Source organism: Pituophis catenifer, unplaced genomic scaffold (assembly GCF_029215685.1).
Source record: "Pituophis catenifer annectens isolate HBS135680 unplaced genomic scaffold, rPitCat1.0.hap2 SCAF_2, whole genome shotgun sequence".
In the NCBI taxonomy this organism is placed as follows: Eukaryota; Metazoa; Chordata; class Lepidosauria; order Squamata; family Colubridae; genus Pituophis; species Pituophis catenifer.
This window is the reverse complement of record NW_027256882.1, coordinates 204,512,955-204,657,133: the sequence shown is the minus strand read 5'-3', so window position 1 is coordinate 204,657,133 and position 144,179 is coordinate 204,512,955. Positions and strand designations below refer to the sequence as shown.

Below are 144,179 nucleotides of genomic sequence, written 5' to 3'. Positions count from 1 at the left end.
TTCTATCTATCTTCTTAGCAAAGCTATGGATTTCAGCCCCAAATCCTTGAAATATAGAGGCCCAGTTCATGATGAGTTTATTTATCAATTCATGAATGGCATTGTTTAAGACAGGTCAACTGCAAGTGCAATGTAAACATTTTCTGAGGCATGTAATATACACGAATCAAATTTTTTTCTTGTGTTAGTCTCATTTCAAGATCAAAAGAGTTTAATTTTACATTCTTTAGAGACATTCGCTCGCTTACAAGAATAGGACATGTGAGCTCATTAGCCCAAAGGTCACATAAATAATTAATGTCAATTTCATCAAATTCCTTCAACTTCTTATAAAAATGGGTTACTGGGATAAGCGCCTCAGTTGGTTCCTACAAAATCTCTAAACGATGTGATGTTTCAGAAGCAGGAATTGCATGGACCAGTGTTGGTGAACCTTTTTGGCTGAAACATTTTCGGCATGCACTCACTGGGAAGATGATCTTCCAGTTTCTGATGCACGCACGCACACTGGCCAGCTGGTCTTCGTGTGCGCATGCATGCCAGAAACTGGAAGACCGGTGTGCATGCACACACCTGAAATGGGAAAATCATGTTCCTGGCACACGCATGCACACTGGGTAGATACACTTCCGGTTTACAGCACTCCCACACGTGTGAAGACCAGCTGGTGGGCACACTGGAACCCGGAAGAGCAACGGGCCACTTCTGGCATGTGTGCCATAGGTTCGCCATCACAGGCATGGACCAACAAGAACAAATAACAAATCAATAAAACTTGAGAACCCTGAAATAAATACAACTCTATTTAAAATTCTACAGATCGTTTTTTTTAAAGAAAGAACTATTTCACTATCATACAATGCAACCTTTGCTAAATGAATTAAAATGAGATACAATTATATCCATAGCTCTCTATTTTCCAAGAATAACTTGAAGAGCTAAAGGCATCCTTAAAGAAACAGGGACCCCAATACTTGAAGGGACATCAGTGATCTCAGTTAAAACTTTCAAGTTGTGCTGATAAAGAAGTTGAATATCTGAAAATCCTGGTTCTGACCAATGACCAAAGCTAAAGTATCTTGTGATAAGCTTGAAAGTGTGAGACACTAAATCTACCTTTTCAAACAGAAAATTGTTCCAGAGGATGCTTTTGCTAGATCAAGTTATATTCTACTTCCTATATTCCAATCTTGAGTTTTGTCCTTACAAGTTTTTTTTTCTTTGTCAAAGAGACGTTTATCTCATCCTCTTTTGCTACACATGATTTATTTGGGGGGTCCACTTAATTATTTGGGGGGGTTACAACAAACTGGATACAGAGAGATTTGCTTCTTGAGTCCCCCATATTTTAATATACTTGCATCTTTTTTTCACTTTTGCATGTTTTTACAAATTTGTCGATTTCTATTCTGAATTTTTTTCCTACCTATTCCTGTTCTAATTTGAGAGTTTAGGTAAAGTTTCTATAGAACTACCATGCATTTTTGTATGCACATTTCTGCAAATATGCATTTTCAATTGTTTGTAATTATTTTTATACAGGTAGTCCTCGTCTTATAACAGTTCATTTAATGACTGTTCAAAATTACCACGGCACTGAAAAAAGTGACCATTTTTCAGAGTTACGACCTTTCCAGTATCCCCATGATCATATGATCAAAAATCAGATGCTTGGCAACTGGTTCATATTCATGACTGTTGCTGTGTCCCAAGATCATGTGATCATCTCCCTTTTGACAAGCAAAGTCAATGGGGAAGCCAGATTCACTTAACAACCAGGTTACTAACTTATTAACGGCAGTGATTCACTTAACAACTGAGGCAAGAAAGGTTGTAAAATGGGGCAAAATTCACTTAACAAATGTCTCACTTAACAAAAGAAATTTTGGGTTGAGTTGTGGTCGTAAGTTGAGGACTACCTGTACATTATTCTCATAAATGTTTCATAAAATGGATTAATCCCCATCCCTGCATTATGTTCTCACAGGAAAGTACCTTACTGGCTATAATTTGTAAATGTAAAGGAATATAGAGTAGAGTAGAGTAGAGTAGAGTAGAGTAGAGTAGAGTAGAGTAGAGTAGAGTAGAGTAGAGTAGAGTAGAGTAGAGTACAATACAGTACAATTACAATACAATACAATACAATACAATACAATACAATACAATACAATACAATACAATACAATACAATACAATACTTTATTGGCCAAGTGTGATTAGACACACAAGGAATTTGTCTTGGTGCATACGCTCTCAGTGTACATAAAAGAAAAGATACATTCATCAAGAATCATAAGGTACAACACTTAATGATAGTCATAGGGAAACAGTCAATATAAATTGTAAGGATACCAGCAACAAGGTTACAGTCATACAGTCATAAGTGGGAGGAGATGGGTGATAGGAACAATGAGAAGATTAATAGTAGTGCAGACTTAGTAAATAGTTTGACAGTGTTGAGGGAATTATTTGTTTAGCAGAGTGATGGCGTTCTGGAAAAAACTGTTCTTGTGTCTAGTTGTTCTGGTGTGCAGTGCTCTATAGCTTTAAGGGTAAGAGTTGAAACATATGAAGTCCTGATAAAGAAGAAACAAGCAGGGGAAATTTTCAGGGGGGAAAATTACTGAAGTCCTGAGAAAGAGGAAAGCATTAAAAAGAAATTAAAATAAGCCCTGCTTGATATTTGCTTCTATAAGATGGACCAGAAAGAAACTTGGACAGACTTTCAGGATTCTATTGAAGAGCATATTTTGCTGTTTGTTGCTTATATTTAATCTTGCTCCTTTGCTTTCCAGTTAGGTGTTGGTTACTTGGCATGTAGATATGCCTGGGGTGAAGTCAGGAATTCTTTCAAATCAATTATTCTATTATTCTGAGATTGTGTAATGGCTGCTTGAGTTAAAAAAAATAAATAAATACCAAAGAAAAGAAAAGAATGCTGTTACTCATGATATTTGAGAAGATCAAATCCAGATAGAAAACTGTAGCTTTCCAAATACCTCCTTCCCTTCTCTCTTTTTCTCATTTGAAACCACAATTGAAACAATGGTTAGAAAGACGTGCTCAGAGTAACAGATTATCAGAACAGTTTGCCAGTTAACTTTTCTATAATGTTCCCAATGAAAACTACTCATTAAAAAAAAAAAAACCACTACATTTTTAGATTAAAGGTAAATCCTCGACTTACAGTCATATTTATGATTGATAAGGAACAGGAGCTTTATGCACCTTTAATGCACCTTCTGGACATTGTAAATGGTTGCACTATCGCCTCCTGCCCCCAGGATCATGGAACTGCAGGTCAGGGAATTAGCAACTGGTTACCTTCACGACCAGTTGCAGGATTCCACAAGAATGTGACTGCAATTTTTTTGCTTTTTTATTGATTTCCAGCAGGGGTGAAATGCTCCTGGTTCGAACCGGATCGGGCGATCCGGTAGCGATTGTAGCAGGTGGTTCGGAGAACCAGTAGCAATGGCGGCATGAGGCTCTGCCCACTCACCCAGCTGTCGTTAATTCCTGGTTTTAACCAGCATGTGCAGCTTTTGCACATGCACAGAGGGTTTGTGCACGCATGTGATGCTGCGCGGCATGTGCACTTCCGAACCGGTAAGGAAGGTAAGTAGATTTCACCCCTGATTTCCAGCATTTATCTGGCAAAAACACCATTCAAATGAATGGATTTGCTTAAACAACTGCCAGGTCTGCTTAGTGAATGCAACAAAAAAAAAAATGCTGGAAAAACACTTCCAGTCATGTGGGCGCCTGGACATAGGACCATAAATGACTTACGACCGGATTTCCGATCCCAATTGTGGTTATAAGTTGAGGGCTATGACCACTGACCATATTTCAAAAAGATGATCTTACTCTGCTATCAGCAGGTCTTCTGGGGAGATGAAAAAAGGCAATAAGATAACTAACACGGAAGAAGGAGATAAATAGAACAGAATGGGAAAAAATTTCTTAGTCATTCTTCCAGCTCAATCAGTAGCTGAGCTGCTTAAGCAGCTGAATAGCAATCAATGGGTTAGTATTCCATCCAAGTTTAGAGCCTCCTGAAAAACCTACGAGAATGTTGTCTGTAATGAACAAGTCTCTCTTGCTTCTTTGGTTTTCCATCTCAGAATTAATCAGATTAGTTTTGTATGCCGCAAAAATCAATTGGGGATTTGATTTCTTTTTTTTTTCTTTTTTAAAATGATACTTATTTACCCTCCTCCCACACACATACTGCACCATCTCTACCAGAAACCAACCCCATTGATTTCCCTGGTGATTTCAGCCTGACAATAACCAGCAATGCAGATATTCTGCGCAAGACAATGCCAGAAATGGCTTTGTCTCCTATTTGGAGTGACAATAACATTTCTCCCTGCAAAATGTTCCATTCCCCCCCACCCCACCTCGTTTGCTTTAAGATTTTCACATAATGCTTGTAGGGTTATACCATCTGCTGAAGCACCGAAGAAATGATAATCATCTGGCTCCTGAAAAGCTGTAACTACGGCATCTATAAATAAGATAAAGTCAATGTGCTGATCTCTGCATGTTTGTGTTGTGGGATGCTCTCGCCAGCCGCCTGCCCATCCACCCACCCACCTCCAAATACACTTTTTCATTTTTAAATGTATTTCTTGAAGGCTTGAGAACTGAACTGAAATACCAGCAAGAGGACGGAAAGCCATTCCAGAACCTACAAATGAGAGGCACGGGAGGCTGACACTTTATTGACTGAGGCAGGATAAAAGAGGAAGCAATTCAACTCTTACATCTATTTCACTTTGGTGCAATGAAGCGAGATCAAAGGCTCAGTCTCACATTAACTCAGAATAATACATACTCTGTATAAATGATGCAAAAGAAAGGACATATTCCCAAGATGCGACGATCCCATCAAATGCCCCCACTGCCAAGTTCAGGTCAAGACAGATTTTTCTGCATACGATTATGTTTATTTTATCATTTTACTCTGGGTTTAAAATACTTGACTGCACATTAGTAATTACGTGCAGATGGAGGTCAGCCTCAAACGCTGTCTTCTCTCGTCCGCTTGGTTTCTGTGATAATGCAAGAAAGATCTATGTACTGTGTCGTGTCACTTGAAGAGCATTATAGATCTACTCCGTAGATATGAAGTCAGTTTTAAGGAAGCAAATAAAGCAAAATGTCATTAAAGCTCTAGTGGACAATGATATTATGGCCTATCACGGGTTAATCTCTGCCTAACCTTACAACTATTGTTGGTTTTTGTTGTTATTTTCATTTCCTTTAATAGATCTAAGATTAAGCCACAAGTCAGCAACTTCATCCTCTGGAAGATATTAGATGATGGTCCCTGCCCAAGATTTTGGCCATTAAAAAGATTTAAGAACTTTAATATTAGTATCTGAAATAGCTGCAGGTGGCTTTTGTGGGGTGGGTAGACACTACCTCTGTCTATTGGACAGACAGATGCTCTGTTGCTAGAAAAAGGCATCTATAAAAATAATGGTAGCAGTATTCCAGTATGAGGGGCTGCCACAAAGAAGAGAGGGTCAAATTATTCTACAAAGCACCAGAGGACAGGACAAGAAGCAATGGTTGGAAACTAATCAAAGAGAGAAGCAACCTGGAATTAAGGAGAAGCTTCCTAACAGTGAAGACAATTAACCAGTGGAACAGCTTGCCTACAGAAATCATGTGTGCTCCATCACTGGATATTTTTAAGAAGAGTCTAGACAGTCACTTATCTGAAATAGTATAGGTTCTCCTGCTTGAGCAGGGAGCTGGACTAGAAGACCTCCAAGGTCCATTCCAGATTCTATTCTGTTCTGTTCTGTTCTGTTCTGTTCTATTCTATTCATAATAAAGACCCAAGTCAATGCTGCATGTTCTTGGATTTTTCTATTCAGTGCTAGAGCGAAGGCATGTTCCTTCATTTCTTCAACCCATATCAATTGATACATCTAGAAAAAGGACTTTTCTCTTAATGGCTTTTCATCTGCAGGTAACCCAAACAGACCTTCAACTTCTTTTTCCCTGCTGAGCTGAAACACCTACAATTACATATACCTGAAAGAGAAAACAAAGCCCGTTGGTTTTGCCGAGAGAAAAATCTTTGAAATGGAACTTAGCCCAGCAGTTTCCCAACCTCCTTTCAAGTAAAGGATCCTTAATGTGTCTCATTGGCTCAAAGCTGTCAAAGCCAAACATTTCCAGCGAGTTCCTACTGAGAGCCAGATATGTGGTCACAGATCTGCCCTTCTTGGGGGTTCCCCCTCCTCTCTTTGTTTTATAGATGTCTGTTTTTAATACGTGGTATCTCTTGCAGCTGCTTTTACCTCCCTTCCTATAAAAAGAAGCTCTTTTCTCAGCTCTTTTTTTCCCAAAATCGTTTTGCTGAAATAAATCAGCAAGGAAAAGACAGGGGAGCCTGTAAGATTGATTCAGTTACAATACATCTCCAGCTCTGCAGTTTAGAAGCCTCCATCTAGCCCTCGATTAAACATTAAGCAAAATAAACACATGAAGGAAGGGGAACACACAGAAAAAAATTTTCCCTAGCTATCATTCCGTAATTTTTTTTTCATTCAACCTTAGTTGATTTTTTAGTAATTTGTCCTTATCTGTGGTGTTCAACTTTAAACTGCATTGTTTAAAAATATTTTCTTTGGCATGGTGAGTGACTAAAATTTAAAACTATGGGTTTGAAGGTGTCATTTGATAACACATTTGTGGGGTGAGTATTCCGTCTCACACTTGGGGGCATCAGTTGGCCTTAATCCAACCTTAGGACTCCAGATAAAGAAGAGTATATTTTCTTGGATCGGTCACACATGTTCTCTTCAATATCTGTTTTTAATTAGTTACCAAACAGAGAGAGGCATCCCTTTTCCAAACGCCATTTAAAGCTACTTTTAAAAAGATGTCTATTTCCTAACCCTGGTAACTGTGTAAAAGAGGAAAAAGAATAAATGTAATTTAAGGTTTAAGATTTGTTTGAACGTTATACTTCAAATATGTTTTAAGAAGTGATTTTGAACATTTAGAGCTCAATGTCTATGGAGATTCTCAATCATCCATGATTGTCCCAAAGGGGCTTTTTCAAGAGGCAACTGGACTGAAAGAGGGGTCAAAGAGGCCATCTATGTCAAAACTGAACAGTCCTCTCTCAACAGAGAGGGAGGGATACGACATCATCTATCTCCAGTCTACAACACAGTCCTTTCAACAGTTCCAAGAAGGCTCCACGTCCATTTGCACCATTCAGGTGACCCTGATGCAGGGGTGAAATGCTCCCGGTTCGGACCAGCTCGGGCGAGTAGGTAGCGGAGATTGAGGCTAGTTCGCCGAACTGGGAGCAATGGCTAGCTGGCCATGCCCCCAAACCAATCCACGGCCTGCAGTTCTGCCATGCTTGCCTGCCTTTCATGCTGCCTTCCTGGTGTCCCGGGGACCAGCTTGCAAAGGCAGGCAAGCAGAAGTCCACGTGGAAGGCAAGCAAGCATGGCAGGGCTGCAGGGAAGGAGCTAGCAACTTACTGCCCCCACCCACTCAAGCAGCGGCTTCCGACAAGCTATTCATCCATAGCAATGGGGTTGTTTTGTTCGCCACAGTGGTGCTTCAGGAGGGCAGGTGGACATATTCATTATAGTTGTCAGCTGCAGACGTCCGCCTGCCCTCCCAAAGTACCACCTCGGTGAACAAAACAACCCCATTGCGCTGCGCCTCCTTCTGCAGCCAAACGTGCCCAGCCGTGCGTGCCCTTTCCTCAAATGGGCTGTGCATGGGGCGCTTGGAGAGCGAGCGAGCAAGAGAGCTCTCCAACCTCTGGTGTGTGTGTGTGTGTGTGTGTGTGTGTGTGTGTGTGAGGGAGCGATCTGAAGTCAAGGCACCCTGGCAGCGGCGGGGCAGCTTCTGAGCAGCTAGCTCCACCTGACCTACTCCCCGAGTCTCGCAGTTCTCCTGCTCCCCCCACCCCACTCAAGCAGCGGCAGGCTCTGCGGGACAACAAGACCTCTCATTTTTCCCACAGCACGGCGTATGCTTGCTACCTCTGCTTGTCTTCTTGCAAGCGATGATCTTCTCTGCTTCTCTCAGGATGCTGGTGTGGGCACCATGGATGCATAGCTTGTTGGGGCTGAGCAGGGAAGCTGCTGCTTGAGGGGGGGGGCAGGAGAACGGCGAGACTCAGGGAGTAGGTCAGGTGGAGCTGGCTGCTCAGAAGTTGCCCCATCACTGCCAGAAGTTTGGGCGCCTCATCTTCAGATCGCTCCCTCTCTCTCTCTCTCTCTCTCTCTCTCTCTCTCACACACACACACACACACACACACACACACACACACAGGTTGGAAAGCTGTCTTGCTCGCTCGCTCTCCAAGCGCCCCATGCACAGCAGAGTGACGTGAATGACGTCAAACTGGCCATGCCCACCCAGTCACATGACCACCAAGCCACGCCACACCAAGCCACGCCCACAGAACCGGTAGCAAAAAAATTTAGATTTCACCCCTGCCCTGATGACACAGATAAGACCATCCAGGTGGTCTTAACAATTCGCTAAAAGAATGCAAATGACCAGCTATCTACAAGGAGTATAAATCCTCCCATTCCTCATCACCCAGTCAGAGCTGAAGAAGCTTCTTGGATGATCAGGAGGAAATGGGGATTTTGCAGTAACCTTCCCCTGGAGTGGGGAGGGAATGGAGATTTTACAGTATCCTTCCCCTGCCACGCCCACCAAGCCACACCCACAGAACCGGTAGTAAAAAAATTTGAATCCCACCACTGATGAGTACCAAACAATTTTTTCCCATATGGAATAATGTAGTGAGTCACAATGCAGCCAACATTGACCAGTTCTAGCTTGTGCATTGGGTACCAAACAAATGATGAGTACTGGGTTTTCACATCAAGATGCACTGTGTACCAAATTCAGTGAGTTTCAAAGCAGTTGAATACCAAGCTACCACTGTGGTGTGATGGGGTTACACACATGTACAGGTACAAATATAAGTGATGGTAATTTAATCTGTTATATAATCATATCATGCTAGCACATGCACTATTGTTAATAAATTATGTGCCTGGATCAGATCTGTCAAACTGGCGGCCCGCGGCCCGCATGCATCATGCACAGGCCACGCCCACCCCAGTTCCACAAAGGCCAAAAACATCACGATACATCATGATATGTCACATGATGCGATGGAGTTTGACACCCATGGCCTAGATAATTAAAATTGAATAAAACTAAAATATATACTCTGGGATTATAGATGAGGATGAGGAAGAAAGACCTTTTCTTCTGGTCCTGTGCATTTCCCTTTTTTTTAACTGCTTGTTTTTTATAGGCCTACATGTTTTCTAGAAATATTTCTTCTGTTCAACAATATCCACTCCTGATTTAAGCAAGCTGTCTTAACATATAGGGTACATTCCTAGTAAACATTTCTTATTACTGTTTTGGAACTTTCCTATTCTTATAATTTCAAGGCCAAAAAATATATGATTTTTGTAAGTATGGAGGATGCAGGCAATTTGAAAAGCAACGCGTCAATCTGTACCTTTGGCAACAGAAATGGCTTGACACCAATATAACTACCAAAACAATGTAAAAGCAAACCAGGAATTCTTTATATTACAATAAATGCAATTATATCCTCTGGATACAACCATTATAATAACTCTGCAAAAGCTATTTCATTCATGAGTTTAATATCCAACTTTCATTTAGGAGCACAAAACAACCTATAGAAAGCATTCTCTCTTCCAATTCTCCCTGCTCAACAACAACAACCCTGCAAGTTAAATTGAGCTGACAGAGAGTGTTTGGCTCAAGTCACGCTGAGAGAATTTTCACAGCTGAGGGTAAATTTAAATCTGCCCCTCTTTCCCTATTCTAATTTGACATTTTAACCAAACTGCTTCCAATGCATATCAACTGCCTATAAAAACTCTTATTATTCCAATTCAGCCCTTGCAACAGGAAATGTTTTGTTTGGATGTGATATTTGCACCATCCTTCCAGGTATCTAGTAAAATTTGCTGAATACATATGACTTAATTTATTTGGAGCACGAAAACAATATGAGGAAGGAAAGTGTATCTTTTGAAACAATGGATACCTGATAGAACAATAAAAAATAATGAGAACCAAAAGATTCCTTTCTATTCGCACATTAAAAAAAATTACAAATCTGCTCATTATAATTTCACTCTTTTCTGTTTCTCAAGTTGCTATTCATGCTGAAAGGAAAAATAAAAGGTGCAATGCAAACAATGTTAATGACATTTAAGCCCCATTAATTTCAGCACGACATTTAAATGCACACATAAATCCCTCAGATTAAGAATTCTCAACTTTGGCTGGATGGTGTCTAATGATAAAATTAATCATGCAGTTATAAATATAGAAGGCAGTAATTGCTACAATTATCCTAGGAAGCAGGCTGGCTTTGTCCCCCCTTTGTGGAAGCATAACTACTGGTAATCCTCAACGTAGGACCATAACTGAGATCAAACTCCTCCCTGCTAAGCAAGACAGATGTTAAGTGAGTTTTGCCCCATTTTAATATATTTCTTGCTACGGTTGAGTTAGTAACATGGTTGTTAAGTGAATCAGGTTTCCACATTGATTTTGGCTTGTCAGACTGTCACAAAAGATGATCACATGACCCTGCCCAGGACACTGTAAGTGTCATAAATATGAATCAGTATAATTATGAATTTTAATTATGTGACCATGGGGATGCTGCAACAGTTTTAAGTGTGAAAAACTGTCATAGGTCACTTTTTTCAGCGCTGTTGTAATTTTGAACAGACACCAAACAAATGGTTGTAAGTCAAGCACTACCTGTACAAAGGACAGTGGCTTTCCCAAACCCAACTCAAACATAAAATATGATTAGCAGCAGTGGTGGGATCCTCCCGATTTAACCGCGCGAATCAGCTGAGAAGATAAAGGTAGGAAAATAGCACAGGCGGGCAGGTGGGCCCATCTGATCATCGGGGCGAACTAGTTCACTCCCAGCTGATTGTCGGAGCTACTGGTTCTCCTGAACCAGTCCTAACCGGTAGAATCCCACCCCTGATTAGCAGTAACGAATCTCCAGTTGTTGTTCTTAGGTTTACCTGAGAAAGAAGAAACCAAGTTGTCTTCAACACGAATGAGATTATATGAGCCTCAAGTTCATACGTTGCATCAAGGAAAGGAAAGACTTTCTACACGGTTATAGTCCAGTATTTTTCCTCTCTCTGTAGCCCACAAAAATTACAATAGGCTACCCCCACAACTTTCCTTGTCTAAACACTTGAAATCAGGAATTGGTTCAGTTTTTAAATTGTCTGTTATGCTTTAAAGAAACTGGGTCACTGTTGTTTTTTTTAAAAGCAAAAGAGAGCCAGCATGATGCAGTGGTTAGGGTACCAAAGCTCAGTGGGTGACTGTAGGTCAGTTATTCTTGTTCTCAGCCTAACCAAGGTTGTGGTTGTGTTAAAAAAAAAAATAGGAGGAGAAAGTGTAGTGTGTTCCAGCTTGAATGAAAGGTAAGATAGTAAAATAATTAACAGTTAAGAGCTGTGATGAAACCCTGCACCAGAGGTGGGTTTCAGCAGGTTCTAACCAGTTCTGGAGAACCGGTAGCGGAAATTTTGAGTAGTTCGGAGAACCGGTAGTAAAAATTCTGACTGGCCCTGCCACCATCTATTCTCTGCCTCCCAAGTCCCAACTGATTGGGAGGAAATGGGGATTTTGCAGTAACCTTCCCCTGGAGCGGGGTGGGAATGGAGATTTTACAGTATCCTTCTCCTGCCATGCCCACCAAGCCACACCCACCAAGTCATGCCATGCCCACCAAGCCACACCCACAGTAGTAAAATTTTTGAAACCCATCACTGCACTGCACGATGACTTCGTTACGGTGAGAGGGACAATATGCCTTTTTGTCTTTTCCCCATTGGAGAAGGTTACATCAAATAGCTACATTAAGTCCTCTATCTCCAGATACATTTTAAATGGCTCTAGTTTAAGTATCAAGCAATCTCAGCCCCCATCTCTACCAACATTAAAAAACCATTATATTGCCAAGTTAAGCAGATCATCCTAGAGGGCTCCAGAAGACAACAAACAGCCTTAGAGTCACATGCTAGCTAAAAATGATGGCTTATCCAGTTCTACTCTAAGCTGCACAAACAACTTTTGCATTTCCAGAGACTCCTTTTTTACTCTAGCAATCCCATAAGAGGGGTTTCCTTTCCCAAGCTGGAGGGAATATGGAAATCAGTACCTTTTTGGAAAATATTCTTGAAACACAATGGAAATAGCTTGGCAACCCTGAGATTTGAATATACAAAGAGGATTCCAATCATGTTTTCTTTCTTTTCTTTTTTTTTCAAGCAGTCCAACCAAAACATGTTTTACCAAAACATATTTTACCTTCATTGGAAAATGCCGTGCAGGAGAAAGTAAAGGGGAGGGTATTGATAATTTTGGTTGCATGACATTGCAGGGAGGGTAAAATTGTTGAATGAGCCAAGGGAACAAAACAAATATGAAATTAGGCTTTTCCTACTTATGGAAATTTGAGACAACAAAGTCGGTGCTTACCCTGTCAAGTCCTGTTAAGTTGCCTCATCATGGCAGATGGTGTTCCTGGGAAGGATGAGCAAAGAACATTGGGAATGTAACACCAAGAATATATAATCCCAGAAGTATCTCCAAATCATCCCAACTGCCCAGCTAAAGCAAGCAGGCAGTTATACTGGGCAATATGGGAAAATGCTGAGGTAGATTATCACTTCAATCCAGGGGTGTCAAACTCACGTCGTCACGGCGGCATCACATGACGTATTGCTACTTTTTTTTTCCCCTTCGCTAAACTGGGCATGGACGTTTCCAGTGCATGATGCATCTGGCCCGCAGGCCACAAATTTGACAGCCCTGCTTTAATGGTAACAGCAAAGACATCACTTCATACGATGTGGGAGAAATAAATCATGCTTGAATTGAATTGGGACGAGATGGGTTGGAACTGCAGTCAGAAGATAATACTTTTTACTCCTCAGGACATACAATAAAGAAGGAACAGCATTGCTTGTAGAGTCCGGAAGGATCTCGCAAAGATTGTACTTGGGCACAATGGTGTCAACTACTGAATCATAATAATTATACAGTATGGGGAACTCTTTTAATACAATGATTGCCTAAAGTTATGCGCCAACTATTAATGAAGAAAAAGAAGAGGTTGGTGAGTTTTATGATCAAATTCAGCCTGAAAGTGATGGAATATGCAAGCAAGATGCACTGCTTGTACTGGAATGCCAAAGTCAGAAATATTTAGGAGGAAAACATGGTTGACTTTGTATGAAACAAAAGAATTATTTATCAGTTTCTGCCTATCCAATTATTCTTCATGGCTAACACAGTCTTCAAACAATCAAAATGTCATTTGTAGAATTATCATCACAAGATAGAATACACAGAAATCAAATTGACTATAGCATTGATACAAGGAGATGGAAGAACTTAATTGTAAAGCAGCCATCTTGTCAGGGGTTGATCGTGGAACAAAGAGAAACTGTTCAGAAATGTCTTATGCCCAAACAGAAGAAAACCAACCATTTTTCACAATGCGATCCTGAGCACATCCCCATCATTTTCGGGAAAACCAGGAATCTTTTTGCAGTCATTGCCATGTTGAATCTCACTGATAGGAAACCAGAGGAATAGTTGAATGATGTTAAATAAGTTATTAGAAAGGAAGGTGAAAAAAATAAACTACTAAAGATCAAGAAACTGAAGAAAGCAAGTGAAATAAATTGCCAGAAGAGAAGCCAAAGATCTTAGGGGGGAAAATTAACAAAGAATTTCAGAGAGCTGTTAGAAGAAACATGAAGCAGTATTACAACAACATTTGTATTAAATATGGCAAGCAACAGAAGAATCAGCAAAGGCTCCAACAATGTCAGCAAAGCTGGAAAACAACACAGTGGCCAACAAACTGTACAAAATCTACATTCCAATATCAAAGAAAGGAAATTTAATATGCAAATGATCATAAAATATTCTTAGTTTCACACGCTAGGAAAATAATGCTTAGGATCATCCAGCTCAGATTAAAGTCCCGCAAGGAAAGGGAGATGCCACATGTTCAATATGGGTTTAGAAAAAAGGCCAAGGAACAAGAGAGATTATTGCTGTTGCATGTGGATAGTTGTGACAGCCAAAATATACTGAAATGAAATCAGAATGTGCTTTATTGATTATAGAAAAGCCTTTGATTGTGTCAACCAGATCAAGTTGTGGAATACACTTAAGAAAATGGAAATTGCAGAACATCTTGACATACTGGAATATATTTTGGGGAGAAACTCCTGCAAGTTGGTGTGGCAAGAGTTCTTCTTCTTCTTGTTGTTGTGCCATATCCATCATTGGATGTTGGCGATCATGTTGGCAATCCTATTTTTGTCAACAGCCGTATGAAAAAGTGCTGCTGAGTTTTGTCCAAACCAGTCCCTAAGGTTTTGAAGCCATGATGTTCTTCTGCGTGGACCTCGTTTGCCTTCAAGCTTTCCTTGGAGGATTAAGTGAAGGGTGCCATATTTTTCTGGGTGTCGCATCTCACATCCAAAATATTCTAACTTTCGCTTTTTAATGCCTTTGATTATTTCCCTTTGCTTTCCCAGGCGGCTTATCACCTCCTCATTTGGCAAGAGTTACTATATTCCAAAGACTTTCTGAGTCTCTACCTATTTTTTTGTTTTGGCTGATGACGTTACTTGGATGATTAACAAAACGTCTCAAATTAACAAACTTTGGTCCAGTTGCCATGATTTAGCCTTTTTAGATTCTTTTGGCCTGGGTGATTGAGTCTTCATTGACATATCTTTGGACTGAAGTGATATCCAAATGTTCAGGAATGGATAGAGTCTCTCCTCCTATAGATATACCAGACTTAAAATTGTCAAAGACATAGACGCATTATTATGAAAACATGGTTTTCTCTTCCAGGAAAAGGATTTTGATAGATCAAGATTCCCATAGTTTGGGTGCTCTGCTTTAGAAGAGGGAGGTGAGTCCTTTGTGCTGAATCTTCATGCGTGTACTATCCAAATGTAACAAAAGCTATAATAGGCCTCAGGATCCATCACAGCTATTATACATATACTTACTCTAAATAGTTCAAGCATAAAGTATGATCTCATTAAGCCCAAAACTATTGAGGTTTTGTAACTTAAACAAACAGAAAAATATTGATTTCCTATAAGTTATATCCTTAAATGATACAACAAAGAATCCTGCATAACATTTCCAGAAAGTGTGACCTTCGAGTTTTTCAATCAGAATTTTCACCATTTTTTCCCTGACAGTTTCCATCTAAGAAGAGATGGAAGTGTTCTTTATTGATTCATTATAGATCTCAACTTTATTGCTTTACATCTGCCTGGTTTATCTGATTAAAGCTGAGTGAAAACTTCCAAACCGCCTCTCTTACTTCTATCTCAAAATATCTGGACCTAATTAACTAATAACTAATGAATTAGGATCACTATCCACATTACTCTTAAAAACGCATTATATAACCAATATGAATATGAATATAAATATCCTACAAAATCAACTAAAAAGTAAAATTCAGGGGATTCTCTCCTGTTTTTATTAATTCAGTAATTCAATATTCACACTTCATCTGTCATCGCACTCCTCTCAAAAGAATGAAGTCAGCTTGGGATGGGGTTGTATCTGATCTTTATTCTGGAAATTTATAGAAAATCAAGAATACATCCACTGCAATTTTAATAAGTTTTCCTTACTGTATTTAGCCTTTCTAACATAATGATTGAAATGAATCTATCCTTGAAATTTCATTGATTTGGAATGTAGCAGCCTGATGCATGATCAAGTTAAAAAAAAGAAGACATAGGTAATCCTCATTTAATGGCTGGTCATTTAGCAACTATTCAGAGTTTAAAAAGGCCTCCCCAGAGCTACTTATGACCTTGTTGATTGTTGCAAACACACATCCCTGGGGTCATATGATTGTATTAGTCCTCGCTTAATGGCTGGTCACTTAGCAACTATTCAGTTAAGACAGGCCTCCCCAGAGCTACTTACGATCCTTGTTAATGGTTGCAAATGGTTCCCTGGGGTCATGTGATTGTATTTTGGGTGCTTGGAAACCAGTTAGCTTAATGAGCACAGTGTTCACTTAATGACTGCAGTATTTGCTTAGCGACCATCATGATTAATGATTGTGATTCTAGGACAAATTATGGTCCTAAGTCGAAGATTTCCTTTATAGATGCTAAATATCATGCCCTGCTTATGACATCTCAGACATAACTGGTGACTGGTAGAAAGTGAATTGCCATCAAGGCAATTCTTATATAGCAATTTTGTTATAAACTCAGCATAAACAGTACATTCAATTTTTGCTTTTCCTTTTTAAACACATTACAATAGGTTCCTAAATCAAAACTTGTCTATCTAAATAAATGGGCTGGTTTTCAAAAGTGCTGTGAATGTTGAAAGTTCACCAGGAGTCCTGCATGCTCAGCACCTTTCCAAATCATCTTACTTACACCTAATCATTATGACTAAGGGCAGGTATGCCCCAAGTGCTTATGATAGGTCAGTACCGATTTGAAGCATCTCTAACATATCTTTGACCTGCAGCTGACCTCCTTGTTGCCTGAATAAGGCATGCTAATCAATAAGAAAGATAATATTGCACTGGTGTGAAACAGTGGCTATTTCCCCACTTAGCTTTGTTGTGCTTTTATTTTTTTAAAAAAACATAAATCTAGACAAATAGTCATCATAACTCTCTTTCTCAGCACTTTTACTGCAAACTTTCCCCCCACCAAAAGATAGTCTTGTGGTCTGTATTCATTTTCTTGATTGTGCTTTTTGTACTCATGCAAATTCAGCTACTGTAGATAGCTTGGAGTACACACTGATATGTTGTCCAGTGTTGTCCAAAGATGCTTCTGTGGTCATGTGGCCAGAATGACTGTATGCGGAGATGCATGGAGAGTTGTTACCTTCCCACTGAAGTGTCCCAAAGGTGCTTTTTTCAAGAGGCAACTGGACAGAAAGTCCAGTTGCCTCTTGAAAAAGCACCTTCGGGACAACCATGACCTGGATGACTGAGAATCTCCATAGACATTCCCACTGAAGTGGTACCAATTTATCTATTGGCATTTACATGCTTTCTGGTGGGCAGGAGATGGGGCAAGTAATGGGAGCTCACCCTGTCACACGACACTCAGGTCTTGAACCCAGGCTGTCGGCTTTCCAGATGACAAACTCAGCATCTTAAACTACTTTTGAAGTAAGGAGATTTGAAGCAGGAAGAAGACTTTAGCACCCACGGGATGCTGGAAACGTAAGAGCCAGCATTTGACATGTCTTTGTAATATTCATACAGTATGAATCATAAATGTACAAGCAGGGACTAAAAATCAATTGAAATCCACCATGGAAGGCAGAAAATTCATTTATGGTACAATATATTTATCCATCCCTCTTTCCTTCCCCGCACTTCAATCCATGCCTCTTCTGAAGTTACTACTATGACTTCTCTAGAACCTACTGCTAAGTAAAGCCATTGCTATCTTAATCTTAACTACACAAAGAGTAGATCTTTGTATAATCTAGATCTTCTCTCCATGCCTCGACCTCCCCCACAAAGCTTCTAGGCCAGTGATGTAAAAGGTGTACCTGCCACGATATTTTGGCTGACGCACACGTGTTCACTAACACCGAAAATTATTCTCAAAAGCACACCTCATTCTCACATAATTTTCGCAGGCTGACAAAGCAGTGGAAGAATGGTCTCTAAAACCTTCAAAAAAACCTTGTGAGAATGAAGTGTGCTTTCCCACGGTTCTCAGAGGCTGCAGAAGAGCATTCCCCCAAAGCTGCTTCAAGAACAATGGCCTTGTGTGACCCACAGCAGCCTCAGAGGTAGGCCACAAGGGTCAGTCAACAGAAAGAAGACAAGGCCTGAAGGCAAGCGGCATCTGGCAAATCCTGAGAAGCGCTGGGCTAGGGTGACAATCACGCCATATGGGGAATGGCACCAAGCAGCCCTTTTGAGTGGCAGCAGCAGCGCTAGAACTGAAGTTGAGGTCTAGGTCTCTGGTTCAGGCCCTGCCTCGGCACTGCCGCTGTTCAGAGTGGACTAGATGCGGGAAGGAGATAGATAATTAGTACTGTTTTGTTGTGTGTGTGTGGGGGGGGGGGGGTAGTGTCACACACCAGCGAAGTCAAATTAAGCATTTTCTGAATTTTTTTACATGCCTAGCCAGAAAAGGTTCACCATTACTGTTCTAGGCCGAATGTGCTATTAAAATGGCTGCTCTTTAAAACAATAAAAATGTTCCTAAATAATCCCTCTTGACGTCATATATTATCCGGTCCTTTGTACTCCTTCAAGCAATGTCTCAATGGCATCGTTTTAATTCTCTTCGTCTCCCCGCTCAGAGCGACTATATTTCTGACTCTCGATCTGTCATTTCCTACTGAAAGCATGAATGTTACCATTCCAGGCCAAGATCTCAACACTGGAAAACCAAAGGGGAAAAAAAGAAAAAGAAAGAGGGGAACATGGCCAGATATCTTTTACCTTGTGAAACTGCATGCATACAATTACAATGCATTCCCAGAACTATCTCCTATTTCTTGGACAAATCTCTAGAAGATGTGTTTCATGTATGCACAAAGAGCCATTGTTGACACCGAAGGGAGGAAAATTGCTAGGGAGTCTATTTCTTCTTCCTCCTCGTGAATATTAAATCATCGCAGCAGTGCTGATAGAGAAGTGCCACAAATGAAATACAAAAGGCAGGCCTTGCTGCCAGTTTTTGTGCTGAAAGGTGCTATAGCAAAGTCATTCCTCCCCTCTCTGAAAATAATGCTGCTTCTGCTTAAGGCTACTCTATGGCGGAGTTTAAAAAGCACCCCTTCTCCTGAATCTTGAAAGGATAATTGCAATTTCCCACCCAAAATTAGGATCTGAAAGCTCTGAATGTAAAAGTGACAAATTCAAAGGGAAACCTCTGTATAAATAAATCATTTTTTACAAGTGTGAATAGCACTTTGGCAGAGAAAGTGATCAGGATCACAATCCGCCCCAAAGTAAACACTCGGTGAAAGCTATGACCAACTCAGAAATGATGAGAGGAAGACAGGACAGAGAAAAGCAGGCTCCACAAAACAAAATCCTTTTGGCTGAATGTCACTGTTGTCTAGTATAAATGAAATCCTGCTGCTTTTTCCATGTTTAGAACGCTTTATACAATTTTAGAATTCATTAGGATGAGCTGAGCAGGGACACAGTGTGTGTGTCATATTGTGATGGAGCCCAGACATGTACCGTGTATCCCCAAAAATAAGACGCTGTCTTATATTTTTTTGAACCCCGAAATAAGTGCTTGGCCTTATTTTTGGGGATGTCTTATTATTTTGGGGCGCATGGAGCAAGACGGGGCTCCTCTTGCCATCTTACCTAAATTCCAGCTCTGTCTCCCTAACCCTAACCAGAAGAAATGGCGGGGACCAGTTGTGCATGCATATAAATATTTGGGGGGGGGGTATTTTGGGGGGGAGGGCTTATTTTAGCGCATGCGCTCAAAAGCCCAATTGGGCTTATTATCAGGGGATGTCTTATTTTAGGGGAAACAAGGTACATATACTTTTTTTTTTTTGAAGAGCTCAAAAAAATAAAGCCACAAATTTAAAGGAAAATTTTTGAGGGATTTTGTCAAAAAGGATAGCAAGAAAATGGATTGTAAAACTCTGTCTTAATCAGGTTCTTCAATTTCAGTGCTTACAGCTTTTATGTAAAATGCTATGAAGCTCAGACGGGAATTGTATATGTGTGAGAGAGCAAGAGAGAGAGAGGTGTGTGTGTTTGAATATGTGTGTCTCTCTGTGTGTATCTTGGCTACTGAAAACAAATTGCAAGAATACAAATAGTTGCTGGCACCCATTTGTAGCTATGAGAATTATACATTATATTATTTTACCAAAATAAATTTAAATTCTCATTGGATGCTAAGTACAGCAGTTTGGACATGGGGTCACCTATGAAATAAGACTATTGTTATTTTATACCATGCGAACATCAGAAACAATATGTATTTTTTTCCTAGATAAATTCTACCACTTTCTCTGAAAGTATCTTGAAAGTACCTTTATTATGTTCAGATGTAATGAGGTATGTTGGATTGTATACTAAAAAGCAATTCCAGAAGGATAACATAAATTCAGAGCAGTATTTCTTTTCAAAATATATGTGTATCTGAATCTTCTCTTCTCTGCACTGTGCATAAGAATTGCAGAAGAAGCTTTGGGATTGCTTCTGAGAGTGATTAGGAGTCTTAACTTTAACAAACATTACTTCACTGGTCATTCATTATTTAGGAGAGTGATACATACAAACTATTGGAATATTCCAAATAGAATAATAGCAAAGAGGAATAAAGATTTGTTTTCTTAATAACTACGTTACAAAACTTGCCAGCATGGCTGTATCTGTCAACACCCTATATCAAAATGTGCCTACTTGATCATATCCTGACAAGACCAAAAATATGTTTGAATTTCAAACTTGCTGAGCGAATGGAGGGAAGACTTTCCCTGAGGGCAGATAAACAAGATGGATGGGCTAAACTCTGAATAGCTTAATGATCAAAATGCAGCCAAAACTGTCACAGGGAGACTGCTTGACTCATCAAAGCTGGCTTTACGATTTCTGCAAAGTTCCTCCTTTTTTACAATTAAGAATTGTTAATTTATTATATTTATAGAATAATAAATTTGTGTAGCTATATAATTTAAATGTAATTGTTAATTAACAGTTGCAAGTAATTAAGTTCACAGATCTAACCTGTTGATCTGACCATCACCTGTTCCACAATGCCCTAAAATAATCTTGAAAATTACAACTTTTTGACAATAAAAAAACAGACCAAAAAAAGCTCTAGAAAAAAAAGAACATTTTTCAAAAGGATAAAACTTATATGGAGGGTTATTTTAAAATTCTATATATACACCAGCTATTGTTTAGCAAATAGCGCAAATGCATATCCAATGAGCCTTACATCCAGGAAAATGGCTTGTATTCTGAATTATAACTTTACATATCACCCTAAGACAATAATTGAAGGTTGAAAGCATTAATAAGATCTAGATCTTAAAGTAAAGTTTGGAGGATATATGCTTAGAATACATTTTTGTGAGGCTATTTTGATTTCGTTATTATAATAATGTATATCATTTTATTTCTTTATACAAGATAGAATAGTTTAATGAACTGCTATTGCAAAAAAAATGGTAATATGGAAATATATATCATTTAACGGGCAATTGTTTAAAAGGCAAATAATTAATCAACCAGAAAGCCCTCCAGACAATAATCAATTCCAGTTAATTCAAATTTCTACTTACCTAATCCATATACTGGGTGGAAAGGAAGCCAAAACTCCTTCATCCATAAGAAAATTATTCTTATGTTTTCAAACTCTAATTAAGTTGAAGGAATTTAAAATGCATTCATAGGGTTGGGATTTTTTTAGCATTTGTGCCCCATGTTTTCAGGGTTTGCTTGCTATTGCATTACATTTGTCCAATTCTCAAAGAAACCAGGCCACCAACACCATTCAAAGGTGACACCAGTCAGAGCATGGAAAATAGAAAAACTCAAAAGACGTTGTGTACGATCGGAAGATGTGGAAAGACCTGACCCATAGAACAAGTATTATGCATATTCTCACTTTTACCAAACTATTTTTACATTCTCATTGGATGCTAAGTAGAGCAGTCTGGATATGGAGTCAGTTTTGAAATGGGACTATTGTAATTTTATACCATCTTACAACCACCTCCTGACTTCAACCACAACTGTCTCCTGGCTCCATGGAGGACCATGCATTCTGAAGAACCATTTATTTTATATGGTTGTCTGGCTGGCCTCTACACCTAAGAGAGAACTGGAACCTGAGCCTTTCTGGTTCTACTTTAGCACCTTAACCAATACACCACACCGGCTCTCTAAACGAAACCTGTATATATAGAGAGAGTACATCTGTGAAAGCCAAGGGATGTGAAAATCAAGGCAAGAAAGGGTAAAACAGGACAGTAATATTCAGCAATGACTTGAAACAAACATCACAGAAACAGGACAGGGACTGGCAATGAGAACAGCAAATGTTATGCTGATGCCGTTTCATGCCAACTCAAGGATGCGTAGATAATATTTAACTTAGTACAATAGGGTAATGTACAGATTAAAATCTAGCTTTCCAAGAGATGGTGCATATCTTTAAATATTGCAGTATGATTTCAAACTTTTTAAACAGATTGAAATAATCATTTAAACTACCCTTCAGGGGAAAATGTGCATCTCAGTGTTTTGAAATATGTTTTATTTTTGGAATTTAAAGTAGAAATGGAACAAAATTTAAAATACAATGAAGGTCCAGTACTTTCACCTTGTTCATTAAATGTGGATAAACAGGTTTTGAGATTTGCTTTACAGGTTTCTGTAAAACCTGACCTAGATCATACTGCAATTGGGGCTGGATAAAATGGTACCTTCCAGTTTCTGGCTCCAGATCTTGCTTTACAGCAAAAAACTATTTCCCCCCAAAATAAAATATTTAGATAACCTATCTTTTGTTAAATGCTGTAACTGGATATGACATACAAAACAATAAAGATAAAGGTGTCACTTTTTGTGTTCCAAGCTACTGCATTCTCCACCCAAATCTAGGGTCACTGTATTTGGAGAGGCAAAAATGTGACCACTAGATGGCAGCAAAACATTGGTGCTTTTGGTATCTCTTTGTTGCCATCTAACAGTCCTGCAAAGTTTTGCAGGCTTAGATATGGCAGCCTTACTAAATCCAATCTAGAAACAGAACTTTAATGTGCAGTATTTTGCTTCAGAAATAAGACAATTTGGCTTCTTCTGCTGGAATACCATTCATGAACCAAACCGATGGCAATTTCATGCATAAATATCTCATTCACTGCCTTTTCTTTTAATATGTTTCTTGGATTCTATTCAGAGCACATTTAATTTGCTGTGATGCCAGAAAGTACTTGACCATCAAAACACTTCAATATTGCTTTTCCATTTCCCTTCTCTAATTAGAGATGTACACCTTTTTTTCAGATTTCCAAGTATTCACTTCTACAATGTTTTTACTTAACTTCTCGCCTCAATAAACACTTTTTTTCCCCTTTAGGTGTTTTACTGTTTTAATACTACCTGAATAAAAATTGGAGGTCAAAATAGTAATGGTATTGTGTGATTTTTGATTTATTATAAAGTTATCAATCATGGTACGCTGTATTATTTCAATGCAGATTTTAATGCAGTAATGTTTATATGAGTAAAAATCATTAACATTCTATTATTTTACAAGCTTGAAGAACTGAAAAGAAAAAGAAAAAAGTAAAACTTCTGTGTTAATTGTCATTTAGGATATCCGTGTTACAAGCATAAACTTATTTTCATCCAAAATTGTGTATAAGGTTAAAAAAAACAAAAAACCACTGAAATTTACATCAAAGTATTAGTTAAATAGTAGTTTCAGTCCTGAACTAATAATATTAATATCTAATAATATTAATACCATTGTATTGGCATTTAATGTGTGTTCCACTATATTTTTCAGTGTGCACAGAACTACAGGAAGCTCCTTGGGTTATGACAGCAATTGGGCCAAGAATTTTGTCACTAAGTTATGTGATCATAAAACAGATCACATGACTGCACTGTTTAGCGATCCAGGCAGTCCAAGTTACTTTCACAACCTCTGGATCAAACAGGTTATTAAGTGAGGATCTCATAGAACTGTGACGTGAAAAGAGGCTGAAGTTCCAGGCTGGCAGGCAAGAGCTATGGGAGGTTGTGCTGGTGATTTGAACAAATTCTATGAAGTGTGAACAGGTGCCTTAGGCATGTGCTACAAACTATGGCCAGGTGCAGGCAGGTGGGTGTCATGGGCAGGCACTACAGAACCTAAGCAGATGCTATGGACAGATGCTGCAAGTGCATGGGTGCCAGGGGCAGGTACCATGCATCCTGGGTGGACAAAAAAGAGGCAGGGATGGAAGTAACTTGCAACCTCCTATTGGCTTCCCCATTGATTTTATGGGAAGTCAGCAGGGAAAATCATAAATGGCAATCACATGACTGAGGGCCGCTGTAACCATCGTAACTGCAAGCTGATTGCCAAGTGCCCAAATTGTGATCAGGTGACCATGCAGATGCTGTGACATCCACAATTTCAAAGACTGGTCATAAGTCCTCCCTTGTTCAGCACCATTGTAACTTTGAATGTTGGTCACTGAACTAGTGGTGTTATAGTAGCAAATTGAAAGAGTCTATAAAATGAGACTACAAAACCTAGAGTCAAATGAAGAGGATTAACTCTTTTCCTACACTTTCCCCCTCTCTTTCATCTTTGCCACCAATCCAACTAATAAGACCAGGAAGTAGAAGCAGGCTTATCTTACTATTTTGTGAACTAAAAGCTACCACCATAAACTATATGTGCACTACATGTAGTGCCCAGTGCATTAAATCTACAGTATACAACGCAATGTGAGTGTTCATCAGAAGAACCCAGGTTGTTTCCACCTAAAAGGCAGACAGCTTTGGCAGAAGGATGGTGGTATCTCCTGAACCTTGTGGAATAATAAAGATTAAGTAAGTATAAGTGCTTCAAACTAGGCCTGTTGTTCAGCCAAGATTAAGGATTATTATCAAGCGATCACATGTCTAGATTTTTCCTGTTGAAACAGAAGGTTCTGCTGTAATGTTTATGGTTGATTAATGTTTATGGTAACATTTATCTTGAATGGCAGGACTTCTTCAACAAGGTTGCTGGATGTTATTTGCTATTGTATTATATAGCCGTGTTAAAAGTGTCAGCCATCAGTCCATGAGCCAGAAAAACAGAATTGTTCTGACCCAAGTCACACACATAGCAAAAAGTGCAAGTAGAGTATATTTACTGCACAACTCTATTTGTTATAGTAATATCCCCCAAAATCCCCCAAAGTCACAAATTCCCCTCCCCAAGCAGTTCAGTGAGAAAGTCCAAGCACACACACACAAAACTAAAGCAGTAATTTCTCAAGCAAATGCTCCCACAAGGAAACTCCCTGAGGCAAGTCCAAATCCATGTTCAAGTTCAAGTTCAAATCCAAGTCCAAGTTCTGGAAAAATCAACAAGACAAACCTAAGGATCACAGCACAAAATCAGGATACAGAAAGCATAGAGCCAAAGACTCAGGAAGCTGAACACCAACCACTCCCTCCCACACGCCTCACTAAATAATCCACAACCCAATGTCCCTGATTAGGAAGTGCAAAGCTGCTTCCTTGTGAGCAGCCTTGCTGACCTCCTCTGAGATTCCTGTTTGTCTGCTCTTCACATCCACAGATCAGGCAGGGGCAGCAGCTGTTCCTCATTGGTGGCGGACTATTGCTGATCATAAGTAGCTATGCCTCTCCTTCCTCTTCTTGAGCAGATAGCTGTCCATCCATCCATCCATTCAATCAATCATACTGTGCTCTTCCATCCTGGACTCTCTGAGGGTTCCTGGGAGCCCTGCGTCCCCATGTCATAGGCCCCAGTTCCACTTCATCCTCTTCCTCCAAATCAGCAACATGTTGCTGACCATCTGCCATCACAAGAATGCTCACATCTTCTGTGCTGTCCACACCGCTGGTCTCTATTCTGTCTCAGTAAAAAGGCCAGCTCGTAGTGCTCCCTGAATCATTTTATGTGGACCAAGTTAAGAAATGCAGTGGATGGGGACCTTGGCCCTTTCTCCCTTTCATCGAGTATCACCTGCAAATGAAAACAAAACAAAACAATTTAAGATATCTGTCATGGTAATAAATAAGAGTACAAGGTGAAGCAGGAGGATGCTCCTGGTCACTACAAACCCTTCTCCATCCCTGGGACCTGCTACTCACACATACCCAATACCTTTGGACTTATATCCAAAAAATAGCTTGGTTAAAGTGACCACCAGGAAGCATCACATTACCAATTTCATCATTATTGGAAAACTTCAATTGCTGTTCGGGAGAGATTATTTTATAGGGTACAAACCCTCTACTGGGAAATGAACTCATCACCTTTATACTCTAGAAAACTATACCGCAGGGGTGAAATGCTCCTGGTTTGGACCGAATCGCCCGATCCGGTAGCGATGGAGGCGGGTGGTTCGGAGAACCAGTAGCAGAAATCCCTGCCCCCCCCCCAATGCCCAGCTGAGCCATGCGATCATCAGAGGCTTTTTTTTTTATTTTTAAAAGCATTTTTTCTATAAATGCTTTTAAAAGTTTTTTTTTTAAGTTGGCCACGCCCACCCAGTCACATTACCCCCCCATCAAGCCACGCCCATAGAACCAGTAGTAATAGCTATATAGTATGCAGTGTGTTAGGAACTATCCAAGTCCTGGTGCATTTGCAGCAAACATTATCCTAGAAGCAAAATCAGAATGGCGTATATAATTTATGCAGTCTATACATGGTTTATACAGTAGAAACAGTCTGGCTATCAGGTCACAGACACTGAACATGAAGCAGGAAAAAGCAAAATATAGCCATCAAGCTTCCTACTCAATTAGTGATATACAAGAGTATCAGTGCTATCAATGAGTGACTAAACAGGAGCCAGAAGTTGCCATGAAGATGACATAATTGTGACTTGCTTGTGCAAATCAGATTTTCACCAGAATGCCTGAATAGTGCAGGCAAAATTGTGACATAAGTTACCATGACACCTTGCACAACCAACACAGGAATTGTAGCTGCATCACACAGAAATTGCAGCTGCATCACATAGATTGCCACTCTGACTGGCCTGGGTGATAATTATGATGCTCATGTCATGAAAGTCTTCAGAAGTCATAAATATAGTGAAAATTGAAGATGATGATAATGACGATGATGATGATAATAATAATAATCACACAAAATCCATTATTGGCAGAAGCAGCAGAAAACATGGGATAAAATCAATGATAGGACTAATCAAATGCAACTAGACAGAGTCAGCATTATTGTTCCTGCTTTAAATCTTCAGTGCAGTGTAGGACTAGAGTTCTTTCTAGGCAGCACCAATCTTGTTTTTTAAAACACAGCTCTTTTTAAAGAGCAATAAACCGTGTTTAATGAATATGTATACCACTGAACGAATAAGCCTGTGTTTCACAAGGAGCCTGTGTAAGAGAGCTATCATTTGTGTTGGAAAGTGCCTCTAGCTGGACCCACCTGCAATCAAAGCAGCTATGGAGGGTAACTTAAAATGACCACAGCAAGGGAGAAGCCAGGGAGAATTAGACAGATCTGAAGTTCTGAATCCTTGCATAATCTGCAATTCAATAACTGACCTTTTGACTAAGATCAAGCATAAAGTATACTAGATGCCACAACTGGCAAAGTATGACAAAAAACTCTACTTTAAAACCAGAGCACTGACAAGGATGTCAAACTAGAGGCCCGCAGGCTGGACGCGTCAGGTGCAGGCCACGCCCGCCCCAGCTCCGTGAATAGGGAAAACATCGCAAAACATCATGTGACGTGGCAACTTTGACACCCGTGAGCTAAGAGGTCCTTAAAATCAGGGGTGGGCAACTATGGTCCCTTTACAACCCGTGAACTTCAACTCCCAGAATTCCTGATGCTGGTTCAGGAATTCTGGGAGTTGAAGTCCACAGGTCATAAAGGAGCCATTGTTGTCCACCCCTGCCTAAGATGCTTTGACTATGGGCTATCAGGAAAACATGGCAGGAAACAAAAATGGTTCCAGCTTTATACTCTGTATTGTGGTTAGAAGGAATGGGGAAGGACACATAAAATCATAATATCATTAGAGGAAAAGAAGCTTCTTATACAAAAGGCATTTTTTTCAAAGTAGTGAGAACTTTGTAGAGTATGCCAGCTTTAACCCAATGGTAGCAACACATTAGGGATGGGCCTTTTCAACTTCAACAGTCTTCTTAGAGTTTGGCAGCCTTAACAAATCCAATCCAATCCATCAAAATTTAGAAGTGGCTCTGCAGGCAAGGGCAAAGAAAGGCTAAATATGATGGTTACAATAGTAGATAAGATCAGAATGAAATCCAGGTCACTTGAGTCTGGGAAAATATTCCTTCAAAATAATAAATAAGTTCTCTCACAACCCACCCACCCCCCTCAAATCTATAAAATGCAAAGAAAACAATATGCCAGTTTGCCATTTGTCCTTACTATTTTTAACATAGTGAATATAACATTGGTCTTGGAAAAAGCAAACAGGGTTCAAAATATCCACTTAAGCTAGCATAGGAAGCACAAGAGTAATGTGAACCCAGAGACTTGATAACAATTGCCATAGGAACCACTGGTGTACAAATATAGATAAAGTGGATAGCTATGAAATAGTATTTTTTACATTAAACTGGGCAGCCTTGGACAAGTCACCATCTCTCAGACTAACTTATTTCCTTGGGTTTTGGTTACAAGGGTATAATGAGATAACCTCAACTGTAAACAAATTTTCAGCAAATCCTGCTGAATGTCTCCAGCCACTACTCATCCTGCTTATTCTTCAGAATTGGTTCAGGAGAAAGATATACAGTTTGAAAGGCAGATATCCTTGAAAGAAAATATTGCTTCGTAGCCTAGTCTTAAAATTCATCACATTCTAAAGTGCTTTTTACATCAGAGGCTGGAAATGGGGTTTCTTGTTGAAAGAACAATAAGTTGGTTCACGCTGAGTGTTTCGTGGCTTTCTCCAACAAAAGAACCCAAAAATTCTTCTCCAGATTGGAGTTGTAGAGATAGGGGAGGGATAGAACTGTATCTAGAACGCCGTAGAATTGTTGGGAAAAGATTCTCATAGGGCCGTGATGGCGAACCTATGGCACACGTGCCACAGGTGGCACACGGAGCCATATCAGTGGGCACGTGAGCTCAGCTCTGGCACACATGTGCGCACCGGACAGCTGATTTTTGGGCCTTCTGGGCCCACTGGAAGTCAGCAAACAGGCCATTTCCGGCCTCCGGAGAGCCTCCAGGGAGGTGGAGAAGGTCATTTTTGCCCTCCTCAGGCTCCTAGAAAGGCTCTGGAGCCTGGGGAGGGCGAAAAAACGGGCCTGCCGTGCCATCACATGCCAAAAGCAAGGGAAGCGCAGGTGTGTGTGTGTGTCACACATACATGTGCTGAGGCGGGGCGCGTAGAATTATGGGTGTGGGCACCCACACACACGCAACCCCCCTGCACTCCCCCCACTTTTGGCACGTGATGGCAAAAAGGTTAGCCATCACTGTTATAGGGGCTACCCAATTCCAAACTGGAGTTTGATATTTCTGATGCTGACTGACTGTGATGTCCCAAGCACTTCATCGGCCCAACACTAAAACATATAGCTCCTATCCTTTTTTGATTCTAAATTTGGAGATGGCAAGTCAGGCAGAGATTAATTCTACAGTTGTATGGAGCTTGTTCTCCAATTGGAGGGATATTCTTCACCTCTTGTCACCACTGAAAAGTTGGAACTCAGAAGCTGAATTTGCCTCCAACAAATTTAGGCCAAGGGGAGAGGAAGGAATGTACAAGCACTCATGACTTGCAACTTGATTATAAAAACAAAATGTGAAAATCCTTATGCAGTTGTACAATTATATAAGCCTCTATGGTTAGGCATAGTTCCAGCACAGCCTAAGCTTGTCCCCTCAGCTCAAGAACATAATTCTGCAAAGAATGTGGATCTGACTCGCTTTCTGGCATCCCAGGGTCCTTCAACTATTAGCTCAAAATACTAAGCAGTCCTTATTTTAAATGAAAACCGCCTTCAGCAATATGTTCTGAGTGTATCTGGGGCTGTGGATGTTAGAAGGACAGAGGATTGAGAAATCCTTTGCCAGTGTCGTGGTTCAAGGAAATGCAGCTGATCTGCAAAGCTGATCCCCATCTTTTTAATGGTACTTTTTACTGTTATTAGAAATATTTATTTTTCATGGTTTTTATTGACTTCTAGTGTTGTAAGCCGCACAGGGTCACCTTGAAGCAAGATGGGAGGCAAACAAATCTAATAAAGAAGCAAACGAATAATTTTGTCCTCGAGACCAAAATTCTACAATATACATGGTTTGCCTTGGTATACTTTGTACAACGGTGTGAGTAATTTAATTTAATTTAATTTAATTTAATTTAATTTAATTTAATTTAATTTAATTTAATTTAATTTATCATATTTCTATGCCGCCCAACTCCCTAGGGACTCTGGGTGGCTTACAACAGAAATAATACAAACAGTGAACATATTTTTAAAAAAAAAAAACATTATAAAACCATTTTAAAAACATTAAAAACACATGCACACCATCCATGGCCGGATCTCACAAGATTGAACAGCGAGATCAACAGCCCCAGGCCTGCCGGAAAAGCTAGGTCTTCACCGCTTTCCGGAAGGCCAATAGAATGGGGGTAGTCCGGACCTCAGGAGGTAACTGGTTCCAGAGAGCTGGGGCAGCCACAGAGAAGGCCCTCCCCCGTGGGCCCGCCAGCCGGCATTGTTTAGCTGACGGGACCCGGAGGAGACCAACTCTGTGGGATCTTACCGGTCACTGGGAGCTATGCGGTAGAAGGCGGTCTCGAAGATAGCCTGGCCCTGAGCCATGTAAGGCTTTAAAGGTAATAACCAACACCTTGAATTGTGCCCGGAGACCAATAGGGAGCCAGTGCAGCTCGCGGAGAATTGGTGTAATGTGGGTGTATCTAGGTGCACCCACGATAGCTTGCGCAGCTGCATTCTGGACCAACTGTAGTCTCCGAACACTCTTCAAGGGTAACCCCATGTAGAGCGCGTTGCAATAATCTAACCGTGAGGTGACAAGGGCATGAGTGACTGTGAGGAAAGCCTCCTGATCCAAGTAGGGTCGCAATTGGTGCACCAGGCGAACCTGTGCAAAGGTCCCCCTAGCCACAGCTGCTAGATGTTGCTCTAATCTTAGCTGTGAGTCTAAGAGGACACCCAAATTGCGAACCCGTTCTGAGGGGGACAATTTCTCCCCGCCCCCCAGAACCAGGGATGGACAATCGACATAGTCTTTAGGAGGCAATACCCACAGTCACTCGGTCTTGTCTGGGTTAAGTCTGAGCCTGTTGACTCCCATCCAGACTGGTCCTTCATATATGGTTGAATTACAAATCTAAATGCACCTCACATAGCATGCTAAACAACTGGTCCTAACCAAATCTGTTGTTGAATGACTGATCCTAATACCCTTCATTCACTGGACATGCTCCTCAGTTAGTATGAGGAAGGGCTGAAAGGGGTTAAGAACCCTGGTTCAGCAACAACTGTTGGGTTGCATACTCAATACTCCTGCCTTAAGTCAAGCTTCTTCAACCCCATGTTCTCCAAGTGTGTTAAAACACAACAATTTCCAGCCGGGGTAGAACTTATTCCACTGGACTGGAAATTATGACATGTAATCAAGCCCATCTTGGAATTACTTGGGGAAGGTGGGATTAAGCAAAGCATAAAGACGTTGAAGGACAGAAGTGGACACCAACAGGGTTGTAACCAAATTCGCCTTTTCAGCCTCAACCTTTTATATGAGAAAAGGTAAAGCAACTTCCACAACACCATGAAGATAAGCTCTTTAGAAGAAAATATAAAAGCGTTAGCGCAGCAATTCATCCAAGCTTCATCATGCACCGTAGACATTTTTAAAATTTCACAAAGAAAAGCACATCATTAAAGAATACTGCCGTATCACCATTCTTATGCAAATCCTTCTAGATAGTTGGGTGGAAAAATTCCATCTCAGCACGCAGTGAAAAATAAAATGTTGCTGTGTGAAAATTTCTGCTGTACTGAGCACATCTATCACATGTATAATCCAAACTACTGTATATGTGCCCCGACTACAGAATTAGTATCGATCCATTCACCATGTAAACATCAAGTACTTTCTATTATTACCTGAAATAGCATGCTATCACAATTTCTATTTCCTTCCCCCCTATCTTAAATAGAAGTCTTGCACATTAGCTCTTTCCTTCGCATACTTTTTTGCACAGCTATCTAACTATAGTGTTCAAGGCTGTTTTTCCCCCCTCTGGGTTTCCTGCAGACATCTGCAGTATTATTGTCAAAGCACTTTACTTCAAGTCGCCTCTGATGGAAGGCCGTGCAACTTTCGTTTACCCAGAATCCTGTGCCTGTGACATGGTTTGGCAAACTTTGCCCAACAGTCTTTGTTTCAAGGCCATCTTTGCTACAACTGCCTCCTTTGTCAAATGAGGGTTTCCAAGGGTTGCAGGATTTTTAAGAGGTCCAGTTAAAGCAAGAATGGGTCACTAAAGTCAGGACAAGAGTACAGAAATGGCATTAGTCTTTCATTTCTGGTTTGTACCAGGGGTGAAATGCTCCCGGTTCGGACCGGATCGCCCGATCCAGTAGCGATGGCGGCGGGTGGTTAGGAGAACTGGTAGCAAAAATCCCTGTGCCCCCCCCCCATGCTCAGCTGAGTCGCACAATGATCAGAGGCTTTTTTTTTTTTAACTTTTAAAAGCATTTTTTCTACAACCTCTTCCGACGAAAAAATGCTTTTAAAAGTAAAAAAAAAAAAGCCTCTGATGATCGAACGGCTCAGTTGGGATCCTCAGAGGCTTTTCAAAGCAATTTTTTCTGCAACCTCTTGGCCAAAGAGGTGGTTAAAAAAATGCTTTGAAAAGTCTCTGACGATCCCAGCTGAGTTGCCTGATCGCCAGAGGCTTTTCAAAGCATTAGAAAAAATGCTTTGAAAAGTTTTTTTAAAAAAGTTGGCCACGCCCACCGTCACATTCCCCCCCCCAAGCCATGCCCACAGAACCGGTAGTAACACATTTTACATTTTACCCCTGGTTTGTATGTTCTTTTTCCTGCTGCTAAAAAAAGAGAGACAGGGAAGGAGAAAAGAGAGAGAGAGAGAGAGAGAGAGAGAGAGAGAGACTCATATTAATACAGATTTGGAAATGCATTGCAAGGCTTAAAAGATTGCATTCAGTCTGAGAAGTCAGTGATGTTCCTTCAGTTCATTGGTGGGTTGCTACCGGTTCGCCCCAGTTCGGGCGAACCAGTAGCAGTGCCGGTGGGAGGCTCCGCCCACCCGCCCAGACATCATCAAATATGCTCTGCACATGCGAGCGAACCAGTAGCAAAGTGAAACTCACCCCTGCTTCAGTTCATCGCAGAATATTTTTTAAAAAGCTGGGAACAACTACATTACGTGTAAGATGAAGGGTACTATCACACTACTTAACCACTGTAGATGAAAAGTAAATAGCAAGAGACTCTTTACTGATGATATTACTTAAGATAGGCAGCAAATCTCAGCTGCTAAGTACCATTATGGGTTGGACTGCAAAAAGTCTTTAGGACCATTAAATAGAAACAAAGAGAAACAAAAATAATACAGTAACTCTACCCTGCCATCTGGTGGTCATCATGATAGTTGCAGCAGACTTCATATTTTTGTATTAAATTTATCATCATTCATTTAAGGCATAGGCCTTGGTTAAGCTTGCATCTTTTACTCACAGCTCCTCTTCACTCTGATCCTATAGTACCACTACCCTTTCACTGCTACCTCCTAAAAGGAGACAAATGAAAAGCACAACAATTAAAGTGATCGTTGCTTTCCTTCACTAACCTTGGACTAACCTTGCTTTCCTCCATTTTTTTTTTTTTTTTTGGTTGATAATTCTAACTTTTTGTAAAATATCTTCTCTTACCATATTTATCCATAAGGAAGAATAGTCTGAATTTAATTACTCTGCCTATCCTAAGGATGATTGTAAAGATGGGAGGTAGGTATTTGCCTTATTTGGAGAATTTTTTTAAAAAATGATCTGTTTGAAATGCCACATGTCAGTCGTCACCATTTCTAGAAGTTCCACCATATCTAGCAGACACTTCCATACAACCTCTAGTTTCATAGCCATTTCACACACATACAGGTAGTCCTCGATTTACAACAGGTTGTTTAGTGACCATTCAAACTTACAACAGCACTGAAAAATGTGAATTATGATCATTTTTGCAGGATCCCCATCATCATGTGATCAAAATTCAGATACTTGGCACTGGTTCATATTTATGACCTTTGCAGTTTCATGTGACCTTCTGAGAAGCCGAGTCAATGGGAAAGATTCACATAACAACCAGGTTGCTAACTTCTCAACTGCAGTGATTCACTTAACAACTGTGGCAAGAAAAGTCGTAAAATGGGGCAAAACTCGTTTAACAAATGTCTCACTTAACAACAGAAATTTTGGGCTCAATTGTGGTCATAGGTTGAGAACTACCTGCACACACACACACACATCCTCAGAAGATACACCATCTGTGTCTTCACTCTTGTCATTCTCTAGATGACCAGCATGACGGTATCTTGTCTTTTAATTTTGCAAACATGCAAAACTTCAAAATGGGAAAAAAAACAAAAGCCAACAAATGGGGTAATCTCCCTCTCCCCACCAAAAATGAAACCTTTTTGATACAGGGAAAAAAACCCCTCCAAACAAATATTTATTTTCAAATAATGAATCAGACACGGAAATACTGTCCTTTACATCCCAAAATATTTTTTACTTATTTAAGCAGCTCAAAGAGCATTGCCATTTCAGAGGATTACAGGTAGTCCTCAATTTACAACGGTTCATTTAGTGACCATTCAAAGTTACAACATCACTGAAAAAAGTGTTCAGTTTTCATACTTCTGACCGTAAGCAGCATCCCAATGGTCACGTGATCAAAATTCAGACAGTTGGCCACTGATTCACATTTATGACGGTTGCAGTGCCCTGGGATCATGTGATCACCTTTTAGTGACCTTCTAACAAGCAGAGTCAATGGGGAAGCCAGATTCACTTAACAACTGGGTTGCTAACTTTTAACAACTGCCATGATTCACTTAACAACTGTGGCAAGAAAGGTCATAAATGGGGCAAAACTCACTTAACAAATGTCTCACTTAGCAACAGAAATTTGGAGCTCAATTGGGGTCTAAGTCAACAACTACCTGTATAAGTCCTTACTGCAGGAATAGCGCTCCAAGACCCAGGGGGAAAAAATTGATGATTAATTTGTTTGTGAGTTTGTCTGCGTTGTCCAAAGGTCAGCAAGCTTGTTTCTGACTAGATTTCAAATGACAGAGAAAGTCCAAAATTGTACCACCAGGAAGATTTTAAATCCTAATCAAAATAATTATTTTCTGGACAAATTATATTGTCACTTTGAAAGCATATATTAGACAGGTTAATTGTAAGAGTAAACCAAGCTACGCAACTTGCACTGTATGTTCTTCAAATAGCCAGATGAATGCAGATGGATAAAGGGTGGAGTTAAAATATTTTTATAATTATATTTACATCCCACCTTTATTTTGTACTACTCAAGGGGGCATACCTAATACTCTAGCCCCCCATTTTACCCACTACAACCTTGTGAAGTGGGTGGGGCTAAGAAAGAGTGATTGGGCCGAAGTCACCCACTTGACTGTGCTTAACTCAAGAGTCTCTCAGTTTCTAGTCCAGCATCTTAGCTTTGCACCATCATGTTCTCCATTCCCACCGACTCCATCCCCCGGTTTCAACATTTCCAGAAATTTCCCAACTCTTGTTGTTGCCTCATGGTACCTGTTTCTGCAAGAACAAAATAAAGCTATCCTTCTCAATTTAGGAACCCTGATGAAATTCTGGCCAAGTACCAAAAAATATTAACTCAATAGCAGCAGCTTATTAAGCCCAGAAAAAATTGCTACCAAGCATGAGGACTGCTGTGGAGAGAGCCAAGAGACATTGACTATTCTTTTTTTTTAAAAAAAAAAAAAGTTTCTTTAATTAAGTAAAATAAATAACAACCAAAGGGGTAAAAAACCAAAGAGAAAGCAGAAGAATACAATACATGCAAAATGAACTTTACGCTAGAGTGAAGATTGGACTGAAATAGGATTACAAAAAGAGCAAAATAAAAAGAGATATAGTAGCCCTCCACTTCTTCCCCACCCTTCCCCTCAGCTAGAATGAGGCATTCCTGACCACTGTTGGTATATTATCATATTGGGCTGATGTATGTATGTATGTATGTATGTATGTATGTATGTATGTATGTATGCAGTGAAGAAATCCAATTTTTTTTACTACCGGTCCTGTGGGCGTGGCTTGGTGGGCATGGTGTGGCTTGGTGGGTATGGCTTGGTGGGCATGGCAGGGGAAGGATACTGCAAAATTTCCATTCCCACCCCACTCCAGGGGAAGGATATTGCAAAATCTCCATTCCCACCCCACTCTGGGGCCAGCCAGGGGTGGTATTTGCCGGTTCTCCAAACTACTCAAAATTTCCGTTACCGGTTCTCCAGAACCTGTCAGAACCTGCTGGATTTCACCCTTGTATGTATGTGTATGTATGTGTGTGCATGCGTGTATTAACAGGGAGCTGAGATAGAAGTTAATTGGTTCAGCTGCAGAAAAGCTCCTGAAATCCAGCATTATCATGAAATCACAGAGGGATGGCACTGGTCCCATTCAGAAGAAATCAAATGAATAGAAGCCTTCAAAATATCAAACATCTAAGTGCCACCTAATGCACAATGTCTTTCATGCTTTGCAGGTGTTAAGGTACATTGCGAACTGTTGGTAGCCCAGTGCACAAAGATCCTGCTGGCGTGTAAATTGGTGGACAGACTTTTCTTGAATAAATCAATAGCAGGGTTATATAGCCTTCAGCAAGGCAAAATCAGTGTAAGGAATGTTCAGAGAAACCTCTTTCTTGAAAGCAGTGAGCTTTTATGAATGCAACTTAGATTTTGTCTTAGAAGACCAGCGTCAACACAGTGGAACAAGATTGCTGGCATGCAGCCGAGTTTTGATTCCTTCAAGCAAGCCAGAAGGAAATATAGTAGCATATTCCCATAGAGAAGGTCTCAAGAGTTCCTTTTCTTTTTCTTTTAACAGCCCTGTTAATCCCTTGCAATGGTGTGGAGTCAGGGCGACTGAAAGGAGCCCCTCATTTACTAGCCAGATGCCTTTCTTGACACCTGCGCAGAGTTCGCAGCAGACAATTACTCATTGTGCCCAAAGAGAGAAATACCTGCCACTACCTAGGATCGAACTCACAGCCTCCTGATTACGAGACGAGAACTCCACCTCTAGGCCACCGCGCCACTCTCTGACTTCCTATACATCTTTATAATTTAATCCCCACCGTTAGTTAATCTTTCAGGTATGGGCTATGTGCATAAGCAGGACATTTGAATTTATTCATTTGGAATGTATTATTATTATTATTATTATTATTATTATTATTATTATTATTATTATTGCATTGCATTTATGCATTTATGCATTATTATTATTTAATATGCATTGAGGCATATTGCTGAGTTTTCTTTTAAAGACAAGTAACACAATGCCATTCAGAATCGCTTTGGACAGTGAGATGGGCGGCATATAAACTTAGCAAATAAATAATATAAATTCAAGTTGCAAATGATGGGATATCATTCATCACTTTCTCATTTAGAAAGGAAAAAGTACAGATGAAATCAAGCTTCTAGGAACAAAAATGATACAACGTGAAACTAGGGATTAGATAGGTCAGATAAACCAATTTTCCCATGACTGTGCAAACTTCTTTGTGACCTGATAATTTATAATTTCCACCTGTAAAGCAAACAGAAGCAAGAGACACATACAATATTCACACAAAAAGGTCAATAAACATGATGAGTGTGACAGATCTGAACTTGTCAAATGCAGGCCAAACCTTAAGATTCCTTATTTACTCATAAACTTATATCTTAAATATTTCCTCATATCACCTTTGTTGCACACCTGATCTCTATCAAAGGAAAAACTCCTAAACTGTTGACTTCTCATGTAGTAGCAGCCAAGTTCAATTAAAGGATTATTGTATAATTTTGTGCATCACCATGTTTTTGTTGTGCAATGAAAAGGAGAAAAGATTTTCTATCATAAAGAAATTAATGAGCTTCCACAGTTGAACAAATATGATGCAAAAGATCATTAGCACTGCAATAAAAACAGCATTTTTTTCTTCCATAAACTTCCAGCCTTGTCCATTCAATTAAATAATCAAGCTTTACATATAATCGACAAGCAGGTATCTGAAATCAATTAATAAATGACACCTTACTTTTAGTCACCACCTTGAGTTGATTCAAATCCAAGGGTGTGTTTTTTTTCTTTCCTGTTACTATAGTTCCTGAAATTGTCAACATATGCTACGAATTAAAGCATATAAAATTTTAGGGACATAATTACATTAAAAATGTATCATTTTCATGTCTGTTTCATTATCATGGTCATCCCCACCCACACAGAATTCTATCAGCTATAAATTAATGAGAATGCTAAGAACCACCAATAATTTAGCCAAGTTTCTTTTTTTTTCACAAATATTTGGGACAACATACTTCAATCTCTGCTAAGTACATGTCCTCAATTTGGATAACAGGTTGTTTTAACAGTTTTTCTGATTAAATACTTTAGCTAAATGCTTTACCTATTAATTTCTAACAATTTGCAGAAGGGCAGACATATTTTCTCCCATAGTTACATAACCAATGATAATAAATCCTTTTGGTTTATTATGGGCCATCTTGTTCTAGAAAAAAGGTGGCTAAACAAGAGAAAGTTTGATGTTGGGGCTCTTGGAAGTCAACTCAAATCTTGGCAAAAGCAAACTCAAACTCTATTATGCAATGTTACAATTACAGTTTCTGAATTAGCTACTGCAACTACAGATTCCATTTCATTTTCTCCTGTCTCCCACCTTTAATTTGTTTAGCTTCCTGATTCTTGCTCTTTTTCTTCAAAATGTTGCTGACTTCTAAAAGGAATAACGGATACATATCTATGTAACTAAACCTTTTACAACAGTTTAATTTTTAAGCATTTTCACTATACGGTTTCTAAACCAATGTATAAAAGGTGAGATTATGTTTACTTATATGCCATGAAACATTTTCTCCAAGCATCAAACAACTAGAAGGCAATTTTCATATCCTTTCCATCAACAAGAATTTTTCCAAAATTGCTTTATAAATGTAACAGATTTAAAACCTATGGAATTAAGACCAGGAAGACCAAAACTCCCTCGGTGACTAACTCTCTCTCTCTCTCTCTCTCTCTCCCCCTCCCTCCCTCTCTCTTCATAATGTATCTCAAAATGTTGCTGCTATTTAAGGTTAAAAAAAGTACAAAGTTGTCGGCTAGGTTGGTCAGGAACCTGTTCGATCTCCCACTTGATACAGAGTTTGTCTCCCAGTTGATGTCAGAGTAGTTAAAGTCCCCCATTGCTACTGTGATGCATTTTCTACATATATTTGTTAACTGGTTAGCAAAAGTTCATCTATTTCTTCTGTGTGGTTGGGTGGCCTGTAGTGTACACCTATGGCAATGTCATTCTTTTCTCCTTTTATATTGACCTATATGCAGTCAATGGGCTTTCATTCTTGGTTTTATGCATTTCTGTAAGAGATGTAGTGGTGTCTTATGTAAAATGCAACTCCAACTCCTCTTCTGTTGGGTCTGTTTTAAACAGATTATATCCTTCCATCCGTACATTCCAGTCTTGAGTTTCATCCCATCATGTTTCAGTAATGGCAACTGTGTCATAATTGCTTTCATGTACTAGTACTTCAAGTTCACCCTGTTTGTTCCCTAAACCATGAGCATTTGTGTATAATCATTTGAGTCCTTGTTGACCCTAGTTATGATTCTATATCTCCTACTTTATATCTGATTTTTCTTCCTTTCTATCCCTTTCTATCTCATTATTTGATTGGTTGTTTTGGGGTTTGTGCTTGGAAATAAGTCCCAAAGATCATAAAGATTGTCCTAAGGATCCTAAAGATTGGTCACACTCCTCCATCCTTTTTAGTTTAAAGCCCTTCTGATAAATTGAGCCAGTCATTTTCCGAATACATTCTTCCCAGTTCTTGTGAGGTGCAGCCCATCCTTTGTCAAAAGCCCTTCATGTAGGGAGTGGGGACCATGGTCTAAGAATCCAAAGTTCTCTTGGTGGGACCAACCCTTAAGCCAGTGGTTCCTTTCTATAATCCTTTGTTCTCTCATTGGATGTTGACTTTTTGTTGGAAGTAGATGAAAACACCTCTTGGGCTCCTAAATTCCTTAATTGTCTTGCCCAGCTGCTGGTAATCTCTCAATATTCATTTTTGTGCCGTTGGTCCCCATGTGAAGGAGAAGAAATGAGTTTTAATCTGTGGGGTTGATCATTTTTAGTAAGATCTTGGCCACATCTTTGATTTTTGCTTCGGAGAAACAACATACCTCCCTAGATTGGATGTACGGTTTACAGATGGCTGATTCTGTTCCCTTGAGAATTGAATCTCCTATCACCAACACACGCCTTTTTTCCCTAGGGAAGTCTGAGTTGCTTTTCTTCCAATTACAGAAACACTTGATGATGCCTCTTTTCCAGGTGAGGATGATCTTTTCCAGATGTCTGTATGCTTTCCTTCCAGGGGGAGGCTTTGAAATCAGCTCAGCTCCAGTGGAGCTGCACAATAGTCCAGTCATGAGATGACTAGTTCTAGAAATAGGCACCACTGGTGCACCAATTGGATATGAAAGAAGAGCTTCTTAATCACAGAGCCACAGGATCCTATGCAGGAACAGTGAGTCCATTGCCCCTTGTCATTTTACAAGTTCCAAGCTGGCCAAAGACAAGAGACCGGTTTTTCACTTTTGTTTCTTTTCTCTTTCTACCTTGAATCTTTAGTCTCTCCTGTGCTGTTTCTTAAATCATAAAGTCTCAAAGAGGTTGTTTTTTTTTTCAGTCACTCACTGTCCTATCCAACGCTTTGCAACCCCATGGACCATAGCACAGCCAATTCCACCTGTCCTCCACTACTTCCTAGAGTTTGCCCAAATTCATGTTTATTGCATCGATGGCACTATCTAATCATCTCATCCACTGCCGTCCCCTTCTCCTTTTGCTTTCAACCTTTCTCAACTTCAGGGTCTATTCCAATGAGCCCTCTCTTCTCATTAGGTGGCCAAAGTATTTGAGCTTCAGCTTCACTTTCTGTCCTTCCAAAGAACAGTCAGGGTCGATTTCCTTTAGGATTGACTGATTTCATCTCCTTGCAGTCCAAGGGATTCTCAAGAGTCTTCTCCAAAACCACAAATTGAAAGCATCAATTCTTCGGCCCTCAGCCTTCCTTATGGTCCAAGTCTCACAGCTATGTGTTACTACAGGGAAAACCACAGCTTTGACTATATGACCTTTATTGGCAAGCTCATGTCTCTGCTTTTTCATATGCTGTCTAGGTTTGCCATAGTTTTCCTCCCAAGGAGCAAAGGTCTTTTAATTTCATGGCTGCGGTCACCTCTGCAGTCACCTTGGAGCCCAAGAAAATAAAATCTGTCACTGCTTCCATTTCTTCCCCTTCTCTTTTGTTCTTTACAGTATCAGTTTTCTTTCACCACTAGAAACATCCACAGCTGAACATCCTTTGGCTTTGGCCCATCCACTTTCCTCAATTACACACTTGTAATTGCCCTCCACTCTTTCCAAGCAACATATTGGACACCTTCTGACCTGAGGAGCTCATCTTATGGCATCTTAGCTTTTAGCCTATTGATACACTTCATGGGGTTTTCTTAGTAAGGATACTGGAGAGAGTTGCCATTTCTTTCTTCAGTAGACCACATTGTGCCAGCACTCTTCACTATAACCTGTCTGTCTTGAGTGGCACTACACAGCATACCTCATTGCTTCATTGAGCTGTGCAAGCCTCTTTGACACAAGAAGGTGGTGATCCATGAATTACAGAGTGAAGACCCAGGAGTCCTCTTCCAGGCTGCTGAGATCGTTAGGGTGGTTTCCCCTCCTTCGGGAAAATTCTGTGAATGACAATGATTCCTCTTTAACCATCAGGGCAAAAGAGAATGGGGATGTGTGACCAGAATAATGCATCATGATAAGGTAGTGATACATGAATTGGTTCAAATAGATACCTCTTTGAATTAAACAGAGAGGTCCAGGGAGTCCAGGCTGCTGAGATCATCTAGGGCGGCTTCTCTTTCTTCTGGAGAATCCTGTGAATGACAATGATTCCTCTTTAGCCATTAGGGCAAAAGAGATTCAGAATTCCTAAAAGAGGCCCTATTGAATGGAAATCCCCAATCAGAACAGTGGTGAAATCCTGCTGGTTCTGTCCGGCTCGTGCGAGCTGGTAACGCATGGTTTGGTGAACCAGTAGCGGCGGCAACGCAAGGCTCCACCCATCTGCCCGGACATCGCTACTTTCTGCTTTTAACCTGAAGTAACCCGCATTTGTTCCTCTGTGCATGTGCAGAAAGCTTTGAGCATGCGCAGAGGGTCAAAAATCAGAAGTGATGATGGTGCAGAAGTGCGGGGCACACACTTCCAAATCGGTAGGGAAGTAGATTTCACCCCTGAATCAGAACAATGCTTCTGTTGCTGGATACATCTCTGGAGTTGGAGGAATGTCCACTTCCATTCCATCCATCCCCCAGAAAAGTAGGCTCTCTACTCTTTGCCTGTTAAAGCCCTGCCCAGAAGCAGCAGGGTGCTGGAGACGATGATGCAGAAAAAGAAAAGGCATAAGAAGAGTGGATCACATCCGTTTAGCATACCAGTCCACTGCACTGGGCCCTTCCCTGGTGTTTTGTGGTCAAATGAACCAATCGCAACAGAGCTTGGCTGCATATATTTAGCCTAAGTATGCTATCCCAAGGGCCAGGTTTCATCTTCCTCCAGCACCCAGAGCATTCCAGTTCATTCAGCTTAAGAGAACTGAATAGAGCGCCTCCATCCCTTCCCAAAAGAAAACAATTTGTTTTTCTTACCCAGGGATTGGAAGAGAGGCTGGCCTCTGAAGCCAACTGCAGCTTCCCTCTGACTCCTCATCCCAAATGTTGGAAATCATGGAATCCACATACTCCAGGCTACTGGTCCTGGAGCCCGCCAGGACTTTCATTGAATCCTGCAAATGACAGTATTGAGGCTAAATTCAAAGCTCTGTGCATCCCAATAAGAGGGCTAAAGCATAGGGTGCATAGGCTCCATCAGCCCCATCGCCAAACCTTTCTTACTTCTGAGGTAGGCATGGACTCCCCAGTAGGAAAGTTGTCCTCTTCCTCAGCTTTGTCTTCTGCCATCTCAGCCCTGTCCAGATGAAGAAGGTGAAATGTTTAAGGACATCGAGCTCGCTCAGCCTCCTCTTTCCAAGATGAGCCACTCAGCCTGGCCATCTTTTTCTACCCTGCCAGCCCTTTGTGGGTCTTCACCCTCTGAGATGCTACTTACTTTGACCGGCAGGGACTCCATTCCTGCTGCACACCTCTCATGTCCTTAGTCTTATCCAAAGGTAGGAATTCCTTTGATGAATCCTGAAACAACAATGTAAACATTCTGTCTGTTGGCATATCAACAAATCCACAGCAAAAGGGCTTCTGCTATTGCCATGGTGAGGAGCTGATTGGGCCTTACTGACTCATTGGAGCGTTCCAAAATTGTGGTGAGCCGAGGCCTCCATTTTGCTCTCTTCTCATTTCTGGGAGGAAAATGATGGGCCAAAGATCAAAACTAGCCTTTTTCTAGAGTGGACATATAGAGGCTTTAATAGGCCTGCCAGCTGACCTGCCAAGGGGGTTGGCCTGAGTCATTATTCCTGTAGCAAAAGCAGAGTAGAAGTGCCTCACTTCTGCAAAGGTTTTTTCTAGCCCAGGGGTGTCAAACTCAAGGCCTGGGGGCCAGATCCAGCCCGCGGAGTGCTTAAATCTGGCCCATGGAGCTACCCTGGAAACAGCAAAGGACCAGCACAGGCTGACCAGATGTTGATCTAGAACCTGGTGGCAGCTGTTTTCATTGGCTGTCGCAGCTGAAAACGGAGCTTGGGATGGGCATGCGCAGCCCTCTCGAGCTCCATTTTCACTGGCAGAGTGCTGGAGCAGCCCGTCAAAGCCGAAAACTGAGCTTGGGAGAGGCACACGTGGCCCTCCCGAGCTCCGTTTTCGTTGGCAGAGTGTTAGCAAAACAAACTCACTTGCCCTCCACTGCCTAGGGCAGTGGACAGCCTGCGCCACCATCCAGGGGTCCTCCAGGTGGCCTGAGAGGGACAGCGAGGCTCCTCTGGAGGACAAGGGTTTGACACTCTCCCAGGCCTCGCCTTCCTCTGCTGGAGACAGTGGATTCCCCCAGCCCCACCTGGGCCACCACAAGCGCCCGACATGAGTGATGTTGAGCTGGCCATGCCAACCCTGGCCACGCCCCCCAGCCCCTCGAGGTCAAACACAACCCTGATGCAGCCCTCAATGAAATTGAGTTTGACGCCCCTGTTCTAGCCTTTCTCTTTAGGGCTTTAGTGCAGCTGCCTTCCTGGGGCCTTCAGAATCCCTCAGCTGAGGATACATACCTTGCAAAAATGTGAAGGGATGTCTCATCTTCCATCCTGGGGCTCCAGGCAGTCTCCTGAAGACCCATCAATACTTGAAAGTAACAATTGTTCATTTGTAGGCATAAATCAAAGTTCTCTGCATGTGGTAGAACATTGTCTGGATTCCTAGGAGAGAGGGGCTTCATTTGGCCAACAGGAAGAGGCTCAAAATGGCTGTTCCCTAGTATTTCACAGTATTTTCTCTTCCTAGCCGTCAAAATCTTTCCACAAATCTAAGGGGCTCTTCTTGAGTTTGCTAGGCTGGCTGGGATCCCCCCAAGTGAGAGTTCCTTCCTTCCCCCCATCTGTTGTGGCCGCCAGCAGCCTGTAGAGCTGGCAGCAGAGTCGGACAGTGAGTAGGCTGGGGAGGAACATGGGCCAGACCTGGAGTCTGGGGAAGGCCCGGATGAGGGCTCTGTGTCAGAGGCAGAGATGGGTCCAGGGCCATCTGGGAGTGATGCATGGACTCTGGAGCCTCCAGAGTCGGAAATCAGAGTGGCAGAGGAACAGGAGGAGCCTGTTCCTAGCGCGCGCATGCGCAGAGCTGCCAGAAGGCATGAACAGTTAAAAAAAAGGGACGACTCAGGAGTAAGGCCTGGAGATTATTGGCCCCTCCCATAAGGCTTAAAAGAGAAGGGCCTTTGCAGGAAAGCAACGTTGTTAATTCTGTTACCAGTCGGCATCTCTGTTTTATTCTGGACTCCGTGTGACTTTGCCAAGTAGGTCTTTGGCAGAGTGTCAAAGGAGATAAAGGTTGGTGATTATCCCAAAGGACTTCTCCCGAAGGACTTTTTGCAACTAATTTGCGATTCAGCTGTGAATGGAAGTAATTCACAGCTGTTGCAATAAAAGAGGTTTTTGGGACTACTCGTGTGTTTTAATGACTCAGGAAGCCTCGGTCACAACACCACCGGATGATGACATCCGGGGTGGCGGACAGGCCTCCCGCCAGTTTTACTACCAATTTTTGCGAATCGGTCCGAACCAGGGGCAACCCACCACTGTTCTGTGTTAAGTTGTATTAAGAATAATTCTTCAGAAGCTTCTTGAATGAGTAGCGAAACGTCTCCCTTAAGGACAGGGGTGGGATCCTACCGGTTGAACAACCGGTTCTCTGAGCGTGCGCTTCACCAAATCGGTCCGAACCGGTAGAATCCCACCACTGCTTCAGGAAAAACCAAAGTCCAGTTGCCTTTTGAATAAGCATCTTTGAGACAACCATGACCTGGATGATTGAGGACAAAAAAAAAAAAATGATTGCGCATGCCCAGATATGCAGAGATCCTCTAAAGCAGCCCCTCAATGCTGCTGTTTTAAAGGTGCAAAGCTTCATTTGCCTGCACTGCAAAGTGTCTTATCAAGATTTTGCACAGCCTTTGCTCTCACAGAAAGACATGCACTTTTGCCTAACCTGCTGCCTTAAGTCTTAAGTAACACTATGGCTCCAAGGAGGATAAGGTGGGGTGCATCTGCTTCCTATTCGTGAAATACAGGATAAAGAGGCCCCATGCAGTGTCAAGAAACGGTTCGAGTAACCATTATTTGTTTAGCTACAACTAGCTAGTCATTCCCTACACCAAGCATAAAAAAACAGGTTTATAAGGCACAAAGGACTGGAATTTCGCAACACACTAAGCCAAAACCAAGCAAACTCTCGGGGCTCTGCCCTGCCTCCAAGTATGAACCCGGTCAATCAGTGTAAGGCAACCCTCGCCCTGCAGAGGGAGCTGCGGCGTCCTGACACTTCCAAAAGAACAAAGGGTCTCGGAGGCCGCAAGTTAGAGCCGCTAAGGTTCAAAGAGTAATTACTACTCCTTGCAAGGGGGAGAGCAGCGAGAGGCGAAGTCCCCGAGAGGGGATCGAGCGGCCCGCAACTCCGCGAGATTGCATTTTACCACGCTTGCTTGAGAGAAAGAGAAGGGGGAAGAAAGCATTTGCGCGTGCAAGTGCTGCTTGGGGGCCAGGGCGCGCGTCACGCCAATTCAAGCGGCCTGCTGAACAGCTGCGGTCGGAAAGAGCCACCTGCCGGCAAGGTGGGGAGCGGTCGGGTGGGGAAGGCGGGAAGAATGCCTCCTCTCGCTGGAGGGCGTGGAGAAGCTCGGCGTACCACGTGGGCTCCGAGCCGAGCGCGCCCCGAGATCAGGTTCTCAAACACTTACGGCAAGTTTCCTGCTGGGAGCGCAAAAGCTCCTGCGCGCTTGGTGCCAGCCCAGAGAAGCGCCGGAGGCGCACGCGTGCCCCCGCTCGCATTGCACGGCGTCGGGAATCGCCGAAGGTGTAAAAGAGCGCGCCTCGCTTGGCGGCTTGCTAATACTAGTGTTTTCCGAGTCACAACCTTGCTCGCCGGCGGCTGCAAGTTAAACCCCGGAACGCCGAATGCTTCACGGTGATGGAAGGAGCAGTCTGTTTTGGCAGGTCGCCAGCCTTTCGGTGGCAAAGTTTCCGGGCGTTTTGTTCCTGGTGATGATCGTCTACTTCGCTGCTGGGTTTACGGCTCGATCCTATGGCATCTTATCTTATATCTTGTCCTTTTAGCAATTTCATTGTACTTGAAATGGGCCGAAATCACGCCTTTCCCCGCACGCGTGCAATTTTCTGAGAAGGCGTTTCAAAGTTCGGAGCGATCTCAATAAAGGAGAATATTTGAAGCTCAGGGTTGAAATGGGGGGGGGGGTTTCTTTGGTGCATTCTGAGCTTGGTTGTTTTCCTGCAGTTATGTTTCATTATCCTAACCAGGTAACATCGCTTGTACTAGTGATGGATGTTACCTAGTTTGAGTAATGAAACGTGTGCAAGAAAACAAGTTCAGAGAGCACCAAGGAACTCCTCATTTGGATCGATCCTTCATTGGGGAGCTAAAGAGTTTGGAGGGCTTTTAAAAGGCAGGTTAGTATATTTATGACCAAGGATATTCAGAATTATGGTAGTTAAAAGATTACAGTAGATCTCAAGGTTGGAATGACAAATGAGTTTAAATGTCAATGCCAATTCCAGGATATAACGTTTTAAATAGAAAAAAAGTTAACTCAAATGCAGGGCACAATAATATCTAGTATATGATTCCTGGTTCCTTTCTTGGCCATTTTCATAGAATTTGGGGTGCTTTGCTGTTGAACAAGAAAAACTAAAACCTTTTTCTGAATTTGCACAACTTATTGAACTCAGAGTAACCATCCTTTATTCTAGTAAATCCACTTAAGTGAATATTGAGTTAATTATGGCTTAATATGCCTTTGGAGCAGAACCACAGCCTGTGGTTGGAAACATTTGGGATGTATTCTCTTTAGGATTACATAGTTTGTAGCCCCCATGTGTGGCAGCCCACTGGGGTGTGCTTTGGACACCTCTGCAGCAAAGAAGAGTGGTGGTGAAAAGTTCTTTTTGCAAACTGTGGTGCCTGTCTGATAATAAAATTGTTTGGTTTGGCAAGTTACAGCTTTATGCTACCATGGACTGGCGTTAGATCACAGATTTGGGAGAGTATCAAGCAATTGTTCTCTGCCACAATCAGAATTGTCAAAGAACAGTGTTCCTTAAAGAAGCAAGCACAAACCAATCCTTAAATCAAAATGCTTCTTTTATTTTTCTCCATGAAAAGCCAGAGCCGCAAGCATTTCAAAACATAGGAGGACTAAATAAAGATTTCTCTTCAAGCCTGTTTCCCACTTTTTTTGTTGTGGTTACAAAGGGCATTGCCCTGCAAAAGAAAGAAAGTGGAGCCTCTTTCTGAAAGAGAAAGTGGACTTCAGAGAATTGGAATTTCATCTCCGAAAGTGATGGATCAGAACTGTTCTCATCTGACTCGTCTGTCATGGGCTTTCTGATCCCAAGAGAAAAAGAAACATTCTGATCTGAAAAGTATTGTTGCCAGATGTAAATGTAATTAATACCCAGATGCCCTTTTTCTTTCCCAGAAATCTTTAATATCTTTAAATGTTTCTTGAGTTTTGAAGAGCCCTGTGGCAGAGAATCAAATCCTGTAAATGTAATTCTTCAATGTTCTTGTTTTGTAAAAACAAGAAAAAAAATATTTTTATAAAAAGATAGTCTGTATTCAGCTTGCTGACATTAGAAACTACTGTCATTCACCATGCAAAGTTATTTATTGTAAAAAGTACAGTATTGTATTTTACATCTCCCTCACATACAAAATAGTCTTACGTTTTGTGTGCATGCAAAAGAAATCTATGAACAAGCTTACCAATATGTTTTCTGGTTGTTTTGTAACTGACCCTGTCAATTAAGACACTGGGCAAGGCTTTTCCCCCATAGAAACCATTTTGTAAAAGTCCTGAAGACATGCAACCATATTCCAAGTTTGTTATTCAGTCCTAAACAGCTGGCTATCTCGGAGATAGAGAGATATCCTAATTCTTAGATATTTTAGTAAATTTTACAAATTAACTTAAGCTGGTATTTACCATGTTGTTGATTGGTGTGTCTCTTATGTGTACTAAAAGTTTCAACGATAAGGTTGGCTTCATTTCAGAAAACAAGATTCATTTTCAAATGGAATGGTCTGTTGATGCTGTAGAAAGGAGATTTTCTGAACATGCGTTCTTGGATTCTTTACAGCTGCGTTTTTCAGTCGTTGCAACTTTAAAATGTCTGGATTTCAACTGCCAAAATTCTCTAGTCAACCTGCTGGCTGGAGAATTCCAGAAGTTTAAGTCCAGGCATCTTAAATTTGCCAAAGTTCAGAAACACTCCTTTGGACAAATAAAGACTATCTGTCTATGAAGATTCTCAGTCATCCAGATCATAGTTGTATCAAAAGTGGTTTTTATTTTTGAAAGGGCAACTGGACTGATTTTTTGAGGAAGAAGATGGACGTTTTGCTTCCTATCCTGGAAGTTTCATCAGTTGTATTGGATGGCGAGGGAAATGGAAGGACAGTTATTGACAGTTGAGATTAGTGGGGGTGGGGGAATGATAGGTTCTGACAGGATGGTGGGGGAGGGAAATGGAAAGTTTGTTTCCTTTTTGAGAGCCATTGTGGTTACTTGAGGTTTTATCTGTGACCTTAATCAGAAGTGTGGAATCTTCATGGAATAGTTAAAATGATTGCATTGTAAATTGGGGATAGGTAATATCTTATCCCTCCACTTCTGTTGACTATCAGCAGAAGACTTATCAAAAACACTATCAGCATGAGAGACCAAATTATCTGCTGGAGTGGATTTGAATATTATTCAGAGATTCTAGCTACTGCTAATATGGCTGTCCAGTGTTGACATAGATCAGTAATTGGCAAACTATGGCCCATGAACCACATGCGACCTAAATGAGACTTGTAAATGACTGGGTGGGCAACAGATTGACAGGTTCAAGGCCTTGTCCAAGTGCCTAGGGCAAAGGGTGGGGCTAAGGAGTAAGGTGGAGCAGCAGCCTATCAGAGGTCTCCCTGCTGGTGAGCCTCCATTGGCTGCTGCACGCCTTCCTCTGCAGACATGCCAGCAAAGCCTACAGATCACTTCTCTTATGGGAGACATACTAATGGAATGTAGTGTTGGAAGAAATATCCTTCTAGGTTCTGCTCCAAGTGGGGAAAAAGACACTGGAGACATGGAGACTGCTTGGAAAGATGGTTTAATGGTGGACAGGATCACATGGCTTGAGTTCCTGAACAGAAAAGGGCAGATACAGTAAATCCTCAGGTTTTTATGCTCTTTCTGGCTTTGCATTTCTTGGGGCCCCAAAAGAGTATCCTGATTGGTTGTCAGACTCCCAGGGGGTGGGGGTCTTAGCTAGCCTTGCTGGCTGATGGTCACATGTGCTTCACAGGTCACATGTGGTGAGTTTCTGCTGATATTGTGTAGAGGGCTAATCCTATCTTTGTTGGATCTTTGGCAATTCCTCTATGGCTCTGCCTGAAGGAGGTAGATCTTTGTTATGTAGAATAGACTGGCCCAGGCCTTAATGGCCCACTGACAAAGGGTGGGGGCAGGAAGATGGGAGCTGCTTCAAAATATGCTTATCCATTTCTCATCCAGGGAAATATAATATTCTGCCTTTTTCATATTTCCTAAAATATTTCACTGTTCCAGGAAAGGGGTGGGTGCTAACTTCCTACAGTAGCAAATGTATGAGAGGACCTACTTATTTGAAAACTGCTCAGATAAGCAGAAATGAACTTGATTTTTACCCTGTGGTGCTCCCATCTCTTTCATAGGAAGAAGGAATCCCATATAAGAGCAACGTATAAAACTTTTTAAAAAAATGTTTTGTATACAAAGAGAATATAATCCAATCAAATTTGATATGGTATGAGAATTGTAACTACTGTAACTGCTTGACATCATGCTGGCATCCCTCCACATTGCCTCTGTGAGAATCCAGCTGTTTTGGGCTTTCCTGAACTCTTGCCTAGCCAGAAGCTATTCCATTATGCTACTGAACTGTTTTATTCCCAGCTGGTCATAATAAGAGTAAAATAAAGTCACCTTCAAGTTCCTGGTGACTTAATGTGGACATATTCATGCAGTTTGCCGAGCATGATACAGAAACTGCCATTGCCACCTTCTGGATTATTTCTTTTAACTTTCCATTCTCCTAGAGCCTGAGAATGTTCTGATTGTCATCCATTCCATGCATCAATGTTTTTATAACGTTTATAACTTTATCCATTTAGAAAATCTGAACCAATGACATGTATACAGTTGCAGTTCCTGGGTACCGTTGTCCGTGACTAGCGATGTCTTCCTATGTCTTTAAAATGATCTGGATAGTAGTAATTAGGAGGAAGAGGAATTATTCGCCTCAGATTTTACTTGAAAATGGCTTGAGAACCAGGTTAGTTGATTCGTTTGCTTGCTTTATCTGCTGCATGACAAAATCTCAGAGACGTGATTAAAGTAGTAATCGGGCCAATGTTCATATTAAAGGATTATGTTTTTCTTGCCATTGTTTTTTTAATTTTTTTTTTCCTCCATGGTGTTTTCCAATTTTTGAGATAGTGTTAATTTTCCAAAATAGTTACCTGACTATATAATTTAGGAAAAATGTCCTTGAAATTTGTTAAAATCCTTTTATTTATCAGCTTGCCAGCCTGTCTGCTACCTTTGTCTTGTTTTACTCTGAGCAAATAAAGTTAAGTCATACTTTACACATACTTAGGGCTATTTTTGTAAAAAAACAAAACAAAAAACAAAACCTTAAACAAAAATGGTAAGGATTTTGTAACCATGCATTTAAATATATTATTGTTAAAGGAGCCATTGCGCTAAAATGCAGATTCAGTTACTTCCTGAAATATTATCCATTTAATTGCAAAACTAAATTCCTAAAACCTAAATTCGGCTGAACCAGAAGTGATGGCTCCGCCCACCCGCATGGTGGTCGTTACTTCCTGTTTTTAACCAGGAAGTAACCTGTTTTTTACCTTCTGCTCATGCGCAAAAGGGTTTGCGCATGCGCAGAGGGTCTGTGCGCGCATGTGACGTGCACTTCCGAACCGGTAGGGAAGGTAAGTAGATTTCACCCCTGCCCTGCACGCACTGCCTGCATGCGGCCCCACCCCCGTGCATGCACGTCCCACCCCCCACGCATGCACAGCAGAGACCCGAAGACCAGCTGGCCAACAGGAGGTGGCAGAGGTGAACTGGGGCGACGGCTTGCATGCCATCAGAGAGGGTGCTGCATGCCATCTCTGGCACGCATGCCATAGGTTCGCCATCATGGATCTAGTGGCTTAACACTTTACACCTCAAAAAAGGAACTATATTATATCCAAAAAAGTGTGAGGGGGGAATGAATGAGGATGGGTTTGTATATGATTACATGCATTCTTAAATTGCAATATAATGTCAATGCCTTTGATCCTGATTTTTTTTTCTTTGCCACAGGTTCTATTTTAAAAGGATTCCCAGTGTACTGGAAGTAATCACACATTTAATGTAAAGTGTGACTGGACTCACTAAACTGAAGACTTAAAAGAATGTTAAAAGAAAAACAGTAGCTTCTGCCTTGGCAACTTTGGACAAAGATGGAATGAACACCACTTTAATCCCTAAAATCAGCATCCTAGATAAATTACAGGAGCAGTTTAATGCAAGGATTGCCAATGACCTCCCTCTCCCATCTTTTTTTTCCCCCTTTTAATCCTGCTTTATTCCAAAGCCTTCCCAGAGAGAGAATGTGTGAAGGAATGTGCCAGGAGCTATCCAGCAGGCAAGGCCAATCTTCCAGCTGGATCCTCAGCAGGTCCATATGGGCTTACAAACACATGCTGGAAAAACAAAAAAGAGAGAGAGAGAGAAAGAAAGAAATGCTCTAAATAGTTTGCTTATGAGGCTAAACACTACAAGGCAGTCTCATGAATGAAAATTTATATGAGTAGAATAGGCAATAAAGGCATTCTCAAGCTGCCCCTTCACCTTCTATAGCTTGTGGTTGGGGCAGGCATGCTGATAAGTGGCATTACCAGCTTCTGGCAGCCTAGCTATATAGCCTTAAAATTGCAGAAGGGCGGCTGGAGTGTAAGGTAGACATTTCAGGTTTCTATCAGTCCATGGCCTTGAAACATGAGATGCAGAAATATTTCAAGAGGTTTTGGAGGCCTGGCCTTCCTATCCGTTTATTGGCAAAGAAATATTTGAATTACTGGCAGTTGAAGACCCGCCATCGTCCCCACCCCTTTTTGTTGGCCTATCAGATGCTGTTTCCAGATCAGTAAAAATCTGAATGGTGAATGAAAAATCTGAAATGATTAAAGGCCTAGAGACAAGAAAACATACGAAGAATAGTTGCAGGAATTGGGTATAGCTAGTTCAGAGAAAAGAAGGATTAGGGGTGAGGTGATAGCAGTATTCCAGTATTTGAGAGGTTGCCACAAAGAGGAGGGTGTCAACTTATTTTCCAAAGCACCAGAAGGCAAGACAAGAAACTTTGGATGGAAAATAATCAAGGAGAGAAACAACCTGGAATTAAGGAGAAACTTCCTAATAGTGAGAACAATTAACCAGTGGAACAGCTTGCCTACAGAAGTTGTGGATGTTTCATCACTGGAAGTTTTAAGAAAAGACTGTCTGAAATGGTATAAAGTCTCCTGCTTGAGCAGAAGGTTGGATTAGAAGACCCCCAAGGTCCCTTCCAGCTCTATTCTAATTCTTTGATTCTTTGGTGTGTATTCTTTTCATGTTCATTGCCAATGCTACTTCACATACCCTTAAACGAGGGGTGTCGAACTCAATTTCATTGAGGGACATATCAGGGTTGTGTTTGACGTTGGGGGGCGGGGTAGGCATGGCTGGCTCGACGTCACTCATGTCAGGGTCACCTGTGGTGACCCGAGCACATTGCCAGCTAAAACGGGCTCCCAAGCTCCATTTTTAGCTCCGACAGCTTCCTGCAACCCTCTGCCAGCGAAAATGGAGCTTGAGAAGGCTGCTCCATTTTTGCTGGCAGGGGCACTGCTGGCCGGTCCTTTGCTGTTTCCAGGGGGACTCTGTGGGCCAGATCCAAGCACCCCGGGGGCTGGATCCAGACACCTGCCTTAAACCCAACCTAGCAAAAAAAGACCCAGCAATTATCCCACAAGGCAATAAACAAGGCAAGGTTTTAGCACACCAAATAACACTTTGTATCAGTGATAATTTCCTCATGGTGACTCACTTTATGGCCATTGTAAAATTGACTTGGATCATGTGGTGTCCTGATAACCATAATGATGGAAATCCCGGGCTCAGTTGTGGATTTTAAGTGAGAATTACCTGAATTTTAAAACAGTAGCACATCTTCATCCTAGATTTGGAAGACTATTATTTATATTGGAATTGGAGTAAAAAAAAAAACTTCAAATGTGTAAAAACAGCAAAAAGGCCATACAGGATTGTAGTTTGAACCATGGGAAGGGCATTAGGTTGGCATCCTGTAAAGTACAGTCTGCTTTTCAGCCTGCATCCAAGCAAGTATCACTCGTGCAGTCCAAAATCCTTGAATACCTAAAATCCAGCAACAACTGCTGGATTGACAGGTGTATCCCAGAAGTAACAACTGTGCTTCTACCTGGAAGAAGATTGACATGGAAAGGGGGGGGAATATTTATTGGATTGTTGTAGGTGCAAAAAGAAAGCTACAATTCCATATTTTGAGAATGATTGATGCTCATATGCACTATGTGTCCTTTGGAACCAAAACAGTAACTTCTTTCAAAACCCTGGATATATACCTCCTAATCTAACACTTTCACCCTTATCCTACCCCAGTGTTTCTCAACCGTGACAGCTGTAAAATGTGTGGACTTCACTCCCAGAATTTTAAATGTGTTAAGTTTACATATCTTAAAGAGTTGCCGAAGTTGAGAAATACTGTCTTACACTATACATTAGTGGTGGAACCCAAGTGAGTAAGGAGTGTGCTCCAGAGAACCAAAGCCTAAGACAGTCAATTACCTTACAATTGTCTCTATGCATGTGCCTTTGAGTCAGACTCATGATATCATTATGGGACAGTTTTCTGGGCAACATTTCAGAACTGATTTATCCTTGCCTATTTCCTACCGTCCTAAATTGCCTTTAACCACACCAAAGTGGATCTCCTCATGTGATTACTTGGTTAAAAAGATGTTAAAGGATAAAAGAATAGGAATTTTTCTTGTGTGTACTTTCCCCCCCACGGGGGAATTCCTTCTGGGGGAAGGAATTATTATATTAGGTTCAATTCTGCAAAAACTGCATAAATAGTCAGCTAAAAGAAACCTAGCAGCCATGCTCTCCACTTCTCAGAAGCTGGCCTTTTACATCTTGTCTGTATGAAGCTCTTTGCTTGACATGAGCCTTGTAATATTTTAAAAACAAAGATGGTCTGAGAGATTTTGATGGAAATGGCACCTTTACAACAGTGAAATGTTTTGTTGAAACACGCAATAAGCAAGCGTACTCCTCAAGTCTGCTACCTCAGTCAGCCTCATAAAAGTACCTACAGTGCATAAATAAGGAATAAGGCAGGCGGACTGAAACAGACATTTATTCTTTTTAAAAATGTATGAAAGCAAAAAATATATATGCATAGCATCATCAAAAGCAGGGGTGTTCCAACTTTGGCAACTTTAAGCTTGTGAACTTCAACTTCCAGAATTCCCATCCTTGCTGAGGAATTCTGGGAGTTGGAGTCCATAAGTATTAAAGTTGTCTGTGGATACCTCTGATCTCAAGTTTAAGACTCACAGCTGACCCCAAAAGAGCAAAGTCAAGTGCTTAAGTGGCTGTCTCATAAATGGAGATGAAAAATGGGTAGTTTAATACTATACTGTAGTGCTAGGAATGAAGGAAAAGCAGTCTTAACACAAGTGAAGTCCAGACTACAGCATCCCAGCTGTTCAGTTCAACAGGCTGGTGTGAGCATTACTCTTTAAAAATAATCTTTTTCTTCCCTCAGGACATTCAGAACAATTCAAAGTTTCTGCCCTGATATTCAAGCTCACTGAGATTGGCTGTTCCAATCAAAGGCCCTCTTTTCTCACTCTCAAGACCATGATTTCTTATACTAGGAGGGAAAAAAAATGCCTAAAGGCAGAGAAGCATTGCATGGACGTTAAAACTTCTGAAATAAAGAATAAGCACTCAAAACTGACTTTCCCTTTGCTTTTATTCAATATCTATTGACATGTATAACTGCCTCATGGCCTTTTATTTTAAAAAAAATTAAGTAATCCAGGGATAAACAGATCTCTGGTCTTTAAAATCCCCTCTACTATGTGTGGAATAAGCTTTCATCCAATTATTTAGCAAAATGACACCAATTATGATGGGCAAAGTAAAATTTGGCCTATCAAATGTTAATGCAAACAGTGCTAAATACCAGTATCAAGTACTGTTTTATTTATACATGAGGCGATTTTGAAATGAAATGGAAAGTTGGAAATCACATGAAAAAACAGGTCACCAAAGACCCCAAATTATATATCTATGTATTTCTTCCTTGCTTACAGTAAATCCAGAATTCTTAATCTAGCATCTGTTGTTTAGAAGTCAGAAAGAGAAAATTTAATAATATTTATTATTCAGCTTGTCCTTAATATCCGTCTGTTGAGCTTCACTCATGCATGAAATTATGAAAAAACATTATTTAGTGAAGGGGTCAATGTCAAAAACATAAAAATATGGGGCAGAATATAGATCTTTTGCCTTCTTCAGATTTCAGGGATTAACCAAATGTTTAGTGGTGGATCTCAATGTTGTCTTCCCCATCAATACAGAGAGACCAGAACTGGAGAAGGTATGGCAGAAATCTCTCTCCCTGCTACCATTCTTATTCCACGTCTAAAGACAGATGCCTTGTGGTTAGATGGCAGTGGTTTTCCCAATGCACCATTGGGTTCTGAATAAATGTTCAGAGCAATCAAACTGCTCAGATACAAAGAGAATTCAGTCCCATACTTATCATAGTCTAGGCTAGCTGAAATGTTGAACTATGCAAAAATGATAGCTAAAGTCTTCTTCAGCTCCTGGTGATTTCTGGGACATACCCATGTAGAGGTGTTTTTTATTCCCCCTGGCAGCAAGATAGAATGACTTACCAAAGCTTACCCTGATCAATGGCCCTTCAAAGTAGGCAAGGCCAGGAAACCAAAAGCAAACCTACTAAAGTACTGTTGTCCAAGTTGTAGCTCTTCCTCCTGTCTCAAGATTATTCTCACAGCCTATTATAAGCCCTGATAGTCTCTCGTTCATATATAAAACAGATCCAAATTTGATTAGGTTTTTCAAGGTTTAATTGCCATTTCACTTAAAAATAAGCAAATGCAAATATTTTAAATGTGCTTCAGGTCCTGTAGAGAAAGAACATAGGCTTTTCTGGGTGAAGAAGCAGAATGTGTTAGCCACTAAACTTTTCATGTCCATGTATTTGCTGATCATATTATTAGCACACTGAGAGCCAAACTGTTTCCATTGTTTAATAGCAGGTTTTTAAAATGCTGAATTCAAATACAAGGCATACCATCTTTTAAGTATTTTGCAGTAATTTTTAAATATATTTTCACATTTATGTATGCTATAAAGCTTACACTGTAATTACTGTGAGACTGTTGACAAGAGTACCAAAAGCATTTCACAAAAAAATCTTGGACTAAAAAGCATCAAGACATTTGTTCAGCCCAATCATACAAAAGACATCAGTGATTTTACTAGCATGCATTAAAAAAAATCCCCTTTCACAAACATCTGAAGCACATTGGTTGCTGGTGTCCAACTCAAGTATTTTCCAAGTATGTACAGTACAAACCAGGTTCAAAATAATGCTACAAGAACATTTTAATACACTTTTTGGACATTCTTGTTCTAATCTTCTGCGATAGAAGATCTAGAGTGAAAACTGCCCTAAATGATATGACAAATAGTTGTTATTCTTTTTTTAAAAAAAAATCCCTGTTTTCTGCTTCATTTTTGACTGGATAAACTTTTTTAGTAATTTATAAAAGACAGATTACAAATGTTAGCCTCAAAATGTTTATGAAAAATATTAACCAAAGAAATGGAGGCAGCTTGATTGAGACGAGGGTAGGCCACTGACTGTGCATTATAGGCTGTTAGGTGATTAGGGAAAAGGGGATTTCCCTGCAATTCGCACCAACTTTTCTGGCAGGTAAGCTGTAATCCCTGTCTTGTCTTTTTTAATCTCAGATAAGATTCCAAATAATACTCGTTTTCAAAATTATGCATAAGGAGTGGCTCAAAGTTACATTGCATATGAATTTTGGTCTCAAAAGATTTCATTGCCCTGCAAAAAATCCAGCAGAGGTATCTACAAATTGTTTCATGTCCAAAAATCTTAAAATTTAGTATGAAAAATTTGTGGAAAATATATAAATTAGCTTGTGATGCAAGCCAAGTGTGAACACTTAAAAATGTGTGCTTTCAAATCAGGTCATTTAGTATATCTAAAATTAACAGGTGCCAATATCAGAAGAAGTATACATCCCACAAACCCTAAATAAAAATATTTGTAAATTGAAAGATTGAAAGAGCATATTTTTCTCAAAGAAGAAAATATCAATTCAGTCATAAGGAAGCAATAAGAAACATACAGACCAAACATACATATTGTGAAGCCTCTCTCATTGCTATTTAAAAATGCCCAACTTTGGATGACCCATACTCTAAAATCTGGTTCTTACGTATTGCCACTATGAGGAAAAAAAAGAGAAACTACTTGACAAGTTTTTATGTTAGGCATTATTTTCTTAAATAAAAATAAAAATAAAAATGAGTAAACTCACAGCATTTGATCACAGTATCTTTATCATTCTTTGATGTTCTATGATGTTTTGTGTCATTTGTATTTTGATTTTAAATGTATTTAGCTTCCCAGTCACTATAGTGAGATGGTCGGCCATCTAAACTGAATAAATTTAATTAGAAAAAAAATTGACATGATGCATCTTATTCAACTATGAATTTTAGTTTAAAAAACATAGCCAACTTCGGAAGCTACACAGGCCATAGGGCAAGAATAAGTCAAGCTTTCTCTAATCTGGTACCCTTAGCTGTGGTGGCTAGAAAGTATGGGAACTGTTATCCTAAAATGTCCAAATGACAGCAGGATGGGAACTGTTGCAGTAAACAATAGGAGCAGTTCATGGGCAATATAAGAGCTTCACTGAACTGTTGTTTGCCCTGAAAACTTCTCTGAAGGACCAGTGCAGCTATCCTCTTGTCACAGAAATTACCTCATGCACAATTGTCATTTCACATCATTGGGAAAGAGAAATACTACATTTTTATGGGCACACACAAACAAGCCATTTTGGCTGTCCTCAGCACTTTTGAGGTTCTCACTGAGTTTTCTTTGCATGTTTCGTTTGGACTGCCTCACTCTTCTCTCCATCAACAAGACAGTCACAGGCTGAGGTGATGCCATTTAAAGGTCCTTTGATCTCATCCGCAGCAGCATGTGAATCAGTTGGCTTCTGGCCAAAAAAGAGGCGAGCCAGTATTTCCTCCAGGGAAGCAAATGGAGAAGTTGTGCATCCTGTCACCATCATGTTTATCTGCAAGAAAACACACAGCAAGTGCATCAACTGCAACTAAAACTAGATTAAACTCAGCCTAAATAATACCTTTCTGACAACTCAATGCAAACTTTTCAGCCAATTGAAGTGACCTGTGTATTTATTATAATACTTTTACCCCCACTTTTCTTGAAATGCAGCAGAGTTTGTTTTTAATAAACAAGGTGGGGAAAGCACACAGAGCAGAGTTCTGGAATTCTTTCCCATCTTTTTAGCAGCACTAACCACAGGAGGAGACTATATTTTCTCCTGTGTAACCAAGTAACGTGGGCGGTTTTATGTCTTTGTTCTCCCCCTGTGTTATATACAAATTTGTATTTAGGTGTATGTACACACTGGAAAGCAGATTGAATACATTCCACTCTGGATCACTTGTTTAGGAAACAGACAAAAGAAAGGTTTAAATTAAAGCAGTCAGCAACATTTTGAGCCACTGCCCACTTGCCTCTCCCATAATGATTCATTGGGCAAATTAATTCTGGAATAATTTTCCCTGAGTTCTCAAGTCATCTTTTCAAAAATGATCTTTCTTTTGCCAGTTTCTTCCTCCGTACTAAATTGGGACCCATTCTGTTTGGTTTTCTAAAATTTATTCTGCTGATAGGCAGAGTTCTGAATCCCTTGATATAAGTTCTTTTCAATGTTCTGTTGAGCTGGTGGAATGAATGAAGAGGCAGACATGCTAATGATACATTCTGGTTTCGAAGGTTTTTCTTCCCAGGGAGGAATTTTAAACATTTCCCTATTAGTTCTGCCTTCCCAAGGAAAAGATAAATAACTAGGGGGAAAAACTGATTCTGGCAAAAGGAAATATGGGTTAAATGGGTTCTGTCCAAGTTTGGCTTGTGGTCAAGTGGTCAATCGTTATAATATGGACCAATACAAAAGTAAAGTACGTTTACAGATGGGCACTGTTCATACATACTGAAAAGCTAGCCAAATCCATAGCAGATATTGTCACTGGGATCCCAGTTGTGCTCATAAATACTAAGCCAAGATATGAGCAATCACATGAATTGTCATTAGGAGAAAATATAGTTGGTTTGGCAGTGAACAGAAATACTGTGCAATAATCATACAATACATCTGTGAACCACTCCTTAGAACGCTAAATTGTCTCAAATTAAAGTTATGGAAGTGATGATTTTCTCACACGTTTCTGACTGGTTTCCCTTTTATTCTTTAAATCCTGATAGAAGACAGATGTGGAAAATATATGTGAACCAGAATGATGACAGCTATAGTTCAACACATCTGGAGGATACTGGACTGAAAAAGGCCAACATAGATAATTAAATCTGGAAAGGATCATATTAGTATTATTATTTAATGTTCAAACTATCATATCTGCCATATGAATGTGCCTAATAGATGTTATTATTGTAACATGATAAAAACATGTTGAACACACATCCATAGAAACCATAATCCAGAAAAGCTTACCTTTGTGACCACCAAAAACATGGTGTAAAGTAACATGAGATTGTTCTTTGTTATTGGAAGATAAAAGTTGCACTGCATTGTGAACAGCACTGCTCCTATCAAACTTACTTTCACGGGACTGGGGGAAAAAAGGAACATACAAAAGGCAAGGTGTATTTTTCAATTCTCTATTCTCAAAATACATATTCACTCATCATTGCTGTTAACACGAAGGCTCATTAACAGGGCTTCCTTCAGACATTTAATCGGTTAACTTGTTTATAGGGACCAATGCTCATTAGCTGGCTGGCAATTCAAAATATGTTTGTTGAATTTTTAATGCAGCAAGGACTTAAGCCCAACTGATCTCAATAACACTTAATGCCCAAGAAGATACGTTATTACCATCTAAGACTCTTGGTTCTCTTATGCTATACTATTAAAGAAATAAAAGAAGAAATAAGGAAATTCAGCATGGATCTCTCTTCTAATAATACACTGGAGTTGTTTTAATTTCTCTTCAGGTTTTTTTTTAAACCTTCTATTAAAATGTAGAGTATTAGATAATATGCATACTACTTGTGAGACTCCTATACTACACCAGGCAATAGAACACATTTAAAGTGATGCATCAATTGGATAGAATTAAATTTAATAATTAAAAACAAATTAAAAATAGAAACAGTAAAAAAAATCCTAAAGGAATGATAAAACAACTTATTTATGGAACCTTCTCTTGCAAATTAAGATAAGGAGGTAAATGAATCACTTGGAAGCAGATGTTCTAAAAGGCCTGCTTCTTGTGGTGCTAATCAAGTTTTCCAGATACGTAGGAACTAGAAAAAGATATCTTAAAACAGGAGTCTCCCAACTCCTGGTTCATGGATTGGCACCGGTCCGCAATATCCCAGCAACTAAGCCGCGCAAACAAGTGAAGCCCCATCCGTAGGATGCAGGCAGTACACAAAACCCTCTGGTCCATGGAAAAACCTTTCTCCACAGAACCAGTTCTTGGTGCCCAAAAGATTGGGGGCCACAGTCTTAAAACATACAAGAGGACTCACTTGCTGAGATATCCTAGACTTTTTTTTACATCAGAAGTGTGCAATCTGTCTCAATGATTGTATATGGTGTTGAGTTTGGTTTCTATTTACTTCATCATGCCATGCTTTGGAGTAGGAATAGGGAACTAACATCCAGCAGCCCAACCTATGTTGAACCATGCTAAGTTCTGTGGCTCTGCCACATCTTCAACAACAAGGCTCACATCCATGGTTTAGAATTACATTTAAATCAGCACTAAACTGCTGTGTTCTGTATCTGCATAAGGTAAAATCCTTTTTAAAATCCTATTAAATTTGTTGTGTTTATTAGAATTACAGTATATAGCTGCCCAACTCACATAATTGCAACTCTAAGCCATCTACATCAAATAGCACACACGCATACCAAAATATTGCAAGTAAAAAAAAACACATCAACAAAAAAGAAAATCCATAAAACAATGTCTTGATTCCATAACAGTGCAACAAAATGAGTGCTTTATAAATATTTCTTTTTTCATCAGCTTTACATTGCTGCTTGTAAATATTTAAAGCTGTTTTTTTCTTGGCCAGCATATATTTTTAAAACAGGAAAAAAAAACCCACATCTGTGATGAACTAAAGTGACTGAAATTATAATTTTATTTATTTATTTATTTATTTATTTATTTATTATATTTCTATACCGCCTTTCTCCCGTAGGACTCAAGGCGGTGTACAGTCAAGAAAAATATAGACACACAAACATCATAAAATTGCTAATTAAAATTGTTACTTAGTTTGGTCAATTAAATAAAACCCAGAATTAGATAACATTTAAAAAATCATTTGCATGTTTGTATGTTTAGCCCTGCCTGTTGGAACATCAGGGTCTTGAGGGCACGGCGGAAAGCACGGAGATCAATTTTCATCATAGCTGAAGGATTTAGCTCATACACCCAAGCATACTGTCTTCTTTTCTTCCTCTACCTGAGCAAAGCTTATTTCTGGCAACAAATCTGCTTGAATTTCTCCGTTTCTCTCTTGTCATTCTTTATTACCAAGGATAGTGCCATGGAAGCAGGGTGCCTAAGTGCTTCGATGCCCCTGCTGCTTTTATCACACTGGAAGTCACAGCCCTGTTTTCAAAATAATCACTTCCACAAAAAAGCTCGTCAGGAAGTCAGACAGGCAGGGCAAGGGGACCTTAAAATGCCCACCGTGAGTTCATTTACCTCTTCCAGCAGTAGGCTGCGGCCGGCCAGCCAGTTACAGCTCTGACTTCCTATGGCAGAAATAAAAGTGGAAGCAATTTAATGTTCTCAATTTAGCTTCTGCGAGGCCAAGCTGGATGCTGCAACTCAAGCAGTATGCCCTGTGTGCTAGGAATGGATTTCTCACAGCATATTAATATCACTCCTGTAAAAGTTAGAAGGAGCCATTTAGACACTGAATCCAACTCCCAGCTCTGAACAAGAATTGAAAATCAAGTATCTGTGACCACTGGCTCTCCCACCTTTCATCCAAAGAGATGGAGTTCACCATTTCTCTGGGCAACAGCTTCTACTGTTAAAGTGTTCTTACTATTAACCTCCCGTTAGAATAAGCCTTCCTGTGAGTTAAATCCATTATAGAGTTGGCTGCAGTTGCTTTTTCCTTTACTTAAAATTTTTCTTTCAATTGTAAAAGAATCATTGAGATTTGAAATGCAATAGAATGAAGTAAAATAAATAAGACTAAAGTACATTATTTCCCCCTCAGTCTTTCCAAGGCTGTACATTCAATCCAGATTCTTCAATCCTTCTTCACTGAACTTAGTTTCAGATAAGATTCTTGGATCACCACCCTTCTTAGACCTTGTTTCAGTCCAATATCATGCCCAAGGAGTCCTTACATCACCCTGGACAAATGATTGTCTAATCTTTTCTTGAAAACCTTCAATGATGGAAAACCCACAGCTATAGGAAGCAAGGTATCCCATTGATTAATCGTTCTCACTGTCAGGAAATTCCTCCTTATTTCCAAGTTGAATCTACCTCTGATGTGCTTCTTGTCCTGCCCTCAGGTGCTATGGAAAATAAATCAAATCTAATGATCACTAGATCAGCTAGTTGGCAGATTAACAATCTGTTCTGGAGCAACTGCACGAATATGCCCAATATCTCTCATGAACATCAGAATCCCTTTCTTGAACTCTGACTCTTAAAAAAAACATATGGGCTTCTGGACTGCACAAATCCAAGCAACTATTATGTTGCAATTAAGAGAATAGTTGTTAGGGTGATGGATCATTAGTCCTTTGGGGGGGGGAGGATAAAAGAACTTGATTGGATAGAGCAGTGGTCCCCAACCTTTTTATCGCCGCGGCCCGCTGAGCGCGCGCAGGGGTAGGGGCACGGCCCAGGAGCTTTTGCGCACGGCCCATTGCGCACGGCCCAGGAGCCTTTGCGCTGCAGCGTTCATGTCCCCTGGCCGCTGCGCGGCCCGGTGCCAGGTACTCCACGGCCCGACACCGGTCCGCGGACCGGGGGTTGGGGACCACTGGGATAGAGTATTCAGATCTTACCATGCCACTCTGATTCGCATTCTCAATGGCAATTGGTAGTGGGTTTTCCCAATATTAGTAAGTTTAAAAATGTCAGTCAGGGGAAACTATGAATGATTGCTCTTACAGCATCTTACGTATTATCAGGCCAAAACCCAAGAATGAGCTGTAGCTCTTCTTCCAAGTTGAGTTCTTTATTGTTTCACACCTATAGACAAAAGACCTTGCCAGACTGAGGACTCTACCATCTCTGCATACACAGTATTAGAGGTCTTCACCCTCTCTCTTCCATATAGGGTATCTGAGTTGCCTGTTACTCCCCTGGACTGCACCCCTCCCTCCTGGGGATCCACTTCCTCACTACATGCCATCTCACATACCAACTCTGCAGACAGCAGCACAGCACACCCAGTCCCAAATGCCAGTGAAGGACATACTCTGTGTGCGGTGTAGTTTACATCAACGTCGAACTGGAGGAAAGCACAGCAAAGCAGCTGTGAATGCACTTCTTAAATTTCGTGTTCTTGTTTTTTTCCCCGTTTCTCTAACTCAGCTCATTGTTAATTTTATTTCGGAAGCATGAGTCATCCTATCCAATTTTATATCACCTACAGAATTTATTAGCTTTCCTTGCACCTCTTTAGCCAAGTCGTTAATAGTAACAAGGAATATAAGGCCCAATGATGAACCTTGTGGCCTCTCACTTGATATTCTAGTTTGATGAGGAAGCATTGCTAAGCAGGCTTCAAGTACAATTCCTAAGCTAGCTATATTGATCCAGTTAATTGTCATGCCAAATGTCTAAGAGGCATTCTCTCATTTAAAATGGTTACCCAATATAAAAATAAAATATGGTGAGTCTGGCCAAGTAGTGCATTGATCACTGCTTTTTCTTCTTTTGAAGATATTAATGGAAAATATTTCCTCTTCACCTATCAGCTGGCATTTCACCCATTCTCCAGTTTCTTGTAATGCATCAAGGGATTTGCCAGTCCAGCAGCAAGCTTCTTTAGTACTTTAGGTTGCAATTTATCTGGTCCTGAAGATTTATACTGATTCAAAGTAAACTCACAAAAACAAATATATAGAAATGTATAAGATTAAGGCTATTAAGATTAGAAAATACATTGTAATCAATCAAAAAGGAGACAATGAAGAAAATGAAACTGTTTGAGAGATGGGGGGGAGTCACAGTGGAAAGCAGACCATGAAGAAACATTTGTTAAAAAGAGGATATATTTACATGTTGTATGTGATATGTTTGTCATAATGTGTAGTAATAAAAAAATAATAAAAAAAATTTTTAAACAACAAAGTAAATTCACAAAGTACAGAATGACAAAGAGTTGGAAGGGACCTTGGAGGTTTTCTAGTCCAACCCCGATTAGGCAGGGAACCATTTCCCTGCCTAATCAGGGAAATGGTTCAGACAAATGGTTGTCTAATCTCTTCTTTAAAACTTCCAGTGTTGGAGCATTCACAACTTCTTGAGACAAGTTGTTCCACTGATTAATTGTTCTAAGTGTCAGGAAATTTCTCCTTAGTTCTAATTTGCTTCTCTCCTTGATTAGTTTCCATCCATTGCTTCTTATCCTGCCTTCAGGTGCTTTTGAGAATAGGTTGACTCCCTCTTCTTTATGGCAACCTCTTAGATATTGGAACACTATCATGTCACCCTTAGTCCTTCTTTTCATGAAACCAGACGTACCCAATTCCAGCAACCATTCTCTTTTAGCCTCCAGTCCCCTAATCATCTTTGTTGCTCTTCTCTGCACTCTTTCTAGAGTCTCAACATCCCTTTTATATTGTGGCGATCAAAACTGGATGCAGTATTCCAAGTGTGGTTTAACCAAGGATTATGAAATGGTAGTAACACTTCACATGAACTTTATGTTATCCCTCTGTTAATGCAATTTAGGACTGTGTTGGCTTTTTTGGCAGCTGCTGGCTCATATTTAAGTGATTGTCTCCTAGGATTCCAAGATTCCAATAAATATTTTCTCACCAGTATTCTGTCAATCTTCTTCTCTACCTAACTCTTCACAATTGTCTAGTGAAACAAGAACTCTCATACATGAGTCAAACAAGGAATCGTTCAGACTTTTCTTAATTATTTATTTATTAGCCAGCCAGTGACTGGGCCAGTCTCTCTTAATTCTCAACATACAGCCGTTTGTTTAGCAACCTTTGGAAGTCAAAACAGCACTGAAAAAACAAACTTACAACCAATCCTCACACTTAAAACCATTGCAGCATTCCCCAGTCACATGATCAAAATTTGGGCACTTGGTAACTGGCATATATTTACTGAAGTTGTAGTATCCCAGGATCATGTGGTCGCCATTTGCAATCTTCCCAGCCAGCTTCTGACAAGCAAAGTCAATGTGGGAAGCTGAATTCGCTTAATGACTGCATGATTCACTTAACTGCAGTGATTCACTTAACAACCATAGCAAAAAAAAATCATAAAATTGGTGAGACTCAATTAACAACCACTTTTTTTAGCAACAGAAATTCAGCTTCCAGTTGTGGTCATAATTCGAGACTATCTCCATCATCCAGTTCTTTTTAAATTTCTGAGCAGGAATAGATAATTTTAACTCCTCCTCCTTCCTTTCTATTGCTTCTGTTCCTTTGATCAAATTGTGTCCTTCAACTGCAATCCTGGTACTCATCCCACCAGGACTCTTATACCTATGGAATCCCATTTCCTATATAAGAATTATGTTCATCTTGTGTATCTTCCACACTCTGAGCATTAATGTACAAAGAACATTAACTTTTATGTTCTGAATTATATTTCACTGAGTGGTTTAATAGGTCCCATCATAGCAGCATTCCCATTTCCTTCAAATCTTTATTGGAGGTCTATAGTAAAGGGTTTTGGTGAGATGCAATCCGTTTTGTGCCAGCAATCCATCATCCAGATAATTCAGACCATGGTACCAGTAACCAGATGGCTCCCATCTGCATAATTTCCAAAGCTAGTCATACTCCGGCAGTACTCTTTTTCCCCCCTTTCTAGCTTTTTTCATAGACTGAAAGTATGAAAACATCTCCGGGGTACCCAGTTTTTGAATGCTCTTCCTAGAGCTTCAAAGTCATGCTGATACAGTTGTAGCTGCTCTTGACAGTGCAATTTGTTCCCCAAATGGATTAGCAGGGAGGAATAATTGGTAAGTTATAAGCTAAAATATGGCAATTCATTGATCGAAATTTCATATATTTTCTTCAAACAAAATTATGCACTTGTTGCAAATATATGGAGTGGTATGGTGGCCTAGAGGTGGAGCTCTTGCCTCACAATCAGGAGGCTGTGAGTGTGATCCTAGATAGAGGCAGGTATTTCTTTCTCTGGGCACAATGAGAATATATCTGCTGAACAAAACTCCGCACTGGCAACAGGAAGGGCATCCAGCCAATAAAACACTCTACTAGCTCCATTCAGTTGCCCAGACTCCACCCCACAAGGTATTATGGACACAAGCATTCTAGGTCATGCCTGTAAACCATGGCATTCATCTTTACTTCTGTTAAGGCACCACCAAATAGGATAAGGTTTTTTTCCTTGCTCTCTTCTGAAGCACCAGCCGTCAATGTAGAAAGAAAAGAGATTTGAGATTACAGATTCCCCTTCTTAAATTTTCCTGCTGAACTCTGCTGCCAAGTTCCTCTTAGCTTATTCGGTAAAGTCTTATTCTCAATTGTTCTTAATAGTGTTTTGAAGTTGGACCTTCTCCATCCCCATCACTACAAAGCAAGATGCTGGTGAATGGGAAAGATAAAACCGGACTATTAAAAAACACGGGCCTTGGCAAGATGTTCAGTATTGAAGGACAGATCATCTTCACCACCCGTTGCAATTCTTGCCCCAAAGTGAAACTTACAGTACATTCATATTTCACCAATATGATGGATTGAAGGTTGTTTATTCCTTATGCAAAAATGACCTCCATGCTGTTCATCGATAAAGTGGATCAAAAGGAAGACTGTATTGTTCCAATAATCTTTTCCTTGCAGATTCCCCGCCAACACCCCCTTGAAACGAAACTACTGACATATAGGAGTAGCTTAACACTAAACTCCAAAAGCAATCCGCAGAAAAGTCTTGTTCAAAGGTGATGATCTGATTTCATAAGTCTTAAGACTAGTCTTATGAACTTGCTTCCACCTTGCACTCAGATGACAGCTTTGATGCTTCTACCAGGGATTAATGCAAAAAAAAAAAAGTGGGGGGGATGGGACACTTAATGTCTGTACAGAAAGATCTGGATTTTTCACATTTGTTTACCAAGCACAATTTAAGAAGTTGCTACAGTATTAACCTTCCAAGTGGTAAATAGCTGAAGGCCAATCTCTCCCACTGTGAACTTAGTCAGCCGCTTAGCTCTTCAAGGGAGGTCTTTCTGAAGATGCATCTCTTCTGAGAGACCTGGTACACAGCAGAGGCTGTGTAGTACTTCTCTTGTAAAGCTTTTGTGGGAATTGTGTTTGGCCCTCGTTTTCTTGGTGTTCAGGGAAAAAAAAGTTTGTAAAGATACATCTCTTTCTCCATATTAAAACATTAAATTGATACTAATACAATATAAAGTGAATTACGGTATATTAATATTTTAATCTTTTAACATTTTATATTTCAATTTTGTTAGCCGCTTTGAGAATTCACTAGAGTGGACAAGAAATAAAAGGAACACATTCTCAATTACAACTGAATTAGTAACTGTGGTTTGATCGCTTATGATCCATCAAGTCAACTCTGATTCCTGATGACAAGCCCCTGCGCTTATCTTGACAGCATTTTCAGAAGTGGCTTGCTAGTACTTTCTTCTAGGACTGAGAGTCACCAGACTGTGCCTAAGGCAGAATTAGAACTCACAGTCTCATGGCTTCTAATCCAGCACATGAAATTGGCTCTGTATCAGTATATAACAGAAAATGGAAGGCACTTGTCACTGGTTCTGCAAACTGAGAAAGAACAGGAGCTGTTGCTAAAAGAAACACTGCCCTTCCAGCAGAAAAAGAACTGCAAATTTGACCCCCTTAGGATGAGTGGAACTTGGTTAAAAAGCTAACCATCTATTCCTTAGATTAGTTACTACTAAAATCCCTAAACCATCTTGTATGGATCAAGACCACATCCAGCCTATGACTTCTTCCCTGCTACTTTCTGAGAATTATCAGTGTACTTAATAGCATTGCATTCTAGACCCCAGGCTTTGGTGAAATTGGAATTGAATAGAAAATAGAATTTATTTATTAGTCATATTTCTATGCCGCCCACTCTCCGAGGACTCTGGGCGGCTTACACCAAAAACAGTATACTAAATAGCATATTGCCCCCTAACAATCTGGGTCCTCATTTTACCCACCTCGGAAGGATGGAATGCTGAGTCAACCTTGAGCCGGTGAGATTTGATCCGCTCATCTGCTGAACTAGCAGTCAGCTGAAGTAGCTGCAGTACTGCACCCTAACCACTGTGCCACCTCGGCTCTTATTGAATAGAATAGAATAGAATTGAATAGAAGACATATCCCTCAAAGTGTAGTAGTATAGTTGTGGGGAAAGATAACTGGAAAACTGGAAGATAAGCTGAAAACAGAGAACGATTCTACTTATAGCAGGCTCTGTCTATCTGGATTTTGCCCACAGAAATTCAAGCAGGATTGCTACCAATATTGTAGGTAGGTGCCTACAATATTCTTATTATTGTAATCAGTGCTGGACTGATTTTATAGTCTTAAAGCTTTAAAGTAGTAGTTGTATAAGTACTTTTGGAGAAAGCAATTACATCTTCTCCCCTTCTTAGCAAAGTAGGCAATGTTAAAACAAAGTTTATAGTGATGGTTTTCTAACTGCAATGTTATACTTGTTCCTTGGAGATAGCATTTCGGGGGGGGGGAATTCAATGAACTAGTCTGGCAATTCTCTGATCTCAAGTGTAAATTAGATTTAGGGATAGATTCATAGTATGGTATCAAAATACTAAGGACAATTTTGAGATATTTATATAAATGAGGCCATGGAAGAGAGACATTCTTGTAATAATGATGAATTCGTTCACACAGACTGGCTATGTTTTCAAGTCATGATTTCTATATATCCTAAATAATTCTGTCTTAGAACAAATGACCTCAGAACTGACCAAGGAGTAGTGACCATGATCTGCTGCAAGATATAATTGTTGCACAAATATCAGGATATAATAACAATAATGCTACTGTATATTTAGCATTCAAACAAATGTGAAACTGCCAGCAGGCTCAAACAGAGTTACCTTTGACTACAAAAGGGGGGAACCTCTCAAAAATGAAACCAAAAGAAAAAGTTAAGAAAGCCAAATTTCTCTGTAATGTCAACTAGAAAACCAGAAATCTAGAAAGTCATCTGCAGAATATGTCAGCCAAATCCAGGAACAGGCCAGTCTTTCTAGCATTGTGCATGAAGCTATGAAAATTTAGAGACCAAAAAAAAGAAAGAAAGAAAGAAAGAAAAAAAGGAAGGAAGGAGAAATTGATAGGAGACACATGCAAGGATTGGCTTCTGAATTTTTTTCCAATTCCTTCACCAGCAGTAGCTATAGGAAGTGTCTATAATTTATTCCATGTTACAAGATGTCGTGTGTGTATGTGTATGTATGTGTGTGTGTTTTCTGCTGTCTCTTGGATTGCAACACTGCATATTTCTATATGTTTGCTTTGGGATGGACTGTAGAATTTCAGATCTGGGTTACATAACCAGGAGGAAGCAGATACCCAACTCCCAAGTAAGATTTTTTTGGGGAGAGGGGGTGTATTTCTCCACATCTCTAGCTGGATCCAGGTCATTTTCAAGTGAATTTTTTTTCTGCTGTATTTTTTTTCACCATAGCACATTTTAACCCTGATTCGCCAGTTGCGTCCCTTTCTGGATCGGGACTCGTTACGCACGGTCACTCATGCCCTCGTCACCTCCCGCCTGGACTATTGTAATGCTCTCTACATGGGGCTCCCCTTGAGGAGCACCCGGAGGCTCCAACTGGCGCAGAGTGCGGCCGCGCGGGTGGTAATGGGAGCGTCATGGCGCTCCCATGTGACACCTCTCCTGCGCGAGCTGCACTGGCTCCCGGTGGTCTTCCGGATGCACTTCAAGGTTTTGGTTACCACCTTCAAGGCGCTCCATGGCTTAGGACCTGGTTATCTACGGGACCACCTACTACCACCAATAGCCTCCCACCGGCCAGTACGCTCTCATAGAGAGGGACTCCTCCGGGTGCCGTCAGCCAAACAGTGTCGGCTGGCGACCCCTAGGGGGAGAGCCTTCTCTGTGGGGGCACCTACCGTCTGGAATGAGCTCCCCCCAGAGATACGGAGGATTCCGGATCTGCGCACCTTCCGCCGCGCTGTGAAGACTTTTTTATTCCATCAAGCGGGCTTGGCCTAATCTCCTCCCTCTTTTAATATTGGGGTGTTTTAATCTGTCTGGGCCAAAATGATTTAATTTGATTTTATCTGGTTTTAAATTTTGTATATTTATGTATTTTATTGCTTGGCTGTTCACCGCCCTGAGTCCTTCGGGAGTAGGGCGGTATACAAATCAAATAAACTAAACTAAACTAAACTAAACTTAACCCATTGTGTTCATCTTCTGGAAAGTTATGCTGTCGATTGGCGGTTAGGCAGACAAGTTCAAACCTTTACATAACTTCATCTATCACTCCACTGGTTTGAGCAGATATTGTGGCAGAAAATGTGCAATGTGATAAGGAGAAAGAAGAAGAAGCATTTGAAAGCTATATCAAAAAAAGGGAAGTGGGGAATAAGATCATCTTTAGAAATATTTGAAGCAAAAAAAAAACCCAAAACAAAACTAGGAAGGCAGTCAGACATTAAATGATAAAGGAAGGAAATGTATCCTCAGAGAAGACATGGTAATTACCAAGAAGCTGAATGAATTCTTTGTCTCTGTTTACAGATGCATGTACAGAAGTGGCTAAATTTTAATTTTAAAAAAAGCATAGCAGAAACTAGCAAATTCAATGACTTGCACATTCTAAAAGAAATGAGTATGTTATCCACATGGACAAATATAATAAAAAAAAACAAGCAAGCAAGCACAGAGGTTAAAGGGCAGATAGATACCTGAGTCTAGACTGACTTTTTTCAAAGAGAAAACAACCAAATATCTGAACTGCAGTAACAAGAGAAAATATTATAGGACAATTTGAGAGACTACATTGCATAATTATGAGAGCTAGTTAAAAACTCAAATATAAAATTTGAGCAATTATATATAAAGTGACAGGTTAGAGGACATCCTGCAGATTATAGGCCAATTAGTTTAACATCTAAAAATGTACAACCTATGCATATGGAAGAATAAGCCTTGTTAAAGAATCGGCAAGGATAAATCCTGCTTCATCAACCTATTAAGAGTTTTCAGCAGGATGGACTGTATAGTGTACTTGGATTTTCAAAAGGCTTTTCACAAAATTCCTTTTCAACAGTTTCTGCCTTTTTAAAAACTGACTTTAGAAGAGCAAATAATACAATAAAATGGACACATTTCTAAATGGAGGACAATAAGTGAAGTCTCTCAAAAGATTTGAGTTTTTAACTTATCCATAACAGTTTTTGATTTAGGGTGAACTACCTAAATTTGTGGGTTAAACTCAGAGTAATAAAAAGCAAAAGTGTCTGTAAAGAGTTCCAGAAGAGTTTCATTAAACTGGGGAAATGGTTAGCTAAATGGCAAATGCACTTTAATTTATATAATTGTAAAATGAAGCATGCTGGAGCAAAAAAAACCCCCCAAAACACGCATTCAGGTGCACATGGATGGAGTCTAAGCTCTCTACATTTCACTAGAAAAAACATCTACAGCATTCCGTGCATGTGTGGGTATAGTTCTATCACCACAATGAAAAAGGTGATATAACAAAGCTGGAAAAGATGAAAAGGAATACTATCAAAATGATTAGGGGACTCATAACACCTCTCTTCAGTAAAAGGATGGAATGTTTGTTAGTCTTCGATTTGGAAAAAGGTGACCAGGGAGGGATGGATTTGGCTTACAGTCATGCACAGTGTGGGGAAAATGGACAGGGAGAAATTACTTTCCTCTCTTAAAAACACTAGTACTATGACCCAAAAAGTTAATTAGAAGATTTAAAACAGATGAATGGAGATGCTTTACACACCACATAATTAAGCCTGGGAAATGCATGTCCACAAGATGCGGGAAGAACCATTAATTTGGATGACTTTAAAAGGAGATAAAGCAGAAGTGTCCAACCTTGACAACTTTTAAGACTTGTGGACTTCAACTCCCAGAATTTCCCAGCTAAGGTTTGATACTCCTGGGGTAGAGGAATTCTTGAAGGAGAGGTCCTTCAAGGGCTGATGGTCTTGAAGACTCCATGTTGCCTCCACAGGAGGAACAGCATGCCTCCAGATTGCAAAGGAACAATGATGGGAAAGGGATATCTTTCTGGCTCCTTTCAGAGGCATCTGGTTGGCAGGATGAAAACCAAAAGGGTGGGCTAAAATGAGCTTAGCCGGATCTTAGCTGTTGCAGCTATTCTTCTGTTGTTATAGTCTAGGGAAAATGTGTTTGCCAGCATCAACATTCTCCACAATATACAACCTAAAGAATGCATTATAAGACATCCACTTTCTGTATTTTTTTGGAGTATAAGACACACTTTTTTCCCCACCCACCCACCGGCCCCCACCCTTCGGCCGTTTTCAGCCTCCATGCATCACATTTTCAGCCGCCATCACCAATCCCTGCCGCCTGAACCAGCCGAAAATGTGAAGCATAGAGGCCAAAAACAGGGCGTGTGGAGGCTCACAACGCGACGTGCAGAGGTGGCGATCAGCGATGATGTGCTGTGGTGATCCCCGCAGCCTGGAACGGGTCTAAAACGGAGTGTGTGGAGGCCGAAAACACAATGCGTGGAGGCGGCGATGGGCTGTGGCAATCCCCGCAGCCTGGAAAACTTATTGGCGGTATTCCGGGAGGCCGATCCAACTGCCAACCAGCTGCTCGTGCTGAATCAGGCTGCCATAAAGTGCTAAAGCTGACCAGGCTGTTTGCTGCAAGAATGCTAGTTAGATGAATACTGATGGATGCTGGTAGGCAGAGGCACACTTTTTTCTTGTTTTCCTCCCCAAAAGCTAATGTGTCTCTTATACACCAGAGCGTTTTATACTCTGAAAAATACAGTAATTCAAGAACTGGTTCAAAGTATTTGGCTATAATCATTATTCATCTGTTTGAGGAGCAATACAAAGATTTTGGGGATTATTATTTGAGGGTGCCAATTTGCCCATTTTCCAGTAAATGCAGAATTCTGCTAGGTTTCCAGTTGCATTTTGTTTATATGACAGCAAGATTTCAATTTAGTAAATAAACAAAGGAGCACATTTCTATAGTCTTATCTTATAATGATAACCTCATTATCACTAAATGAATTAATAGAATTCAATTATCCAAACTCCAACCACCCCCACCCCCCACTGTTGATGTCCCTGAGATTCCTGGAGTTATCTATCCCCACCACAACTCAATTTTTGTAAAATTATAAGGACATCACAGTGTTCTGCAATATGCCAAGTTTCAGTGTCACGTGCTTAAAAGGGTTTTTCAGATACCAAATTAGTGTGGAGAAATATCCTCTCTAAGGGAAAAAAATTAGAAATAAATCATTTTATAGTATTGCTTAAAGTTACATTACTGAAGAGCTACTTATACAGATCTTCCAATGGGGGGAAAATGTTCCCAGAACTGCCAATTGTTATGTGGTTTTCACTGACTTACTATGACATCTTCAGCAGTTCATTAGTTTCAGGCTTCCATATACCTCTCACCAACTGTTCAAAGTTGGATATTAGACCGCCACCAGCTCCTGTAATTCAATACAAATTATTACATGCTTAAATTGGTTCAAAAGATCTTAGACACTCAATCCCACTTCTAGTTAGGACAACTGCAAATCCATCACATTACTTTCAGAGGCACAAGATAGGGCTCTTTAAGTTATAGGAAGAAATGAAATGACCTATTTTACAGTTATTGAAATTGGATCCTCAAATTGAGACTCTTTAGAAAGTATCCTATTCTGAGATGGAAAGGTTTAATCTTTGTTAGAAAAAAAAAAAACCTGGAAGCAGAAGCTTCACTCTGAAGTCTAGAATCTGTAATGGCCCTATACGGTAAGAAATCAGTAAGCTTTAAAAGAAGACAGAGCTATATCTTACTTGGTGCAAATAAGGAGAACTAATTGCTTATAACATGAGACCAATGTGCACAAATTAGGAACTTGAAAGGAGGCTGCAGAAGGACTGAACTTTTCTCGAATCTGTTATAATCCAATAGGCAAGAAAGGTCAGCAGGCTATTTTATGTCATGGAGCCCATTCCCAATGGACACCATCACGAACCCTTTCTTTTCCAGCTTTCATTTTCAATGGGGAAAAAAAGTGACTTCACAGTATAAAAGCAATCCATCCAGCCCAATTTTGCACCAATGAAGTATAAAATCCTCCCTGTGATCAGCTTATCAAATGCAACTACCAGACTGGCCTGTATCCTAATCCTACATGTCCCCATTTGGTTAGAGAAAACAATAATGACTAGAAATTCCTTCGGACAGGAAGCTTTAGCAGATATTTGGAGAGCTTTCCTCAGTTCCTCTCAGTATGTCAGAAATGGCTAGATATAAAATGAAGAACTTTGAATCTAGATTGTGCCCAGATTGTGTAAAAAAAGGTTGTTTTTGGATGCTTGTTTACTTGACATCAGAGATCATAAACACACACACACACACACACACACACACTTATATATTATTTTAATTATACCTTCATTTATATTTACAATTAATTTACAATTAATCAGTGAAACAACTTGGCTCTAGAAGCTGTGAATGCTCCAACACTGGAAGTTTTTAAAAGATGTTGGATAACCATTTATCTGAAGTGGTGTAGGGTTTCCTGCCTAAGCAGGGGTTTGGACTAGAAGATCCAAGGTCCCTTCCAACTCTGTTATTCTATTCTATTCTGTTCTGTTCTGTTCTGTTCTGTTCTGCTCTGCTCTGCTCTGCTCTGCTCTGTTCTGTTCTGTTCTATGCTTTTTGTTGCAATTTTTTTAAAGCAATAAAAGTTTATTTTAAAAAAATATCTTAACCCAGGTAGTATGCTCACATACAAGTTAATTTTACACACATTTACTAGGCAGAACTTTAAACTGAATGCTGAACATTCAGTTTAAATGCAAAGGCATAACACCAGATATCTGAAAAGGCTCTCGGCTTTAAGTTCTTCAACCTATTTATATTGAGATATAAATGTGAAATTAAAATGTATATGAAAAAGATGAGAAAAAATTAAGAAAAATGATTTAATCAAATTAAAAGACATAGGGAAACTACTCAACATTAACTGAAAGGAATATAAGACCATTCGGGGGGAGCAAACTGCAAAGCTGGATTTGAGATAGAGAAAACTTGTTTCTACAGGTCAGCAATGTTAACCATTGCAACAGATTTTATCAAAAGATTATGAAATAGCACCATAAAACTAACACTGCATCTCTGGACATGTTGATGCTTCCTATAAAAGGAATTTATTTCTAATTAGCAAGTTTCAAAGGGCTGAGGAGCCAAAAATAAATAACCCTGAACAGTTTTGTATGAAGTCAGCCTTTCTTCTCCAAATGGTCCCCGACACTCTCCATAAAAGCAAGTAAAGAACAGCTCAAAAAATAGTTTCAGAAGAGAGAGGTTTCATGTATTACCTCTGGCCCAACCAACTCCTATCATGATTAGCCAGGCGTCTGCAAAGCGTTTATGCGCGTGAGCAATTCCACCTGTTATCTTCCACGTTCTTGTCACTTCCTTCATTCCTGCAATCATCAGTCGTACAGGTGGAAAACATAAACAGCGGTAGGCTAGCTCATGTGGGCAGTAAAATATAAGATACCTAAACAATCAGGAGGAAAAGGTTCAGTCTCCCAAAGATGCTTAGAGCAAAAGCATGCCAACTATGCAAGCACAAAACAAATTCTCAATTAAGAAACCTTTTTAAACATAAATGATAAGAAATAATAGATAGTATGAGGCTGCAGGCTGCTTAAATATGTATAGTCGGACTTTCAATAAATTAAATTGTCTTAGGATACCCAGCAAGTTAAACATTCATTTAAATATTACTGCTCCTTATAGGTTTTTTTAAAATGTTGGCTTTATTTCTTAATACATAGTTCCAAATTTTATGTCTGGGGAAATTATATAGTGAATACCTAGCCTTCATATACAATATAGATGCCTTTTTTTAAAAAAAATCTTCAGTTACGCTTAATAACTTGAGAATGAATATGTGCAAACATACACATCCTAATTATACAACTGCAAGACCACATGACCTTACATGCATGTTCTTAAACCTAACAGTTTAGCCTAACCCCTGTATATAAAGAATTATGCCAGATACACCTCTAAGTCACATATAGCAATAGCAATAGTACTTAGATATACCGTTTTACAGTGCTTTTACAGCCCTCTCTAAGTGGTTTACAGAGTCAGCCTATCAGACAATTTGGGTCCTCATTTTACCCACCTTGGAAGGATGGAAGGCTGAGTCAACCTTGAGCCTGGTGAGATTTGAACTGCCAAATTGCAGGCAGCTGGTGATCAGCAGAAGTAGCCCGCCTTACTGCACTCTAACCACTGCACCACCGTGGGTCCTTAACATATGGAGTTTGGGTGACAAAATTCAAGTACAAATAAGAGAAATGGGGAAAGGACATCCAGATGCAGAATAACAATTCAGTGGGGAGGAAAAGTAACGGCAATAAATATAGACCTGCCTCCATTTTTCAGGTGCTGCACTTCACAAAATTCCTTTTATTCCTTACTGAAAAAGGAATGAAATTATTTTGAACTAGATTGTAAAACGGTTGACCAAAAAAAACCAAAAAACCCTTAAGTAAGTCTGATAAGTCTACTTGAGTGAAAAACATACTAGTTCTAAGGAAAAATTCATGGTTGGGAGAAGCTTCAAGGAATAAAAAGACACCACAAATGCTTCAGCTTTTCCCTCAGTGCAGAAAGGTTCAGTACATTCAAAATTATAGCAAAATGTCGCAATATCAACTTCTGCCTTTCTGAAATTGAGCTCTGCTACCTTTCTTTTAGATGACTTCATGCCATATCTCTCAGTTTTATATCTCTTCCATCTTCTCCACTAATATTTGTAATCAGTAAACTCACTCAGTTCTTCTCTGCCTCTACCATACTGGTCTCTGCCAATTCTATACCTTTTTGTTTTGCCCCATTTTGGAATCCATTCTCCTGTAAATTTGAACTTCCAAACAATCCTGGTACTTGGGCTTAATAATTCCCTTTTATCCAGGAATAGCATCATCTAATTAGTTAAGATTTAGATTTATTTATTTTTTCATTTAAAGCAGGGGTGGGGAACTATAGCCCTTTATCACTTGTGGACTTCAACTCCCAGAATTCCTGAGCCAGCTCAGGAATTCTGGGAGTTGAACTCCACAAGTCATAAAGGGGCCATGGTTTCCCACCTCTGATTTAAAACATTCATTGTAAAGATACAACTGTGGCAAGATGCATAAACAAAAAGAAGTAGATAAGAAAGAAAGAAAAGGAAGATGATATCACTTGAGCAAGAAAAAGCTACCCAACAAGCTACTGACTTTTTTGGCTAGTAGTTTCTTCAACTCTTATACATTATGGCCAGCAGTTATTTTTTCCTCTCTATTCCCAATTCCTTTTTCTTTTTTCTTGTGATTTTTAGATTCTAACTTTGAAGGCAGGCCTGCTTTGTAACTATCTTTATAAGCTATTGAAAAAAAACCCCTTACAAATACTGTATTTCAAATGTCTACCAATCAAATCTTTAGTTCAGTCACAGATCAGCATAAATCCTTCAAATAAATACATGTTCATTTTCAAAGAGTTTCTTACACAGCTTTATGACAATCTGTACTTCCGAAACTACCAGGGCGGCATTAATCATTCCAATTTTGTTCTGAGTATTAACAAGTATAAAGTATACAATAACTTGCTTCTGCACTGATAGATTAAACTCTACCGCAAGTCAAACTCAAATTCCTGGTCCTTGTCATTTGCTTGAATTTGCAGAATTTACAGAAATGGCTTGTTACTGTTTTGTTTGGGGGTATTTTTAACTTCCTAACCTTGCTGTAGCCTTTATTCAATTATTTATTGTAGAAAGTGTATAAGGCTGCCCAACTCTGTAACAATGCTAGATAGTATACAGTAAAAACAATCATACAATTAAAAATAGTTTCCCATCACCAAAAAAAGAAAATCAATCATGAAACGACAAAAAATGCAAGTTTTGGATGTATAATTCAAGGCCTGGAAAAAGTTAGATTTTCACAGCTATTTAGAAAATAGCTAGGATTGGGCCAAACATATCAGTGTTCATGATATACTAGCAGTGGTACACTGGACTGCAATCCTAATCGAGTTTCAGTGCCTCTAGAGAAAGATCTAAGCAACTTTCTCCAACTGTTTCCATGGGTATCCATAAGGTTAGCCATTCAGTTCCTCTCAGTTTATTCATAACAAAGAAAGCTCTAGTGCCCTTTAAATCAGTGTTTTTCACACTTGGCAACTTTAAAAGTATATGGTCTTCAACTCCCAGAATTCCACACATCTTAAATTTGTAGCTCAGGGTTAAAATGAGGGGTCCTTGGTGCTCTTTGAGCTTGGTTGCATTCTTGCAGATGTTTCATTATACAAACTAGGGAGGATCATCAGTGCTAGTAACTGTATAATCAGTGCTAGATAACATTCATTAGCACTGATGATGTTACCTAGTTTGGGTAATGAAACGTCTACAAGAAAACAAGTAAGGTCAGAGAGCACCAAGGACCTCACCCATCTTACAATTGCCAATTGCAAAGTTTTTTTAAAAAAAAAACTGATTTAAATGAAGTTGACATTTGTTTCCAAAGTTCCCTGTAAATTAAGGGAACTAAACTTAACATATTGCAATGAAGCAGATTGGGGAAGATTAGCTTACCAATTTAAATGAAATCAAAGCTACTGGTTTGACTTAGCCCTTCCCACCCTTTTGAAATGCAGCCTCTTCCATGCTACCATAGGCCAAGTATGGCTCTCAAACCCCAAAGGCTGCATAACCCTGCTGCACATCATGCTTTTCCTATGTTTATAGAGATTTCCTAAATGTTTAAAAGGGGGGGGGGATTGTTTCTTTAAGGATGAGTGGACAAAGTTCTTTGCTGTCTAAAATCATTAAAAGATTCTTGGCAGCTGTATTGAGGAGGGTCTGTTTGTGAAGTGGGCATTTCTAATATTTAAATTGACATCTGAAATCAGCAACTGGAAGACAAAAGGCCAAATCTGACCTCTTGGGGAACGTAAGTTTACAAGTTATCAAAGCAAAAACAAGCATAGTTAGAGAAGAATTAGTGCCTATGGGGTTGTTGACCAATTTGGGGAACAGGAAGATGGTAGTCTGGCTAGCCATCACCCACCTTTTTTCAAAATGACCTGGAAGGTTAAAAGGTAATTGTCCATGGAGATTCTCAGTCATCCAGGTCATGGTTGTCCCAAAAGTGCTTTTTCAAGAGGCAACTGGACTTTCTGGGTTTTCTCTGAAGACGTTTCGCTTCTTGGATGAAAAGCAAAACATCTTCAAAGAAAAAACAGAAAGTCTAGTGCCGTGATGGTGAACCTATGGCACGCGTGCCAAAGGTGGCACACAGAGCCATGTCACCTGGCATGCCAGCTCAGCCTCTCTAGGAGTCTTTGGAGGCTGGGGACAACAAAAAATGTCACTTCGTGTCCAACCGGAAGTTGGGAAATGGGCTGTTTTGGGCCTCCGAGGTGGTGGGGAAGGCTGTTTTTGCCCTCCCCAGATGCATAGAGAGGATCTGGAGCCAGGTGAGAAAGAAAAACGGGCCTACCAGGCCATTGTGTGCCAGGAGTGGGGGGCGGGGAGGGGGGGGGTCATGCATGCATGTGCAGGGCAGGGCACATAGAATTATGGATGTGGGCACGTGTACACTCTCGAACCACCCACACCCTCCCTTCCTGGCACGCGATGGCAAAAAGGTTAGCCATCCATGGTCTAGTGCCTCTTAAAAAAGCACCTTTGGGTTAAATAAGATAATTTTTCAGAGAAGCAGAAGTAGACAAACACGTGGGAAACCACAGTGGCAGAAAAATCAATAAGGCATAAAAGAGTTATGAAAAATCTTATACAATAGAGGATACATCTCATAAAATCTGATCATTGTATCAGATACATTAAAAATATTTTTCTACTGGTTTATCTTTGATTGTATACATCTCATTAGATTGACAGGAATAGGAATGATCCCAATGTTTCTATTTCCTTTTAGAACCACACCTTCATCTGAATATTTCCAATTACCATATACAGGTAGTCCTTGACTCATGACCACAACTGAGCCCAACATTTCTGCTGTTAAGCAAGATATTTAAGTGAGTTTTGCTCTATTTTACAATCTTTCTTGCCAAGGTTGTTAAATGAATTACTGCACTTGTTAAGCTAGTAAGACAGTTAAATTAATCTGGTTTACCCATTGAGCTTGCTTGTCAGAAGGTTGCAAAAGGTGATCCCCTGAGACTCTGTAAGATTTATAAATATGAGCAAGTTGCCAAGCATCTAAATTTTGACCACGACCACGGGGATGCCGCAACAGTCAAGTGTGAAAAACGGTCATAAGTCACTTTTTCAGTGCTATTGTAACTTTGAATAGTCACTAAACGAAGTGTTATAAGTCAAGGGCTACCTGTATATTTCTTTTGATTTTGTATAACTGTATAATTTTGAAATTTAAATTATTATAATTATTTTCCATATTCAGCTTGAAATTCTTGTAATAAATAAAATACTCTTCTAAAAAGTGTCCCATGCAGTTAACTGGGGGTCAGGCAACTTGGGGGCTAAATGTGTGACACCAGATTTGCAAGATGTCTCCTCTAAAGTAACTGCAGAGAGATGGCAGCAGCAGAAGACAGTGCATTTCAGGAGCAATAAGCCTTTGCATTGACAAAAGGATCTGCAAATTGAACAATACAATCCACCACACAGTAAAACCTTGCTTAAAACTATGGTCCATTGCCCTGGTTTCTCTCATTAATTCACAAATGTTAATTGTGTTAACCTAAAGATGGACATGCCCCTTTGAAATAGCCCATTAGCTTAAACTACCTGCCAGTCAATATGGCGCCATATTAGTTTATGAATTCATGTCACCACCCACCATCCCCTCAGGTTCAATCATTGGCTAATCTGGACTTGCCATTGAACCTACCTGCCTGAAAACCCTAGTGCTGAAGCCAAACACCAACTGATCTCTCCAAGGCAACACAACAGAAACAAGTAGTTGTACGTTTTTTGCTTTTACACCTTCAGATTAGTCTCAGATAGCCAACCTCTGCCTGCTGGTACTCCACTTCGGACTACTCCACTCTTTTCTAAGTCCAATGCAACTGCATATATTGAAACCCCCCCTCACTTAAACCAGCTCTGTTCAAGGTCAATTAGGGAGTCTCCAGTCCCATTTCCACCTGCCTTTCACAGTAACTTTTTAAAAATCAATGTTAATGTAGAGTTGCAATCTATACTCATGCTATAGGGTTTTTTTTTATATTGGAAACTAGCTTTACAGATGGCCTGGCACATTCAGTTTATACTGTGGTCTTAAAGAAATTAATATAGAACTGTAGATAAAAGAACTACCTCTTTGCTGATTGTGAGGTGATAGTTCTAAGACTTTACCATTAGATGTCACTAGTTACAAAGTCACTTTTGAGTCATGTCACTGAAGAAGCTTCAAATGTGGAGGCTTAGGGTGGAATTAAATTTTTTAACTTGTGCATTTTTAGTGATCTTTCTCTTGCTTTAAAACAGGGCTGGGGAATGATGGCCCTTTTAATGACTTGTGGACTTCAACTCTCAGAATTCCTGAGCCAGCCGGTTGAAGTCCATAAGTCATAAAGTGGGCATCGTTTCCCACCTCTGCTTTAAAGGAATTGCTCTATGAATGCAGAGAAAACTTGGGAGAAGCATTTGAAACAGCTGCACCAACCTACAAAAACACATGGCTGCTTTAACAATGCAAAAAGCTGCCCTTCATAGAGTTCTAAAGCTTTGCATAGCTGTCTTCTCAAGATAATTAACTATACGAAGAGAACAGAGACTTTCAACACAATACAGATAAATTAATATTTCAAATATTTATGAAAATCTCTATGCACTTTCTTCTGCCTTCTCCTCCTCATGTTCAAGTGATTATCTTAGTCACTTGATGGAGTAAGATAAGCTACCCTTTATTGTCATTTGGCTGTATTCACAATGGCACACGTTAAAAGTAATTAAAAGGCATCAATTGACTTCAACAATGTCTACAGAATGTCTATGGAATCCAAATTGGAGTGTTTTCTCAATCCACACAAATCATTCCAAACCAAAAATTGCTTCATAGGCCATAATTTTCTGGAGATTATCTATGTCAAGAATCAGCAATATATTCAGGTGAAGGGATTTTTTTTAATTTTTCATTGATGTATGTTAAAAATACCAAAAAGAATTATATAATTCATTTTTTAAAATAGACCAGAGTTTATGAAATCTAATGTACTAACAATGAGATTTTGTAATATTTGTACAACTCATGGAATCTGGATCAATATTTAATACAAAAACTAGAAATTTGGAGATTCTTGAATGCCATCTAGTGGTTCTAGACTATTGTGCTAGCAAACACTACGCTGTTAATCCTCAAGCTATGTAAAAGAAAATACACTTTATTATTTTTTGTGGCAGCAGGTTAAATTCCATATAAACGAATCAGGCAACCAAAATATTCAAAAATTGCTAACATTCAAGCCAAAGAACATTTATGCATATGAATTTAGAAAAACTGTTTTGTATGAACCCATACTCGACATGAATATTTTTTCTTTGATAATGATTTGCCTGAATAATGGCATTATTTACAATGAATGCTTGTAACAACATATCATTTATTCCCTTCCTCATTATATATTTATCCAATTTTTAGACAATCGCTGCTTTCTAAACCTGATCACATCAATTAAAAAAAAGAAAAAGACCCTGACCTCAGAGATAAAAATTAGGAAATGAATTTTTCCAAGATAGAATAAAGGGACAAGTCATAAGCCAGTTATATTTGTTTCAGCCCACATAATCTTCACTTGTTCTGTTGTGAACATTATGTTGCTCCCCTTGTAGAGGCATGTGATCGGATGGTTGCCTTTCAGCTCTCCATAGAGCTGAAAGTCATAGTGTCACATTTAATAGGAACTGAGTAATGTCTGTGAAAAGGAATAAAAAGCAGGATTTTGGTCCTACTTCTTACCCCGACATTCTTGTGGAGAGGCAGGGAATGAAGATGTCCATTGCCCTTGGTCTCTTTCTGTTTGCTAAAGTCAGAACATTGTGCATCATAACCATTTAAGTCTCCAATCATATACACAAAGATCATTCTAAGCATATCTTGCAGTGCTTCAGCACTTTGGGATAAATCTCAGCTTATCAATCATTTGTGACAAAACTAGCAACCCATAGATTTGGATTCCAAGTTGTTCTTCTGTTTATGAAAATGGGAAGGAGGCAAATCTGGCAATTTCCTCTTTACCTCCTTCCTACCACTATCACCACCACCCATAAACATCCCCCAGCATCTCTAGGCAGCCCACAAGAACATACTGAATGAATGTATATGTATAGCTAAAGAAGAAAATAATTTGAAAACCCCATGGTGTTAGATGAAACAGTTCACAGAAGGAAACTTCAAAGTTAAGATACATGTTTCCCAGAAGAACCTTTGTCTGTCAGGCCACAAACCAAATGGCTTAAGACAAAGCATATTCTCTCCCTATTCTATTTTATTAAGGCTTGAGCTGAGCAGCTTCTGGGGTGAACCAAATAAAATGTACTCAGCAAAATGTGGGCGGCAAGAAGTTAATTCAGCAGTTTTATGTTGCAGCAACTGCAAAAGGCTGAGATTCAAGCATCCCAACACCATTCAATGTTGCTAATGAGGTTTATTACTTAATGAGAGACCCTAAAAAGAACAGCATGTCTTTTATTTACGGGTAATAGGACATCAGTGTCAATTGCAAAGCAGCCTAAATGCTATTGCTGGGTCTCTTGGTTTGTTAAGAAGTTCACATTGGAGTGTGCATAATCTTTCAAGCAGTCCCGGGAAAGGCAACTGCCATAAAGGTAATAGATTGCTGGCTTCCATTTATAGTCTAAGAATGGGTGTAGGAAGCCTGACTGACCCAATTTTCAAATATGGAAAGCTAAACACCACTGAGTTTCAATTGGAACTTGCTCCTCCTAAGCAGCCTGTAAGAAAAGCATCAATGAACACACTTTAAATTCTAACATCTAAAACCATGCTTTCTTTTCCCTAGAATTTTTGTTCTACATTTTGCTCATAGACAGACGTACCTGTCAATCATGTGAAAACGTATCTTAAATGACCCATCTCCTGTCAGAAACATGAGGCATTTTTTTAAAGAAAAAGTACTGCAACTAAAATACCTTCAGCGCACTTTTTTTTTTTTTTTAAAAAAAAGGTGCATTATACTGGCATAAGAATGTTGAGTTACTAGAAATGGAGCAAAGGAAGGAAGGAAACAGGGAGGTTATTGCTGGCATTGAACTGCAGGTAGTCCTTGACTTATGACTGTAGTGAAGCCGGCCCATCACTGTCATAAATCATGACAATTTCATGACCTTCTTTGTAATGGTCATTAAGCAAATACTGCAGTCGTTAACCCATTTCACTATAGGTACAGTTTTACCAAAAAACAGAAGAGTTTTTGGCTTTCAGCAAAACTGTCATAAAACACAGTCAAGTGGCTACGGGATGATGCAAATGGCCATAAATGCACCCTGTTGCCAGCACCTGAACTTTGGTCATGTGACCATGGAGTGTGGGCAACCATCAGAATTTCAAATCTGGGTCATAAGTAGCTCCAAGATAAGTCCACTGTAACTTCAAATGGTCAATAAGCAGCCAGTCATAAGTTGAGGACTGATTATGCCAGCCCATCAAGATTATTCATGTATTTTATTCATTTATTAACCTAATTTACATCAGCATGCAATCACAAGATTCTTGGAAGTCCACAAAATTTGCATACATGTGTGCACGCACAAATACACACACACACACATTTCTGATATAAAGACACAGAGATAGAGATATATTAAAAAATACTAAGACAATTAAAACCAGATGCAATACTTGTCCCCAAAAGCCCTCTGGGAAAGCTCTCCCTTTAGCTTTTTCTAGAAGGCAGATAGTGTTGGATCCAAATAAACACTGAACAGAAAGACCATTCCAGAGGGATAACCCCATGTAATGCTTCAGTCTCCCTCTCCCTCATAATAGTTCTGTGCAAAATTCACAGAATATATTTTCACAATCCAGAGGTTAACTATATATAGTTAATTGTTGGTTTTATATCTGACATATATCACATGCTTACATCAATCAAATGCTAACTTACTGTTACTGATTCCTAATTTCTTTCCTAGAAATCCAAAATGCTTAATAGTTAAATAATTACTAATTAATAGTAGTTAGTACATAATAATTAATAATTAATTAGTAATATCTTAAATTTAAAAAGTCTAGATAGTTCCTTGTATTTAAAATCAGACATTGTTTAAATTATACACAAGTCTCTCTATCAGAAGAAGACTTTTTGTTCTTTCCAACAACAAAAAGCTTTTTCTAGGGGAAAAGGGGTTTTTTTCCCTTCCAAATTACTGATAAGAGCTTAAGCATGTTTATGCAAATTAACTCTATTAACAATCATAAAATTCATTGACAGATTTCTATAAGCAGATGACAACTTTAAAATGAACTCTTTACAGCATGGCTTGAAGCCATATAAGCAATAACTTTGAAAATATGTATTAGTTATCAAAAAATACACCATATATTAAAAGTTACTTACCAGACGGATGAGGCAAGGAGGACACCTGTGGTGTTGGCAAGAAATGCAATTGGAGGTTCTGCTAGCATCAGCGAAGATAATATGGACCCACCAAAACAGTAAAGCATAGCACTAAACCAACACGCAAGTGGGCTGTCATATGCGATTTCAACTACTCCTGAAAACAAGAGAAGATACAAACAGCTCTTTATGAGGAATTTTGCTTTTAATTTGCTGCAAAAGGAGAAAAGCCAACAAATGGCTCAGTAAATTCCCTTATCAGTTTACTGCACTAATAGCAATAGTACTTCACTTCACAGTGCTTTACAGCCCTCTCTATGTGGTTTACAGAGTCAGCATATTGCCCCCAACAAGCTGGATCCTCATTTTACCAACCTCAGAAGGATGGAAGGCTGAGTCAATGTTGAGCTGATCTGAATCGAACTCCTGACAGTGAGCAGTGAATTAGCCTGCAATACTGCATTCTGTCCACTGTGCCATCCTGGCTCCACATAGTTTAATCATGGCTTGCTTCTTAAGCCATAATGATCTTGCTATGCAGACCAGAGCAGCATGTTCTAAAGAAAATAAGAGGTCTGAGAGGAGGAAGCTCAGGTGAAGAAGCAGAAAAAAGGTACCCTTGGATGGAGAGAGCAGGTTGGTAATCAAACCCATGGGAAAGGATGTGATGGTGGAATATAAAAACCCCATAAAATGGCAGAATGGCTTAAGAAAAATGGTGGAAGATATGGGTTAGATTCAGCGAAGGCAGGGAAGGGATCTGTTTTTAGAACACAACAGAGTCACAAGCTTCTTGACTTAGTGTATACTATATATCAGGAGTTTTACTCCTGATACTCCTTATGTTCCTCCATCATACAGGTGTTTTTCTTATCCAATATCCAATATATATATCCAATAAAAATGGCTCATTAGCTGGTTTCATTTACAAACCAACATTGTTAATGTAGAAATTAAAGGAGTTTATAATGTGTATTAATAAAAAAATAAACTGATGCTAAATGCTATTTAAATGCTGCCTTCAGATCTTTGGCTGGAGTGTGATGAAGTTGAACACAATGTGGGAGATGTAGTTTACATGAATTTGATCAATGTGGTGGAACCCTTGCTTCAGTTTGCTGCAATTATGAAAGGGATCATAGTGCTATTCAGGGGGTGGCAATTACTAAGAGGGCCAGAGATGGTCAGAATATACAAAGAACTCTTAAGTGTTTCTTAGGCAGCTATTACTGAACACAATGGATATAGCACTGCCAGAAAGTCAGACTGCAGGGGAAAGAAATCCAATCCCAATTTGTCCTTGAATAAAAACTAACTACTTCAGCATTTGCTGTGGAAATTAACAATAGTACAACTTAGAGGAAAAAGTTTGATAAACTCTTGATTATTTTGAAGGCAAAAAAAAATTGGATGGGGAGGGACTAAAAAACCTGTCTGTAGAAAGTATCCACTAACACCTCCATCATCTAGAGTTACGAACAGTTTGGTCTGGAGAGCTTAGCTAGGAGGTACACACATTATTTGATTTACTGTTTGAAGGTGTTACCTAATAAAATTTCTATTCAAGAGACATAGTAACTGGAAATCTTGAATTTTAGAATCTTATGCTGTTATTCATAAAGACAGAGCACATTGGGGGAGGAGGGCATATTCTCTTGAAAGAAAGTTTAAACAATTCAGACTTGATTAATCTGAAATTTCAGAGGGAATTCCTTTGAAGAAATCATATGTTTATAATTCATGTTTCCTGCTTGATATATGATTGAATCATCCATTGATAAATTCAAAGGGTTTTTTTTTAATGTGGGGCTTTCAATCATCATAGCTCTTTATGGGGCAGTAGTAACTCAAATAGGGATGGGAATTGTTGGAAACTTTAGAGAAAAGTTTGAGTTGATTCTTTTTAAGAATGGAACCCCCCACTCAGTTTGATTTGTTTATGCATAAATTTTCTTCTTTGGATTAAACTGTTTCCAGATGTATCCTGTTTTATTGTGGCTGGGAAGTTCTCCAAGTCAATAATACAGGAAGTGATCATTTCCCCATTTATTTCTTATAGACAGGTGGGATTTTACTGATTAGGCAGAAGTAGTCCTTTTGTGGATTTGACAAACACAAATGGGTTTCTTCAGACAAAACTATGTAAATTCTGTTGGATTTATGGTGAGAAGAATGATTCAGAGGAATTTCAAAATATTTATACTGTTGTGATATAGTTACTGCAACTGATCAGGCTATGCCTAATTGAATCTAAAAGAGAAAAATCAGATGTTGGCTTCGTGATAGGTTGCTGAGTGTGCTAAATCTACATGAGTAGATTAACATTTTCAAGGTGTTTAGTTGTTGATGTTAACAATCAAGAAAAGAAGGCTGCAAAAACAGAACAATAATGAGCACATGGAACCTAAGAACCATGGTAGAGAAGTTCAGTGCAGTAAAAAATGAAATGAACTGAAGACATCTTAGATATTAGCAAATTGAAATGGACTGGAATTAGACACTCTCACTTAGGAGATTATGCTGTTTACTATAGATAGTCCCCCATTCACAACAATTGGGACCAAAATCTCACTCGCTGAGCAAAGCGATTGTTAAGATTGTCATGAGACCAATTTGTTCAACAATCACGATCCTGGCTCTCCTGACTCTGATCCATAAGCAACTGCATAGGTCATTAAGCCCAGTGCAGGGGACAGAGTTCAGGTCTCCCAGGTCTGGCAGGGCAAGGCTTCTAAGTAAGCCCACAAGACCCAGGCCCTTTCCCCAAGAGGGAAAACAATCATATGAATGATGATGTTTGCTAACATTTTTGCCAGATCTGAGGTCCGTTCCTCCAGCATGCTGAGAAAATCCGTCATTGAGCTGGAAAAATAGGCTTTAAATCTGGCTAAATTGTTAGCAAATGTCATTATTCTGGAAGACTCATGAATATATTGAAATTCTATACAACAGAGATGTCTACAACCAAGATACTTTAGTAGATTGTTTTCTATTTATAAAAACCTTTGAAGATAAAGTTAGATCAGTTATTAGTTATTATTAAGTTGTTATCCTTAAGAAGAAGCAGCTTAATTTCCCAACCTTCTGGACAGCTGAGGAAGACACCTAGTGACTTCATTGGAAGAAACACAGCCAAAATTTCCTCTCCCCTTTGGGAGAGTCTACAGGTTGGGAATAGGAGAAAAACACCTCCATTTCCATACTTACTAACTGTATAAACTCCAAAGCAAAATTTGCTGCAATTTAAGAGCACAATCCCAAATGCCATTTTAGAGTAGCTAAAATATTTTTTTATATTTTGGAAAGAAACTACTACTCTTCTGGATTTAAAATTCAGAAATGTACAGGTATATTCACTCTCAGCTTTTGAATTGTCTACTTATGTAATGAAAAGACTGATCAGTATAATCCCATGTCAAACTTGAAGTAGTGATCTGTTATTTTACATATCTACTGTATATATATGCATATGTTTTGTCTCACTGGGATTTTGTCTTTTTTTATTAAGTTGTATTTTATACACACATATACACACACCCTACATGAGCTAGTGTGGTATAGTAGTAGTTAAGGCAAAGAGTTAGAAGACAGGAGACCATGAATTCCAGATTTATTTTAGACCTGAAAATCAACCAGGCAACTTTGGGAAAGTCATATTTAGTTAAGACTAAAAAGTCAAAAATCCTTATTTATAATTAGTACTGGCTACTATGATAGATTATGGTCCATAATCTTCAATGAGGGTTGAATGAGGGTTGTTCTGTCATTTGATTGAGCTGATGATTTTATACACACCCAGTGTTCTTTTAAATAAATTATAGTAATATGAATAATTTAAACATCAAGAAATTGCATAAAAGATTCCACAAAAACTAACATGTTACTACAGATTGTCCCTAGCTTTGATGTGTCTATACCCTCCACATGTGAGGATTTTTAACTCCCAATAATCCCAGCAATCGCCATAATGGCTGGGGAAGTGAAGGGTTGCAATCCATGCAGTTGAATGTTTCACAGGGGAAAACAATGATGTTTTCTAACAACTTGTTTTTTTTAGTAACTTTCAATACTTTAATGATGCTTATTGCATTTAACTGCTTCTCTTTCATTATAAACAAAAGTTAGCTAAGAACCACTGAATTGGCTCACAATCAAGATCAGTCTGCAATAAAAACAACAAAAATAATGGAATAAATTACTCTTAATCTGTTAACAAATAATAATACCCTCAAGGCTTTGAAAAATTACAAAATAAATATAATTTATCAAAAGCAGCCCAAAAGCTAGCCAGTTCTCACTCTGTGTGTAAATTGTTAAATTCTCTGTTTAATCCCAATGTGTTAGCTGTCTATGAAATGTAAGGAACTTGAATGTTTGCAGATAATTTTTTTCATAGAGACAAAACCAACAGTTCAATATTATTTTTAAGAGATTGCAAAAATAAATTTGAATATATGCAAAATCAGCAAAAGTACATTTGCCTATTACAAAATCAACATCTTGGACAAAAATGTCTTATATTTAAAGAAATATCACATATGATTTATTGTATGGTTTAAAAATCTGGTTGATTCAGCAAAAAAAGAAATTCAGTGTTTAAAAATTTGATTGTCAGCCTTTTATGCTGGAGATGTAGTAAATAGCAGGAATATTAGTGCAAATGGTCTGGACATCTCTCCTATATTATCCTGATATAATAATAATCAGGTTCCTTACTAATTATTATTATTGGTGAACCAGAGATTACTGAGATGAAATTATAGTTTAGAGAATTTAATGTTGCTAAATTATTCTTCTAAAAACTGGAATTTTTCTATTTATGAAGAGCTTTAAATTTGTGCCTGGGAACCCCCTTCTTAAAAGCCCCTAAATGCAGAGAAATAAACCTACATTTGCATTTTTGCAATTTATTAGGGATGGATATTACCAGCTGCCAAGAAATTTATGTGTAACAGTGCTGGGATGGCTTCCAAAGAGACAGTTTTTATCCTTTCTTTCTAAAATAATTTTCTATCAATTTGGAAAAAGTAATGTTAGAAAATGAAACAGAAGATGTTCCCTTGCAAAATTTTGTACATGCTATTGGGCAACTTGAGAGCACTTTAGAACCTGAAATAGAGAGGCCACTGAACATTATTTTACACAATAATTACATTAGCATAAAAACAGCATCCACAACAGATGGCAATACCTGAATCTTTAAAATTCAGTTTCTATTTTATTGCTCAGATAGCTTAGTGTCTACATCAGAACTGTATTCATAAAATTCAGAACTGTAATTTTTAAAGATTTTTTTTTTAATCCCACCTTCGTTTTTATAAATAACTCAAGGTGGGGAATATACTTAATACTTCTCTTTTCTCTTAATACTTCTATTTTCCAAAGCACCTGAAGGCCAGACAAGGAATAATGGATGGAAACTAATCAAGGAGAGATTCAAACTAGAAATAAGGAGGAACTTTCTGACAGTGAGAACAATCAACCAATGGAACAGCTTGCCTTCGGAAGTTGTGGGAGCTTCATCACTTGAGACTTTCAAGAAGAGATTGCCATTTGTCAGAAATGGTGTAGGGTCTCCTGCTTGGGGGGGGGGGGTTGGACTAGATGACCTATAAGGTCCCTTCCAACTCTGTTAATCTGTTAACCTCCCTCCTATTTTCTACACAACAACCACCCTGTGAATGTGAGTTGGGCTGAGAGAGAATGACTGGCCCAAAATCATCAGCTGGCTTTCATGCCTAAAATGGACTTTAAAATGTCACATTAGTATTATAAGTTTAAATTACTAGTAAAACAATTGTTATTTTTTATATCCTTGCAACCTTAAATATTATAGTTTTATAATTTAAAATAAAAATAATAGGTAGTGAACTAGAAATAATTGATTTTTTTGCTGTATTTTTCAATTCTATACGTGATGGGGTCGATTTCTTTAAGCACATTTTATTTACTTGTTAGGTTAAATGTAGCAAAGCCAAACCCAGAAAATCATTTCTGAAAATCTGATCAGAAGTTTGAACTGGGAAGCTTAAAGTAATTTTCAGCGGGAGGAAGGGAGGAAGAACATTATAAATAGCAGTCTGAACCCATCACTTCCAAATATTCCCATATCCCTGCTCACACTAGACACACAAACAACCCCCAATTCTTATGTTTTTATTTATCTGATCACATCAGATTCCACTTTCCAAATATTGTCTTTGAAAGAAGTGTCACTCATGTTAAAATTAGCAAGCTCACAATCTCAAAGGAAGAATGGAATGGAAAAGGGAAAAAAGAACAAGCTCAGTTCTTCAAAACAACAAAAGGTATGATAGATAGATGATAGATAGATAGATAGATAGATAGATAGATAGATAGATAGATAGATAGATAGATAATGTGTATGTATGTATGTGTGTGTGTGGGGGGGGGTCTTTTCTTGTCATGATCTGTGGTGGCATTTTTCTCACCTAAATTTATAGCTGAACTTTTGATCGCCAGTCCATAATGACAAGAAGTGAGTCACTAAAGTTTCCCAGCTTAGGTGGCCAAGGGACAGAAATAGGAATAGGACAACTGTTTCATTTACCGTAACAACAGAAATGTTGGGCTTAATTGTGGTCCTAAATTGAGGATTAGGACTGTAAAGGACCACAAAAATGAGTCAAATCAGAGCAAATACCTGTTTCAGAGATGAAGCAGGCAAATGTATGACTATTCATATGAAATAACTCCCTCAAGTTTGCTATCTTCTGATATTACAGCGTTACCTTGTCATTCTGTTAAAAAAAATGAAGCTAATACTCTGCATGCATTAAAAATAGAAAATTATCTCACAGATTAGTTCCTAGTGGATGTTACATAAAAAGAACTCCACTGTGTTGGCCAAAAATCTCTCTTGCCCAATATTCTGCTTCTAAAAGTAACACCAAGTACCTCTGGTAAGCCATTTACTTTATACTGAACCTACACAAGTTAATTTGCACCTAACACTGTAGATCTTCTAATCCTTTCTTTTTAAAAACATTCAAATGAACAGTTAATAGCCTGCAAAATCTATGTGAAGTTTTGGTATCAAGAAAACAATGACACCGTACAATAAAATAAAATCCTTTCAGCTAAGCGACAGACTGATAGGCATTAAAGATTTCTTCCATCAAATGTTTATGAAATTGTGGTCCAAATACATCGCCTGTATTGCTTTCATAATATTACTGAGGTCCTTTCAACATCAAAAACTTTTGTTTTCTGAAGCAGTTGACGATCCCTTTTTAAAAAAGTGAATACAGTATTGCTGCATTAATACGCTTGATAAAGAATGTTTTATTATAATTTTTATTATGATTACTATAATTTTATTAGAATTATAATTTGAACCTTTGTAAAACTGCAAAAGTTACGGAATCCCCAAAGAGGTTTTTCTACGTGATGGTTCCTCAATAAATCTCATGGAGTCCAATTTCATACATTAATTATGCTGCGTAAAAGTAGAAATAGCCATTTTTGTCAATCCTCATAAGCAATCTTCCAAATACCCAAAATAGGAAGTTTAATTTTATAGGGAAAATGTGTTATATAACCTAAGCTTCAGCATAAGATAGTAGTCTTCATATTAAGCAAGGGTGAGTTGTAAGCCCTTTGGTCGCACTTTAGGAATGCTTGTTGACTCTGAACATGCTCAGCTGTGGTCGCTCCTTCCGGAATCCCCAAGACTAAAACCAAGTTTTGTACTCCGGGCCTCGGCCTACTTACTCACTCACCCCGCTGCTCCTTCAGAGACATGATGGAAGCGGTGTAATGCGCTAAGTCAAAGAAGGGAAACATGGGCAAACGAGCGAAGCGCAGCGGCAAATCCCCCAAGAGCTCCATCGCGACAGATCCTGACGCGCATGCGCCAATGCTGTCAAGCGGCGAGCGAAAACGCGAAGGTAAACTTGCACGCGAAGGGGGCGGGACCAATTTCAAATAAGGCGGGGTTAGAGGGGACTCTAACGCCCTCCCTGTTCTTTCACCGCCTATAGCCGCGCGCGAGAAAGGTGGCTATGGAAAATTAAAAATCCGCCCAGTCTTCGCTCTTAGGCCAAACCGCCGTCAGTAGGGAGGGCGGAAGAAAGAAACTCGCGCCCACGAGCGGAGGAATGATTGGTTCGGCTCGTATCTAACGTCGTCCAGGACTGAAAGGCGATTGGCTGAGCTTTGTAAGGCGGGCCGAGAACACAGAATTGCCGAGGGTTACTGGTTTGCCGGTAGTAGGAGCGCACATTTTGGGCTACGCTACAGTAATCGGTGGAAGTGCGTCTCTTTGAGATCTCTGAGAAGCACCAACAGTAGTTACCAACCGCCGGTTGTAGGTTCAGCCTATCACCGTCTTGGAAATTAAGTGAATATCCAAATTGGAGATAAAGAGAGCGAAAGTTATAATAATAACTGTATATTTTAGACATTACTTACACCATATAAAAAGGTCCCTTCCCCTCCCTATACAGGGCATTACAGACTTCTCCGGTCAGCCTATTTTCCAAAGCACCAGAAGGCAAGACAAGAAACAATGGATGGAAACTAATCAAAGAGAGAAGCAACCTAGAACTAAGAAATTTCCTAACAGTGAGAACAATAAACTTGGAAGGGCTTGCCTTCAGAAGCTGTGGGTGCTCCATCACTGGAGGCTTTTAAGAAGAGATTGGACAACCACTTGCCTGGAATGGTACGGGGGTCTCCTGCTTGAGCAAGGGGTTATACTAGATGACCTCAAGGTCCCTTTCCAACTCTGTTACAGGTAGTCCTTGAGCTACGACCACAACTGAGCCCCAAATTTATGTTGCTAAGTGAATCATTTGTTAAGTGAGCTTTGCCCCGTTTTACGACTTCTTGCCACATTTATTAAGTGAATCACTGCAGTTAGAGTAGAATAGAATAGAATTCTTTATTGGCCAAGTGTGTTTGGACACACAAGGAATTTGTCTTGGTGCATACGCTCTCGGTGTACATAAAAAGAAAAGATACGTTCGTCAAGAATCATAAGGTACAATACTTAATGACAGTCAATCTAAATCTTAAGGATACCAGCAACAAGGTTACAGTCATACAGTCATAAGTGGGAGGAGATGGGTGATAGGAACGATGAGAAGATTAATAGTAATGCAGACTTAGTAACTAGTTTGTGACATTTGTTAAATTAATGTCAATTTAACGGTTGTTAAATTAACGGTTGTTCAGTGAATCTGGCTTCCTCGTTGACTTTGCTTGTCAGAAGGTCTCAAAAGCTGATCAGATGACCCCAGGATACTGCAACTGTCATAAATATGAGATAGTTGTCAAGCATCTGGATTTTGATTAGTTGACCGTGGGGATGCTGCAACAGTCATAAGTGTGAAAAACGGTCCTAAGTCTCTTTTTTCAGTGATGTAACTGAATGGTCACTAAATGATCTGCTGTCAATCGAAGACTACCTATACTACGGTAGGTTGATGCCTTTTGGAAGTTCTGGGCTACAAATAACAGACATTGATATCTGTCCCATAACCTGTTCTGCTGGTATTTTCAGTGCAGTACATAAAGGTTCATTCTGCTCTGCAAAGTGCTACTTGAGTCCAGACAGACTCTTTTACCAAGGCACAGCAGAGCACTGAATAAAGTCATTGTTTTAGTGACTTTGAATTAGTGTTGCCTTTTGGCAACTTCCTGCAGGGCTTTTTTAGCAAAATATCTGAAGTGGTTTGCCACTGCCTGCTTCCTAGGGCTGAGAGAGGGACTGAAGCAAGGTTACCCAGCTGGCTTTTTGTTTAAGGTAGGACTAGAACTTAGGGTTTTTAGCTTGGAACTTCAACTACTACACTAGCTTTATGGCTAAAGCAGAACTTGAACTCAGTACTAGATTTAGCCTGATATTTCAACCACAAGTTCAAACTGGCTCTCATGAATAAAGGGTTAAGTGCCTAAAAAGTGATGTGCGCTAACAAATGCAAACCAACTCTCAGCATGCTGGCTCAAAAACAAGCTGCCTGGTAGACCTTTCACCTAGTTAGAAGCATGTATTCATAACTGAGCTCTCTGAGTACAAATAGATCATAAAAATAGATCATTATAAATGATATGTCAACTTTATTTTTGTCACTTCATTAATGCTATATTGTGGGACCTGTGTAGTAACTGCAACTCCCACTGAACCCCTAATCAGATACAAGGTATATGTAGGTACAACATAATTTATTGTCGAAATGAACAATTGAAATTTGGAATCTCAGTGCTTGCAGAACAGTCTCTTAAAATGCATAAATAGCAGTTGGCAATAGCATAATAACCTTTTGTACACATATATTTAAATTTATATTTCTGATTAAAAATGAAGCTACTTTTAAGATATGAAGTCTAATAAAATATTGGTCGATGACTTAAATAATCATTAACATAGAAAATACTGCAAGTCAAATGTTACGTTTGTTATTAGAGGAGATTCTCTTAATTTTCATGAGCCCTGATTATAGGTCATTTGAAAGATTCCTCTGTAATCAGTTTGATTAATTATAGTTATTTTTACCCATTGTTAAGAAAGGATTTTTTCTTTCCCCTTCTGTTGGATAAATTGCGATGCCAGCTTGACCCATAATTCAAAAGTGTATCTTGAATAATTATGTGAGAGATTAAATTTGCAGACATCATAAAAGCATAAAATCATGTTCTTTGCAGTTCTGCTTGATATCCACTGAGTGGCAATAGATGTACACATAGGAAATAAAAATCCAATTATGTCTGACTTCTGCTCACAGATGGAGCAAACTGATGCAGAAGATCAAAAAGAAGAAAGATATGGACCCTGCCAGCTCGAGATCAAATATGGACTACATTTTATCCTAGCAGTTGAGATAAGATGGTAACGTGCTCATAGTATATCCCTGGGCAATATACATATTTTAATTAGCTCAACCAAAAGTCTTCATCTGAATGTAAAAACAGGCCTGCTGGATCAATCCAAGGACCATCTTATTTAAGCATTTTGTTGCTCATAGAAGCAAACCAAATGCCTATGTGGTACTCAACAAGTAGGAGGTTAAAAGCTACCTTTCTCCTGTATTCCTGAATCTAAACGCCTGCTGCCCCAATCTGAAGATGAGTTGAGTCTTCAGGACTAATAGACTTGAGTAGATATGACATTTATGAATAATCTATTAAAAAATTCCCCATTAAAGCCATCCAGATGAATAGCCAACACCATGTCTTGAGGTGATGAATTCTTAAGGGTTTTTGTGCACCATATGCATAATTTAACCTGTTTTAGATCTTATTCCTATCAGCTTCATTGGAAGGCTCCTGAAATTAATGTTTCAAAATACAATAAGATGCTTATTTCTCCATGCCATATGTGATGTTACAGAAATCAATGAAGCTTGTGCCAGCAGTTGTCTTTTTTTAAGTTGAAGAATCCCAAATTCTCTCAGTTTCTGTTGAAAGAGCTATGTTTGTTTCCTGTAATTTTGATGCCCTCATTGTACTTTTTTCAACTGTTGTATTGTATATACTTGTTTTTTCAAATGTGGTAACCAGAGCTTTATACAATGTTCCAGATGCAATTTACATTGTATAACGAATTACAACTTTGATTGTTTTGTTTCGAGTCCATTTCCTAATTATTTATTTATTTTATTAAATTTTTATACCGCCCTTCTCCTGAAGGACTCAGGGTGGTGAACAGCCAGGATTAAAATACATATAATATGAAAATTAAAATAATATGAAAAATAATTAAATCAATTTGGCTTCCCCAATTTAAAACCCCTTACCCATAAAATTAACCAATTAAAAATTTTAAGCCAGCCCGGCTTGCTGAAATAGAAACGTCTTCAGAGCCCGGCGGAAAGTACGGAGGTCCGGGATCAGTCGTATCCCTGGGAGTAGCTCGTTCCAATCGTCCTAATGATTATGCTAGCAAAAAAAAGAGAATGAATGAATTCTAGCATGAAATTTGTCATTTTCACAGTTTCCAGCCCTGCATGGAAACACACATTTCATATGATACCTACTACAGTTCCAAGATTCCTTCCTTCATGTTAATCCCATCATTGTACATAGTTCTTGACTTAGTAACTATTCAAAGTTACAACAGCACTGGAAAAAGTGACTTATGATCATTTTTCACAGTTACGACCTTTGCAGCATTCCCACGATCATGTGATCAAAATTCAGATGCTGGTTCATATTTAAAACCGTTGCTGTGTCCCAAGGTCATGTGATCACCTTTTGTGACCTGACAAGCAAAGTCAATGGAGGAGTCAAATTCACGTAACAATCGTATTACTAACTTAACAACTGTAGTGATTAGCAAGAAAGGTAATAAAATCAAGCAAAACTCAGTTAACAAAAGTCTCACTTAACAACAGAAATTTCGGCCTCAATTGTGGTTGTAAGCTAAGGATTACCTGTATATGTAAATGTAGGATGTTTTGCCTTGGTGTACAGATTTAAATTGGATCATGTTTGCAACTTGGTTTAAACATTCAACTAATTTAAAGAGAATCGTTAGACAGTTTTCTGCTTGTAACTTTTATTTCCTTTAGTAATTATTCTCCTTCTGATAGATTTAGTTTACTTTCTTGTAATTCAGCCATCAGTTTTTTGTCTGGGTTGTTCCAGTTCTCTTTTAGCATACAACTGTTCTTTTTGTTTGTTACAATCTCTTTTTTTGTCCTTTAGCTTATTAAAAGCTAATTGTCATTGGTGGGTTTCTACTGGTTCGCCCTGGTTCAGGCAAACCAGTAGTGAAGGTGGTGGGAGGCTCCGCCCACCCACCCAGACATCATCACGGACGTTCTGCACATGCGCAGAAGCGCCACGCATGAGCAAAGCGAGCACATACGCATGCTCCCAGTTCCAAACCAGTAGTGAAGATAAGTGGAACCCATTATTGATGTGGGTATGGGTGTATGTACGTATACGTATATGTACATATGAGAGCAGTTTGGTTTAGGCACCAGACTAGAAACCAAGGTACCATGAAATATTCTTCCATCATAGGCAGGCTGGATGACTTTGAGCCAGCCACACACACTCTGCCCAACTCATCTCACAGCTTTGTTGTTGTGGATAAATAGGAGAAAAGCGTATGAGTTATGTTAGCTGCCTTGAGTTATTTATCAAAATAATATAAAGAGGAAAAATAAATAAAATGTAAATAAATTGTATGTGTATATACAGTAAACTTCAGGAGCCCTTTATTGTCAGTTATGTTTGAAAATATTTGGAAGAACAAATAAAATAGTGATAGTGTTCTTGCTGTTAATATCATCTGCCTCCCCAAGAAGAAAATGTAGATGATGGTTTTCAGAAACAAACTTTCAGTATTCCTACACAAAACCACACCAAAACTCACAAGACATTGTGCTTTCATAAGATGTCAGCCTTTGTGGATGGGGAAAGTTGCCATCTTCCCTTAATCCCAATGAGAAATGTGTGGACGTCTTTAAGGAAGATTGAATGTTCAATCTGGTTTTGGGTCCACACTGATATGCATGCTGAGAGTTGACAAGGATTAGACTTCTCATTATTTTTATGCTAAAGAAAGAAAAAAAACATGCAAACAGGAAACAATGTTAACATTATGCCTCCCACATCCCACCATGAACTGACCATCACATCTTCCCTACATAATTGAACTCCGGTCTGTTTGGATCAATATCATCAGAGGCTTTGTCTTCCAAGACAGAAGTTGTTTCCTTGTTAAGAGCACTTTGTCCTCCCTTGCCACCACCATCTTCTACCTATGCCTGATGTGGGGCACTATCTACAGATCCCAATGCAGTCTTTGGGATCATGAAGTCCAAATTAACATAATCAGATTAACTGCATGGAGCCATACATTTGAAAAGGACAAGGGGAGGGATGGAAGAAACAAAAGGAAAAAAGTATTTCAACAAAGGGAAACCCTAAGGAGGACAGAAAGGGTTTATTGCTGTTAGGCTGCAGCGTTGAATGCTTTGCACCTGCATGGTGAACAAGTCCTCTTCTAACGAAGGACCCTTAGATGGTATTAAAACATGGGAGGGAGGAAAAGAAAAGAAAAACAGCCTGAATGCAAGAGGGACTGAATGAATCAGCCTGCATCCCATTAATTGATTTATCGGGATAGAAAATGTGCAAATGGCTGTCAGTTGTAAAACGGGCCGTGTGATTTCTACTCAGCATGGAGAGGAGATCAGCCAAGTAATCTGGTCTATTGAGATAAGAGTTTCAGAGCCTCTGCAACAGAGTGATAAGAAATGCCAAAATCCCAGTAGACATTTAGAGCTGCATTTTTTGTCATTATTTTTTTCAAACGCAGCTGAAATACCGTAATTCTTCTATTTATAATTATCATAATCATTTTTATTCATCGAGGAATAACACAACATCAAGAACAACAAAAAGAATTACATTTTTATTGGTGTTATTGGAAAATTAAAGTCCCAGCCAGGAATTTAGAAATTATTCAAATAAAATCATAAGACAGGACAAAATCATTCCTTCTCCTTCTTCCCTGCTCTTTCGCTTTGTTTTTGTGACTTAAAAATAAACTTCCAATATGCCAAAGAAAGAGGAGGACTACAGAGGGAAGCTGGCCTGCTTCAGGCAACAGATGTTAGGAGGCCAATAAAAAGAGAGAAGCTTCTCAGTGTTCAAACTTCTGCTAATATTTTCTTGAGTTATACCAAAAAGGTTTCAGGTGTCAGAATGTGTTTGGAGAGTTTTTGCAAAATAACTCTAGTTACTTGCTAATTTTGGAACGATTGACTGTTTTGTTATGAAGAATGATTGACTTAACCCCACTTGAAAAATTGAGTAGTGTTATTACTAGAAATTTCTGCATTTAAGTTTACTTTGTCTGATTATTCTACACCTTAACTAGGTAATGTGCAGAAAAAAAATAATAGTCAGCTGTCATGCTACAAAGCAAAACACCAACCTCTAGAATCGCCTGTATACCCAAGACCTTTGCGACTCATGTAGGTATCAGAAGTTCTTACAAGATAAACATGATGAGTGGCTGCAGAAAACAAAGATAAGGGAGAATGATAGAAAATATGCTAAAGAGCAGATTAAACCGGTAGAGTAACAGTTCTGCAGTTTGTTTGGGTAACTAGGTATGGCATCATTTTGTAAATAATCAAAAAGGTTATGGGACTGTCTTTCCCTGGTAGTATCTGCATAGCCCACTAAATTTAGCAAACTGGACATACTCAGGGTATCTTGAGTAAATAATGTCACTTAATGGGTCCCAGGAAGTGTACTTCTTTTTGATGGAGCCTCCCCTATGGAAAAGCTTCCTATCCAAAATACGGATGGTCCCAATGCTTTTGGCTTTTTGCAAGACTGGCTCTTTCCCCAGGCAGTAGGATTGGGGTGTTAGTAATAGGGGCTTTGGTGTGGATATATGTGATTAATGATTTTGGGCTTTTACTAAGTTTCAGTGTGGTTTTATTTGGGGTTTATGCATTTGTTTTGGTTTGATGGAAAGGCTTGCTTTTATTTTGCCTGTTGCCCATTGGATGGGTGTGTGTGGGGGGGGGGTGTGGGTGTGTGTGTGTGTGTGTGTGAGAGAGAGAGGTATAAATAAAACAATCCTAGTTATCCATTAGGTGAGACCAATAGGAATAGATTTCCAATGTTGCAGATTTGCTTCCAAGCCTCTATATATTATGGAGTAAGGAATAGTATGGAATAGATTGTATTAAAACTGAATGGATTATATTTCCATGGCATTTGTTCTATATTGGTGGTTATTTTGGGGGGAAGACCGATATCTACCACCTCCACTACTTCACAGTCTCACAGCACAGCCTGGGGATAAATCCTAAACAGGAAACTATCTTTAAAACAAAGTGAAGAAAATAGTCAGCACTATTAAGCTGCATTGGGAGCATGGTATGTGTGGTCTAAACATAGTTCCTGATTAACATCTGCATTTCTGTTTGTCATTCTGCTTTTGTGGCATTATATTTGTTAGACATAAAACATTTTTGCAAAAAGCAAGCTGTTCAGATGCAAAAATATACACCTCATATTTAAATAATTGCATCGCAAAACCATCACAAATGACATCAGCACATATTATAAACCCTTTCTTCATGCCTTCCTAACAAAAGCCAACTTAAAGGCTTTTTATGGGTTATATTTGAATCTTAGCATAGCATATGTAATCACAGTGTTAGATAATCTGTTACCTAATAGCTTACATTAGCTATTCTTACAGCTACTATTCTACTAGTGGGTGTATAATATCAGAAGGGTTATTAATAGGTAGCTAGACAAAGGCAGAAAGAGATGTTCTAATGATTCCTGTGCAGAAGATAACCTTTCTGTGAATATTGTGACATATTGTGATGTGTTGCATACGTCTGGAAAAAATGTGAAAAAAATATTATTTAAGAAATTATGTTTACCTGGAGCCTTGCCATACTTGGCCTTCTCTTGTATTAAAGTCAATTACTTAATGATCCCTTCCAATTCTATGATTTGGACAGGACCCCAGCTTTGGAGGTATGACCTTCCTATGCAGTATTTTATAGTTGGTTGCTCAGCAGCAGTAAAAAAAAACAAAACATGGCAGTTGCTTGTTAAAATATACAACAGTTGACCTTTGCAATCTGGCTACTCTACATGCACAAAAAAGGATGGGTGTATCTAAATGTTAAAGATCACCTTCACCTTCCTCCTCCCAGTTCTGGTTTAAGCACCTGCTGTTTTAAAAGTACAATCATCACTATGAAAAAGGATGTCCGAGATGACTTTTAAATGACCTCTGACCTCGGGGGTCAAAAGTTAAGCTGTCTATTCACTTGTTTTCTTTTTCTGGTGGCATGATAAAAGAATATATCAGATGTGTGCTGTTTACTGCTATCCTCACTTAGTCATCTCCGACAATTCTCTGATGGATTTTTTATTTACCTTTCTTTCCAATACACCCTCTGAAATGACTCACAGATACATTAGATAACAAAACATACCTTTATGCCACCTACAAAGGAACCAAGATGTTTGATTTCAGGGTGCATAACAACTGGACTTTATGTTTTCAAAAACTGGGAAGGCAAGAAATCAACTGTTTGTTTCTTCAGCCCAGTAGCTCTAGCGAGAAGGTGGGTGCAATCTTCAACCCCAAGTCAGAGTGTCGTATGAGAAGCTATGATATCTCTTTTATGCTCCATTTTAACATTCTGATCTCATGCAGCCTTCATCATCTCATGCAGCTCATCATTGATGAGCCTTTTTGTTCTCACTCTCTTTCTAATTTTTGAAACATTTTGGTTGCTGAAGAAATCTAAAGACCTTGCTATCACTGAAGTGGCCTAAAATATTATTTGTTCTGTCATGGATTGACTTCTCTTATGAGCAATAAACTTCCATTTTTTAAAAAGTAAAACAGTAATATAAAGTGGAAAAAAAGTATATTCATCTAGCACTAGTGACTGCAAACCTTTATAAAGATCTCATACTTAGTAGTTTATTCATTTCTTCCCAGTTTGCCTATAGTTACAAGGACCATTTGATTTTTATTATTATAACAGACATTTACCGCTAGTCCTTGGGATACAACTATTCATTCAGGTTTACAATAGTGCTGAACTGATAATTATCACAGGTCCTCATAGTTTCAGCTGTTGCAAAGAGCCATTGTCATATGATCATGTTTTTCAATATTTCCTGCTAGCTTCTCACAAGCAAAGTCAATGAAGAACTTGGCAGAAGTCAGAAGTTGCAATCACATGAGGTTCTTACTTAAAGATCAGCATGACCCTCCCTGAATGACAGCAACTGGGACAACCAGAACTGCCTGCTCACATGACATTAGTCTTTGACTGTTCTGCTTAGTGACAACAGTTCTAGTCCCCACTGCAAAATATGCAGACTGAATTGTCTTGTTTTTTTAAATTACATAATAGTGTTTGCTTTTAGATATTTTTTATTAGGATATGCATTTTTGTAAAGTTTCTCTTGGTTTTGCTCTTGAATTTTCCTTTGTGAAGCAAAGTTATAAACAACATTTTTTTAATCCTTCTGAATTTTTTTCCCAGATTGGCTCGTTACGTTTTTCAAGAAAATATGGTTACTATACCCAAAGTGGATTTCTAGTACATATGGTCATAAAGATGGTTTCATGGTTGTTTTCAAAGTTATTTAATGTGTAATGTAAAGTATTAACACTATTTAATAAATATTATTTGAATATACAAATTAGCCCTCTTTAAATCTCATGTAGTAACGGACTACAGAGTTTGTATTTCTGAAAACTGATTATTTATTAATCTGCTTTATGGTGTTTCTGTTTGACTGCTTAGCAAATTCAAAAGAATCTGTTTTCGTTGCACAGGATGGAGAAATGTGAAATATGTAGATAATTGGTTTTTGCCTGACAAAAGTAATTCCCAGGAAACTTAAGTAAAGAACCAATGCTGCTTTCAAATTAATGCTGTCTTCTTGCTTGCTTATCCACTGAATCTATACTTCTTTTTTAAAAATTGCAAGATTACAAAGCATCCTGTGTTTTTTTTCCTTGCAAAGATAACTTAATATTCACATGCTTCTGTTGTTTCCAATAGCAGAGAGAAAATAGAAAACCAGTTCAGCTCTTAACAAAATGTCAGTTAAGACATTATGTTTTTAATATAAAAAAGACTGATTTTGCAAATCTTTTTAATATATTAGGATTAAATAGGGAAATGTACAAGAAAATATATAAAAGATTCTTGGCCAAACAAAGGGGGGCTTACAAAACATAAAAAGTGCCAACAAAATAAATCTTTGGTAGAGACATTTAGTTAAAAACACGCATTATATATTAATAGCAAGAAGATATACAGTAATAAGACGGTATACTTAAGAAATACTACATTTACTTTTTTTACTATAACATGAAATATTTACCTTTTGTTTTTGCATCAGAACATTATTTTAATTTAAAGAGAATTTTTTCCCCCATTTGTTTAGTGCATTTGGAAACTTTTAATCATCAGAAATAAAAGTTAAAATGGACAATGCCAATACAAACATGGATATTTTGAGACATAATTGAAATTATTTAACCAGTAAGTTGTACCATGTATAGATCTAACAGCAGTTTTAGAATTTCTTCATAAATTCTTTGCATTTTGCATTGTTGCTAAAAGTACCAGAATCTCATGAATCATTGTTAGGTTTTCACATATCAAATCTGCATATTTAACTACAGTCACAAAAAATGTGAATACAGTGTATTTAGACAATAATAATAATAATAATAATAATAATAATAATAATAATAATATTAACCTTTTTAATTATTTCCAACACGAGAATGCTGAAAAATATATAAAAAGGCTTGAGATTCCATCAGGAGGGTAACTGAAAATTGAACAGAACATAACTGTATTTTCCATGGCAAAAGAAAAATTGACTTCCAAAATGAATAGAATTTGCTTCTGAGACAAAAATTGGGACAAAGCTACCAGTGCATCTTGAAGGAAGAAAAAGATGGGCTCAATAGGTTGTCAATGTTTCCATTCTATTCCCCCTCCACCATGCTGTCCTTCCTTCTCAGTCTTCCTTCTCAGACCTAAAGACATATTGTTTCTAAGATTTCCCTTTTTTGTTCTTTTTTTAAATACAGTCATAATAATTTCTACAGTCGCTATTCAATTCTCAGGATTACATCTTTACTTCAAATGCAAAATTGTTAGCATCTTAATTCAGCAAGATTTACTCTGGAATAAAACTTTCTGCACTAGGATTTCTACTGTCTTCATATGTAAACCTTGGGCCCCTGGGACAGTATTTTAAGATCCTCACAATTCTGGTAATATCGTAGATGAAGGCTTTAAACTTGGGGAAAGAATTTGGCACCTGATAAACTTGGTCCTTTTTAAGGCAACCAGAATTCCAGAAAACCTCAAAAGGGGAGTTCTTTAAGCCATTCCCAATCTTTATCACACACCCCTCCACTGATTTAAACCTTTCTCTTCCAATGTTAACAATAATTTAAGAAAGGAAATTTCAGGATTCATATATTGCACTAAGCAAAATGTGCTGAACGAAGACATCATTATTTCCTTTGCCCACAATGCAGGGGTGAAATCTAAAATTTTTCCCTACCGGTTCTGTGGGCGTGGCTTGGTGGGCTTGGCAGGGGAAGATATTGCAAAATTTCCATTCCCACTCCACTCCAGAGGAAGGATACTGCAAAATCTCCATTCCCTCCCCTCCTGGGGGAAGGATATTGCAAAATTTCCATTCCCACCCCACTCAGGGGCCAGCCAGAGGTGGTATTTGCCAGTTCTCTGAACTACTCAAAATTTCCACTACCGGTTCTCCAGAACCTATTAGAACCTGCTGGATTTCACCCCTGCCACAATGCTAAATCATAAGCCATGAGTTAGAAAATACACAATTACTGTTCATCCCACATCCATGTTAAAGGTCTACTGGGCTCTCCATGTAAAGAAACTGGCTGTTGAGCGCCATAGGAGTTGCAAAAAAAACCCCTTCCATTACGTCTTGCTTTTACTCTTTCTTTCCTCTATTATATCTTGCTATTAATCCTATGATTTTTGCCCCATTTTGAAATGATGTAAAATCATTCCTTGGAGCTAGAAAACAGCAGATAGTATAATCAGTGCAAGCTGTTTATTTCCTTTGCAGTAGCCCTATAAGAACCTTCACAGCTTGGTGAGCACCCATCAGGAGGGACTCTATGTCTCATTTGGCATTCAGCCATAATCTTACAGGTGGTAGCTTCATTTCATTGCCTGCTCAGCCAAGCACATACATTAAAGGTTAGAACCTGCAGGTCCTCTCATACTGGGCAGGACTCCTAGAGCAACCACACATGATCAGCAGTGTAAAACTACCCTGTCACATGTCAGTTTAATCCCAGCTTCTGAAATGTTCTATCACTTTTGGAGGTCAGAGTTAATCTCCAGTCTAATTAGAAACTATTAGACCACTTTCACATGAAAATTTTGCATGCCTACTGACAATCAGGATGGAGAAGTCTCCACAAATGTAGACAAATTTTGTAACACCCCTGTGTCAACCAGAAGTTTTTGGATTTGATTGTTTTTCTATATCATCAGGCATGAATAGCTTTTTCCCTTTTATTAATTGGATGCAGAGCAGGGGTGCTATTCAGCAGGTTCTGGCAGGTTCTGGAGAACCAGTAGTGGAAATTTTGAGTAGTTCAGGGAACCAGCAAATACCACATCTGGCTGGCCCCAGAGTGGGGTGGGAATGGAAATTTTACAATATCCTTCCCCCAGAAGTGGGGTGGGAATGGAGATTTTGCAGTATCCTTCCCCTGCCACGCCCACCAAGCCACACCCACAAAACCGGTAGTAAAAAAAATTGAATTTCACCACTGATGCAGAGTATTGTATTTGTAATGTGTTTCTGTATTTGGTCTATGACTGTACAGTATTTTAATAAACTAAATTAAACACTCATTTGGCTCAGCTGGAATGCATAACAATAGTGAGATAGAACAATCTTAATTAGTATAAAAAAGATGTTATTACCTCTATTAATTTAGTTCTAGGCTTAAGCTTATCATACCTCTTATTTCCCATCCCCCCAAAGCCTATTTTTTTTAAATAAAACAATTGCAGCGGGATTGAAGGAGGTTATAACTGAGAACATATGTTCTAAAATGTATTAGGAGTTTTTTTTTTTAATTAGCTGAAGTTTAATTCATTAATTCATTTATTGGCATACTACCCATTAATACAACGTACAATTTAATCTGCATGCCTTTATTGGGAAAATGCATTGTATCCTCATCCTTCATAAAGCAAATGGGCCTATGAACAAATAAAATCTGGACATGAAAGATGAAAAAAATATTCCAAGGAGCAGAATATTTATTATCATTCGGCTTTAGATCACTTTGTAGGGGGCAAAGTCCTTTATAAGTAATTTTGCCCGACCTGCTGCCCTCTAGAAGCCTTACCTTCACCTCTGCCTCTGAACTCTGCAGTTTTCATGACGTATATATAGAAGGCTGGGGCCCTTGACAGGGGCAATGATATCAGAATTTCAGTGAAAGAAATGGAAAATGATAAAATAAAAACCCACCTAGCTAGAAACACACATGCCACAGAGTTTCATTCCCCCTCCCCATTTAAGGGTTTTGCTTTGTCATTTAACTGTAAATATATAATATCGGTAGCTAATTTTAGAGTTCAAATAGCGGTCTTTAACTCAAGAAGACTTTTAACTCTTAACAATGAAGTCTTTTAAAAAAAATAGAAACTTGGGAGTGGCTGTATCCAATGTTGATAATTAAGTGAATGAATGACACCCAGTTTGAGGCAGTTTATGCAGAAGATTAGGTGCAGTGGAATCCCTCATAGAAAGAAATCCATAAATGATTCATGTGATCCTGTATTTATTTTAAAGACAATTAAATAGCACCTCTGATTTATAAAATGCCACTAACAACAAATGAGACAGTTGTTTTTCTATTAAGCTGTGCTTTTGAAATTATTTAGTTATTTTTTTATCTGCAAATGTTCTGGAAAATGTAATCCCAGCCAAATTTAAGAGTTTTTTTCCTCACATTATAAACCCAGTTGAAATAATTCTTAAATCCATATTTTTTAAGGTAGGCATCTTTGAATAATTCAGAAATAACTAAAATCCACTGTTGATTATATCTGAGCAAGCATAGTGGGCATGATCCATTCCCATCTGCTCAGATGTATTCCTTATGCATTTTGTTTTGGTTAAATTTTTATCTCCCTCAGGTTTTGAAATATACTGGATGAAAAATAGTAAATGAAATGCACACATCCTAGCATAAAGATTGCACTGAACTGGACATTTCAGGTAAAGGAGAAGAAGACCCTAGCAGTGCTCAACTAACTTTGACATTAATGTATCTTAAATGAAAAAAAGTTTTTTTTAATGAGTAGCCTTGGCTCCAGAGCTCCAGATATTTTCTTTTACAATACCCAATTTATAGTATTGTAAAATAGCCAATTTATAGTAGGCAGTGTTATCACATCTCTTGAAATAGATACAATGAGATGTTCACAGTTGTAATTGTAGATGTGGCTGCTCAATCGATGTGGTTTCTTCCCTTAAGAAAGGAAGTGGAGAAGAAATAATCAGTTGTTCTCTGTGGTATGTTACAGGAAGTGGGAAGGGATTTGTTCTACCACAGGAGAAGATGCACAACTGCAGAATTTGTTTGACTTAGATTTTCAATTAACCTGTCAATCCAGCAGCCAAATCATCAGGAATTGAAATTCCCAGAGCTCCTAGCCAGCTGTTTTAAAACTTACAGTGTCACTCAGCCACAAGCTACTGACCCTAACAATTTTCATTTGTATGTCACAATAAAGGGCAAGTGATCCATTGGCGACTTTCAGTAGACCCAGTCAAAGTCCCTTGCAGTCAGAATCAAAGCCCTTTATAGCCAATTAGACTATTGGAATTCTTTTTAATTATTGAAAGCCATGTTCTTCCTCAGAAACACTTACATAAAATACATTTGAGTTTTAAAAGACCAAGATGGACCAAATAAATAAATAATTAAATAAATAGATTAACACTGTATAGAAACAAACAACTACCACAACCGGTATCAAGGGGAACTATCAAATTGCAATCAGGATGATTACCCTGACTGACTGATTATGGAGATGATGTTTCTGACCAGCATTCTGGGATGTTGCTGCTTGTGTTGGGAGAAGGGACCTCAGAGTCTTCAAGGAGAGTAAGTTCTTCCATGTGTTCCAAATGTGGATTCTGCTGGAACAGGCCCAGTATCCTTTCTCGTGGATTCACACCTGTTTGCGGCAGCCCTTGCTCCCCAAGGACTTTGACGAGGAAGTTGATGTACCTCATGGCTAAGCGAAGAGTCTCATTCTTGCTCAATTTTTTGTCAGGAGGATGGGTGGGAATCAGCTTTCTCAGCTTGGCAAAGGCACTGTTGACATTTTGTTGTCTCCACCTCTCCCTGCTGTTGGTGAAGATTTTTCTGGTCATCCTCAAGACTGGAAGAACTAGGAAGAGAATGACAGGAGGAGGGAGACCATTAGAAAAGACATAATAAAAAGACAAAACAGCTCATTCAATTGCAAATGAGGTAGAAAGTGTGACTCCAAGAGTTGAGTTATGGTACATAATATTGAAAATGAAAGCTTCTTAATAACAGGGCCCCAGCAGGAGATACAAATATAGTATCGCCCTTGCATATGTATTCAGAGGTATCCGATTCCAAGCAAAGAGTTCTATTACTATTGTAGCATCTATGCTTACATATAGACATATTGTAGATATAGAACTGATAAGGTGCTTCCTTATGCCAAAAGCATGATGTTTCCTTTATTGAGACCAACTAACATGCACAAAGGGATGTATAAGCATTCTCCAGATGTATTTATTTATTTTTAATGAAATAATTTTGTACAATAATAAAAGCAATACAAATTTAAGAATGAGAAAAAGAGTGAAGAAAAATAGTGAAAAAGTAAAAAGAAAGGACCAAGGAAGAAAAAGAAAAAAAAATATAAAGAAGTGGCATTCAATCTTCACAGTAGTTCTGAATAAATTTAGATTACCAGTCCTTCCTCTTTAAATTACGATTCCATTCTTCCCATATTTTACCCTATCTAACAATCAAATCCATAAATTACTAATTCATTTTTTTCTGTTTTCAGCAAAACATCCATAAAGAATTTCTCCAGAATGCTTCATATGGGAAAATTCAGGGAAATTCAAGGAAGTACAAAATTAAGCCATGTAGATGAAAAATTTAGTAATAATAACGCTAACAACTCTAAATGCTGAACCAGTTAATTTTCCATAATCGACACTCAACTCCTGATTCAGTTCTCCCACCTCAAAAAAATTCTGCATTCTGTTTATTTAAAACATATTCCCTTTCAAGCCATCACAGCAAGTAGTTACAATTAGTTAATGAAAAATGTGCCTTGTTGAAAAAAAATGCCAATATGTTATCTTTTCACAGTCATAACCCAGAGGAGCTGTTCAGTACAGTGGAGAAAATATGGCTTAGCAGCTTTATAACATGCATTCTCTCTTAGCAACTGTGGAGATTTTCTAGAAAAGTGGATAAATACAATGGGGTCTGAAAATGTGGGATATGACGGCTAATCTTTTATACCTTTTTTGGATTGGGTGGAAATCTCAGGGTTTTTGTAATTCCAATAGGTGCCACAGAAAAAGGCTATACTCTATGCCATGGGTGTCAAATTCGCATCATCATGTTGCCATCACATGACATTCTGTGACGTTTTTCCCATTCACGGGGCTGGGGTGGGCATGGCCTGCACATGATGCATCCGGCCTGAGGGCCACCAGAAGTAAACTGTAACTGTAAGACCTGTGGACTTCAACTTCCAGAATTCTCCATGCTGGCTGGGGAATTCTGGGAGTTGAAGTCCACAAATCTCAAAAGTTGCCAAGGCTGGACACCCCTTGATTTATAGACTCTGTTACATGGATTTATACGATCTGAAGAGAAACATGGATATATACAATTAATCCTGAAAGGATAAGACCAGTGCAGTGCAGCACAGTTGGGCTCACAAATTCCAATGGAGAAGTAAACAAGTCAACAGATAATTATAACTGAAATCCAGAATGCCAGTCTAAACCAGTATCCCTCTTCTTTTGCTTAGGTGCCAAGTTAATATGCTTCATAAACACATTAAATACTGTAGTAAATGAAAAGCCTGTAACTTCCCATTAGCACAGCACTCCAGTGTAAGCAGCACTATTTGTAGAAGGGCAGCAAGAGCTGCCTCGCTTTCTTTCTTTGGTGCTCTTCTTTTGTCAATACAAGCCCTGTGAGCAAATAGCAGGCTTTGTGATTTCCTCCATTAGAAGGCATGTTTAAAAAATGCACCCTTGTATCTCTGACATTTGAACAAGATCGGCAAACAGTAATACCCTCTCTCTCCATTTTGGGTATCTTTCATAAAAAGCTGCTCCTGGTTGCTCTTTCATAAGATGGGAGTAGAAGAACTTTTATGGCAACCAGGCATGAAACCCAAACCATTTATTCACATCCTGGTTGTGCTACCCACAAATGGTGAGTTTGCCTAATTGTTCTATCCCATCAGAAAACTATAGAGCAACGACAGTATGTATGTATGTATGTATGTATGTATGTATGTATGTATATATATATATATATATATATATATATATATATATATATATATATATATATATATATTTGTGTGTGTGTGTGTGTGTGTGTGTGTGTGTATCCCAAATCATGCAGTAATTTTCAAGTGACATTGAGACTCCAATATGGTCTAAATTAGGTTGGTTGTTTGGGGGTCTTCTGAGCAATCCCCATGGATGCTGTTATTCTGCTTCCTTGTTCTATTGTGATGCTGATTTTCAAAATTAAATTATAGTGAATGTAGAATTCAAATTAAGTTACTCCTGAGAAGCACCATAAAAAGAATTAATTATGACCAATTTAGAATTCCACTAATGTAAATAAGATTGAGATAGACTGGGCTATACTCCTTGTAAACTCTAAAAGTAATTTATTTGAAGGGCAGTATCTAAGTGTATTCTTTAAAAGCTAATAGCATGCAATATACTCTAGTAAAGTGCTGCCGATGTATTCTTTGTATTGTTTCAGATGGCACACCTAGAGAATGGCTGGAAAATCTGGTTGGGTTTTTTTTACTGGCAGAGAAGCATCCCAACAATTCAGACCCATGTTTTCTTCTTAGGAAGAATCACTCCAAAAAAGGACATCAGGCAAGGGTTCCAAAGGTTTTCAGAAGTAGTTTGCCTTCTTCCTAGGGCTGAGAGGGAATGAATGTACAGTATGTTAATTTCTGTGACATTCCATTCCGCTCCATCATTCCCATCTCATCTACAGTTACTTAATTTTTCTGTAGTCTCTGACGATGCTCCTTTCTCTATCAGTTGTTCTGGGGTGCTTTCCTAATTTGTTCCCTCTGTATATTATTTATTCATTTATTTGGATATTCAGTATTGTTGTTATAAATCCCTGTAGAGGTTAAGAGTGGTATGGTACCATTTTGGTGCCTTTGGTATTGAGACCAGAATCAGTTTGGGGTAGTGTTTAAAACATGAGGTTAGAAAACCAGAGACAATGGGTTCTAGTCCTCCCTTAGGCACAAAGCAGTGGTGAAATCATTTTTTTTTTACTACCAGTTCTGTGGGCGTGGCTTGATGGGTGTGGTGTGGCTTGGTAGGTGTGGCAGAAGGATACTGCAAAATCTCCATTCCCACCCCACTCCAGGGAAAGAATACTGCAAAATCCCCATTCCCTCCCCACTCCTGAGGGAAGGATATTGCAAAATCTCCATTCCCACCCCACTCTGGGGCCAGCCAGAGGTGGTATTTGCCGGTTCTCCAAACTGCTCAAAATTTCCGCTACTGGTTCTCCAGAACCCGTCAGAACCTGCTGCATTTCACCCCTGGCACGAAGTCAGCTCAGTGACCTGGTGCCAGTCATTCTCCGTGGGTTTTACGTTCTTGAAAATCTGCCACGAAAACATATACTGTTATTATTGAAGTGTTGGCCTTAATGAGATCACATGACCTATTATTAGAATGATGTGGAGATTTGTTAACACAACAAACATGCAAGAACAGGAATGTGGTTTCCATTGTATTGAAGCTGCATGGTAAGGCTCTTTTTTCCTGACTGCACATGGCTGTGCATAGATGCATATGACGCATATTTTATTAAAGATGGGTTATGCATTTATAGAAACCTATAAGCAAATATGTGCAAACAGAATGCATAGATAATGAAGACTGAGTTGTTTAGGAGTCTGAACAACACACTCAAATTGCACTATTTTGTGTGCAGGGCCCCTTGCTTTCCTGTATTAACAAAGCAGAGTATATAAAACCCTTTATCTTCTTTGGTTGCCATGTTCTCAGCAAAATATGCCAGTGAAACTAGCTACTTCTTTCTGCTTCACAGTTTAGTAAAAAATATTGTAGCAGTATTTAGTTGACTAATAGCCAAAGAATCCAACTCTGAAAACATCTTTGGTAATAATATAAGTAAAAATTAAACATTTTTAACAGTTGGAGGAGTCCTTGATTATTGTTGGAATAAAAGCAGTCAGGGAGGAAAAACAGATTCAATAGATATACATATATAACCAGGAGTGAAATCCAGCAGGTTCTGACAGGTTCTGGAGAACCGGTAGCAGAAATTTTAAGTAGTTCAGAGAACCGGCAAATACCACCTCTGGCTGGCCCCAGAGTGGGGTGGGAATGGAGATTTTGCAATATCCTTCCCCTAGGAGTGGGGAGGGAATGGGGATTTTTCAGTATCCTTCCCCTGGAGTGGGGTGGGAATAGAGATTTTGCAGTATCTTTCCCCACCAAGCCATGCCCACCAAGCCACACCAAGCCTACAGAACCGGTAGTAAAAAAAAATTTGAATTTCACCACTGTACATAACCCTTGTAGCCCCTCCAGGAAAGTTGCTTCCTATTTTATCATATATTTTAAAGAACAGTAGTGGTTACTCAAGGAAGGACATATACAGGAATCCCTGGAAGAAAAGGATATTTTGTTGTGTGCCTTAAAGAAGGGATAAATTTTTTGGAATTCCCCACTTCTCTTTCCAAAGACACAGATCAAGGGAACTTGTGCTAAATATTCTTAGGGCAGCATCAATGAGGAAGAATTGTTTATTCTCAGCAAATCCCAACACTGTTTTAATTCTTTTGTTCTAGGTAGTCAACAACAAACTCCCAGACACGAAACACAACTGAAGCATACAAAATTGAATTGCAACTGAAGGCATAGCTAGTTAAAAGATACATCCCAGGAACTTTTCCTTAAAGCAGCTTTCGTGAGCAAAGAATCAATCCGTAAACTATTAAAAGAAACCATTTTTAAAATTCAGAAAGAAATTTAAAATCACAATGTAATTAAAAACCATGAAAATCATATCTGGACTTTAAAGAAGCAAGATAAAATGAGTATTGATGGTTTTGAATTTTTATGTTGGAGAAGATTCCTGAGAATACCGTGGGCAGCCAAGGAAGCAAACAAATAGATGGTTGAACAAAACAACTCAGAGTTTTATCTCAAAACACAAATCATCAGGCTCAAATTATCCTACTTCACATTCATTATACAAAGACCTCACTCTCTGGAGAAGGCTCTAATGCTGGAAAAAGTGGGGAAAAGAGAGTACAACCAATAACAAGGTGGATGGACTCAATTTCAGCTATGATGGGTTAATTAGTAGAACTGAAGGACCAGGTTAAGGACAGATCTTCTGGAGAAAATCTAGGTATATCCGCTTGCTTAACAATGAACACCAACTTAATGATAATGAATCACAAAAAATTACTCATCACATATGTAGACATTACTCTACTTATGAATTTTCAAGTGACAGACTTTCACCAATGTGAACAAATGTATCCACAACTCTAATGGTCCCTAGTAGTTCCCAGAGGTAAGGAGAAGGTGGGAAAGATTTAGCTTATGGCATGCTGCACATACGTACCCTTGGCAGCACCATCACAGGAGCCTCCATGAACAATTAATGCACCCTATGCTCAAGGACGCAAGGCTGACAGACCTCCTTGGCTGAGTAGATTGCAAACAGGTGGAGAGCCACCCAAATGAGAATTCAAGCACCCTAGGAGGGAAGAGGGACGCCAAGGTGGGGAAGAGTCTGCTCTGCCTGAACAACAACCCAGAAGGCTGGCCCATGGAGTCAGCATATGTCCTGATTGGGAACAAAAGTGTTGAGCCATGCCTAGGATCACCCGGAAGGATGGTCTGCACCTATGTCTCCTCTGAAAGTCCTTGGAGAAGCCACCAATAGATGCTCCCCTGCTTATCCTCATGGAGAATGGAAAAAGAACACAACATCTCCACCAAGAAAACAACATTTGCACTAAATCTGACAGGGCAAGCTATTGTATATAAACAAAGAGTAGACATACACACACATACCGCCATTCCCTTCCAACACTGAAGATATCCTAGTCAGATAATGAAATGTCAGTAGCCAAACTACCATCTCAGAGGGTACCAAGGACTCCACAATTCAATTCTGAACTATATATCTTCTCTTCTGTTGGTAAAACACTGTCAAACTGGGCCCATATCACTGAGAATACTGGTTATGTATATGTAAGATCCAACCACAACTTCAGTCTTAGCCGTTCTTCGTAGGGTCAGCTCTTGAGGCTTGCTTCTTTTTTTTAATTACATTCCTATTTTATCTTGATTTGGAAACATAGAAACCTAACCTAATTTATATTTTAATTAGAAACAAGTAATAAAAATAAGAAGTATACAAGAAGTATACAAACTATAAGCATACATTTTAAAGCAGTTACATTTTAAATCAAAAATAAATATGTTTTCTTCAAGTCAGAGGCTTCAGAACTTGTACCTCAACTTTGAACCATGATATACTAAAAAAAAAAAAACTTGCAGAATTTTGGATTAGAGTAATCATGCTGCAATTAAATGCTACTGACATTAATGGAACTGCATTCGAAGTGATACTTAAATTCACCTAATGGCCTGCTTTTATCTGAATTACCAGAAACATAACAATTAAAAACCTGGCAAAACAAGCTAAATTTAAAAAAAAGTAACATTCACTCTACAAGAAAGGAGAAAGCAGTCATTTGGTAGTGTTTAGAAGAGACACACGTTTGCAAATCCATCTATTCAAAATAATGTCTTCACTGTTTGCAGTTGTTGTTTTTGTAAATTTATTCTTTGATCCATATAAAAGTGCAATATTGATCAAAATTAGCATGCAGTCCTCCTCAAAATAATGTTGATTATGCAGAAGAAAGCATTTCTGAACAAAGAGTGGGAGAATAACTAACCAAGGTGAAATATAGCCCCTTCTTGCTTCTAATGTAGAGGAAAAGTAGTTTAACCCCTTCTTCCTTTTTCTAATCAAATCACCCCCAGAAGCTATTTATATAGAGTAGTTTCAGGGAACAATTACCTCTGTTTCCAGCAATAGAATTTCAAACTAGACTATCTTTGACCTCAAAGATACAAATACCACAATCATATATAAATTCAGGTGCAATCAAACAAAAAGTGACTATGAAGATACAAGAATATTTCCTTTTTAAGAGTTTAGTAAACTTCGGCTTCAGGTATGTATATAATGGAAGGGATTCATATCAAGACCAAGATATAAGAGGTAGGATTTAATCCCTTCCTCATTCATGCTTTTCTCCATAAAAATTACTACTCAGTCCCCTGACATTGGTTCTCCTTAGCAAAGCAATGAGCAGCAGGAGTGCTTTTATGTGGTGTCTTGCAGAGTCTGGATTGCAAACCTTCATAATCTGCCATTTGCACCAGGTTTTAGTTAGATATATTTCTAGAAGTGGTATTTTTGTGAACAGGTCAGGTTTGGGTTTTGGAATTCTGATGAGCAGAGCCAATAAGATATTTAGGGAAAGGTGTTGAAAAGGTTCCGCCATGTTAAATTTTTTGTTCATGCCCATCAATTTCAGGAAGAGAATTAAAGATGGGCTTAAATCATTCTTGCTGAAAACATCATGCCTCCTGATTGGATCAAATATGTGGCATATATTCAGCAAATTCCTATGTGCCTATAATAACATATTGCTATAAGGCAAATATTTTGACATGCTTTTCCATTAAAATAAGCTGTTGGTGATTATATTAGCACCTCTGCATTGCCATTTTTTTTGGCTATAATACCAAAATGGCTTTTGATTATATATGGATTTTGTTTGATTGCTGTCATGTTGAGGCAAAATTCCAAATATAGCTTTGTTTGGTTGTCATTGGTACATTTTTAATAGCCTGGAAGCTATTAACTTTCTTTTTAAATTTGATCAATTCAACATTGTTGATGGAATAGATATTGATTTTTTTAATTATTATGCTAATCAGAAGTACACAATTCTTCCAATATAATAGAGAAATATGCTTCAAAAGAATAAGCATTATTTCAGTAGTATTCAGTAGCACTCATTTCATACAGAGCCATTATTACAGTGGTTTTAACATCAGGACAGCTTTATAGGAATTTCCATGACATGCCGCATTACAAATTTTTATTCTATCTCTTGGAATAATTTAAAGGTTAAGTGAAATACTGTAAATATACAGACATGTTTCATGAACTAGCAAGATTTCATAGTAAAATGTAAAAAAGTGTTTCATTTTAAAATAATAGACAGGCTCATAAAATAATTAGTAAACTGTGAATAAAAGGAATACACCTTTCATATTATACAGAATCCACGAAGTGGAGAATATATATATATATATACATACATACATACATACATACATACATACATACATACATACTTACATACACTGCTCAAAAAAATAAAGGGAACACAAGTAGAAGACATCCAAGATCTGAATGAATGAAATAGCCTTATTAAATACTTTGTTCTTTACATACAGTAGTTTATACACTGCTCAAACAACTAAAGGGAACACAAAACTATTGTATGTAATGAACAAAGTATTTAATAAGGCTATTTCATTCATTCAGATCTCGGATGTCTTCTGCTTGTGTTCCCTTTATTTTTTTGAGCAGTGTGTGTGTGTGTGTGTGTGTGTGTGTGTGTGTGTGTGTGTGTGTGTGTATCTTTAGCCAGGTTCTACCTACATAAACCAAGATATTATGCAGGTTTACGTAGGTAGAACCTGGCTAAAGAGACATACACATAAAACCTATGAAAAAGAAAGAAAAACACACACACACACACACACACACACACACACACACACACACACACATATATATATATATATATATATATATATATATATATATATATATATATATATATATATATATATATTCTTACTTCTTCGTAGGGTTTATGTGTGTTTTTCTTCTAGCCAGGTTTTCCCTACGTAGCCAAGGTTTTTTTGAGCTGGAGCTACAAAAAAACCTTGGCTACGTAGGGAAAACCTGGCTAGAAGAAAAACATATATATATATATATATATATATATATATATATATATATATATATATATATATATATAAATATATATATATAATGCTTCTCCAGTTTAGTGGCTTGTTTGTTCGTTTTCTATGCAACAAATGACAAAATTTTAAGAGATTTCTTATAAAGTTTAAGCTTAAGAATGTGATTTTTATCTTTATGTACCCATTTATGGGGTGTTAGTCAGACCTACAAGTAGTTAAGTCTGTAATTACAACAACAATCTGAAAAATAATTGAGGCAGGCAATCATCTGTTAAGCAGAGGCATTTCATACATTGCCACAGCAAGATCACGCATGTCAACATAGGGAAAACCAGAGTCCTCACTTTTAAAAAAACAAAAACAAAGATGCAGTGAGGGCAAAGGGCATTTCCAGGAAAACATGAAATGCTGCAACCTGTAGTGCACCTGAAAACCCTGAACACGCCTTTATTTAGGGAAGTTTTCAGAAGACAAAATTCCCCAAATACTGAAGGGAAAAAAAAGGTGGGAGCAATACGAATAGTTTGCAACTTACCTTTTCCAAACAAGCAGCACAGTCTGGCTGTAGAGAAATATTCACAGCAGCTGAAGTCGGCGAGTCTCTCCTCTTCGCAGCTCTCGGGTCTCTCAGCTTCAAATCGCCAGAGCCTCTTTCCTGACAATCCAGCCAAATGCCAATCCCAGCCTGCCGTCTCATTTATAGAATCTGGGCTCCTTTGTCTGGCGCGTGTCAGCACTAATGTGGCTGATCTTGGCAGCTTATTCCACATCTCCTGGGAGATTTTTTTCCTGCTGCCATCTTCTTCCCTACTTACTCCCAAGTGGGAATAGGTGGAACCAGCGGTGCGATGCTTTGTTCCAAAACACAAGGGCTCTTTCAAATCCAGGACATTTAGGAGAAAGCCTGAAAGCTTGATGTTTTGCAAAAAGCCCAAACTCAGCAAATTCTGCAGCTTTAAGTCTGGGCCAGGCCAAGGTCGAATTTTGCTTTGGAATCTAGCAGGAAAGGGAGGGTGGGTTGTTCAGCTATGGATCTGGTGCATCAAGCATCAAATCAACATGCAGAGTCAAGTACTCCTTCTCATTAAGTATCACAACAATTCGATTGCAGACTTGGGAGAGAGAGCAGGATTGGAAAGTCTAGCTTTTAGAAGAGAGGAAGCTGAGTGCTCTTGTCCAAAATTAATATAACATCAATTAAATGCTTTATGAAAAGAAACCTTTATGAATTGTGACTGTTGTTCCTTTTAGAGGATAGGCAACATTTTTGTATCTGATCCCCATGCAGATAGTAAAATATTTCATATCAATTGCAGGTATGTTTAGATGTCCAATTGAAAATGAGGGATGTAGGGGAGAGATGATCTATTGCTTCACAGATGTCGATGGGCAAAAAAAATCTCAGGTTCAAAGCATTTCACATATGGAGCAAGAGCAGTTCCCCTAATCTCAGAGGTGAACTGGAGGAGGCTGGTGGTTTATGGGTTTACCATAGGCTGTAAGTATACAAATGACCACCAGAGAGCCTAGAGGGTGGGATCTCTTATATCTCTTTGCTGCCATCTAGTGGTTATATGCCTTCATACTAATTGATGGTACAGTATATCTACTATACCAATTGGTGATTTCAAGATGTATTGGTTTAGCAATTCCCAAAATTCCCCTTTGAAGTTGGAAAAGGCATCCTATTCTCATTTGCCCACTAGAGTAACTTCAGCTAGGCATTGTATCTCTCATATTTTGAGAAAAAAGAAGGCCGAATTAATATGTTGCAGGAAAGTCCATGTTTTGTAGAAGTGCAAAACATCTCTCTTTAAAAAGCTTAAGGATTGCACACACACACACAGACACACACATAAACATACACACACACACAAAGTTTCTATGATAATTGAGCGTGGAAGGTTGAGTAAGACTTGAATAGGCCTAATATCTTGTTAGCTCTTCAAGGTAATCTAGACAAAAACTACAATATGAGTATTAACTCTATCATAGGCTTCATCAATAGAATTTTGTAAAATTGAAAATATTTCTCCACTCTTTTACTTCTACTTTCCAGAAAACTAGGAGAGGGTCTCTTCTGAAACTCTTCCCATGCTCCCCAATCTTTTGGTGACTAATATATCTTTTATATGATGGTTGTCTAGTCCGCAGCTCTTCCTCCTGTTTCCCAAGATCAATTTCACACACCATCACAGTACATATCTTGGCTGAGCTTTTATTATTATGTTATCCTGGGACAAATGGGTCCACCTGATAGGAATGTTAAGAAGTAGCCCTCTTGCAGAAAGACAAGAAAACAGGTCTGGTTATCAAATCCTATTCCATACTCCTTCTCTCCTCTAGTTTACCAAAGGAAGAACAGACCACTCTATGTGACCTTGACACACAGCAAAAATAGCCTTTGCTGAGACCCTGAAAAATGTCCAGACATTAACTGGTAATCTGCAAACTGCTTGGTTGGGTTGCAGAACCTTGCCTTATGTACAAAAATATTCATTTTCTGCATCATGTTGTCATTTAGCGTCTGAATATTATTTTTGATTTTTTTTCTTAATTTTTTTCCTTCAACAGTTGGACAAAATCCTGTCCAACTGTGGATAATACAGTAATAAAATCTGTGCTCCTCTCGAAAAATTCCAAAACAAAAGATTCTCTCTTCACCACCACCATTTCAAAAGTACTAAAGACTCTCAAAAGCCCAGCAAATTAATGTAATCATTTCTAGTGCATGTGAATATTATTCTATAAGATTATGCATCCTGGAATAAAGGAATAAAGCAACAGTAACGGTATACAATAAGTGATAAAATAAAATTGGAGGCGAAAAATTTTCACTTCCTAGGGAGTTTAAAGACATTAGCCAATCTTTTTTCAGAAGTTAAACAATCTTTTTAAAAAATTTAACACAGTCCAAGAATGTCAACACTTAAAATTTCAGTGGCTTGGAAAAAACAGGCCACACATTCATGTGTTTGTGAGTTCCTCTCCTGAAGGACTAAACTGGAGGCTGTTCTTTTCTCATGGTAAATTAAAGCCACAGACCTGCCCACTGAAAGCTCTGTCAACCGCTTCATTTAGCACAAGTGTTATGTTAACTAAATCCCTCACTGGCCCATTTGGAAGAGGCCTTTGGCCTCACAGAAGTCTCATTTCCATGTAATTTACATTGGAAAGTTGCCCGAAGCGCGCCTACCTTCACCGTTGCAACCACCTCCAACCCATTATTTATCCCCTGCCTGAAACAGAGAAATATTCCAGCCAGCAGTCTCTAACATTGGAGGGAGTGTTCCTCTAGGACCCATTTATATCGCTCGAGGTGCCGAGCCCCCCCCCCAAATGCATCCACTCATCTGCTGCCTGCGCAACATTTGCTGAGGGAATGGATTTGTGTTGAATCAAAATGTAAACCATTAAACTCAAATTAAATCATTATTCAGAACATCCTGGTTGTAATCAGGGTTGCACTTGACTGAAAACACTGACACTGATTCAGTGATATTTATTGTGTAGAGCTGTTGTCTGTACCTCTGGTATTTTATTGCTCAGCCCTTTGGTCATCCTTCACAAGAGCTTTTACAAGGGTGGCTAAATGGGCGGGACATGTCAAGGAAGAAGTATCCAGTTTCCATGAAGTGTAGGTAAACTATGATTCCTAATGTCTTTTGAAACTCCCTCACTGCAATGTGCAGTATTAGGACAGCGTTAACCAGGGGTGCAATTCAGCAGGTTCAGACAGGTTCTAGAGAACCGGTAGTGGAAATTTTGAGTAGTTTGGAGAACCGGCAAATACCACCTCTGGCTGGCCCCAGAGTGGGGAGGGAATGGAGATTTTGCAATATCCTTCCCCTGGAATGGGGTGGGAATGGAGATTTTGCAGTATCCTTTCCCTGCCACGCCCACCAAGCCACGCCCACCGAGCCATGCCACACCCACCAAGCCACACCCATAGAACCAGTAGTAAAAAAATTTAAAACCCACCACTGGTCTTCCTGTTGTGCAGCTATTTGTATGAAAGAATTTATATCCTATTTTAGTACTCCAGTGAAACAGTCTAATCCCAAATACCGTATTTTTTACAGTTTTTTTAAACTTTTGCTTGGATTATAACATTTAATTCTTTTGTGTGTATTATATTTTATATTATATGTTTATCTTATAGTTATATTATATATTTTAATTTCTGTGATCTTCCCAGAGTCATACTTGAGAGGAAGGAAGGAAGGAAGGAAGGAAGGAAGGGTATGTAAAACATCTGAAGGAGTTAGAAATGGTACTTTGGGTCAGCATCATACTTCTGAAGAGGTTTCAAGAGGCAGCTTTGGGAAGTTTTTTCCTATGTTATATACTGTGATTTTTAAAATATTGCCTATTTTAACAAAATAAACAGTAATGTTCAGATTACAGATCAGGGCTTTAGAAGCTTATATTAGAGGAAATAAAATGAAATAAACGTTGCCCATCTGTTAGTAGATGTAACCAACAGAAATCATGATAAGAGATTATAATAAATCTGGATTTGTCCTTCAAAGAAATGTAAATATAAACCATTCTCGAACAAAAATAGCAAGTAATATAACAGCTGCGCCTGCCTACTGCAAAACCGAATCTCAGTCATAACCTTTTAAACTTTAAAATTAATTGTCATTAAGACACCTGAAACAGGAGTGAGTATGTGATATACTGGAGGGGATATATAGTTCAATTTAATTCCTGACCTTAAAACTTTTCACATTTTTTGGCTGGATTCAAAGAACACACTCAACCAAGAAATGTTAACAGGGATTACCAAGGAAAGTGTATCTGAGGCTACTAAACAGTTGCTAAAATTTAATGAAGAAGAACAATAAGAATAGAAAAAGATTAAGTCCTTTCCACAGCAAGCATTGCTTGTTTAACATTTATGAGGTAATAGATTTTCACCTTCAGAAATAACAAGGTCATAACAATTTAGCAAGCAGTTTAAATAAATATACTCAGCTGTAACCCACAGAGCAACTTTCAAACTCAGGGCACACTCACACATAGAGTTTCGAAGTTTAGCTTAATTTCCCTGTGATTCCACAGCATCATTCCCTTAGTGGAGTTTTCTGTCAGCTCTGCTGTGATGCATATAACAAAAAACGCTGATGAGAATAAGCCATTTCCCTCTTGAGGAGAACCTCTTCTTTCCCTGAAGAGTTCACACACTATGGTCTCAACAACATCCATAGAAAACTGTGGTATAGGTAGCCCTTGACTTACAACTATTCGTTTAGTGACCGTTCAAAGTTACAATGAAACTGAGAAAAGTGATGTAGAAACCAATCCTTGCACTTACAAAGATAGTTAGGTGATATGGAATCAGGTGATCACCATTGGTGACCTTCCCAGTTGACTTCCCACAAGCAAAGTCAATGGGGGAAGCCATATTCACTTCACAATCACACAACTCACTTAACAACTCCAGAGATTCACTGAACTGTGGCTAACAAAGTCATAACATCATGTATGACTAGCTTAACAACTTTTGTGGCCCGTACATGGCCTGTGTGGCTGGTGGCTGATTCGGACAGCGAGGAGGCTGGTGTGGTGCTGCGCCAGCAGTGTGTGTAGCTGGCACTCGAGTCGGACAATGAGGAGGCTGGAGAAGATGCCAGAGGCGGGGATTCAGCCAGGGCCTTCAGAACCTCCAGAAGCTCCCTTAAGTGAAGAGAACGAAGAGGAGGAGCCTCTTCTCGATGCACGGGCGCACAGAGCTGCCAAAAGGCAGGAGTGGCTCCTCAGGAAGAGGTCTCCTCGAGAGTAAGGCTTGGGGCTAATTGGCCACTCCCTTAGCCTATTTAAAGAGGAACGCCGACTGAAGCAATTTGCAGGGAACAACCGTTCACTCTCCTTTGTGCCTTGATCTTAGTTATCTGCAAATTGCTTCTGGGCTTTCTGCCAACCATAGTAAGATTAAGATTATGTATTCTTTGGATTCTTGCAGGCTGTTAAGAAAGTTCATTAACAGCCTTGGTTTGTAAAAAAAAGAAAACTGATTTTATTTTAGTAAACTAAGATTTGTACAGACTTTGTGTGTGCTGCGTTCTTTGGGGTCCGTAGCTGGGGCAGAACAACAACTGTCTTGCTTAGCAACAGAAACTTAGGTCATAAGTCAAGGACTATCTGTAATACCTTGATACATGTGCAGTGATAACATTATACAATGAAGACATCACATAGATGCCACCAATATATATGTGTTCCAACATCTGATGTCCATGACTTGTGGTATTTGCAATATCATTCGCTTCTCTCAGCTATCTGGAGTGTCCATATATAGTCATATTATCATTTCAGTGTTCATCAGTTTTTACATTGGAAGCTGACCATGGTGGCTTTCCCCCTTTTTAGCACACTGAAGGTTCAGGTTGTTGTTTGAGGGTTGTTTTTTACCCTCTATCATTGGTCTGCTGCAAAGAGTATCAACAAGTTGTCATGGGGTTCCTAGTATTTCAGGATCAGCTACAGCTAAGGGAGCCATAGATTGGTTTGAAAGGGTTTCTGAGGGTTGTAGAATGGCAGTATAGAAAGAACCTCAGATTTTTTTCCCCTTCTGTACTGTTTTGCCGCTATCCAGGTTCTGCCATATAATTTCTTCTACTAATCCGACAAACTTTGGCTAGACCTGCAAGTCTGAGAGCCAAACTAAGGCATGCTCTTACATATGAACCATTTCCAGTTTCTACAAAGGAAACAGATCTAAAATGTGAGAGAAATTGTGGAGGAAACAGCCCTCCAAATTATCCATGACTCTTCCCAGCTATTTCTCAAAATCCTTATCTGAAGATATCAGAGAACATAGAACAGACTTGACAATCTAAATGTTAAATCGAAGAACTTGGGGTTCTCCAGGACCGAATTACAATTCCCATTATCCCCAGCCTTCTTGCCCAAACAGGATGAAAATGCCATCCAACATTTGTAGGAGGTATGTAAAGTAATCCTTCTCAGAAGGCCTAGATGTACCTCCATCTTCCCTGAGTCTTTGTGCTGCCCAGCTCGGGTCGACACTTGGGGCTCAGGACCCCGGACAGCACCCCGAAGTTCAAGGGAGCTGCTTTAGTTAAAAAGGGGATTCGGGTTAATGTAAGGATTCCAAGTAACACCCCCAACGAAAGAAGACTCCGAGGCTTGAATTTCCTCAAAGTTCCATTTTATTGAAGATGTCATATTGGCACATCTGGGAAAACCCGAATCTGAAAGTTTCCAGGTTTTCCTCACCCAAAAGAAAGTTCAAGTGCCTGCCCAGCACCCACATGTCCATCACATGATCCAATCAGGCACCATCCAAAACTGAAGATACCTCCCAGTCACCTCATCGCAGCTGCAGGGCACTGTGGCCTTGACTCTCTGAAAAAAGAATGTTATTTTGACTATATATCACCCATACTCCATACAATCCCCCCTCCCAATTTCCCATAGTAGAAAATGTGGCGGGCCTGAAGGCCCACCTGTAAAAGATGGCTTCCAGGTCTGACACTAGAGATATTACATACAGTAATATTTTCATAAGGAGCTTGCCTAAAAACCATGATTTGAACAGAGATTATGACTGATGACAACCATTTTCCTAATGACTTTTCTCTACTATGGTCCGTAATGCTATGCAGGTTTATTCAAAAGTTATTCATCTACTGTATAATTATATGGTTATGACTGCATAGGATTACTGGCACTCACAAATGTGTGTGTTTCATTGAGATTTCTCTTTTGAAAAACTTCATGGTGGGTTAGAAAATAATAAGGATTGAAATCTCAATCCAACCAACACTACACATTTCTGGAGAAGGAAAGGATTCACCAATGTTCCCAGAATGTCATTTTGAAGCCTAGATAGTTCCTCTCTCTGCAAAAGAGCAGGAAAAAATGAAGCATAAACCATGTTTTATGCCTAGCAACATTTAAAAGAAATCAGAGTCGCATATTAAACTATGGGAGTGGTAGAGAGCAAATATGCCAGCCTTGCCTAAATGCTTGTCTGAAGTAGGCATCAACTCCAGAATAGCAGTATACCTGCCTTCATTTGTACTCATCCAAGCTTTAATTGGTGCATCCTCCAGGATAATCCAAACATATTAATTAAAGGTTGCATCCACATTAGATCGTTTGACTCTAATAGGCCACCTCCCTGCCTTTTGGATCTGCTCACTGCTCCACGCTGCATCCCCCCACTCCACCCCACCCCCACGCCCACCCCAAAGATCTTGAAGGTCTTGACAGCCTGCAGGTGCAGTCTCTCTCCAATATGGTGAGAGTTATGAATAGTAAAGATTTTAGCTCAAGCACATGGAGGCCATTCAGACGCCCTTGGATAATCCCCAGTTAATCAGATTATGCAAATTCTTCCATCAACACCCACTCCCCCTCCACCTTTATTCACCAGTCTCAAAAGTAAGAAAAGTAGCCAAGCTCTCTAACAAAAACACCAAAATGGCCAAACCCCCCCCCAAAACCCCTTTATCCTCTTTGTCTGCCATCTTACCTGGATATTTCAAGGCACTGTTCCTCTGACTTCATGACACGCTAACCATCCAGGGGTGAAAATCTCTCTCCTATTTCATGTTTTGTGTTCAGGTTGGGGAGTGGAGAGACAAAAGAGCCTAGAGCTGGCAGTGGGCATGGATGGGAATGAGATGTTGCCCTCCCCTGCCGCCCCCCTGCCCGCCCCCCTTTTCAAAATGCTGATCTGGCAAAGTGGATTCTGAGCGTTTAAAGACCTGATCGTGTATTACTCACAGAGAAGCCCATGCAAGGGAGCCTCAAAATCTACAGAGTTTGGTCATGTGTCCATGATTAATGAAAGATAAAATGGACCTTATTCAAAAATCAGCTTTAAGAAAAGGCTCAGGTCCTGTGTTCCAAGCTATAGCCTTTTGGACAGTCTGTTCTGCCCCAGCTCCGGATTTCCGAGGATACTGACACACACCAACGGTCCTTATTAAATTTATTAAGTAACAAGAATAAACAAGAGCGGCAAAGGTTGGCAACCAGCCCAGAAAACAAGATATGATAAACCAAAATACTCTGATAATAATACAAGTTGTTTCCAGCAAGAACACACTAGCTGCGTGCGACTTAAATAGGCTAAGGGAGTGGCCAATTATCCTCAAGCTCTACTCTCGAGTAGACCTCCTCCTCCTGAGTAGCCATTCCTGCCTTTTGGCAGCCCTGCGTGCCTGAGCATTGAGGAGAGCCTCCTCCACTTCGCTCTCTCCACTGGAAGGAGCCTCTGGAGGTTCTGAAGGCCCTGGCTGAGTCTCTGCCTCTGGCATCACATCCTCTTCAGCCTCCTCACTGTCCGACGCGAGCGCTGGCTATGCAGGCTGCTGGCGCGACACCACACCAGCCTCCTCTTCATCGGGATCAGCCACGATCCACGCAGGCCGTTGGCGGGCCACAACACAGTCAGAAAAGGCAATGTCGGGATTGTCATGTAGCACTTTCTATTTTTCCTGAATTTCTGGATTACAAGATAAGGCCACCCTAGTTTTGCTTGTCTCTCTAACCAACAAACCTGCTTCTTACGGCATCTCTGAGGATACCCTGGAGAACGGGAGGGAAATTAACCAAGGCAGCCATCATTGTGTCAAACTAAGCAGCAGCAGCATTCACATAACTCCCAAGGCATTCTTAGAAATTAAAAACAGGAGAAGTAGGTCTAGCTCAATCAGTGCTTTATAAACCTATCCAGGCAAATTGGGCAGTATTGGGAATAAAATGGGTAAAACAAGAACAATCTAATTAGTCTTCTAATGAAAATGTGTTTGGTGCTGGGTTATTTATCTAAATTCTCCCAAGCCAGTCATTTTCTTTGAGTACAGGGAATTTTCGACTTGCAATCACAAAGCAAGGCCCTTTAAGTAATTCGTGCTTAATTTTATGACATTTTTTTTTTTTTGCCACAGTTTTTAAGTTAATCATATTAGTTGTTAAGTGAATCCGGCTTTCCCTGTTTATTTTGCTTGTCAGAAGCTGGCTGGGAAAGTTGCAAAAGGTGATCACATGACCCCTGGACACTGCAACGTGCCAGTTGCCAAGTGCCTGAATTTTGATCATTGTGACTGTGGGGATGCTGTGATGATTGTATGTGCGAGGACCAGTTGTACATCACCTTTTTCAATGAGATTGTAACTTCAAACAGTCATTAAAAGAATGATTGTAAATTGAGCACTACCTATAACCACAACACATTACCAAACTATCAAATCTCCCATTGGCTTAACACAGTGGGAATCTCTGTATTAATTCAGTTATACTTTTACTTGGGTTGAGAAAAGGAACATTTCATACACCTTTATAGATCTGACCTTTCCCCCAAAATCCTGGGAATCTTTTCCCCATTAATTGTTAAATATTGGTTATGCTCCAACACACTCTTTTCCAACCTAAGCAACTTTAAAGATATATGGGCTTCAACTCCCACAATTTCCAACTCAGTGCTAGCTGGGGAATTCTGGGAGTTGAAGTCCACACAATTTAAAGCTACTGAGGCAGAGAAACACTGCTATAACATATTATTTTTAGGCCATGATTGGGATTCACTTGCCTTCATTTTTGTCTTAAGATGCTGTTTTAAAGCCCAATAAAATATGTGTACAAGGGAAAGAGGGTGGATTGTTGAGAAAACACATTTGGCACTCACGCCTGTAAGGATGTGCATTTTGAGAGCACAAACTAATCAAGGAGGAGAAGGAAGGAGAAGGAAAGGAGAAGGAGAAGTTTGTATTAGACAAATTTACAGTGTGGGGGGGGGGGGTGAGCTTTCCAAAGTCACAGATGCGCTGATAAAATCTTTTATCTCTTCCTGGCAAGAGGTGTTTATTTAAAAAGACATATATAAAACTAGAATGCTACTCACTAAGGAGACACGGATGAACAATACCCTGCAGTAAAAGCACTTGTCCTTTTGCTAAATCCCAGCAACTAAAACCTGAAAGAGAAACCCTTCCTTTTTGCCCTTAAATAAATGCAGTTGGAAAGGGTATGTTGCTTTTTCAGAAAAACTCCACGCGGCCTTTTGCCACCTGCCCTCCTACCTCCGATTCAGTTGCAGACACAAAACCCTTGCCGATAAAGAAAAGATTGATTTGTACAGTAGCTATTTTTCTCACCATAAATTCTCAATCTATGCGTGTCAGCAGACAAGAGGTACTGTTCTCACACTCCACAAAAAAAAAAAAAAAAAAACCCACAAGGAACGGACATGCCCGGCCAAGAAGCGCACATCTATTGCAGCCCATGGGGTGGCCGTTTCAAAATGCTCACCCAACTGGGATGTTTGTGGACAGTTTCTACTTCAATCTTCCATTGCAATTATCTCTGTCTTGGAAAAATCTGTGCAGGAAAAGTTACTTCAGTAAGTACTTTGGTAAAAACAAATAAACCACCCTGTTATTTTGCTGATGCCACATTTGGGTTTAAGAAGTACGAGCTGAAATGCTAAGTGAATGGATTGCATAGAGCAAGCCATCCCTAATTTGTCACACAGGATCACTGGGCAAGTAACTTGTCAATCATTGCTCCTTGGAGAACAAGCAAAACTTATATGTAACATGTATGTATGTTAGCCCCATTTCTCTTAACCTCTAACAAACCTTGAAAATGTCCATCTTTCAATCCCGGGGATTTCATGCTGCAGCATGGTTATATGAGGCTAAATGATGTTCTCTCATTATCTTGGGGTTCTTTTATATTTTTATTCCTTATTTTTGTTGTTATTGATGTTTGAAGTTTTTATATAGTGATGGGGGGGGGTGTTATTGTTACCGCATTCTGTTTGTAAGCTGCCCAGAATCACTTTTTGTGAGATATTTGTCAAATAAATAACATCCTTATATTGTATAGGCATTTGTTTCCCCAAAGCATGAATTAGCTACCAGATTTTGAAGTTTCCAAATCTATAATTTCTTTTTAAGGATGATTTTCCTTCCCACTCAAATTCTTCAATCTCCTGCCCTCCTAATATACTCTGCTAGGGAAAGCTTGGCCAAAATTGTTGAAGACTCTAAGATGTTGAGACTCTAGAAAGAGTGCCAAGAAGAGCAACAAAGATGATTAGGAGACTGGAGGCTAAAACATATGAAGAACGGTTGCAGGAACTGGGTATGTCTAGTTTAATGAAAAGAAGGACATGGGGAAACGTGATAGCAGTGTCCCAATATTTCAGGGGCTGCCACAGAGAAGAGGGAGTCAAGCTATTCTCCAAAGCATCTGAGGGTAGGACAAGAAGCAATGGGTGGAAACTAATCAAGGAGAAAAGCAACTTAGAACTAAGGAGAAATTTCCTGACAGAACAATTAATCAGAAGTTGTAAATGCTCCAACACTGGATGTTTTTAAGAAGAGATTGGATAACCACTTGTCTGAAGTGGTGTAGGGTTTCCTGCCTAAGCAGGGGTTGGACTAGAAGACCTCCAAGGTCCCTTCCAACTCTGCTATTCTATTCTATTCTATTCTATTCTATTCTATTCTATTCTATTCTATTCTATTCTATTCTACTCTATTCTATTCTATTCTATTCTAATTTCAGAGCTATCGAGAGCTGAAGAAGCTTCTTGGATGAGAAGCGAAACATCTTCAAAGAAAAAACAGAAAGTCCGGTTGTCTTTTGAAAAAGCACTTTTGGGACAACCGTGACCCCGATGACTGAGAATCTCCATAGACATTTAGCTATGCACTTTGGCATGAACACCCTTCAAATGGTGTGGGAGTATGAACTCTATTTATTTATTTATAAAATTTCTATCCCATCCATCTCACTGATACAGCAAGTCTAAGTGGCTTACAATACGATAATCTTTTCCCACTGTTATCTCGATATTTGGGAAGAATTGCTTTCTTTGTTGCATTCCAATAGCATCAATCCGTTAGGCACCACTCTGAGGAATGCCTCTGTTTATCATAGTTCACAGCCTTTAAAGCCTGTAAGCCATATTTTTGTTATTAATGAATACGAGCATTAACGCACCTAATGGTAACATATGGCTTGTTTGCTTAGGAACTAATAAACAACAAATCTTCATCTGGCAAGAAATCTCCAGGTGACCGTAATAGCTATCTGTTATGACATCTGGTTCAGCAGCTTGAAGAGTTGCAGTGCCTGACCTATACACTCATCAATCATTCCTCCTTCAGAGGATCAATTGTAAGCAGGCAAAAACAGGGCCGGGTTTTTTTTCCATTTCCAGTTTGCTCTAAACTTCTCGTTTCCTCTCTTAGTTACAGGTACGAGGAAAGCTCAAAGAGCAAGCACTGACAGTTCAGTGGAGACAGAAGGGTTTCCAATTTGGATGTGAAAGAGCTGGTTGAACTGATACACTAATACATGATTAATTGATAAATTCTACAATAATCCAGATGCTTGTACTGCACTGTGCAAAGGATGGTTCACAGGGAGGTACTCTATCATGATAAACTAGAAAATTCACAAACAAAATATTGAAGGAAGCAATGAGCTCTTACAGATTGGAAGGTGATGTTCCACTTTTTCATTCAGTTAAGCACACCCCAGCAGCACAGAGCAAAAACTAACAAGCCACAGTGGTACCCCAATTAATTAATCCACTGAAGACTGCAGTCCCAACATAGAAGAGCTTACAAAATGTCAATTGTTAAGCTGAGAAACAGAAGCTGATCCTGGAGGGCAATTTGTTTTTTCTTTTTTGTTTTAAATTAGATTACAAGACAGTTTTAAATGAGCCCTGAAGACAGGTTTAGAAAGGTCTTACTGCTTCTGGCATCTGAATTTATCTGGTTTCTCTTCCGATAAACAATTGTTAAAGACTTTTCTCTAGGGCTCCTTGTGAAGTTTTACACCTAAAACGGTATTGCAACTTACTGAAGTTGAGGAGTACAGTGGGATGTTGTAATGTTTGACACTTGTCTGCAACTGCTTAAAGCAGCAGCACTTTTTTCTGGAACCTTGTGGCTTCAGCTGCCTTGGGATCCTACGAAAAGTTGCATTTGGCCTGGGGATCTATGGATGCAGGGAACCCATTAAATTAGGGGGTCTCCAACCTTGGCAACTTTAAGCTTGACGGGCTTCAACTCCCAGAATTCCCCAGCCAAGATTTGAGTGTGAGTTTAGAATACCTTCTCCCCCTTTTGGTTATGATACAGTTTGTAACTACTTTTGTTACATTTTCATGATTTTGTTTTCATGACATTGGTTGTTTAGCTTTGTGTTTAACTAGGTGTGCCATCCAGAGTCACAAGTGTGAGATGGGCAGCTACATAAATTCCACAAATAAATAAGTTGCAGACAGGGGCAATGTCCGTGCCTCTGTGTGCATCAGATTGTCTTTTGTCTTTGAATCCCAAGTACTGGAAAGCGCTAGAATTCAGGATCAAAGTCTCTCAAACTCTTCTGGCATCTAAAACAGAAAATTGCAACCATGCCTTGTTCTGGGAGTTAAAAATAAAAAAATAAAACAAGAAAATAAAACAAGCAAACAATCTGAGGCCTCTCTTGCGTCTCTAATGCAGTTGCTTGAGGTGACTTCCTCACAAAAACACTTGCATCTGGCAAACAGCATCCGTGAACAAAAAGAGTGCAGTGAAAAAGCAAATCCTTTTCGGCCTTAAAGGGAATTTGGAGACTTTCTGATTTCTGATCGATGCAGACTTCCATTCAAACGAGTCCTTTGTCTCTTTAACATATCTAGGCTCATTCATAGGGCTGCTTGCTTGCTTTCAGAAGTTATTCCTTCTGGACAACTTGTCCACACAAATGTTTGAGTAGCCTTTGGTTTGCCTTCCTATGGCTGAGAAGAGAAATCGGAGGGCCCCCTTCCCTGCGTTTCAGCTGATTCTCAGTCAATGGTAGCAATTGCTAAGCGATGGAGAGGAGAGGAGACGGGAAGGGAAGATGGAGTGGGAGGAAAGAGGGCTCAGGAGAGCAAAGTATGGGTTTGCGCTGGGCTCTTCATTCCTTATTCATTGTAAAAGGGGGATCAATCCAACTAACTGGTCCAGAGAGATAAGGATTTCAGACAATCTGCCTAGGCTTGATAAGAGCAGCTCACATTGCAGAAAGATTATTTGTTAAGAATCTCCATGGAATAAAATACGCAGCCAAAGGCCTTATCACTGGAACTCATTATCCATTCACACACATGGTTGCCATCACCAATTTTGCTATAAACACATATCATCTGCTTGTAGCTGAACCTCACAAGGTAATTTAGGCACTAACCTGCCTGTTTGTTGAGCAGAGGGAGGGAGACAAGACAGGAGGGGGGGACACAAGCTTAGAATCCTGCAGCTACAGCCTATTGTTTGAATCAGTTATTCAAATTTAAGTAACTTCTTTGAAGCAAATCCCAAATTCTTGTTTACGGTTCCCAAAGCTTCACAAGGGAGCGGATACCATCTGAAGGCTGTCTCAAACGTCTATCCTGCAGAGAAATCTCTAAAATAAGGCCAATCTGGTAGTCTTCAAACATTTTTGAATCCATAAATTAACGCTGGGTGTAGTGAACTAGATGGGTGGGAGTTAAAACCTAAAACATTTGGAAAGAATCGGGTTGCCGTCCCTTACACCATAGATGTATGGAATTATATAATTTCTATTTATTTACTAGCAAGAATGAGAAGGGTGGAGGTGAGTGGCTCCACAGGGAAGTAAAATTGGGGATTTGTTGGAATGCCACAAGAGGTAAAGAGCCATTTCTTCTCAGTGCTGCTGTTTTTATTTTGCAGAGAGAAGCCAAGGTATTAACAGATTAAGGAAGTCTATTGAAAGAAGTTTGAAAGAGTCACTCCCCCCAAATAACGTATCTTTAAGCCCTAGAGTAGCCATTAAAATACCTTAAGAAATTAAAACAGGAGGGTGTGATGAAAGAAAGGACAAGAGCAAGGTGTATTTTTAAAAATAATTAAATGCACTTTCAGCTAAAAAAGGGAAAAACTGTAAGAATAAAGAACACTGTTAGATGTGCACTCCACCAACCTATCAATATGATTGTTGATATTTATGCCCTTTCTCGACCCTGTCTAGCAACTTTCTGTTGCCTAGCAAAATATTAAAGACTGCTGCTAATGTCCACACTGCAGTGACACAAGTGCAGAGTACAAGATGGTCATCCTTTCTACCTCAGTTAAAATGTCTATCCTTTGGTTTATAGCCTGGTGCCTTAACCACTACATCAAACTGGCTCTCTTATAAGAAAGAATTATCAAATTTCTTCTTTTCTCTCTTTTTTTTTCTTTTTGTAGTTTTTTTTTTTTTAATTTGATTTATATGCCGCCCTTCTCCGGAGACTCAGGGCGGCTTACAATGCGTTAAGCAATAGCCTTCATTCTTTTGTATATATTTTGTACAAAGTCAGCTTATTGCCCCCACAAACTGGGTCCTCATTTCACCTACCTTAGAAAGGATGGAAGGCTGAGTTAACCTTGAGCCTTGGAGAGATTCGAACCAGCAGAAATAGCAGGCAGCTGTGTTAATGACAGGGTGCACTAAACCACTGTACTATCAAGGCTCTGTGTTGTCATTTATCCCATTACAAATGCATTATATTCCTTTATTATATCTTGTTCAATTTTTCCCTTTCTGCAGGGTTTTTTTTTTTTGCTTTCACCTTTTCCAACTTTAGAGCCTTTTCCAGAAGGCTGAGTAAGAATTTGAGCCTGGAAGAACAGCTCCTAAAATCCTTCCCCAAGACTGTACTAGCCTTAGATCAACAGACAGCTTCTGCATTTTGACATGTTAAATTTCTATCCCCAAAGCTTGTTTCTATCCCTTTCTGTGGGTCTATTTGCATTCACTGGATAATATCAGAGTAGGGGGGGAGATATTATTTTTATCATTGGTTCAGTGAAGGACAACCTAAGGTAATTTACTTATGAGCTTGGGATGAGATGCCAGAAAAGGTATGTTGCCAATACCTGTTTGTTGGTGCTAGTGGAGAAAGGTCTTGGTATAAGTGGAATACAGCATTTTTTAGGCTAGGGAATTAACAAATATATGTTTGTCAAGAAGAATATAGGCATCCTGCATTTTATTACACTTTAATGAGAAGGAAGGACTCACTGGAGAAGAGCCTAACGCTGGGAAAGATTGAGGGCAAAAGAAGAAAGGGATGACAGAGAATGAGGTGGCTGGATGGAGTCACCGAAGCAGTAGGCGTGAGTTTAAATGGACTCCAGAGGATGGTAGAGGACAGGAAGGCCTGGAGGAACGTTGTCCATGGGATCGCGATGGGTCGGGCACGACTTCACAGCTAACAACAACAACAATGTCTGTGGAAGGAAAGAGAAGAGGATGGCCAGCAGTAAAGTGGATGGACTTGACTACCATGGTGATTGGTGCATCAAGGAAAGCTGAAGGACCACACTGGGGACAGAATATCCTGGAGAAGATCTCTCTGTGTGGTTGTTTAATACGGTAGTTGACACTGGCTTGAAACCCAAAGATTCTCACTGTATCTCAGAAACCAACCAGTTTCACATTATTAGATCCTGTCCTGTGAAAGTTATATGAATGTTTCCCAGTAACAACAAATGTTAGCTGCCTGGATGCAAGCTTTTGTTCTTTTCATGCTTTTCAAAAATTCCCTAAAGAGAATGATAATTGGGCTGCAAAGGAAAAGGAATTCCCCAGGAAACCTGGCATTGTAGATCTGATCTGCGCTGGACTCAGACATCCAACCTGCTGGCAGCAATCCTTGGAAGCAATAGTGCAGACTGGACTTTTGTTTTAAGGGCTCCCTTTTATGAGGGTCTCCAATGTTTGCTCAGAACTCCCTGAACCCGGCAGCTGGAGGACGCCGTTACCAACACACGGACAAAGCGCACAATTGAGGCTGATTAGAAGCATCAGAAATGTAAACAGGGAAGCTTTTCATCCCAAAGAAACTGCTCAAGAAACAGGGAGGAAATAAGGAAGCTTTTCATCCCCAAGATACGGCTCCAGGAACGGAAAAAGAGATGCTGACGGACAGCATCACGCTAAATGGGGTGCGATGTTGGTTTGAGATGAGTGGCTACAAAAGTCAAACGGAGTTTGATGGCACTGGCACTGACACTTCAGCGACCTTGACTTCCCAGGCTGCTTGAAAGGCCAAACACCGCATTAATTAGCTAATTTAGAGGGAAGAGAGAAAGGCTGTTTCTGAAGCAAGCATGAGAGCGGGAAAGAAGTTAATAGGGCTGGGGCAAGTGCCACTTAAAGCATCATTATGGAAGCAGAAAGAGGGAGCTGGAGGGTGGAGAGGAATGCGCCTAGGAAAAGGACTCTTCAGTTTAATTACCACAGAAAGAGAGAGGAGCTACTATGGTTGACCAAAGTTTTGATTTTATAGTGTCTGCAACCGGGTACCAAACAACGATTCCAGTTATTTCTGAAGGAGTTTCAAAAAGATAAAGACTGTGGTCATCATAGCGTGGAATCCCCTCCAGCTTTCCAGAATAGCATCTTAAAATGGTTTTAATCACTTGTCAATTGCATCCATATTTTTCCACTCTGGCCAATTTCTTGCCAAGCAAGGCAACAGTTTGCCCGAGCCAGATAGAACTGGCTGAATTTCACCCCTGGTGTAAGGTCAGGTAGGATGATTTACTCAAGCGGTGGATTTTTAGTGCCAGTGAAGAAGGTTCGGCAAGTTATTTAATCCCTGAGAAAGAATTAATCAGAATGTTTCTCTTGTTCAGATCCCTTGCAATGATTGAGAGCTACGTTCTAAACCTGCTCTGTTTCTCACAAACTGAATTAAAACTGAAGCCCTGCTGAGGTGTTTGTGCTGGGGAGAGGAGAGGTCCACTGACTTTAAGATATGGTTTCGGATACCGTACTAGTTTTCGTCATAATACGTGACCCATGGTCAAGATAATCAAGATGCAGAAGACGATAGCAAACTTGCATAGTTTGAATCTTCAATCTAAAAATTCCCTTAAGCCGAGATCAGCTCCTGATGACTATCTGGATCAGTGTTTCTCAAGCTTGACAGCTTGAAGATATGTGGATATGCTGGTTGGGGAATTCTGGAAGTTGAAGTTCACACATCTTGAAGTTGCCAGGGTTGAGAAATACTGACCGGGATGGATCAATTATTTTTCATGAGAGCAATACAAAAGTTATTTGCCAATGTCTTCTTCCAGATGTTTCTTTCTCTTCCTCACCTCTGCAATTTCTTCTTGGTTCCTCCTCCTCCTCCTCCTCCTCCTCCTCCTCCTCCTCCTCCTCCTCCTCCTCCTCCTCCTCCTCCTCCTCCTCCTCCTCCTTGAACTAGTCTTTTATCATTTCGGGATCAGCCAAGATTAGATAGAAAATTTAAAATCAAAATAATATATTGTAGGGCAGTGTTTCTCAACCTCGGCAATTTGAAGATGTGTGAACTCCAATTTCCCAGCCAATTCCCAGAATTCCTCATTGCTTTCTGGGGAATTCTGGGAGTTGAAGTCCATATATCTTCAAGCTGCCAAGGTTGAGAAACGGCGCTGTAGGGTATAAATTTTTGAAGGAAAAAAATCCCATGTGGATTTCACAAATGTAGTTGTGATCAGCTAGATTTTCTTTCCTGTCTTGAGAAAATATAGCAGTGATCAAATCAAAACATGTATTCTTAGTTACATCTAGGCTACTAGATGTAACTAGTAAAAAAGTTACTGTGTACCAAATTACTTGATTTGCCTAATCATTAATTTTGTACCAGTATCAAATATTAAATCAGCTTTCTCCAACTGGTGGTGTCCATGTGTTTGACTATGACTTCCATAATTTTCAGTCAGCATTGGAAAGATGGTATTTATAATCAAACACATCTGAAAGAGACTAGATGTATTTGAGGAAGACAATATGTTACAAGCAGATCAATGGGATAAATTTATGGAGGAAAAATCCCTTGTTTCTCTCAATAAAATTACAAAGCACCAAAGAAATTGCAAACCACCAGTATTAGGAGAGCTTAGAGTTTTAAAGCTGTACATATTGTTTCCAGAACCATATTGTTCAAAATTCCAGAGGATTCCCCAACCATTGAGAATAGATTTTCAGCAGGACATGACATTAGAAGTAAAGAGGGAAGTCTAAGATTCATCACCTTCGCTTCTATCAGTGTAAATATTCTACTGTAGGCCTAGAGAGCCGTGGTGGTACTGTGGTTAAAATGCTGTATTGCAGGCTAATTCTGCCAACTGCCAGAAGTTTGATTCTCACTGGCTCAAGGTTGACTCAGCCTTCCATCCTTCCAAGGTCAGTAAAATAAGGATCCAGATTGTTGGGGGCAATATGCTGACTCTGTAAACCTCTTAAAAAGGGCTGTAAAGCACAATGAAGCAGTATATAAATCGAAGTGCCATTGCTATTGCTAAGGCACCTGTGGTCTTTCTGAATGTTACTTTCCAGCATCCCACACCAGTGGTTATGTCAGCTGTAAAGCTAGAAACTGTAATTCAGCAAGCAAAATCTGGAAAGCAATAGGTTCACAATTCCTACTTTATTGGATTAGTCTTTTGTAGACAACAAGATTTTACAGCATTCTGGGAATTCCTAACACATTTAGAGGATGCGCATTTGAGAGTAGTTGAGCTAATTTTTTTGAACATACTAGTGAAATGAAATAAGTTATGAAAATAATCCAGATCTTACAGAAAGAAAATAAAAGACTAAATAAACACAAAGGTTATCTCCATTTCCATCAGAAGTCTGTGAAACTCAGAAATTTTAAAAGGCCGTTCTGTAAAGTTTGAGTAAAAGCCAGCAGTTTATGGATATTAACAGAAGAAGAAAATACGCTTCATTCTAGGGAATGTATGTTACGTTGTTTTTGAAAACACAAAACTACTATTCCAGGATATCCTAAGCTTCATTCCTTACACCTTACGGACTTCTTGGTCACAATTAGTTCCCGTTCAAAGGAGGAAAGCAATGATTTCAAATCAAGTGAAAATATGAAGCTATGGTTTAATGTTGGCTTTTGTATTCTAGGTTCTTTGGAGGTCATTTGCAATAGTATTCCATTCAATTTCTATAGGAAGCTGCGGGGAACTGCAATTTCCAGCTTGTTCACACAGAGATAAGCAAAGAGATTGCCTGCAGATGTATTAAACTCATAAGAATATATGAGATCATCACCCTAAATAGCCCAGCACAGTGGCAAATTAAATGCATACGGGAAGTTCACAACCAAACGAAGACAGTAGCTTCTCCCATTTCTGCTCTCCAACAACAGATACTTAAAAGTATGTGACCCCAGAAGCGCCATACAACCATTGGAACTAGTTCCTGCTAGCCAGATACTTGACAAATTTCTGCAATCCACTTTTAAAATAATTTAAATTGACAAAATATGATGCAATTTAATCATGTTATACAAAGAGGTTCCTTCTTTTATCAGTGCTGAATCTCCCTGCATTTAGTCAATGGGTGACAAAGTATAGAGAGGGAAGAAAAAAAGTCTTTAACCCCAAACTTTGAGTTCTGCTCCTTGTATTTTCATATTCATAGGTGTGCCTCAGAGGTGGGTTTCAGCAGGTTCTGACCAGTTCTGGAGAACTGGTAGCAGAAATTTTGAGTAGTTCGGAGAACCGGTAGTAAAAATTCTGACTGGCCCCGCCCCCATCTATTCTCTGCCTCCCAAGTCCCAGCTGATCGGGAGGAAATGGGGATTTTGCAGTAACCTTCCACTGGATTGGGGAGGGAATGGAGATTTTACAGTATCCTTTCCCTGCCACGCCCACCAAGCCACACCCATCAAGCCATGCCATGCCCACCAAGCCACACCCACAGAACCGGTAGTAAAAAAATTTGAAACCCACCAGTGATGTGCCTCCATATCTGTTTTTGTTTTAATTTGTAAAATCCTGAATGCTGTAGTTCTCCTCAAAGGAGAATTCCATTTTGGCACCTTTTCCACATCTGCAACAGCCTTCATACTTTTGTATATACCTGCTTAGTAGGGCTTTTTTGGTCCCCCCTAAGCGGTGTTCTATTTTATACAAAGTCAGCTTATTGCCCCCACAAACCGGGTCCTCATTTTACCTACCTCGGAAGGATGGAAGGCTGAGTCAACCTTGAGCCTGGTGAGAATTGAACTTGCAGTAATTGCAGGCAGCTAGCAGCTAAGTGCTACTTTAACAGCAGTTTTCCTCCAAAACACCAAAATATGTTTCCTGAACAGTCAGAGTGGCTCAGGTTCTATTAAGGCATATATGAATTGTTTTTCTGGTTGTTTTTCTTTTTGCACCAAAAGTCTATCACTTTGCAATTGCACTTCCAGCTATCAGGTCTAATTCAAGATTTTGCCTATTCATAGTAGCTATTACCCTGCATGGGTAAATAGCAGCTTTTCCAATAAGAGAACCTTAAAATTCAAGTGTAACATTTAGCACAAACTATCCATTATAAACATATTAATCTAATAAACATCAGTCTCTTTGATAACTCTCAGTAAATGCAATAATTTTGTTTTCAGACATTTATTGAAAAGAAACATTTGGTAGGTGCTACCCTGATTTTTTTAAAAAAATTAACTAACTTTGTAATGAGTAAACCGATTGAACAGAAAGTCAAAAGTGTACACTGGCAAATACAGCAAGGACTTTGGAATCTTGACCACAATCCAGATAGGACCGATAAAATTTGTAGAGCTATACAAAGTTTTGGAAGAGTACTTGAACTGAAATATCCTTGCAAGGCTTAGCATGGTAGAGCCTCATTCAAGAAGATGCATTTTTACTTTCTGCACCTGAAGAAGTCCACTTGACTGGAGCTTCAATCAAAGTTTAAGTGATGTCCTGACCACATGGTCTAAAGCAGGGGGTCTCCAAACTTGGCAACTTTAAGACTAGTTGATTTCCACGCTCAGAATTTCTGGCTGAGGAATTCTGGGAGTTGAAGTCCATAAGTCTTAAAGTTGCCAAGTTTGATCTAGAGATTATCTTCCCACTGATTTCATCGGGATTGAAACACAACTAAAATGCCGACTCAGGGCAGGTTGAGGGAAGTTGAAAAAAGTAAAGACAACAGATAAAGTGGATGAAATGATCAGAGATATCTGAAAAATCCAGACAAAACTTTGAGATTGCCACTAGGGATTGGTCAAAATGGAGGACATTTGCCCATATGATAATCAGGGCCAGACTTGATTCAACTAATATATAAGAAGAGTCTACCTAGTACAAAACAGATAACACATTTGTCAATAAGTTAGATTTATCTGTAATAAGTTAGTTACCTTATAATACTTTATATTTTAAATACTATTTTAGTCAAAGATGTGTATTAATTCTTACTCGATTTTCCTATCCATTATATATAATACAGAGGTAGTATTTATATTATATATAAATTCTGTATTTCTGAACACTGGAAAATATACTCACATTTTCTATCCAGAAAGGCAATTCCCACTTTACTGAATTTTACAAAAGAGCTGCAAATACAAGTAGTCCTGGACATACCGAAGTGGAGCCTGCCTTTACAGTCGCAAGTGGTGACAGCTGTTGAGATGGTCTTATCCTCCATCCCGTTCTCCTTGATGCAGCTGTTAAATGAATGCATGGGTCGTTAAGTGGAGCACAGGGTGCCTTAGAGGGTGGGGGAATCCCTGGGATGCCCAGTGCAGACCATGTATAAGTTATGGAGGTGCAACAGCACAGGAGTGAGTGCAGGGAGGCCAGGGAAAGAAGCTGTAGCTACCACTCAGCCTGGCCTAGGAGCAAGCAAAAGGCATCT

At 39.3% G+C, this 144,179-nt stretch overlaps 2 protein-coding genes across 3 annotated transcripts; both read right to left on the bottom strand.

Moving 5' to 3' along the window:
- Positions 1-57,386: 57,386 nt before the first annotated feature.
- Positions 57,387-95,403, bottom strand: TMEM38B (transmembrane protein 38B). Of its 2 annotated transcripts, none has more exons than XM_070938541.1 (6): positions 95,276-95,403; positions 87,534-87,690; positions 77,279-77,463; positions 75,303-75,390; positions 60,959-61,076; positions 57,387-59,494 (listed from the first exon to the last, which is right to left on the bottom strand). In XM_070938541.1, the coding sequence occupies exons 1-6, from the start codon at positions 95,382-95,384 to the stop codon at positions 59,279-59,281; spliced, it is 873 nt and encodes a 290-aa protein (XP_070794642.1). In that variant the 5' UTR covers positions 95,385-95,403; the 3' UTR covers positions 57,387-59,278. The 2 variants fall into 2 exon arrangements, with proteins under 2 accessions (XP_070794642.1, XP_070794644.1); XM_070938543.1 differs by having other exon boundaries at positions 95,268-95,367.
- Positions 95,404-111,146: 15,743 nt separating this feature from the next.
- Positions 111,147-121,073, bottom strand: TAL2 (TAL bHLH transcription factor 2). Its single transcript, XM_070935485.1, has 2 exons — positions 121,018-121,073; positions 111,147-111,517 (listed from the first exon to the last, which is right to left on the bottom strand). Exon 2 carries the CDS (start codon positions 111,498-111,500, stop codon positions 111,147-111,149), a length of 354 nt encoding a protein of 117 aa, XP_070791586.1. The 5' UTR covers positions 111,501-111,517; positions 121,018-121,073.
- Positions 121,074-144,179: the final 23,106 nt, after the last annotated feature.

What these genes read in the sequence shown, in the direction of transcription:
- TMEM38B (XM_070938541.1), bottom strand. Translation starts at nt 95,384, where the DNA reads ATGGAGCTCTTGGGGGATTTGCCGCTGCGCTTCGCTCGTTTGCCCATG. An exon ending in CTCCTTGCCTCATCCGTCTG is followed by an intron (nt 77,464 to 87,533) that starts GTAAGTAACTTT and finishes CTGATTGTTTAG; the next exon opens with GTATCTTATATTTTACTGCC. An exon ending in AGGAGTTGGTTGGGCCAGAG is followed by an intron (nt 75,391 to 77,278) that starts GTAATACATGAA and finishes ATTGAATTACAG; the next exon opens with GAGCTGGTGGCGGTCTAATA.
- TAL2 (XM_070935485.1), bottom strand. Translation starts at nt 111,500, where the DNA reads ATGACCAGAAAAATCTTCACCAACAGCAGGGAGAGGTGGAGACAACAA.